Source organism: Gossypium hirsutum, chromosome A05, assembly GCF_007990345.1.
Source record: "Gossypium hirsutum isolate 1008001.06 chromosome A05, Gossypium_hirsutum_v2.1, whole genome shotgun sequence".
Lineage (NCBI taxonomy): Eukaryota > Viridiplantae > Streptophyta > Magnoliopsida > Malvales > Malvaceae > Gossypium > Gossypium hirsutum.
Window position 1 is genome coordinate 9,690,757 of NC_053428.1, and position 135,782 is coordinate 9,826,538.

Sequence of the window (135,782 nt, forward strand, 5' to 3'; positions counted from 1 at the left end):
AAAAACAATAAATTTTTTTGCATATTCGGGACAGGCCAAGCTAGGGCCAAAAAAAGCTTACTAAAGGCCTAGTCAATTTTCTAAATGGTCCTTATTTTTTGTTCATGCCTATATTTTTATTCAAACCCTCTATTTTTGGGTGAACTCATGAATAGATCTAATTTATAGCCAGCTTGAAAAGCAATGGATGGATGGAGAAATTTCTATATTTCTCTTTAATAATATATTATATTAATTAATTAATTAAATGTTAAAATATATTATAAAATAATAAAATATTCAATCAATCAAATTTCAACACATTTCATCCTTAATTATTATACCCTTAATGTTTTTTTTCAAAATCTCATCTTTAAGTCACTACTCACTTTTGGTAAAATTTAAATTTTAGTCCCTTTATTTTTATACTTATTCAATTTAGTCCTTGCATGACAATTCACGACACAACAACTTTAGTTATTTTTTCGTGGTCCTCTAACTTACTCATTTATACACTTTGGCCCCTCAAATTTTGAATATTACACTTAATCTAAACTTTTCACATATTTACAATTTAGTCTTTACTTTAAAATAATGTATCACAACATACTTCTTCTTTCAATTTTTTTTTTCTTGACATCACTCAACCTTTCTTTTATAACTTTATATCATTTTCTCACTTTACCAGAAAAATCAATTATACATCATTCAATTTAATACTATTTTATATTATATTGATTTTAGGGTATTAGAGGTTATTTTCTTATTATACATCATTTAATTTAATACTATTTTTATATTATATTGATTTTAGGGTATTACAGGTTATTTTTTTATTATAGTTTTTTTTTAAACTACTTATCTCGATATTAACAATAACATTTGCGCCAAAACTGTGTAACATCTTTATTTACAATGGCAAAAGAAGCAGCTAGTTCTTCGGAGCCTAAAAACAAGGATGAGTTTGAACAGATCATAGTAGCTCGGGCATTGCTAAATTACCAAGTAAAGGAAAAGATGGGTGGCTATGCCAAACTCCTCCAATTCCTCATATCGTTTACAAAGAAGTTCCCTATTCAGAATCCAATAAGACCAAGAAGTCCACAGCCTCCTGCTACCACCTCAAAAATCCTTTCCTTAATCCGCCCGTACTGCCATCACTGAAAGCACCTGCACTCCATCTGCAGTATCCCCTCAGCAACCAGCATCACAAGTACCTTATCAGCTATCACAATCCACGACCTCCATCCATATTGCCCCCACTTGTCACCATTAGGCAAGTAGTTCCATTATTTGCTGCCATCCGTTAGAATTAGAAATGAAGAAGTTCTGCCCGCCCTGCCCAACAAATTACAAATCAGATGAAGCTGCAAGCAAAACAACAAAGAAGTTGAGACGGTACAGAGTGTCAAAAATCTGATGGTAGCGAAAGAGCATATTGAGGCAATAGGACAACAGCCATAGTTTTGTCTTTATCAACCTTGTTACCTTTCTGTCATTTCATCAAATGAGTGTTTTTATCATATTCTTTCTGGGTTTTTTTTTCCTTTTATGTTTCTCAGAAATTAAAGTTTTTACAGTTCAAGTTAGTATATATCAGCAGTTACGTACCAATGCAAGTCATACCAGGAAAAAAAATAATTGACCAAAAAGTGGCCTCTTGTGAAGACGATGTAAATAAATGATTTTTTTTGGACATAGTAAATAAATGAATTGAAAAGTATATCTTGGTTTGTTACAGCAAATTAAAAATGGTTGTTTTTATTCATCTGAAAGGAACATTCTTTAGTAGTCTTATTAAGCTGAAAAAAGAGCAGGCTTTTCACTGGTTTAAACACGACCCAACATCTCCAATCACCGAAATCCATCGTCTTAGTCGCTGGTCTTCACTATGGGACCTCACCTAACTATCAGATAAAAAACAGTTGCAATGTTTATCTTTAAACTTCCTTGTTGCTTACTTTTGACCAAGAATAAAACAAGTCATAAAAGCTAAATTAGGGCTGAGTAGCAGTTCTAACATATGTCCCAAATTTGTGGTTGTAATATATTAAGTTCCATAATCACTACTATCCCGCAAATGACTAAAACGTAATGGGGGAAAATAAAAAAGTTGGGTAGACAGACCCAAACTGATCTCTTACAAATCCAACCGTTTCTGTCTGAAAAGAAAGAACTTTCAAAATTTAAAACAAACTAAAGACAAAAAGGGGTAAGAGTTTTGCTGAAAACTTCCAGACACACACATAATGTCCATAGTTATGGTTATAACTTCACTTGGTGAAAGCTCAAGAATGGTACTTTTACTTTTACATCAATTGGTTAAAGCAAGAGAAAATTAAAAGAAATCACCACTATAGAAAAAGAGATTTGTCATATTATATGGAGCACCATGCTTTCCAAGTTTGTTTTCTTTTTCTTTCGTCTTTTACCTATAGGCCTATATATAGATGATATAGGGGAGGGGAGGGGGGCGGGGCCATTGAGTATGTTATTGCTTGAGCAACACTACCCCCTAACCGCCCCTAGAATCCAAGCATGCCATTGTCATTCCCATCTTCAAGACTTTATCCATTTGTGTGTTAAAACTTTATGGTGAAAACATAACCAGAAAAGTATTTAAACTTAAAAAAATAAGTTTGCCAAACAAGCAAAGCAAGGGAGAGGAAGAGAGAGATAAATTGACAGAATGAAAAGGTTCTGTCAAAAGGAAGGGGAGAAATATTTATTTTTATTTATTTAAATTGGGTTGTTAGTATGGGGCCAGACAGGATGGGCCCACATGATTGTACTGAAATGGGGCCCCAAAGGGGTTAAGGAAGCAGTGGCATTATTCCTTTGCTATGATAAAAGTAAAGCAATAGCTCATGCCTAAAGAAGATAGGAACCCTCCACCCTTTGTCGTAGAGGCCCATTGCAAGAAAAGAAATAACAATGACATATAATTTAAAATAATTATATTGTATATATGAAAAGAAAACACATTTGTTGGAGGAGGGGGACAAAGTGGAAGAATGTTAATCCCATCACCTAAAGTTCACAAAAGATAAAGAAAAAAAGAATATGTATATATAAATACCCATTTTGACTTTTGTTATATATTGCTCACTCATCATATATATGCCATTGATTGTACTTCAACTTTGTGTGAGATGGGACTTTGTAATTCATTTTCATGCATGCCCCTTATATTCTCTCCTTTAATTGCAACTATCAAAATGCATCACTATTTGATGTATGATATATGACTATTACCTTTGATAAAGAAAATATTTATTTTACCATAAATTTGAGTATATAAATAAGATTAGATATTCGAGAGGGTATATAAAACTTTGGGAAGCGGTGGGATATAGAGGAGTATACAGTTGATCCAACCTTTTTGACTTGTGAAGATAAACATTTGACATTCACCAACATGAAAAGATGTTATAATAGATAGGTTAATAGCCGACAGGGCAAAAGCAAAGAAAAGGCTGAGCAGTGAAATCTTTGACAAAGGAGGAGGATGTGATGATTCCCATGAATCGTGAAGCTTGTGTTTTTCAGTTCTCTATTACTGTAAAAAACGTATGTCTTAATTATAATGATTAAGAAATGTCTAAATATTAGATTAAAAAGAAGTGATCATATCTCAAAACATTATTTCGAGACCAAACATCATGCATCATGCATCAAGAATATACAATACCCATCCATTAGATTCATCTTTACAATAAAATTACGTAATGAAATTGTAATGTTATTTTGAAAGACAGAAAAAAAGGGTTGCTTTTGTGTCTGAGGTGAAAACTTATATAGCGACAGCACCAAAGATGATGGAATAGAAAGCGGTTGGCTTTTTTGTTTGTTGCAGTGTTTGAAAGTCAAATGCAATTGCTTTTGTTTTACTGCAATTGAAATATGTACAGATGGATTTAAGGCATTGGCAGAAGCGCTATGCTTTGTTTTTGGAACTACAGCTTCGGTGAGAGAATGAGAGGATCACAGCAAAGCAATAGCCATAGAGGGAAGACTGGGGAAAAAAATCTTTTATTTTAGTAAAAATAAGAAGGTGGGGGGTGGGGTTGAATCTTAGGCTTTTCCATTAACAGATCTAAACAAAGATTTGGCTTCAATTATGTCTGGTCTGCCCTTAACTTACCCTTCTTATCTTACGCAAAGTGGCATTAGTTGAGGTTAAACTGCTCTTTAGAAAAAAGGTAAATTACATTTAAAGTCTCTAAACTATTAGTAAGTTTACGTATTGATTACTCAACTTTAAAAAGTTACAAAATGGTTACTAAACTATTTAAAAATTTTCATTTAAGTCACTTAGCTATTAAAACCATTGTTGTATTGCCTTCTCTTTCGCATCGTCTACACCAATAGAAAGTTCTCAATCCCCTTCTCTTTTACAATTTATTTTTTTATAAAACAACTTTAAACATCAAAGATTTGTGAACGAAAATCCAAACAACTTTTTCTGATTTTTTGCATTGACTGTCAGATCATTTTGAATTTAAGATATGTTATTTTACTTGTCGATGGATACTAATCCACCGTATGAATTGTTGAATTGTCAATTAAAACTTATTAGCTAAACCTTTTTTCTAAAAAAAAAATTAACATTTTAGTGACTTAAAAAAAAAATTAACATTTTAGTGACTTAAAGAAAAACTTTCAAATTATTCAAGGACTTAAATGATAGCTTTTAAATAATTTAATGACTATTTGATAATTTTTTAAAGTTAAATAATCAAAACGTGAACTTAATAATAAATTGTAAACTTAAATATAATTTACTTAAAAAAAAAAAAAATAGAGAAGGTACAAACATAATTTCTATAAAATGAGACTCCAACTCCATCACTTAATAAAGATTTAACATCTAAATTTCAGTCAAACAGTTAAAATGGAATGGATATCTTGACTAACTGTATATGAAAAAAAATAATTTCAAGTTTCAACTTTATTTAGAAACCGTCTTTTTTTACACAGGGATTAGTTAAGTAAAATTGATTATGATTTCCTATTAAGAAACAATAATAACAATTATTACTATAATAATTTCATATAAAACCAATCTTACCCGTAACATTTTCTTATTCACTAAAATAAAAGGAACCGAAATGTCTCCTTAGATACCGTTACCTTGTAATACGGAAAGCAAGACCGACCAAAGGGATAGATCGGACATCTTGTCCTAAAATAAATTTTTTGGGTAAATTATTAACCAAGTCGTTTTAAAATAGTATCATTTTTATTTTGGTCGTTTTTTTTAATTTAGTCACTCTAATCAAGATAATTACTTAAATTGGTCACTGCTGTTAAAAATTCCATTAATTTACTAATGGATTGTTGATGCGGCATTTTTTTACTTTCAACTAAAGTTAGAGACCTCTTTATAATTAATCTAAAATACTTTTTTTTTGATTTATTTGTAACATAAGAACCAACAATCTTCACCACTATCCAACACCACTATAAGAATAAAAAATATTCATCATTGTCCATCCCTTGCTCCCTATATCTATTACTCCTTACTCTGTCGCCTCCACACCGTAAAAACTACTTTACATGATTGCTTCTCTAACATGAGTGCTAAAATTATAAAATCGAAGAGATATTACCACTGGATAAAAATAAAGGGTGATGTCTTTTTGAATTTTATTACTGTATCACCCATGCTAAAGAAGCAAATGTGTAAGGTGGTTTTTATAGTGCAACGTAGACAAAGTGAGGAGCGATAGAGATAAGGGAGCAAGGGATGGGTAGCGATAAGGATTGGTGATTCTTATGACGGGTGTTGGGCAGTGATAAAGATTGATGGTTCTTATGTTGTAAATAAATAAAAAATATTTTAGACTAATTATAAAGAAGTCTTTAACTTTAATTAAAAGTAAAAAAATATCACATCAACAATCCATTAGTGGATTAACAAAATTTTTAATGGCATTAACCAATTCAAGCAGTTATGAGTGAATGAAAAAATTAAAATTACCAAAATAATAACAATAATATTTTAGAGTAACTTGATGTAATTTACCTTAACAATTTTAAATAAATAATTAAAAACTTAAACATCTATTATTATAGGTTTTATTATAAATGTTTTGACCAACTTGATATCATGAATTAATTAAATATCAAATTTTAAAAAGGAAGACTAAAAATTAAAATTTTTAAATAACATATATTAAAAAAACAAATCACTTAATTTTCAATTAAAATTAAACAAATTACTTTTTGAAAAATCTGTTAAAAAAGCTATCCACTAATTAAACTACAAAGTAATTTCTCATTAATTTCTATACACGTACACAAATTTTAAATATGTAAAAAAATATAAATAAAAAATATCAGAATTCAAATCACAGCAATAATCTTATTTGTCCTATCAATATATATATATATAATAAACAACAAAAAAGAAAACATGTATAAAAACTATATTAATTTATATGGGAAATTAAATTTACTTTTCATAGAATTCATTCATGCGCATATTCACTTTATATAATTGTTTGTCTGGAATTAAGAAACACACACATCTATGACTATACACATTATTTAAAGCCAATGGTCCCTTTTATTTGTATTTATAGAAATTGCTTTGTTCTAGCTCCAGTATAAAAATCTCTATCCTTCCACTCAAATTCATGCATGAACAACAATAATTGAAGTTAATAATGGAAAGTTTAAAAAGGATAATTAGACAAAAAAAGAAGAAGAAAAGGAAACAAATATTTTCAACTAATTAATATTGTTTTTTAATTAGTTGATAATATTGTAATCAAACACCTAACCATACAAAGATGAAACTAAGTTAAAAGACAAAAGACAAATTCTGTTAAATTGAATTTGGTTATGTTACTTAATAATACAGACAAATAGATAGACAATTATTGGTTGAATGTTTATCATATTCATGATTTAAATGATCAATATGAACTGGTCCCTATTTGTTTTTAATGTTAATTGTGAATGTAATTTATGAGTTTTCTAAAATATGTTTTATACTGAAATGTATTTTAACCAGTCAATAAAAGTGAAAATGGGGAGACTGCTGAAATATATAATTAATATTAAAAAGTTATCTCTTGTAATTTTGTCGGTTTGTGAGCAAATGAAACTCTTTTTTTTTTTCTTTCTTACCCCTTTTGATTTTCCCCAACTATTGCAAAGCTCAGACTTAGATCACTCACTGTCACAACTTTTCTTTTTTCCTTCCATTTCTCTATCTTCTCTTTTGACATAATTTTTATATTTGTTGGGTTTTTCTTTTTCTTTTTAAAGAAATTATTTCTTCGTAATGCTCTTTGAGAAGAGTTGAAGATCTTTTTATTATTATTATTAAGGACTCTCTTCATCTTCAAACATGGTTAGCATTTTAGTTGTTATTCACGTTTGTGGTGCTTTCTTGCAAAAAACCAGCTTTTCTGTGATGCTACTGTTTCTGGGCTCTCTTTTTTGAGAGAGCCTCTCAAAGCTCTTTTTTCCCCCTTGAAAACCATTTCAGTTACATCCAGTTTGTTTCATAGAAGTGTTTTCACTTTGGTGTTGAGATCAAGTTTTCTTGGCGTTTTGCTTTTGAAGAACGTTTTGAAAGTTGGATCTTTGGGGAGGATTTTAGGCTCTCTTTTTTTTTTTAAATAATCATTTCATCGTCAGCTAAAAAGAAAACAAAAGACAAAAAACCCACAAAAAAAAAAAACACCACCCACTTGGCTTTTACTTGAGGCTGTCTCAAATTAGAACTACTCATTTTAGCTTCTCTCTTTTTTTTTTTCTCTCTTTCTCTCTCTCTCTCTCTTCAGTTTCAAACATACCGTAGAAAAGGGACGGACTTTACTAAGAAACAAAATAATCTTTAGTTCTATAGGCAAATCCTCCACAACAAGGCTGTTATCTTTTATCAGTCAGTTCACGGCTTTCTTTCACTCACCCTCACTGCGTGTTTTTTTTGTCTGACAAATCCTCATATATATAAACAAAGATTGGTTCTTGCAATCTTGGTTTTAGCTAGAAATGGCTATGGCGTTGGCCCAACATAGAGAAAGCAGCAGTGACAGTAGCATCAACAAACATCTTGATGGTGGCAAGTATGTTAGATACACGGCTGAGCAAGTTGAAGCTTTGGAACGGGTCTATGCTGAGTGCCCCAAGCCCAGCTCCTTGCGTAGGCAACAGTTGATAAGGGAATGCCCCATTCTTTCAAACATCGAACCTAAACAGATCAAAGTTTGGTTTCAAAATCGCAGGTAAGTTGTTATAAACTCAAAAAAAAGGGGTCTTTTTTTTGGAGCTAGAAAAACTTTAGTAATGGGGTTGTGAATGTGCAGGTGTAGAGAGAAGCAAAAAAAAGAGTCTTCAAGGCTGCAGACTGTGAATAGAAAATTAACAGCAATGAACAAGCTGTTGATGGAGGAGAATGATCGGTTGCAAAAACAGGTGTCTCAGCTGGTCTGCGAGAATGGGTATATGAAGCAACAACTGCATACTGTAAATGTATCTTCTTTTAGTCTCAACCTCTTTGTTTGTTTCTCTTCAATTCATATTAAAGAACTGTATCAAAATGCTTAATGTGAAAATATATGCCCTTTATTTACATTTTAAGTTAGATTTAGCAGTTAATATAGTAAACATAATTTTTTTTATACCTTCTTTTGGTGTTAGGCATCAGATACATCTTACCAATTATATGCAGCTTTTGTGTCTTATTCTCCCCATGTGGTGTTTCCCTTAATTTGTCTATATATTTTTGTTCTTGGTTCCCCTCTATTTATGCACAATTCTAACTTTTTTTTATCCTCGCGTCTATTGTAATTGCACCACTCGCTATTTACTTTGTGTTATGGGATTGTTTTGGCCTTTTTTCTATAAACATATATTATGCATTTTCTGTGGTCCCTTTGTAAGTATTTTGACATCATTGCTGTTTATTTTGGATGTTTTTTCAGACATCAGCAGCTGATGCAAACTGTGATTCCTTGAGCACCACTCCTCAGCATTCACTCAGAGATACCAATAGCCCTGCTGGGTAAATTTCTGTTTTAACTACAATGAACCAGCTCTCTATCTGTTTGTATGTATTCTAATAAATACTGTGAATTTTGTTATGGTGTTGGCAGACTCCTCTCCATTGCAGAGGAGACCTTGGCAGAGTTCCTTTCCAAGGCTACGGGAACTGCTGTCGATTGGGTCCAGATGCCTGGGATGAAGGTTTGTCAGTGACTTGTATACCGATTATATTTTCCGTTTCTGTTGTTGATTTTATCATATGAATCTAGTGATAATTGTTTTTCTTCTTTCTTTAAAGAATTAGAAGTTTCTCTGAGCCTGTTTGTTTAAAACTGTTGTCAGCCTGGTCCGGATTCGGTTGGGATATTTACCATTTCCCAAAGTTGTAGTGGAGTGGCAGCTCGAGCCTGTGGTCTTGTAAGCTTAGAACCTATAAAGGTATGAATCCTAGTGTTGTTATAAAGAATCGAGACATTTTATTATCGTACCAGATTTATTTGATCTGATCAACATGATTAAATTGTTGTTAATAGATTGCGGAGATTCTTAAAGATCGTCCATCTTGGTCTCGAGACTGCCGAAACCTTGAAGTTTTTACCATGTTTCCAGCTGGCAATGGCGGAACAATCGAACTTGTATATGCACAGGTTAAGAAGAATGATTCCACTGTATTTTTATTTACGAGTGAATGTTTACCCTCTTTTCTTGAGGAATTACTAAAATTGTATCTGTTTTAGAAATTTGCTCCAACTACGCTGGCTCCTGCAAGGGACTTTTGGACTCTACGATACACTACAACTTTAGAGAATGGAAGTCTTGTGGTATGCATGTCTTGCACTTGTTATTTATTTAAATAATGTATAGCAGTGCTATGTAATTTCATATGCATGCTTCTTGAGAATAACATGATTAGGCTTGCTGATAGTATTTACCTTTTTTGCTCTATTTTTCCAAGGTCTGTGAGAGGTCTCTTTCTGGTTCGGGTGCTGGCCCAAGCGCAGCTGCAGCGGCTCAATTTGTGAGAGCTGAAGTGCTTCCTAGTGGCTATTTGATTAGGCCTTGTGAGGGTGGAGGGTCGATCATCCATATCGTTGACCACCTGAATCTTGAGGTACAACTTCTGATGAGTAGGTACTTTCCTGATGTCTTTAGTTGTATCTTTTGTGGCAGTCTTCATTTCTACGATTACTGCAGGCATGGAGTGTGCCAGAGGTGCTGCGCCCGCTTTATGAATCGTCTAAAGTAATTGCACAGAAAATGACAATTGCGGTGAGTAGATAGATTGATTTATCAATATGGTTATCCTCTTAACTTTAAAACTACTGAAATATGGAGAGTTTCTTTTGTGTTGCCTCAAAAGGCATTGCTAAAAGCACTGACTGTTTGATCTCTGCAAAGGCACTACGTTACATCAGGCAGATTGCCCAGGAGACAAGTGGTGAGGTGGTTTACAGTCTCGGCAGGCAGCCGGCTGTACTCAGAACTTTTAGCCAAAGATTAAGCAGGTAGCTAAAAGGATTATATTATGCCCCGTAATTTAGATTTTGAGTACAAATGTGCAGCACCTGTATTTTGGTGTCATGCGCTGTATTTCGTTGTGATATTTGTGTCTCTATCATTTACTTGTAGAGGCTTCAATGATGCAATAAATGGATTCAATGATGATGGATGGTCAATAATGAATTGTGATGGAACTGAGGATGTGATAATTGCAATTAATTCAAGCAAGAGCTTTAGCAGCACATCAAATCCTGCCAATGCTCTCTCGTTCCTTGGGGGTGTTCTGTGTGCCAAGGCATCCATGTTGCTTCAAGTAAGTTCTAGACAGCCCTTAACAATCCAAAGCTGTTTTCTTATTCTATAATGCTGACTATATTACATATAGCATTTCTTTTCATTGCAATTTTAGTTGAAATGGTTTTTTTTTTCTTTGTCAGAATATTGCGCCTGCTGTGCTTGTACGTTTTCTTAGGGAGCATCGGTCAGAGTGGGCTGATTTCAATGTCGACGCTTATTGTGCTGCATCGTTGAAGGCTGGAACAAATGCTTATCCTGGAATGAGACCTACAAGGTTTACGGGGAGTCAGATCATCATGCCACTTGGCCACACCATTGAACATGAGGAGGTATATCTTCTATGTGGTCATTTGATTCCTCTGCAGTGTGTTTTATGGTCGCTGTGTAAGCTAATGGAGATCTATAATTTGATATTTACTTCAAATGCCTTTGTTGCCCTTATTTCAAATGATTAATCTTTTTGTTCTTTTTTTTTTCCTTAGAGAGTTCCAATAAGATGCATCTTCACCTTTCTATTCTCTTGTTTTCAATTGCAAGTGTCATCTTGTCTCAGTTGTCGATAAACTTTGCTAATGTTGTATTTATTGTGTATCAGCTACTCGAAGTGATAAGACTTGAAGGCCATTCTTTTGTGCAAGAAGATGCCTTTGTATCAAGGGATATTCATCTATTGCAGGTGCTTCTCTCATAATGCCTTGTTGAGTGTCAGTGTCTATTTACTCGTTGAACTGAAAATATAAAACCCACTTTCTGCCATTTTACTGGTTTTCTACATCTTTAGCATGAAACTTGAAACCAATGTTTTTATTGCTTAAAACCTCTGAACTGCATTTCTGGTAAAAAATTTTGAACCTTTGATCTTTCTTTAACAACTTTTGAGGCATTTACAATAAATTTCATCCTGATTAATTATATTGATAATCCGTGCAACATTTAAAATCCCTTTATGTCCTTCCAGCTAATGGTTAAATCATGCTTTCAATTTATTTGAATTGCCTTCATATTTACAGCTGTATGTAATGTTCAATATGTAATGAAGTTGATTGAATATGACCCCGACCTTATATATATACAGGCACGTTTTATCTGTATTATCATTTTTGCAGATATGTAGTGGAATCGATGAGAATGCTGTTGGAGCCTGTTCGGAGCTTGTCTTTGCCCCAATTGATGAAATGTTTCCGGATGATGGTCCCCTACTACCTTCTGGATTTCGTGTTATCCCTTTGGATTCAAAATCAGTTAGGTTTCACTGCCTTCCATCCGAACTTTTCCCACGCTTAGTCATTGTCAATATTATTATTGTTCTGATTTTCCATTGGTCTTTAGATAAAAAACAAGGTACTGATGTTGTTACCATTCAGTCTGATACACAGGACTCATTGACTACAAATCGGACTTTGGATCTGACTTCTAGTCTCGAGGTAGGACCTGCAACAAATCATGCTGCAGGAGACACTTCATCGTGTCGGAACACACGATCAGTGTTGACAATTGCCTTCCAGTTTCCCTTTGAAAGCAATCTTCGGGATAATGTTGCAACCATGGCACGCCAGTATGTCCGCAGTGTCATTTCTTCTGTCCAGAGGGTTGCCATGGCCATATCGCCGTCTGGATTGAACCCAGCTGTCGGATCAAAGCTATCTCCAGGCTCTCCAGAAACGCTTACACTGGCTCACTGGATTTGCCGGAGCTACAGGCGAGTTGCTTCATTTCTTGTATACATAGTAGTTTTTGCTAACATACCACACTAGAAATTATATCTGCCGTCATGGTTTACCAAATCACCTCATTCATCCTTCTTCCTTTTCTAGTTGCTGATGTGGAGTTTTCCGTTTGTTTTTACTCAGTTACCATTTAGGGGCGGAGTTGTTGAGATCTGAATCACTTGGCGGTGACTCAATATTGAAGAATCTCTGGCAACATCAGGATGCGATACTGTGTTGTTCGTTGAAGGTATGGCGACAACTCTGAAAAATCTAGAATGCTAGATGCATATCATTGGACTTTGTATATCAGGTCCTTCAGGTGCATTCTTCATAATTGTTCGAATCAAGTAATACTTTTGTTTTGGTTTTGCAGTCACAACCGGTTTTCATCTTTGCAAATCAAGCTGGGCTTGACATGCTTGAGACAACTCTAGTGGCTCTTCAAGACATCACACTCGATAAATTGTTTGACGAGTCCGGTCGCAAGGCATTGTGCTCTGATTTTGGCAAATTAATGCAGCAGGTGAGTCCGAAACCATTTAGAACACAGATTGGCTAGACCATTTAGGAAAGGGGTTATGTAAGTAAATGTGTGGTTGGCTAAAGATTTCAACTTAAATGGCAGGGATATGCTTGCTTGCCGGCGGGAATCTGCATATCAACAATGGGACGCCATGTTTCGTATGAACAAGCTTTTGCCTGGAAAGTCCTTGAAGCTGATGAGTCCACTGTCCATTGCCTGGCCTTCTCCTTTGTTAACTGGTCTTTTGTGTGAACACCATTTCACTGTAATTTATTTATCTGAAAACCAAGGTTTTCCCATAGCTGCTCCCGGAAAATGGAAATGAACAGATCAGGAAAAATGAAAGGGAAATTTTAGATGAAATGGAAAAGAACAGAAAAAATATGTTTTGTAATATCGAACAGTTCAGGTTTGCATTATATAAATTTAATCCATTTTTTTAGTGCACCAAAAAGATTGCTCACAGCCACAGGCCTGCAAATCATTTCGAAATATTGGTATTCTACCCAAAATCAACGCACTGAATATAATAAATATGGAGATATTCCACGCATTGACGTTTGTTTTATGTTTTAGAACTAACATTCCATCTATCAATTTGTATTAAATCTAAAATGAAGTACTGACAGTAAAATATAAGCGCAAAAGATTGATAATAATTTATAGATTTGGAGTATAATTCATATTCTGTGTGGTCCGTTAATGCTTGGTAAAACTAAGAAATGTTGACGAGATGATTCGATTTAAGCTCAGTTTGAACTTGATTCTCATTTCAGCTTGACACCAATTTAATTAAAAAAATTATTAAACATATTTTAAATAAATTATATTTTTATATATTTCAATTTTATTGCACTTTGTTTCACTTTTATTGTTTGTGTTAACTCGATACTAATTCTAAGAAAAATGATAATTGTGTCATAATAAATAATTAAAATACATTTAATATTCTTAATTTGATAAGTTTATCTGTTTAAATTTTCTTTTCACTCAAAATTTAAATTAATTTTTTATTTTAATTTTGTACATATTACACGTATATTGTATGTTTTTTCTTAAACACAAATTTCTACATGCATACGCAGGGAAGGAGAACACTCATACACGGGTTTTTGTAGTTTCTCATCTAGTGTCGGAGCTAAAATATGCAAATCTGGTTCAGCTTGTTACTAGAGTAACTCAAGATGACAGAGGCGAGACTCATAAAAGCTCAGCCCGATCTAGGGGAAAGGAAACTTGCACCAAAAGAACACAGGTCTGGAACTGGAATCCTGCAGTCGGTGATCAGGAGGAGAAGCTCAATGGTACATAAAGTCATAAAATTCGACCAGTAAAACACACCATCTAGTATTAAAAATTATACATGTTTTACAATAATGTGATCGAATCATTCAATCTCCAAAAGATGCAACTGGCGGTATTCATAATGTCCAATGCCCCAGATATTTTTCTCACAAGACCAATTTATAGAATACAAACTATACAACTTTAAAATCACAAAACCAAGTTCTTGTATCTTCAAGGCATCTGAGAAAGCTATGAAGGAATATACTTGGGATAATAATAAAAAAATGCTTTGGATGGCATTCTGAAATGATCTGAATACTCCCATCGACTTCTTTTTTTCCATGTTACCTGTTTACCGGGATGCCAGCGACCAAAAGTTCAAGAGAAATGATGGTAATGAAGTAAACCAGCTAATGAAGGCCATTGCAGTAGCAGTTTCAAACTGTGAACAATGGTTATGTGCACAGCTATTTAGATCATTGTCAATAAGAACAGTAATGCCCGCAGAAGCACAAGCTGCAGCAAACGTCAGAGTGGATGTGATCTGCAACGCAAAAAACATATGATCAAGACAAAAGAAACTACATAAGAAAGAGCAGACAACAAATTTCCAAAATCTCGGGAGCTTTGCATCTAACACAATGGGCAGATAAAAAGCAAGCAGTGTTGAAAAAAACTAGAATTGTTTGAGCTCTTAACTAATGCAAGTGCATGTAAAGGTTCTGCAGTTCAAATTTACTCCAGATACATGGCATATGCAGAAAGTATGCAAACAAACACTGGATTCTTCTACAGGAATTAGCAATAAGTTCTACATATTCATTGTGAACGGTGCAGGAAAACTATGGCAATCCTGAGGCTTCTTCAAACAAAGACTAGTAAAATGTAGGCTTTTCTTTTCAGTTTGAGTAAAACTCATAAAAAAGTGCCAACCAAAACTTGAATCCAGTTTTTGGCAAAGAAAAGAAAGGAACGGATCTCAAATCCATCCAGCATAACTTTGACTTGTTGATGACTACAAGTATTCTAGGGTTCTACTACTTGTTGGCCATGCTAACACCAATTTCTTATAGCAGCATACAAAGAACCCAGAGCAAGTCAATGAACTTTGATAGGGAAAATTGCATTGTTAATACAGTTTTATTGCTTTAAAAGCCAAATTGCTCAATGACGAAAGGAAGTTGAAGAATATTGGAATGAGTAATGATTAACTGAACTTTTCAAAGAGGAGAGAGAAGCTTTCCACCACAGGGAGTCACAAGGTAGATCAAGCAGCTTTGAATGCAAATCATTAAGGCCATAGCAGATGCACTAAATCTATAGTTAATGGAGGTAGAATGTGGTACAATTCTGAGGAAGCTAGACATGCAGACAAAGAGGATATTACGTGTATTCCAACCATTTAGCTTCATTTGTAACTGCAAAAAATAAACAGCTTACCCCATCACCAATAGCAAACAAACTAACAACACGATAATTCTGCAATGAGCGCCTCACTAAAAGGGCATAAATGTCAATTATAGCCTGCGACATGCTCCACACACTCTGCAAGCCAGTGGCAGCTACAAGGTAGCTGATGTAAAAAATAACAAAAAGCTCAATGTTACGAAAGAGTCATGATAACATCGAATACAGACCAAAACCATTGTAGGTGCTTCACACTTTGCTAATCATATCAGTGTCAATACAGAAAAGACTGCATGCGGACTCCAGAAGAAGTTCAAGAAGTGATGCATATAGGAAACAAGAACTGAATAATATACATTTAAATAATCTTATTAGGACAAAATCGAACTGTGAGAGTCAAGATCTTACAATCTCATTTCAAAGCAGAAAAGAGGTCTAAAACAAATTAGGTTCTCCCCTCCTTGCATCGTTACCAGCAAGGGAACCTATCTCTTACACAACCCTTACTAGTATCAAAATGCAGAAAATAGAGTACCTAAAGAGTGTGGCAGAAGACATCCTACTATCGCCACTTGCCATTTTCTCAGAACTGATGCTCTAATTGTTTGACATCTCACAGATTTATTTAATCTTAGACATCAGTTGGCATGTAAAACATGTAAAATTAGCAAATTACCCCAAGGTTTGAAACCAACCAAAAACAGAAAGCATGTGTAAAGCGAAAGACACGTATTTTCATATTTGAAACAGATGAAAATTTGGTTTCTTTCCCATGCTTATCCAAAAAGCTTACCTACATAGAAGGCACAAAATCATACTACTTCTATGCATTTTTCAGACTGGGCTTTTAACGTTTTATTCCATTAGAAAGAAAAGAAATCTTCCCTTCACTAGATATACAAACTAATTTACGTTTGAACTAGATGTAAATTGACAATTTAGCAACTTTCTATATTCATTTCTTAAGTAGTAAAATTTCAATACGGATGACAAGATAAGGTTTTTGACATTAAATTTATAGCATTATTTACATACGAGTTTTAGAGCTTGCAAATAAAAAAAATCATCACTAAAAAATCCAGGCAAACATTAAGCAAAAAAGAATTACCAAAAGGCGGTAACAGATGGAAAATCACTGGTGGTTGCCATAATACAAAGTCCCATAACTGCAGAAACAAACTGACAAATCCGCAACGCGAGCCCTCCTGCCGTTCCAGGCATCCCCTGAATATCCTTCATCCTCACTCTAGGCACCTCGTTGTTGTTGTTGCCGCCGCCTATACCTACGCCTCCGTCCGTGGTTGGTAGATCTTCCACTGGGTGGACTGAGGCATGGCTCAAATTCATCTCTTCAACTAAATCTCCTTCAATTCATACTCAAAGCTCCCAAAACTTATCAAATAACCAATCTTCTTTTTCCTTTACTTCTAGTTTTTGCTATAATCAAACGGAATTCAATCAAATTATTTAAAAAACAAAAAACAAAGAGCAAAAAAGATAAACTATCGCTTTTAAACAGTGAAATTAGTTATCACAAAATTGTCAAAAATTGAAACATCAGTCATCTAACTTATATATATAAGTGATAAATTAACAAACCAAAAGATTAACTAAACTATTATTTGCTAACAATGGATTGATGAAAAATAAAATCAGAGCTTCCGAATAAAAGCTGAGATTCGGCAAGTGAAAACAAAGCAATTTGCATAGTTACCTGAAATTTTAAATAATGAATCCCAAAGAATTAGGCGAGAAATCTGGCATTAAGAAAGTGATTATATTTTGGTGATCTCTTCCGGGTTTTTTTTTTAAGTGGCAATAAAGGAAATAATAATAATTTAAAGAAAGGGAGAAGAAAAAAGTTAATGGGAGAGAGCCTTTACTCTTTTAACTCTATTTTTCTTTGTTTTCGTTGCTTTGAGCCCTTGAGTTTCCAGAACGTCAACTTCTTAACAATTTAAAACCAATATAAACCCTTTCACAAAAAAAAAAAAAAAACAAACAAATATAAACGCAAAATATCTAAAGGTAAACTTACCAATTACTCACCTAATTTTTAGGGTATTTTTATTTTGGATTAATTGTCCATATCATATTATATTTATACTTTTATTTTAGTCAATTAATTTTAAGTCGCTTTCATTTTAATCACTTATAAAATATATTTTTTAAATATTAATAAAAATAAAAAATTAAAGATTAAAATAAAATAATAATATAAATGAAAATAATATTTTAAAAAATTTCAAATTGTACTTGTTTACTGCCTTATCAAGTACTAAATTTCTTTTTCTTTTCAATATCAAAATTTTATATTTCAAAATAAAGTTATTAAATATGAGTTATTTGAGTTGATTTCGTTAAGGATATTCTAGAAATAAATTATAAAATATAGAAGGAGATTAATTTATTTAATTTAAGTAATTTCAATATTATAGCAATAAATAGACTAACAATATCAAGAGATAATAAAATTAACCATTTATATAATTGATTTTGATATTTTAAAATTTAAAATATTAATATTGAAAAAAATTAGAATTTCGGCAAGAGAGTAAACAAGTACAATTCGATAATTTTTAATTATTTTAGTTTCTACTATTTTTCACTTTAATCTTTAATTTTTTATCCAGATCAATACTTAATTTTTTTTGTGATAAAAATGAAAGCGGCCTAGAAATTGGTCGACTAAAATGAAAGCGCGAATATAATGTGACGTATATAGTCAACTGTTGTAAGTGATTTAATATTTGGATAACTAAAATGAAAACGCCTTAAAAGATGGATGATAAAACTATAAAAAAGTTTATTTTAGGTGACCAAAATAAAAGCACTACAAAATTTGAGTAATTAACTAAATAATTTAGCCAGTATTTAATTAATCATATTAATGTAACAGATTTTTTTACCCATATCATATTTATACTTTAATATATAATTTATGTTTTGTTTTGATATAATTTGTATTTAAGTTACTTTTATCTATTTTGTTGGCTGGGAAAGAAATTTAGTTCAATTTTTCAAAATCAAAATCAAAATTTGAATTTTGGGGTTTGAGTCTAAAAAGCAAGCTATCACTATAATGCTGACAAATATTTTGTTGAATTGGATATATTTAATTTTATAAAACTATCACAAGTAACATGTACAGCAGTCAGGTCTAGAAAGCACAAAAAGTAAAACAATTTAAAATAAGCGAAAATTTTTGGGTGTGGTTAAAAAGCACACACAAATATTTAAATTTTACTAAAATTTGGATTTGGTACTGCTAACCATGACTGCCCATGATCTATAAAGGAAATGAGGGAGCTTTAAATGAAACTTTTTAATTTAGTAATTATTTTATAATATTTTGAAGTTAAGTGATTAAAATATAAATTTATTAATATTTTAGTGACTTCAATTTAAATTTATCTTAAAAATATTTATAAATTTGAAAAAATTATATTTCTAATCACTCAACTATTATAAGTTTTTTTATTACTCAATTATGAAAAAATTATAAAATGATTATCTAATTACTTAATTTTTTTTCTTTTTGATCACTATTCTTTAAATAGACGATGAAAAGATAAAGTCACAACTTTTAAAATTAACATAATAACAACTTTAACCATAAATATTTATCCATTGTGTAATTTGATCCTTTTTTTGGTGCTATTTTCACCTAAAAAACTAAAAAAATAAATCTATCAACTAAGTTTAATTGAAAATATACCAAAACTAGAAACACCCAAAAATTCAATATAATAATTTTAATATTTTCTTATTATTTTAAATTAACTCTTAATGTTACAAATAAAAATAAAGCTGCAAAAAAAAGTAAACAATGTGTAAATGTTAAGGGTTATTTTTTTAGAAACAAGACTAAATTTATATAATGTATAAATGTTAAAGTTAAAGTTGTTATTATACCAATTTAAAAGTTACTAAGTTATCTTCCCGTTGATAATTTAACAGTTAGTGACAAAAAACTAAAATTTAAATATTTAGGTGACTATTTTATAATTAGGTGATAAAAAATTACTAATAATTAAGCGACTACCCATATTCTTTACCTTATAAATTTTTTCAAATCTGATATTCACATTAAATATTTTTATATTATTTATTTTTAACATAATTATTTTTATAATTATTTTTTTATTAGCTTAAAACAATTATTTAAATCAAACAAAGCAATTACCAAATTGCAATGGCTACCATTTTAATCAACGAGTTCGGCTAACATGTTAAAATTGTTCAAAATTTTCGCCATTTGAATTCAACAATTATTTATTTTACCAAATTCAGAATTCTTTTAATAAAAAAAAAGATATGGTCAATTATATTTCAAAGGGAATATTTTACAATAAATTATAATGGAAAAAAAAATTACATTTTATACTTAAATGATTGAAGAATTTATTACATTTGAGTTTTTCTTCAACCGAAGTCAAAGTTGTGACCTTAAAGGCTTGAAATGTCAGTTTAGATTTTCATTTCTTTAAAACTTGCGGATCAGTTTCTCACAAGCAGCCCACAAAGTCCATGCATCCATCAATCCATTCAACATACTTACATGAAGATCTGACATACCCATCCCATGATTTTGTGAATTTCGGAATGCCTCTTTTCTTCATCGCCTCAGCCACTGCTACAAAATTTTTTTAGGGGCTTATCGATCTTCAGGCTTAGTGGACCTTTTTCTTTAGTTAACCACAGCAAAAGTTAGTTTTTTTTTTTTAGAAAAAAATTGTTCTCATATTTACTCTTGAATCTCGCGGCTCCTTCGGCAATTCCTAGATTCACTGATTATTTTAGGGTTTACAGATCTATTCAGCTACTCTGCTTAATCTTTCCTCTCATTCACCATGTTCTGGCAGCTCACAGCTCTATCCGCCTCTTCTCCCGTGAGTAATTTCATTTTTGTGCTACTTAATTAATTGTATTTTAATTATTGATTTCTGTAATCCTTACTCGAAACTTTGATTTTTTTTTATTTTATTTTATCCTTTCCTTCGGTATTAATTTATTCCAGGTAATGAACTTGTTAATTTTTCATTAGGCTCAAATTAATTATTTTCTCTCAGCTTTCTTAATTTGGAATCTACTATGTTTTCGTTAATGACGTATCAAAGTAATTTCAGTGACATAGATTTGTCAGCATTGTTTTCGTTGGAAAATTAATTGTTCAATTCCATGAATTCGTTTTGATTTTTTTGCTAGTTTTGGAAGTAGGAAGTGGCCGGTTCTTTTTATTCGAAGCTGAAGTATCTTATTTGTGATAACTGCTATTGATCCTATTTCGCAGAAATCTTTTAAGCTATGTTGATATGGTGTAGTTGGTTTCTAGGTTGATGTTTGGCCACTGTTTCCGGTATTGTTGACTGATTTATTAAATTTGTGTTTACAAGGATTATGGTACTTTCATTGACTGTGATATAATTTTGTAGGTGGATTCAATATTAGACAAGGAAAACTTTACTTTGGAAGAGCTTCTTGATGAGGAAGAAATAATCCAAGAGTGCAAAGCTTTGAATAGTCGACTCATCAATTTGTAATTTTGTCATTACATTATATTAAGCTTTTCCTTTTTTTCCCTTTTTTTTTTCTAGTCTGGTGCAATTGGTTGTACTTCAAAGTTTAAAGTTGATTTTCTGTAACTAAAATGGCTCAGTGTTTGTATAATCTGATTGAGAGTTACTCTTGTTTGATGCTCATCATGTATTGATATTTTTAAGTGCAGTCTACGAGATAGAGCCCAAGTTGAGCAGTTGTTGCAATATATTGTCGAAGAACCACCAGAGGATGCTGACAACAAACGTTCCTTCAAGTATGTCATTTTCATAAAATCAGGAACTAGTCATTTTCATAAAATCAGGAACTAGACTTCTTTCTGGTTCCTTGTAACCTTTCTGATATTAATTATTCACTTTCCTGATGATTTATTAATTATATATCTAGGTTTCCATTCATTGCCTGTGAGATATTTACATGTGAGATTGATGTCATTTTGAGGACTTTAGCTGAGGAGGAAGAGGTATTAGTTTCATTTTCAATCATATGATCATGCATATTTAATTATTGAAATAGTTGTCATATTTGTTTCATATGGTTTTCCGTATGATGTAGTTGATGAACTTACTTTTCTCCTTCTTGGAACCGAACCGTCCTCATAGTGCATTGCTAGCTGGTTATTTCAGTAAGGTGTGCTGGTTCACGTTCTGATAAGTTTTTCTGTGCTGTTTTTTGTTATGTTTTCTTTGGATCCCCCTTTTTATTATCAACAGTTGACTGGTTTCATTTGCATGGCTATTTTAGGTTGTTGTATGCCTTATGCTACGGAAGACTGTTCCACTTATGAACTACGTTCAAGTAAGTAAGCTGTATTACATTCTTAGACTTCCTGCATATCTGTTCATATATGTCTTTGTGTTGTTGGATGATGTGTTAAATAACCTGCAAATCTGGATAACGAGTGTAGTTCAGACTGGGTATGTGAGTCTGCCCTTCATTCTTCCTTGGTTGAATTATTTGACATGGGCATGCATACTGCACTTAGAAAAGTTCTCACCTGCAAGTTTGTTAATCCTACTGAATTAGTTGTGTAATTTATTCCGTGGATTATAAGCCTTTTTCATCTGGTCAGTTTGTTATCTGTGCAGTACATGTAAAACCCCACAAGACTAGTGGCTTGCATGACAAAATTGGGTTTGTCAGTGGTTTATGATCTATGAACTACAAAGTATGGATTTGTTTATTTATTCATATGAATTTACTGAGATGGACTATTAGCAGGTGCATCAAGATGTGTTCTGCCAACTGGTTGATTTGATAGGAATCACATCCATCATGGAGGTACTATAGATTTTCTTTTCATTGTTTTATTGCAATAATGGATTTAAATGGTTTGGAATTTAATATGTTTGGGTTGAACATTGATATGAGATGTACCTTTTCACAGGTTTTGGTTCGGTTAGTAGCTGCTGATGATCATGTATATCCAAATTTTTCGGATGTAATGCAATGGTTAGCTGATAGCAGTTTGCTGGAAATGATTGTGGATAAATTGAGTCCATCAGTAAGTGAGAAAGTTTAGTTTTATTCTTTTTATGACATAATCCTGTACTAATATTTGCATGGCATAGCATGCTTTGTAATGAGTGTCAGACCTGTTTTTTATGATAACCAGTGTGCTCCTGAAGTTCATGCTAATGCGGCAGAAACATTATGTGCAATAACTCGGAATGTGCCATCAGCATTAGCCACAAAACTCTCTAGTCCAAGGTTTGTGAGATCTACTTCCTTCCTGTCTCCTTGCTACCTGCATCACCATTTCGATTCTCTATTGTTTATGTGATTTGACATGTAATTTTGAATATGCTCATGAACAGCTTTGTTGCAAGGATATTTGGTCATGCATTGGAAGATTCACATTCCAAATCTGGCCTTGTAAACTCACTCTCAGTTTGCATCTCATTGTTGGATCCAAAAAGATCAGCAATTAATTCTTCCTTGATGTATTCTTTCCGAAATCAACTTATGTATGAGCCTCCAATCCCTGTAAATTCAGAGACTATCAATGCAATGCTGCCTCAGCTTGGTGAGTGGATTTCCTTCGCTGCAAGTTGTATGTGATAGTTTTCAAATATCTTAGGTGCATTTAATGTGCAATTTAGCCATGGTGATCAAGACTGCTTGTTTTGTGCAGGTGACTTGCTCATGCTTTTGAGTGTGTCATCTGACGAGAAAATTTTGCCTACCACGTATGGAGAATTGAGGCCACCTCTCGGGAAGCATCGTCTAAAGGTTCGTTTATATTCTTGTTATAAATTTTATGAGCCAACCAACATGGAATACTCGAAGCCTGTTTGACTTATTTGGTGTTTTTGCACAATATCAGATTTTGTGTGGCCTTGCCTGAATGTTTATCGGGTTATTTTTGCATTATTTTTCTATTTATTTCAGATTGTGGAGTTCATTGCGGTGCTGTTGAGAACTGGAAATGAAGCTGCACAGAATGAATTGGTCAACTCAGGAGCTATTCGACGAGTTCTTGATCTTTTCTTTGAGTAAGCTCATGCTTAGAACTGTCATCTTGATTAAAGTGAAAGCATTTAATTGCAAGTTTGAATTTAGAAGAATGTACTTTGTTGGATCATTTTGTTAGCTGGCTAACATTCATTCTCCTTATTTGAAATTATGCAGGTACCCATACAACAATGCATTACACCATCATGTGGAGAGTATAATATTATCTTGTTTGGAAAGCAAGAATGATGCTATAGTTGATCATCTTCTTCAAGAATGTGATTTGATTGGGAAATTTCTCCAAACTGACAAACATCAAATTCTTTCCAGTAACAGTAATCAGGTAGATGTTAATCATGTTGCTATTATTCTATTCAGCTAACAGGCATTATAACTAGTTTAATCAGAAGCCGTTTCGAATGCTACCTGATTAAGCAGTTGGCCTAATCCTTTTTTTGGTCAAACAGCCAACTTTAGTTGCTGCTGGAAAACGTGCAACACGGGTTGGGAACATTGGGCACATTACACGTATTTCAAATAAACTTGTACAGTTGGGATGCAGCAACAGCTGCATTCAGGCATGTCTACAGGTATGGAATTTGCTATGTGTTAATGTTGTATGAGTGCTCAAGATCTTATGGCCAGTGGGTGCATTTTTTTATTTAATTAACTTTTGTTATAAATAAAATTGGGGTATGAACCTGTTTATGCTGTCTGATAGATCTTAGTTAAGTTCATGACAATTAGTTGTGTTATTTGGCACATTGGTGGTATCTTTCATTGGCTGGACTTGCATGGTTGGATATGTATGTTGGATTAGGCAATTTTATTGGGTTCTTTATCACTTATTTTTTGTGGATTTGCTGACACAAGTTCATACATTCTGTACAGGAAAATAGTGAATGGAATGAATGGCAAGCTAAGGTTCTGCAAGAGCGTAATGCAGTTGAAAATGTTTATAGATGGGCTTGTGGGTATGCTCTTGCTTCACTTCTGATATGCATTGCAGCCAGATGAGTAGGATACATGATTGAAGGTCAATTATCTCTAGATTCTATATGTGCTTGATATGGCATTTGTGAGCGCGATCGCACTCATGGACTCTGGTTAATGGCAGATTTGTAGCTTATAATGACATAAATTTGACTTATAGTTCTCTCTTTTAAATTATCTATGGCTTTTTAAAGCATTATTGCTGTTTGCAGAAACTGTATCGGTGGAGAGCTAACAGAATAGTCTTTTAAAGAGTCTCATATATTTTCCCTTCTCATGTGCAGCCGCCCAACATCATTGCAAGACAGAACGAGGGATAGTGATGAAGATGATCTTCATGATAGAGATTATGATGTCGCAGCTTTAGCAAATAACCTAAGCCAGGCTTTCAGATACAGAATGCATGGGAATGATGATATTGAAGTATGTAGTTTGGCTTCTATAACAGTCTATTAATTCCACATGTTTTCTCTACTTATTGTTTTTATTTAACTGCTTTCAGGAGCAAGGTGCTCTTGATCGAGATGATGAGGTCAGAGACTGAATTCTTTTAATTAATTGGAAATTGATTCTCTATGTTTGCTTATAAGGCCAATAAGTCGTTTTTCCAATGGCTTCTCTATTTGCCTGTTAAGACACTGATGACAATATAAGCTAGGGTAGATGTTAAGATCAGCATGAGTGATGGAGAACCAAACAAATAGGAAAAAATTTTCTTCAGTTTTTGGCATCAAATCAATAGTTAATTTATGTTATCAATTTGCAGGATGTATACTTTGATGATGAATCTGCTGAGGTGGTCATATCATCCTTGAGGCTTGGTGATGAACAAGGAAGGTGAGTTTTCTTGTCATTACTCAATAGTAATGGAGTAATTGGTTGATGAGGTTCATTTTGGACCAGCCGATGGGTAATGTTGTGGAAGACCATCCTATTGCCTTAGCTTTCATATCAGCACAGTTTATATTGTTTTGTTAAAGCAGCCATATTAATGGAGATTACAACCCATGTTTAATGAGCAGCCTGTTCACAAATTCCAACTGGTTTGCATTCCAAGATGACAGAACCGGTAATGCACCTGCAACCACGTCGCCCACAGATGTGATGACTCAGATGAACTTGAATGGCACTGCAAATGGTGGTAACAGCAGTAGTGATGATGAAGTGGTAGTTGGAGAGGAAGATGAGTTGAATGAAAACAGCCAGTCAGTGAATAGCACATCTACTTCAGATGTGATGAATGAATTTAACAATTTTATGAGCGATGGAGACTTGAGTCCACAAGGGGAGAAAGCCAATGCTACTCAAGATATGGGATTCTTCAGGTTTGAGACAACAGAAAACGAGTTGTTTGGAGACAGGTCTTTACCTGAGTGGGTGAGATGGGGAGAATATCCAGACTTGCAAGTAGGTGGTTCAAGCAAGAATCCGTTTCTTGATGATGACAGCTCAGATGTCAACCTACCCAGCCAAACTGAGACAATGGTAACTGATGTTGGCGCCCCCTTAAATGGGGAATCTGTACTTCCAAGTGGTTCCTCAGATTCCATGGATTTAAGTGAAGGATCAGAGGGCAGTGATACAAATCAGAAATCTCCACCATCGGTGCCCTCTTTGTTTGAAGAGGATGTTGAATTTGTAGGTGTGGAATTAGAAGGTACAGAGAAGGCAATGGAACAAGCATTAAAAGAAGGGATAGTTGGGGAAGCAGGGCCGTTGAAGAGGAGCAGTGTTCCAAAGGTACCGGAAAAGGAGAATCCTGATGATGATGGAGCTGGAATGAAGGAGTTTAATGATTCAAACTATTGGAGGGTTGATCAAGAGGTTTCTGTTTCAGAATAATGCTTGGATGAAAGATGTTTTCAGCTGAACCTGAAAGTTGGACTTGAATCTCGGACCCAGAATCGAAGATTTGGTTGGTGAGGAGGGCTGAAGCTGTAAAGCATACTTCATATGTACATTATAATTTTGTTTCCACGTGGTATGGTAATGATTAGTACTGTTCATTAGTTATTGCTGCTGCTGCCGTCATTGTTATTATTATTCAAGGTTTTGTTTCTTTCTTCCTGTTAGTCTGATTTTCAAGGGTTTAGGGTTCCCTGTCACGTCAAATTTTTAAACTTAATTAATTTCAATGGCTGGAATAACTCCGCAGTTGTCCAAATCGTTGGTTTTTTTTCTTCTTTAATGTTGGCATTCTTTGCTTTGCAGTTTGATTGTTTGTATCTGTAATAGACAGGGAGGGTCGGATCATGTACGTGTTGGATATAATATGAACATCGGTTGCAAAACCCAAGTATGAAGATGCCACCTAAGTGGCATGTTTTAACAGCCCATGGTATTTTGTTGCTCTCATCAGTCTATTCATGTTACCAAAGAATATACAATTCCAGAAGTTCCGTGTAAGGTAAACCTGGCTGTATGAGCATTACTCAAACCTTCATTGCTTGTTTGAATAATGAGATACCAACTATCTCTTTTCTTGCTCTTAATCATGATCGTAGTCGTGTATTTTGACTATCACCATGTCCATTAAGTGATTAATGTTCTTTTTCATTTATTTCAAAGGCTTTTCCCTATTTCATCGACCTCCAAAATTATGTATGTATGTTTATACCCCCAGTCAGTTGTCGTTGGTCCGTCCTTTTCTTGAATGGTAGATGTCACGCAAACCTTACCTTATTGTATTTTTAGGATGATGAGGTATTCTCTCACTATTTTAATTTGAATTTTGTTAACCAGTTCCTTAAACTTACCTTTTAATATATTAAAATTAGTTTCATGAATACCTTTATCATTAATTGGTCACACGTATCTTCCACTACAAATTAAAGATATTCTTTGTTTTTGAAAGGAAATTACAGATATTCTTAATGGTAGTGGCTTTTAACAATTATGTCTCTTTTTAATCCTTTTAATCTAAAAATCATAAGATTTTGGCAACGCCAAACTAATCCTTTCAAATTCTATCATCACCCATTCCTATCAATATAGTATTGTTTTCTAATCTGTTTAAGATATTCTAATTTTTCTAATTAAAATTAAAAGAAGTTATATATAGTAATAATTGGCTTAATTATGATATGATCATTGAACTGCATTTGCTTTAGTTAAAATAGATAAAAATTATCATAGGAATTAAGTGAGATGGTAAGAGTCTCTCTTACTTTAATAAGTAGTCGAGAGCTTGATCCTCGCCTTAGGTATGGGGCAATTTTAATATTCGTGGTCGGTGTTTACCCCTTAGTGAGTCTACAAACGTGGAGGATTAATCACTTGACTTGCTCTAGTGAATATATTAGCAAACAAAAAAAAAAGAAAAAAAAAGAAAAAAAAAGAAATGATAATTGAGGTACTAAAGTATGAAGAAGATTAAGTACTAAAGTGAAAAAATAATTTATAAATCAAATCGTGCAGTTTTATATATAGTTTTAGTAGAATAATAAATATATAATTATAATTATAATTTTTAATATTTATCTTTTTTTATTATTTTCACTTTAAATCTTCAAATTTTAATTAAATTATTTTTCTTTAACCTGAACAATTGACGAGAATATTAAAAATTTAATAGTAATATGATAATCTAACTGACAATTGACATGTAATTTGTAAAAATTCATAAAAATAACTTCAACAACGAATTATATGTGAAAAGTCTTGTAGGTTACAACTTTAATGCTATTAAGATTTTAGTAGTTGAGTTTAATCAATTTTTACATATTAAAATTTAAAAGCTTAATTGATTATGCATATTAATGTTTTATTTTAATGATTAAAGCTGAAATTGTTTTTTAAGGCGAATGTGTCAAAAAAAAGTTAAAACGTACGAGACTAAAAATTTACTACCATGTTTTCACCAAAAAAAAATATTTTTTTTACTATCATGCTAATATAAGTAAGAGCGTTGAAAATATCACGAGAAGTTAAAATCTCAGCATATTTGTAATCTGTTCTTTTTTTAGACTGTGATCTTGATGAGATGAGATAATGATATAGTCTCTTTCCTATTTGAAGTTAAAACAGAGGAAATCACCATCCTACATCATTGACTGTGAAATCAATCTCAGCCGCACCACATTTAGAAAATTACGTTTTTCACCTTCCATAATGACAAAAACACTAAAATGAACCGCACGGACGGGGATTTAACGCCACGTCATCATATCTCTGTCGTTTACATGCATGCTTATTTATGAGAACGACCCTTTTTCTCCTTTTTAATGAAATTGATGAATTGTTTATTTAAATACACTTCAAAATAATTACCATAGAAAAAACAAAAATAATTTTTTAATACTTTAAAAATGAAATTTCATAATATGAATACTTTTAACACACTTGTACTGATAAATACTAGTATTCACAGTTTTTTCACGTCTTTTATAGGTGAAGAATGAAAGAAAAAAGGAAGAAGCTGGTTTTATCTCAGAAGGGGTTATTTTGATTTGCATTAAGAAACAGAAATCCTTAACAGTTGAAGTTTGAATTGATGGATTCATAACCATCATCAACATAAACTCATAAAAAACATTCAGCAAATTCTAAGTCATAAATCTTCCTTTTGAACACAAATATTTGACTAAGAAACTTCTTACAGACATCCCCCCTTAGAGGAACTAAAAACACTCTTTCATGGTGTTGTGCAACTTCTAGAGCGATCATCATCCATGTTTTTCTCAAATACTGGTGTTCTGAATCATGCAAATATGCTCAAGGGACCTCTCTTGTTTGGCCCTTCTAGTCTGTTTTCGGCAGTTCGAATACCTGTGAGCCATGACCTGGGAAAATATGTTATCAGGATCGTCAAGAACAAGTTGAGTTACAAGCTTGTATTCAACTCGAAACTCATTGGAGGAAAAGGAAACGGAGCATTGAGAAAGTTTTAACTCACCTTCCATCGGCATCATTGCGTGAATCCATCCTTATGTTCAATCTTTTGACCGTCTTCATAAACGTACTACGGTACCAATAAGAAGGAAGTTTTGAAGATTTAAAATTCGTTAATTTCATACTAGCAAAGACCAAAAGACAGAAAAAGATAAACGAGGTTTTTCGAGTTGATACCTGAATGGTTCATCTCCAGTTTGTTTGACAGCACCTGTTGCATCTCGATACAAGACATGGCCCAACATCTCTGATCTTTCTCTTCCAAACATGTTAGCCAACCTCCTGTATAGCTCTTCATAAGAACCGAGAACTGTGAGGTCAAGAGTTCGTTCCACATCCTCAGATTCCAAGAATACCTTGCAATGACCAGTGGCTGAGCCAGGTTCTGGGGTTTGATAGTCCTGCCGCCACAATAATGTGGTAGTAAATGACTTCTCTGGAGACAATTGATTCTCAAGAGCAGATCCTGAACCATTGGAAGAATCTTTTCTTTTGTCTTCATTCTTGACCGAAGTTTTTACTCCAGTTGAACAGCTATGAGAAAGCTGCTGCTCGGTAAGTATCGGCTGACCAAAGAGTAAAAACTGGTGTCTCTTTCCGTTTTCAGATTTCTTTTTTGGACTAGAATTCCCTACTGTTAATAAGCACAATAGATTATCATTGTTACTGTCTGTGTGCTTTGTCATTGAGATGCCATTGGGAACTCGAGGTTGTGGATCAAACAGCTGGAAGCCAGACGGAAACAGTCCAGACTTCAGTTTATTAAGATGAGGATCTGATGAAGATAATCTGAATTGAGCATGCCTGGCTCCCTGTATGCCTGCAGGAGCATTATCAGATAAACAACGTAAGGGGTTGCTTGACCTGAGGGGATGACCAGAAAACGGTGGCATCGGAAATTGTTCGACAAGGGGGAAATCGAGGTGCTCAGGAAGCCTCAACTTCTTTCTGGGGGTCACTGTTGAGAAGGGTGACAGGTGGACGGGAAGCATGTTCGGTACCAATTCAACCAACCAGGGACTCACGCGTTCAACATTTTGCAGCAAATCTGGTTCATCCCATGTTACCTGCAATAGTGATTATAAATTAAGTGCAGGCTGCTAAAAGCCAAACGGAAACACGGCCCTTGTACAGAAAAATTAACTAAGCTGCATCAGATTCCTGTTTTAACGAGCATTTCATTTTATATAATGAAAGCACAAATCAAACTATTTTCATCCAAAACGAAAAAATATACTCACAATTTAACACATGTTGTCAGAAAACAGATTACAATTGTCCTGAAATTAATTCAGCAAATGCACCAGAATCCAGAAACAACCAAATTGCAAATAATATTCAGGAGAAATCAATTAAATGGAGAAAAATGAAAAAAGAAGAAGATAGAGTAGCATTTTTGTTGTAACGATACATGAATCACTGACAATCGTGTTAGCAAGTGAGTCCCGCAATGGTGAAGCAAGACATACACTTGACTTGCCTAATAAGTAAGGAAAGGATTAAATTGGCCTTCATGACATGACCATAATCCAGGAAATAACATACCAGAAACAGAGTATTTATGGTCACATAATGTCTGCAACTAATCGACTGAATCCGTCAGAAGTAATGCAAGAGAATAAAGATGAGAGAGCTGATATAGCAAAGCTTGAAAAGGACCAGCAAAAGTTGGAAATATAATACACCAACCGTCATTATAGTTCTGCAAGCAAGAGCTAATGCTAATCTGTACTTCAATAACGCCTATATTTAATTCACCTAGTCGATTCCAAAGACACGATTTACACTAAGGGATTCCTGAGTTAAAGGTACAAGATTCAACACCACCAAATAAACATGAACAGGGTTAAAGTACCTGAAGAAGGCGCCACGGGGAATTAGGCCAACGAAGGGGGTCTGCAATATGAACAGAAGATACAGTCCCCATGAACCAACTAATCCTAGAACAATCCTCGGTCTCGAAAGCCATCTTGAACCTCATCAAAGAACACCAAGGAACCCTCATTGCCGCCCTTACTGCAGATGCCTTAACACAAAACTCCGGTGTGCTTGCTCTCGGATAGTAAACTATCTCAAAAGGCTGGCCATTAGCGGCAAGCGCCACTGCCTCCACAACAGCCTCTGCTCTCACTTTTCCCTTCCCTCTCGGACTCCGTTTTCGGGTTATCTTACTCTCATCCTCCTTCAAGAAACCTGAAAACCCTCCATAAGGACTAACGTCGTTTCCATTTCCAAGACCAGATTCAGCTCCAGTATCATTCCCACGCTTGGCCCGCCTTATCCCAACACAAAGCTCACCGTTTTCGGCTCTCAAGAACACAATGGAGTCCCCAGCAACAAGTTTCTTATGGTTAACGAAACTACTCCAGCCAGTAGTCAATAAATGTCTCCTAGGGGTTCCCCTATAGATATGCCTAAACTTCCAAATCTCACCATGAACATCCCTGGCAATCACAGTTTGAACCGGAGGATCGGCAGTGTAATCCAGTCTCGGAAATATGGTTTCAGCACAATATCTGGGAACCGAAAAACCACCTCCGTTGTTTGCATCGGATTGAGTCAATGTCTTAGCAAAAGAAGCAGGCTTTTCCACATTATCAGACCCACCACCGAAAACGGCATCGTTCTCGAGATCAGGCTCAGTGTTGGGCAATGGTACAAGCATGATCTTGGCATACACTTCATCGGTTTCAGCATCAGCCAAGAATTTGACAGAAGCCACCCGGCAAAGAAGTAGAGCCGGGATTGGAGGAGAAGATGAAAAATCGACCGGATATAAAGAGTGTTCGGCATGGCCTTGAGGAAAGTAGAAGACTTTGGAGTTCACTGGTGGAATTTGAACCATGGATCCAGCACAGGCATGCCATAGCTGAGGATCCAAGCTCTTTTCTGCCTCTTTCCTCATTTCTTTCTTTCAAGTTGGGGTTTAGGTTTTAGGGACAAACAACTCAGGGATTGGTTATTAAATTCAAGATTGAGAAACATGAACTGGGAAGTGAAAACCAGTTCATTAAATTTTAGGACATCAATTAAAAACCTCTCTCACCCTTTTATTAAAACACCCCCCAAAAAAAGAAGACACCCTTTTAATGCAAAGCTTCCTTTCCTTTTTCTCTCTCATCTTTGCATGACGATCAAATAGTATTAAGAAAAAGACAAGCGAAGGAGACAGAACATTTTTGCAGGCTTTTCAAACTAACGGGGTTTGGTTTAATTGTAGAGAGAGAAAAAGATTGAAAAGAACATTGATCCCTTATCAGAAATCAGGTATGGAGACAACCACCATAATATATTTATATCCAAAACTCAAAGCTTCCTCTCTCTTTTTTTCTTTTTTTTTTCTCTCTCTCTATGAAGACCCGATTGTTTGTGGAATCTTTTGAACCTTTTAAAGATCTTTAAACCGAACTCTCTCTAGACAACAGGAACAGAACAAACAAAGAAGAGATCCCAGATCAAACAAAAAAGGTTAAAATTTTTAGAAAATAGATTATGGGGTTAAAATATCATGAGATGACATAAAAGGAAAAGTGAATAAAAATGAATATCGCCGCGACAGAATATGGCGTAAAAGAGAGAAGAAAATTCGTCTGTTGTCACCGCACAGTAATCTGAAACAAACCTAAGAGAGACCGCTAGAAGTCGGTTACCTATAGTTAATTTTCCTGATAAACTAAACTGTAGTTTAAACGATAGTTAACTTAGCTAATTGGATTGGATTGGAACTGGACTGACTGACTTGGTTCTGTTTTCTCAGCATGTTTCCACTTTTCAGGCGCGTGATTCGACAATTTCTTCACCGAATCTGGCTGATGAGCAGCAACTTTTTTTGTTTTTGTGGGGGATTTTGCGATTTTTTGGTCGGAGGTTACGAGGAAAAAGTGGATGGTTACACACTAGTTACATGAGTGTTAATATTTTACAGAGTTTTTATAATATTTTTCAAATTATATAAATAAATGTGATTTTTTATTACTTTTACAAAATATTATAGGAAATGTTTACTGTTGAGACGGCATGGTAGTCCTGCGTGAGTAAGAAATGAGTTACTGTTTGTTGACTGAGTACGTAATTTTTTTATATTAAGAAAATTAGTGGCCATAATTTTCTTAGGCAAACAATTCTAAAACCAAAACGAAATCGTCACATGAAAGCAGTCCAAATAGCAAAGCAATTGGCTAAAACATAATCTTTTTCCTCTTAAATTTTCTATTATTGTTCCTTTTTCTCTCACAAAATAAAATCTTCTCATTTTTTCTTTTTTGGTTTCTCATAACAATAATAGACCTTATCGTTCTAAAATCTGAATAGACAGACCGAGACCCAACATAGTTAAGGCTTGTAATGATCCACGTGGCAAGATTTGGGCCACTTTTGGGTTCTGGCCCAATTGACCTATATTACATTTAAGGTGGGTTTGGATAGGCGATTGGATGCGGTGCGGTGCGTTTAGTTTACTTTTTGTCTCACGCTACAGTATCACTACAGTATCTAATCTCACCGCCACCGCTATTTTTACATTAACCGCAAGTAAACGCACCGCCCATCCAAACTCACCCTTAGTTTCCTACTAGATTACAAAATATCTTAGACATGTATTCTGAAAAACAAGAAAAAAGTAAAAAGATTAGATTTAACAGTTACAAGAATAAATGAATGAGGTGAGAGACCTGATACTGTCAAACACAAACTTGTTAAACTTAACTTTTGAAAAATCAACCCTTCGATCATCCTCTACTTCACTAAGATATTTCCTGCCTGCCAAACATGTCAATCATCTAACATCCTACTTATTCCATCAATGTACACACTGAGAAACAAGGAACGACAGAAAAAGAAAATATATGTATATAAAAAAGACACAACAATGGAGAAGCTCACTCTACTAAGCTTTTTCTGAACTAATAGTGACCAATGCATCTGCAGCTGTTACCGGAATGACACTTTGGGTGGGATCGACGACAACGGCAACTTGGCTTTTTTTCTCATCTCTACCACCTTCTTATGAGAGTTGGAATGCATCGATGCAACGAACGTCGGACTAGCCGCAGGACGATACTCTGGAAAAAGGCGGCCAGACCGGTACCGAACACCACATGCATTACAAAGGGTCTTGGGTCCCGTTGGCCCTTCTCTCCATTGTGGTGTTTCTGTAACTTCGCAGTGCGTACATTTCATAATAACAACAGGCTGTAGGTAAGGGGGTTTCTTGGTCTCATTGCAACCCGAAAGCAATGTCAGGTTCTTTTTCTTCTTCTGTCTCTTTTTGGCAGGTTTCTCAGTAGGATTGTTTTCTGATTCTGATTCAGAACCAACCACATAATTAGTTCCTCTGGAGGCAGAGGATGTGGAGGATATTGAAGGAAATATGAACTGCCGGTTAAAGGTAGATGCTGGTCTGCGCTTGCTTCGACCTCGCTTCTTCACCAGGAAACTTAATTTGGGGTCAATAGGTGTGGGATTTGCAGCGGAGCAAGAGCTACTGCTTTCAAGCACGGATACTGGACTGGAAGTCTGGAACCAGGTCGAACCTTTCACATCAGTACAGTCGCTGCGTGGGGTAATGCTGGTAGTGCTTGAGAGCTGGTTTAGTTGTGAAGATCCATCACACTACAAAGGGGAAGAAAAATTTGGTAAAGAGTCAGATATGAGGTTAAGGAAGATTTAGCCTAACTTTCTCTGCAATAAAATAATGATAAGGCCAAAAAAGCCACTCAAAAGATTAGTTATTCATCTTTATGGCAGTTGTACGAGGGTTCAATTGAAAATAGTAACAGAAAGACAACCAACAATTGCATAAATTTCTTATAAAATTTAGCAGAAAAGGTACCACTCTGGTATTGAACATCAATCATATCACAATCAACAGCATTTTCAGGTGGTCCCATACACTTATTGGCATCGCAAACCAGGCACTGGTTGGGCCTACTTGCTTGCTTGGACCATACAGCTGTACCACTGTGCAACAGCATGTGGTGCACCAGTCCACATGATATGCCCATGTTTCTTATTACAAAGCAGCACAAAATTTTTGCAGAGTACAACATTTGATTATAGTCTCAATCTCTTGAACCATACTCAATTGCCACATTAAATAACCTGCTTTAGCCAAGGCTCTGGCAGAGCATCCTTCACAGAATGTGCAACTGCACTCAGGGGCTGTGAAACACTGCATATCTTGGAAGCAAATTTACTTCCACCATAACATTGCTTTTTAATGAAGCATGAATGAAAGATCTTACAGTTGTTGACTCTGAAAAAAAAAAAAACTACGAAAGCTGCTCACATGCAGTCAACTAAGCAGTTGGTATGACAGCATGCACAAAGTAGATCATAAACTCTAGCCCAAACGTAATAGAGACCTCCACAAAATTAATCCATTAGAGGGTAAAATTTCAAGATAAAATCATGATATGCAAGGCACAGTTAAGTCCATGTCATGATTGATATTTTGAATGTTTCTTAGTAAAAAAGCTCCTTAAGTAGAAAATGGTCATTACGAGCTCGTACACTAGATTTTTTCAACAAATATTTTATACTTAAGTTACAAAAGAATCGATGCACTAATACTCGCGTTCACTTCAAAGACTTTCAACTCTAAAACACTTCTGAAAAACAAATTCAGGCCAATAGTAAATTAACAGCTGCACGCACATCAAATGGTATAGAAAGCGAAAACAAGTTTAACTCACAGAATCGGTAAGGTTTTGGGCCAAACTATCACTGAAGAAATCACCATAGAACCCGGAAGATAAGCTGGCCAAAACATTGGTAGGTGGCGGCTCTAAGTTTTCAAAATCACAATCCCAGTCTTCACCACCATCATTGTTCTCTTCCACGGGCAGAAGAAAATTATTTACGTCCTCTGTACTACCATTGCCATCAGGTCCTTCAACGTCTTCCAATGGCAAATCCAAATACTTTATAACGTCATCAAAGAAATCATCGTTGGTCCCAACCCCATTGTAGCCTTTGTCAAACCAAGATTTACTCATAATTTATCTTAGAATTTTTTATTCTCTATTTTTCTGCTCACAATATAGAAGAAAAAAAAAGTTAATTACTATTATACGATAATGTAAACGCGTTTAATTTAAGTAAAGAGTCATTATCTCATAAGGAAACGAGCTTATCTATCTAAAATTACGGGTTTATATCAATATATATGTTTTTTTTACAAAGCAGTAATATCTTCAGCAATAACTTCTGTATCGTATAAAATCTAAACAATTTTGAAGCAATTAAGTAAAGTAATATTTAGGCAATAATATTAATAATTGTTAATAAAGTTCCCTACCCTATTTAGGTGAAGCCCCTTTCTAAGTTGTCATTTTAGTATGAAAATTAACCAAAATAATAATAATAATAACACCAGTACTAACAGCTCAAAGAACTTTTTTTATATTACAAGAGCTTGTTTGGATACATGGAAAATGAAATGCAGCAAAAGAGAAAGTTGAACGTTAGTAAATGATAACAGATAGAAAAAGGTGGTATCATTTTCTGAGTAAACGAACAGAAAACGTAACTGAAATGCAGAAGAGAAAGTGAAAAATGCAAATAAACGCAAACAAATTTTTTCTAAGAAAAAACAAAAAAAGAAGCGGGCAAAAAATCAAAGAGAGAGCGAGAGAGAGAGGGGGACCTGGTTTGAAGAAGAAGGTTGAAGGCGAGTTCGTTGTTTCTTGTTTGGATCAGAGGAAAATGAGAAAGGAGGGAGGGATAGGGATTCCTTTGAATCTGTAGAACTTTTAGGGATTTTAGTGAAAAGAAGAGAGTAAAAGTTCATGTGAGAAGGCGCACATGGGAGGTGGCTGTGCGCCTACGGTTTTCCCTAGCCTTTTAAATTTAATCACAGCTCACTCCTCTCTCAATCTTCATCAAATGTTGGGAAAATGTTTGTATTATATTGTTAGTGTTAGCAAATAAAACCAAACGGTAGGGACTAAGGAGGGAGTAAATGATATTTTAAATTGTAAATTTGAAATGCCTGGGTGGGAGGGGGTTACACTTAATAATAGAGTTAAAATTTAATTAAAATGAAAATGATTTGGAGGGTGGGCAACTGGCAAGGTTTTAGATCTAAAATGGGTTTTAAATTATGTTAAAAGAAAAGATCGAAGAGATCACCGACGAGTTGGAGGCTTGATTTGATTTGGTATTGCAATTTGGGTCCCATTCCCAATTATTTACTTCCACCTTCTCCCCACATGCTGCTGTGGGTCCCCTTAGATGGGGGTTGGAACTTTGAACCTTATTTCTATTTGCTTTTTTTATATTATTAGATTCAGTTATCTATTTTCGTGTTAACGAAATGAAAAAAATAAATTATTAAATATATCATATTAATTATATTTATATTAAATTACGATTCTAGTTCCGCATCATGTGTTATACTCATGTGCAAAGTACTTCGCTCCTAGTAAAGACGTCATACATGTAGAAAAGTTATGTACGTTAGTACTACTCTATTGATTTATACTTCATTCATGGATTGGATTGATGATCCGTCAAATCCGTAAATCTGACGCAAATCCAGCCGACTTTTGTTTTGGACAACATCTCCTAAATTTAGAATTCTAGTCTAGTGAAAAATAGATGCGACTCATAGGGTGAACTCTATCTGAATAAGAAAATAAGGCAACATATTAATAAAAATAAAATTTAAAAAACTGGGATTCTTTTTAAATACACACTAATTAAGGGTGTCATATTTCTACACAAAAACTGGTTTTCCATTTTAAATACTACGATGATACGTACAGAGCACCAAAGGTTAGGTAGATAATGACCATTTGATAAAAATAATTAAAAAAAAAAAAGAAAAAGAAAGAATGCAATTCTATCTGTGGAAGCAGCAGCGGCAGCAGCAATGCCATAATGCAATAATATGATTTTTGGTATTCTTCAATTTCATCAATCATCACCCAAGCTTCTTAACCAGCCTAGTGTAGCCTAGTAAACATCAGGTTGAGAATAAATAATTATTCATACTTTTACTGTAATAGATTTTGATGCGTCAAGATGGTTCAGCCGGCATGTTCCAAGAAGATACTCTGGTAGCTCCTCTTCTGTATTTGCCTGCATATATATATATATACACAAAAGAAAATCCACATTTCTATATTGGTTAAAAAGTGTATGATCATTCCATAGTGATCCAATTCCTGTTCTTCTTAGGGTTGATTTTACCTGTATCAAAAATGCCATTTCAATAACCAGATTGTTGAGGTAACCAAGCACAAGACTGACCACGCCTCTTGCCACCGTCGATGACCCAATGTCAATCCCAAGCTGAAATGACAGATAAATCAAATTTCAGTATTGCCACAAAAGATTTTCATGCTTTTTCTACTCTCCTACTTGCAAATGTGGAGAGGCTAGCTAGAAGAGAAATGAATCTAACTCGGAGAAAATTTAAGTGATTTTCAAATGCATTCTCCAGGTTAATAGTGCTTGGACCCTGACAGATATATAAATGTAGTTCATGAAAGTTTACCTCCAAGTAGTTCTTCCCACGGAAATAATTAATTTCCAATGCTTGGCCAATGAGACAAGCTTTCTTTCCGACACTCTGCTTGACTATCCACGACCCCTAACAAAACAAACTCAATTATCAGAACCTTGCTTTATAACCCACTGGTGAGTTCACTTCCATCAAAGATTCTCAATGTCAACTACACAATACTGCATGCACCGACCTTTGATATATATGGAATGAGCTTAAACCTTGAATTTCTATATGCGTCATCACCATTGATGAAGTTATACAGTAAGGGTGAATCTTCGACTGGAGTATTCATAATATAGTATAGTGCTAGGCTATATGTTGCTGAACCTGGCACCTGTTTCATGGTAAATAATTCAGTTATGTTAAATGCTTAAGAACCAAAAAGAATACAGCTTGACAGAATTAAATGTAAAACAAAATGGCAAAGTACCTGTATGTTTACAATGAAGAAAAACTCTGGTCCACCCTGAGCAGCATATTTCTGCAGATAAACATTTTTTGTAACTTTTTTCCTCAATTTGCAGGCAACATATAGCAAATACAACAAGTACAGTTGAGCTTATAGGTGACCCATGAGCATGACCTCTAAATCTCAATCGACAGAAAAAGAAAGGCCTATATAAAAGAAAACCTGAACAATGCCCCCAGGACGCCCTCCTAGATCATCTTCGCGTTTGTCAGATCTTAGCCAATCTGCAGCGACCATTTGCATTAATGTGCCCTTTGCCTTAAACTGAAAGAAAAAAAGAACAAAGATGTAATTCTAAATTGGATTTGAAATTTAAGGAAAACTAAAAGTTGGGCTATGCAAAAGTAAAGCCAAAGTGAATTTGATTTGGATATCCAGGACTAGAAACTTCCTAGCAATTGATCACCATAAGATATCTACAAAACCCGACAATTAACTGTGTCCTAAACATGCTAGGCAAACATGGAAGGACATGTATATCATTTAGAGATCGTCAGAGACAAAGCACCTGTTAATGCAAGATCATGCAACAAGGCATACAATAAACCATCATAGAACACACCATCTTAAGTTTTGTAGTACAATTCAGCTTTGTGTCACTGAAATACTTTTCTTCATACCTTCTTACAATCTTCTAGGTAATTCTCCCCACGAATTAAAAATGTGGAGGGTTCTGCCGCTGTCCAACTGCAGGGTAATGTACAAGTTGGATCTTTGGGAAGAGTGTTTCCATAGGAGCAACATATGCCATCTTCCTTCGTCATGTCTTGTAAGTCCATGTAGCCCCTTTTCTGGACTGCAACATACAAGGAATTGGAAGCCATCAGCAATTATCTTTCTAAAAATTCTATTGAAAAGAAAATTCTTTGTTTCTATATTATAGAAAGGAATACTGATCATCCAAATAGGAACCACCTGCAAGATCATGTAACTTTTTCACAAAAACAGCAGCAGTTGATAACTTTGTTTGGCGTGTATCCTGTAAATTTCAGTCACATAGATGTCATGTGAGAAACTTCGAGCAAAACATACACACACAAAACCTTTAGGGGAGAAAAACTCTAGAGTAATACAGCCATACTAAGAAACATAATAGGAAAAATAGAGACTCTATAGTTGGTCACATCCTCTGAGATATGAAGCACCACTAACTGCAACTTAGTTTGCATGTAAGAATCAATGATAAATTACTTTGACTTATACCTGAGAGTATACTTCAGGAGCATAGTCAGAATCCCACCCATCTGTTGATTGATCATAGTCTGTTGGTTCTGGAACATCAAAGAATTCATCGGCAGCATCATTAAGACCTACCAGACTCGAGTGCTCTGAAGGTGCCTTTTCCATTCCTTCACTCAAAATTTCCTTTGATTTTCCAGCCTCTATCTGTGTGCACATATCAACTACACAGTCCTCTTCACTCCGTTGCAACCTAACAGCCTGTATCAACTCTCCAGATGAAATATCAGCAGAAGGATATTTTCCTTGTTTTGCTTTGAATAACTCTCTTAACGCTGCAGGTACATGAAATTAATTCCTAGCAAATTAATGCCTCAAATGATCACACAATCATTAAACATTACACACACACACACGATATTGAACAGATAAATAAGATTATAACAGCAGTTGGGATTAAGGGTAATATATCACATGAAATTATAACACAATATATGATTACCAGCAACTCTCTCAAGCATACGGATGGTAATAGATCGGGCTGCAGAAGTTTTAAGATAAGATTTCCAGAACTTCCAATCAATTGCAAGCATGTGTTTTACAACTGAGTGTTTTTCTTCATTCAGAGGAGATATGACATATCCACCACCTGCAAATAAGTGCCGGACATTGACCTCATAGATTAACTTTCAGTTTTTCTGCTTTTTAATATAAACATCTTCCTGTTCTTTTATAGAGAATTTCAAGAGTGCATCATATACCGCAACCTATAAATTTCTCTGTGGCATACAAGGACAAATTTATCACATCAAAATAAAGCAATGGGATAGACATTTATCTGCAGTATTCAAACTGAAGTCAAACAACGCTTCAACTTTCAAACATATAAAAAAACCAGAATAAATACATTTTTTTTTAATGCACACATGAGATGCTTAGTAAACAAGGTTAAGAGTATGCTCAATTAAATCTAGAAGATTAGGACAGTTCATGCATCCTATAATGTATATATTTATGCATGAAAGTAGGATATAGAGAACTCAGAAAGATGTAAGAAGTTCTGTTTTACTTATGTTTCAGGCATACATTACTTTTAAGGCAGGCACGGATATAGCTTTTCTGTGGGGGGCACTTCTTGTGAAACACTGAGTGGTACAGAATAACTGTTATAAAATCAACCAAAAAGAAGTTAGTTTGTAATTTAACTAGATTTGTTGTGACTTCCGAATAGAACTTTTAAGAATCTCCTCAAAGCAATTACTACCATATGTTCCATCATCTTCTCTTCTCCAATAGCGGCGCAACAAGAGATCCCTCCTTTTCATTCCCCTGCAAGTATAATGAGTTAGTGAAACTATATAACCAGAAACCTCTATCTTGCAAATCATAATGACAAAATCAGAAGTTTGGATCTGACATAGGTAACCAATCACCGTATAGCCGCTTGTGAATGATATCAGTATGACCATCAAGATGTTCAATCACACTACCCTTGTAGAAACAGAAATCCCATCTGCAAGGATATTTGCAAATTTCCTTTGGTCTTAGAAAAAGAAAACATTTCAGGAAAAGACAAATACATTGCTAGATGAATAGAATTCTAATTTTGTAAAACTTTAAAACATGCTAGAAAGAAGAGTTATAATAAATGAAATATAGATTTCTAATTTTGCAAAACTTTAAAAGTTAAAGCACACTAGAGAGCATCAGAGGACTGATAGTAAATAAAATAGAGGCGTTAAAAGGGCACCAAATATAGATGTCAACTACATGCATGGTATCATCTTCAAAATGCAGATTTCTTATGGTTTTTGTGGAGCTATTAAACTAATGTATAAATAATTTCTAGGCAAATTGAAGTCTGTATCAACAAGGGCAAAGATTACATTGCTGCTGTTTCTATCATGCATCAAATTTGAGTTGAGATTTCTTCTCCATTACAACCTCAGTGAGAAAAAAGCACTAACTACACACAAAAGATTGTCCAATGGGAAATAATAATCACAATGCGGTCTGTTCCATTGAACTGCAATGCTAGATCCACTACAATTAATAATATACTTAGAATTAAAGTACCATTGAGATTGAAATCAATCCATGGTTCTTGCAAAAGAATTTAAGAGCTCATTTCAAGGAAAATACAGAGTACTTGGCAGCTTACTCTGATCTTGAGGGTCCAAGAGACATAAGTGTCTGGAAAATGGCTTCTGAAGTTCCATCTATGACACCCACAGCCATGATCGCAGGATGATCATCCCACTGTCAATGGAGGGAGGAGAAAAGTGTCAAAATGCAATTGCATGAAATCCATTGACAGGCAAATCAAAAGCTACCAACCTTTCCATGAGAATCCCTATCTTTAGCTTCTTTAAACAGTCTAAGACCTGCGTTTCATCATGGTTTTAGACAAACAATTATGGTTATCTAAAAAATCACAAATATTTGTTCCGTAATTACCATTCTGACAGCCAAAGATTGTCCAAGGTGAAGGTGCTACAACATCAGATGTCACTCTGTCCATCTTTGTGGATGAACAAAGAGTCCAGTCAATAGAATTGTTATGATTTGTGTTACTGGAACCAGTCGATCTGCATGCAAGGAGCCCTTCTAAGAAACTGATATATAATAATAGAGCATAAACATGAGAGAATACTTGATAGTAAAACAAGCATTAAGTCCAGTCGCAGTCATCAGTAGTAAATATTCTAAATAAATGCAACTTAAGTTACTCAAGCAATCAGCACAGAATCAAATCATGCCCAAGCATAGGTGAAGAGACAGAAAAAAAGCAACAGTTGGATATATGTTACATAGCAATAATGGATGGTTACTTCTTACCTAAAGGACTGCCATCTGCTCTTTGAACAAGCAACATCATTTCCAGGGTATGTACCACCCTGTATAAATACAATAAAATCTAATTCTCATCTCATATTGTGTTGGAAACTTATGATGTGCATTAACAAGGGGAAGCAGTTCATTTCAGACCTTTAAAGCTGCTTCCTGGAAGGATTGAATCCATCTTGCTGCTTCCTCAGGACTACTAGCTCCTAGCTGAAAAATTGATTCCATATGTCATACATGAAGGTGAAATTATCATACATGCTGACTAACAATTGTTTTTGTAAAATATTTGCCGCACCTTAAGTTGATCATTGTGATTAGAACTATTATAAAGAGTGAATATGAAGAATACCTACAAGCCAAACAAAGAACTGTCCTTAAAAAATCTCCAATGGGGTGAACCAATCAGAAAACACAAACCAATAAAATTACAACTGTCCAAGAAAAAAGGAAACATAATTCACATACGTTGCTGTGAATGCTCTCTCTCCCATTGTCTGTAACTCGAATGCAGGAATCAATAATAACACTTCGATCAGGTTCCTGAAAGGTAAATCAAGGTTCAGTTTTTAGGCTTATTAAAATTGTTAAGCGTCAAAAGCACAGTCTACAACTACGAAATATAAACAATAGAAAAATTAACTTAAAAATGAATATGAGCCCAGATACAGTCTTAGCATCGTCATTTATTAATTCATCGATATATACAAAACACTTTCGCACAGCTAAAGATGAACTGCAACAGCAACAAACAAATGCACTAGATAGCTCGACCATTGGGTATTCTTCCAAGACACTTCAGATTAAAGCGAAGATGTGCCACATTGTATAATTATGCTTAAAGTGTATCTAACGATTTGCTTGGCTTATGATTATCATCGAATCAACTTAGCTTTCTCTAAAAGCTAAAGATTTAACAGCACAAAGACTGTGCGACGTATGAATGATAAAGTAAAATATTCCTGACCAAAAGCTGACGTTACAATTCTCCAGATTTACCTATAAAGAGTTATCTCTATCAGGCGATTAAAAAAAAACAGCAAAAACCTGAAAGGCTTCTCGATCGAAAGAACCAATTCAATAGGGGAAAAAATAAAAAAAGGAGAAAAAGAAATCAGCTGCATAAAAAAGCATATATGTTCTCAATCAAGCTCTCTCTCCTTACTATTAAAGTACTCTCTGAAAACGCTTTTGTCATGAAATATTAAATCATATTCAACTAATCCATTACTAAGCAACTACAATGATTAGTAAATATATAAATAAAATAGTATAAGAAAATCAATAATAAATGAACAAATTAAAAAAAGAAGACGTCATACTACTAAAAACTAGTTATTCACTTATTAGAGCGGTTGCCTTGGACCGACTAATAAAAAACAAAATTCGAAAAAACAAAAACAAAAAAAAAGAGATAATGATATTAAATTTTAATGCCATTATTTCTTTAGAACATTCGTATAATGAGAAACGAAACTTGCAAGATAAGCTTCTCAACAATCAAAAAAAATAAAAAAGAGAGAGGAAGAAAACCTGGAGATTGGAAACGGGCATGGATTTGAAGCTCTTAAGCAGATGATCTTCAAGAACAAAGTAACGTTTCCTTGAGTACTGTAATCCAATCCGATTCGAACGAATTATATGTAACCATCCTTCCATTTTTAATTCTCCGATCTGTGAACCGGCCATTTTTTTTTCTTTCTTCTTTAAGCAAAAAAAGAAAAAAAGAAAAAAAGAGTTATTCGTAAACTGAAAATAAACAAGGGAGTCAATATTTTTCTTTTTGGGCGGTGAAATTAGTGAAACTCCTCTTTGGAGTTTAAGATGCCAAAAAAATTCCTCTCTGCCTTTCGGTTTCTCTCTCTTTGCCTCAGTGGATTTTTATTTTTTAAACGTTTTTCTCTTTGTTTAAGAAAACAGAAACGGACTCGAACGCATATGAGACAGGTATTTGCCAGGCGAATATTGGATGCTTTAAATTTACCTTATTACCCTTTTATCCTTTCATTTGAAGTTTAAAAAGTACGCTAAAAAATTATGCACCCAATCATTTACTTCCGCTTTTCGCCTTTTGATTTCATTTTCCAAATTATTAATTATATTATAACACAAGTGAAAAAATTGATTTAAAAATATATATAAAAATTAAATCGAACTTTGATTATTATGATAAAATTGGAATCTTAAAAATTCTAGCGTTTTATCTTCTAATCACTATATATATATTATTTTATTAATTTTATATAAAAAAACAATAACATTTGTATACTAATATAATTTACATCGCAAAAAAAAACAAAAAAAATGTTTTGTTTTGATAATTTTCTAATTGGTTTGATACTCCGTTGATTCATTGCAATTTACAACAATTCGATGACAAGTTTTAACTTAATATAATTATACAAATTAACGTAGTGCAATTGCCAAAAACATTAAAAACTTTATACAAGGTAGTGAACTAATGTTTCATATTTAATTTTTTTAATTTTTTTAAAAGGTAAATGTGTTAATTTATTTAATGACTAGAATCATATAATTAAGGGGAAAAAATAACAAACATTCGTTGTAGATGATGAAGGACAAGCTTCATCAATATAATAAGGGTTTTAGCCTTAGCATCAATAGAACATCATAACACGTTAACAATTGATTTTTCACAACTCAAGTACAACATATCTGGAGTGATTGCAAACACTTAATACGATAAGTAAATCAACCTCGGATGGTCTAAAACGGCAAGAAAAAATCGACCAAAGAATCAAGCATTCACTAAACTAGAGAAGACGACAACAAAATCATCCCTAAAATCACTTGTAAAACTAAGATTACATGTATAAGTAACACTAAAAAACTTGCTATAAAAGTAAATAAAAACTTCTAAAACTAAAAAGTTATCAAGCAATAGAAAAATAAACAAAAAAAACATATAAAACTTGAGATAATATAGGTCAAAATCGACTAGTGAAATCAGAGGCAAATCTACAAAGGCTGACGTGGGCCAGTCTCTCTAAAATGAAAAATTACTATTTAGGTCCTCTAATTTTTTTAAAAATTTTAAATTAGTAAAGGTAAAATTGCACTTTGGCCTCCCCTAAAATTATAAAAGTTCAATTTAATCATTTGAAAATTATAAAAATATAGACTATAAAAAAATTAAAATTTTATTCGACCCCTTCTAAAAAATTGTTCTAGCTTCGTCCCTGCGCGAAATCATTTATTATTATCAAAATACTCCCAAAACAGAAACATATTAAGAAGCTGGCAAATAGCCACTCACTTTCCAAGAAAAATTACTAGTGACCAGTAGAGTTTTAGCGAAGGACAATCACTGCCATTTGTCCATCACAACTTGTGAAGACAATAAAGATATCCATAAAATAGATATATAAACTGAAAAGGGAGAAAACATGTAGAGTAAATGAGAAGAAGAAGAAAAGATTGATGGGAATGAGAAAAAAGCGAGCAATAGCTAATCGGAACTGACATTGTTACTGGGCAAAACAAATTTATTTTTAAATATATATGTCATTTTATTTTATTTTATATCAAATAAGTAATTGAATAATTCTATTTTACTAAAACTCCATATGTGTAAAGGTAAAATGCAAAATTTATATTTAAGCCCTTAAATTTTTTTTTAAAATTTTAAATTAGTAAAGGTAAAATTATATTTTATCCCCTAAAATTAAAAAAAAATCGATTTAATCCTTTAAAAATTATAAAGATATATATAGACTATAAAAAATTAAAATTTCATTCGACCTCCTGAAAATTTGTTCTGGCTTCGCCCCGTGTATCATCAAACATAAACTAAAAAATTAAATTAAACAAATAAATGACGTAATAATATTAACATCTTAAAAAAAAAGTTGAACAAAAAAAATTTATTTCTTTGGAGGTAAGGTTGTAGGAAAATATCACTTTCACAGATGGAACTAACAATTTTGTCGTATTTTGGTCCCTTCAGAATCTGGTACTTGAGCTATATAATCCCATAAAGTATACTAAAATAAGAATAAAATATTTGGCAAATCTTGACTAAATAAATCTTAGCTTTGGAATTTTACTCGATAATTAATTACTTCACTGAAATATAAATAGTTTTTGCTATTTGCACCCTTTTATATAATAATTTCAAAAGTCTTATCTACCTTACAAACCTAAATACCTAATATTTATATCTTTTATCATTATTAATTTAGAGAAAAGGATGAAATTACCAGAACATGAAATTGTATCTTTAATGTCAATCTACAAGTATCTAGCCACAGATAATTTTTAGAGTTAAAAAAGTGATTTTTGAACTCAAACATAAAATAACTTTCGCAGATTTTGAAATCTAATGATATTTTTAATCATTATTTATAATTTAATGTATTGTATGTAATATTTATATTGGATATAAAATTAATTTTTTATTAAATTTTATTTTAAATATAGATTATATATTTAAATTTGTAATGTTTATATTTTAATATTAAAAATATAGTTTATAGATTCAAATATATTTTTTACCACCAAGTGGTTGAGTGTAATATTAAGACACATTGCACTTGCAAGAGAAGAATTTAGATTCCAACATTAGAGGCAATATTATTGAGAAGAGTGACCACGAACTCCAAATATAAGGGCATGAATAATATAAAAAAATATAAATTCTAAAGTTCATATATCAAAATATTAATTATGAGTCACTATAATTTTTATATTTTTATTGAAATATCTTAATATTTATGAATTTAAACATTATTTGAATATTTTTTTAACTTTATTCCATCATGTTTAAAATTTCTCAAAATTATTTTTTAATAGCAATATTAAATATTTAAATATTATAGTTTAGCAATGGTAAACTATTAAAACATTAAAAGGTATTAATATTTAAGATTGTGAAATTGATTTGGTTATGCACAAACTATTATTGACACGTTACAAGTTGAACCCTTCAAAAGCTGGATTCAGACATGGTAGATCCTGCCACGCCTTTCTCACCACTATGATTTGGAAGGAAGTGAATTTAAAAAGAAGGGTACCAAGTACAGTCATCAAGCAAACACATACATTGAAAACATCAAGAAAAGGTTATGATGCCAACAGTACAAGATTACCGGATATAGGAACCACACAAGTGGAGAACCATAGTGAATTACAATAGAACCAACCTTGGTGCTGCCAATTAAAAGGAATAGACTGGAGGAATTGCAGTAGTTAAACGCCAGTTGGGATAACTTTTAATTACGTGCAAGTCAACTCCATAATTCACGCAACATCAACACTACTGCTACATATTCTTATCATCTATATGCATTATTATATATGACCGGAAATGGATTCTACATGAAAAAAACAAAGCTCGCTGGAAGCTGAAACCATTATAGCTAGCAAGGGATGACAAAACCTAATCATTTCAATATCTATAGAGGTGATTCAGATGAAACAAAAGGTAGAACAAAGAACGTCTATCTCCACCATTGCTACGTCAAACAACATTTGGTAAAAGTAACAGTCTAAAACCAGAAACATTCATTATAAGACTTTGATTTTTTTATATTTTATTTCTACCAAACTACCTAACGTGAAGGGTAAGTATGAATAGAGTTGATACTATTGAATAATGATGTAATTAAATATAATAATTACGAAACATGTATTAATATCGTATTTATTGACATTGTATCTATAGTTTCTTTAATGAAAAACACAAAAGTGAGGTAAATACATAAATTGTGACTTGTGTTTGAAAACATGTGGTCACCGCCAAGTTGGTTGGTAAAGCTAGCCAGCTAGTTTGGGTTCCTAACTTCTTCTTTGATTTTAGTTTCAAAGCGTTGAAATTCATATGGTCGGGAACATTATCTGTTTCGTGAAAGTTTAAAATCTTTTGTTGCTTCTTCATGCTTCTTTCCTTCGATAATTTTTTAATATAATTATTGGTTAGTTTTTATATTTTTAAGAAATTTAATTTTTTTATTTTTCAATTTAAAAACTCAAATTTAATTGTTAATACCTTTAAATTCTTTTTAACTTGATATTTTAATAAAAAAATTACTTAATAATCATATAACAAGAAAATAGTAGACTTGAAATTAATAAAAAAAACTTAACAGTATTAACCATTCCTAAAATTTTACATCAATGTTTTAATCAAAATAAAGTATTAACTGACATTATAAAAAATAAAATACTTAAATATGTTAAAAATTAAAGTATAAATAAATTCTCCAATCCCAATCTCTAATTATAAAAAAAAAGAAATAGAAAATATAGACCTTATTTGTTTATTTTTCTCATACGATCCTATCTATAATCCCATAAGAAATCTCATCAAAAGAATGAACATTAATTTTCATTAGCATAACACATGAGTAGTTGCCATTTAGCTTGGAAAATGCGAAGAGGACGAAATGTGCAAGAGTCTTATTATAATTCATCCATTAAATCTTCCCATATAGACACTTGTCTATGAGATCAATTCTTTTAATTACAGGATATGTAAACCCATTCTGGTTAGGATATTTGACTATTAGATAGGAGGACACTATATCAAACTTCTGCCATAATCCCCGACCTATACTTCAGTTGCCCTCCGCAGAATCATAGTTTGAATCATCATCTAAACCCTCCATTGATTGGTATATAATTAGAAGTTGTTGGATACAAATTATAAATTATGAATTTCTATAAATTCAATACAAAACAAAAATGACAGATTTAATGATTGCAAAAAAAAGTACTGATAACAATTGAATATAAAATCACAAACCTCCAAAATCTATGTGAGATAAGTATACTAAACTGGTACTGATTCTTATTTTTTTGCCAAAGAAGAAAGAAAGTGGGGCTTTAATTTCATTTAAGTACATAAATTTTTACAGGCAAAGAAATAATAGTAACAAATATGAAGCTGATCAATTACAATTTGCTAATGATTCCATAACTGTTACTATGTGCTGAGAAAGAGAACATAGAGATGAACTGTGGGAATGTGTGGTTTATTTAAAGAATCAAAAACTGGTTTACGCTTGAGATACAAAATGTTGGAAACAACACCTTAATACACAAAAACCCTGTTTTGTTTTAGACAACGGAATCTTTGTTCAAGTTTTGAACTTCATGGCCTTCTTTCTGTGGACCCAGAAATGGTGCTGCATCCTTTTCTTTCATCTGAAAACACAAGACAAACATTTGTTAACAAACCATTTTTGGGAGATAAAGACAAGGAGAGAAGGTAATTATAGTGTAGTTGTAAGTATCGAGTGGAATTATCTATTTCTTTTTATAAATTTGTTCATTTTTTGGATGGTGCAAGGAGCGGTATATCTCAGTACTCATGCCTGGGGATATGTTAGATAAGGATGTCCGACATAGATATTTAAAGAAATATATATATATACCTGTGACCCCAAAGGATCAGCTTGTTTCTTTTTGTTCTCTTGGGTGCAAAAATAGGAATACAAGCCCATCCCAAAAATGGCAATGAGGATTCCAACGATATTCCTGTCTGTAAAAGGGTCGTGCAGCAATGTATAGCCAAAGGTAAGAACCAGGCAAGTCTTGAGGTGACCAAGAACTTGATATGTCACTGGGGATGTCTTGCCAATAACCAAAAATGTACTGAAATTGACAGATACTGAAATAATGCATGAGAGGATGATAAATGCCTGCAAAATGTTGAAAACCCATTTAGTTATCAGGAAAAAGATATTTCTCTTTTTATATCCTGTCAGTGAAAAGCTGAGGAAAAAAAAAGAAGAGGTTTAGGTTGAATACCAAGACTATAGGAGAATAATTATAAGCAAACACATTTTGTTTGGTGAGTAATTGATCTACCAAAGGGCCTGAGACAAAAAGAATTGCTGCTTGAAATGGGGCTGACTGGTAGAGCAGCTGCGTTGAAGACACATTTAACCTCTTCTGTATTGTGTTTGTCAGCTATATTCATCAAGTTAAAAAAGTTTCATTCCTTTGGAATATGGCCTCGAAATGTAAATGTTTGATAAGTTGAGAGACTAATTATATGTAAAAGGAAGCAATGATAATCAAAGGATACAATTTGGCCAACGCAGGTGGTTATAATGGCGAGGAGAGAAAGGATTGTCCCGACAAAATTGAGTTGCAGATCAGTTATGGAAGCAATGCCAACTCCAACAAGTAAAAGTAAGAGGGACAACTTTATGTTTTGGCTGCACCGATGTAGAAACACTAAGTACTCACAAGCTTTGAATTTCAAAATGCTCAACTATCACAAGAGTAAAAAAGAGAAAAAAATAAAAATAAAAACCTGAATTGCTTTTTAAGGAAGATGGTTTCCAATAATACCGTGAATGGTATGATTGCAAGTTTGGTCATCTGCCAAGAGAAAGCACCACAAAGTTTGAGAACACAATTATGGGTTAAAAGGATGATACATGATGTATGTTTCTAAAAATGAAGTTAACCTGATAGAATCCAATGGAGTTAAACCCAAGGCTCAAGTTGAGAAGTCCAATGGAAACGCCATTGAGGACGCCAAAGAGCATCACGGTCTTCATGTCAATGGGTTTACTTTCAAAAAGATTGAAGCGTTGTGCGGCATGAAGGGTGCAAAATGTTACCATTAGATGCCAGCTAGTGAGTGTTGTGGCTGAAGGAGAAATAGGGATTAAAGAAAAACCATAAATTAATCCCATCTTTCTGATATAATAATGAACAATGATGTTTGAAACAAGGAATATAAAAAAAAGGATTCATTCTATGGAGAAAGAATAGAGAAATTACCAAAAGGGAATCCAAGATTGCTCATCAAAGCTTTGTTGCATATGACAATGGAGACAGATGATGCAACTGAAAGAAACAGGGCACCGATAACACCCAATTGGAAGCTTGACATCTCTCCCATCTTTGGTGAAACAAACAAAATAACAACAACAAAAAAATATCAGCTAAATCGATACTAATATGTTAAGCCAATTTGAAAATTGAAAAGTTAATGTTTGTTGAAGCTTTATTATTTTCTTTGGTAGATATAGTTGGATGAATTAACTTAGCTAAGCCCGAGTTTGAATAAAACTTATCTCTGCTGCTATAGATAAAAAATTATGGGCGTGTATGTTACTTAACAAACTTCACAGAAAAACAAGTTTGGAATTAACTACTTACAAACAAATGCTTTATAAGCTGGCAAACTATGGAAATAGACTCTCTAAACATTTCTAGACTGTACATTGATGAAAGCTTTCATGGTTTGCATGTTTAAGAGAGGCAAAATGCAGTAACAAAACAAATGATTGCTTTGGAAACAAATAGAGCAAAGAGATAGCTAATGTTACCTTGCAAAGAAGTGGAAACTATGGAGTTTTATTTTATGAGCCCCTGAAAAAGATTCAAAGAAAGAAAACCAACTTGGTTTCATCAAACACATTCCCACATTTAAAAGAAAAAAAAAGATATGAAAATGAACAAAGAAAGAGACCTTTTAATGAGTACAAGTAAGTTTACAGGATAGTTGACAGAGATTTCCTATTACAACTCCATAAAAATCACCAGAAATGTAGACCAGGTTACAAACAATCAACAACTAGCGAAAATAAAAGGTGAGAGGGATAAAGAAGAGTGTTTGAGAGATGCAAAATTAGCTTAGAGAAGAGAGATAGAAAGAGAGTTGGTTTTGGCTTGTATGAGAATGTAGGTTTTTAAGAAGGCTATATATGTATATTTTTATGTTAGATAGCTTAAATGGGTTGGTGCCTAACGCTGTTCTAATTTTTTTTTAAGTACTTTACTTGTATTGTTAATGTATTTGTTCTTCCAGAAGGAAAGCTAACGATCAATTTAAGCAAGGAGACAGTGAAAGGGGTGCATTTGTGGATGTTGGTCAAAGTGAATAATGTTTTAAGCTTTTCAAATTTAGTTTGACAGTCCACTGGGTCTTCCAAATCATCTTATAATGTCAAAGCCTTTAGGGAGAAATTATTAAATGAGGCTTAGCGCACAAGGCAGGAAGGTAATATGTAAGTGTGGTACCTGCCTGCTAATGCAAGCAAAACGGCTTGCCTTCCTCAAACTCAATTGGAGTTTGGCGAGACAGACACACACACACAAGAAAGCCTTCACTTTCACTCCTCAACTGAGGCCTTTACTTGGCTTTCTTTAGTAATCAACATCACCATTACCAACCAGCCAAATCAGGAAAAACCCTTTCTCATATTGTTGATTTCTCCTCGGTTAATCTCAAGAATGACAAGGATAAGTTATTTAAATAGCTATTGGAGTGAGATAAAATGATGGTTGTTTTACTATTTCAACGCTTTTGACAGTTACGCCCGTTATGGGTATTTAGTGATTATGCTGAATAAAGCTTATTATTATACCGGATGATTCATTGTTAGCAGATTCTATACTATGAAAAGTTGGGTGAAGTTGATCTCACGTTTTTTGAGCTGTATATGTAAGAGAGAAAAGTGAAGTTGATTAATCAATGCATTGCTATGGTCCTTCGTATCACGAGGAATATGCTGAGTAAAAAGCATCAGATCCCGGGGAAACCGGTTTTACAACTTGCTTACGGGCATCACATGAAATGAAACGGAGTTTCTAAATGAAGTTTAAATGTCCATGCAGCAGTGGACAGGCAGTTACATTATAAAGCATTGTTGCCCTTCTATATATCGTACCATAAATTTAAAAGAAAAGGAAGTAGAAAAATGAGCAACTGACGAGGAAGATGGATATAAAAAAATTACTCCCCCTTTTCTATAGCTGTGGAAATCTTAACGTACAAAAAAATGTGGCTCAGGGAAATGAGTCCACCCTCGTTCAACAAAAATAAAATAAAATGTCACCCAAACTGAACCCTAACAAACGTCAGTGAGATATTATACATGTACAAACGGGGTTGAAAATCAGGGAGGGGTTGGGGTAAAAGAAATCAATAAAATAAAAATAGAGTAAATAATTATTCCTTTCCAAGCTGAGCAAGGTAAGCCTTGTCTGCATTTGCGAGTCGGTTCTGAAACATCGACCATTCTTTTTTGCACCTCATTCTAACCTGTGAATTGAAAACGGAAGAAAGATATGAGTTGGTTTAGAGATTTTAATCTTTCTTTTACAAAAAAACAAGCTTCAAATCCATGAATAACTGTCAAAACAAGGTATATAAAATGACATGATAGCCCATGAACATGCATACCCCTTCCCATGGAGGTTTCCCATCCTCTGATTTGCCCTGAAATTCGACAAAACACATAATTATGAGATTATAATCAGGACAGCCATGTTGAGCACAAATGAGGGAAAGAAATGCCAAAACTGATAGAATAGGTGCAACGCAATGCAAGCAAGAACATTGACACAACAAGAGATAACATCAAAGTTGAGTTAGTGAAAAACGTTCAATAATAAACTAAAAGCTATATTCATATAATTAATAATTCACATAAAACACTTACGAAAACAGTATGAAGAAATAAGCTAAAACATAGTTCGACATTGAAATGTAGCCATAATTATCTAGCTAGCTGATGGCAACTCACCTGGCTACCAAGAGAAGGGATTACTTGATGAATAATCCACTGTGAATCTACCACACCGATTTTTTCATGTGCAGGCTGTGAAGAAGAAAATGGCAATTTAGTACCAAAAAACCAAAAGAGGCCAGGCTGAGATAGTTGTAGTACAAATGCCTTCATAAATAGAAAGAATTGCCATAAAGAGCCAGTAATTCTAAAACATTTTATGTATGCTTGGATTCTCCAGCAATTAAACTCATTGTGTTCACTAGAGAACAGTCAATAGCAAGAAGGAAATGGAAAAAGAGACAGAATCCACTAACCTCTACACATCTTCTGAGAGCAAAATCCAATCCCCATCCATGCACCAAATCATTCTACAACAACACAAATTTGTAAGCATTTTGGTAAGTATCAAATGGAAGGAGTTCAAGAGATTGTACCAAGTTGTTAAGTAAAAGTTTGGCAAACAGTATTCTACACTCCTAATCTGAGTCTTCATTCTTAATTCCGTCATTGGAGTAGTGTAGGGAACTCATCCCAAAAGGTGCTTGTGTTAGCCAATTCTAATGAACTAACAAGGAGTTCATTAATTAACAGTTATCTATATTTATAAGTTTATTTACTTGGGGAATGGAACCTCAGACAGGCAACATTTCACCCAATGGCCTGAACAAATATTAACAAGTATCTGCTTTGTGAGGCAAAGAAGAAGATAGCATGTGCTACCTATTTAGTCAGCAAATCCATGGAATGTAAACAATCTGGCTAGAGTCCAAGGAATTCTTAACCGTACTTTACCTGAATCATATACCATACACATCTCCAAGCTTCCCGGGAAAATACGGGTGCCATAATTTCCACAAAGCTGAAACAAAGCAAACAATGTTAAATGCACCAAGAGAAAAGGAGGATATCTGATCGAAGGAAACTCAACAGTGAAGTGCATTGGAGTGTTTCATTGAAAGACACATATGTGTGAATATGAGAGATAAAGAGACAGAAAGCATACGCAGCACATGGTGGCAAATGCGGATCACTACACCAGCCTGGTTTCTCTTCAGTAACCCTGTGAACCAAGTTCAAATGCAGAGAATTTCAGATGACAAAAAAAAAAAAGTTCTTATGATCGCTAAGCAATTGCAGTGTTTCATATGGCTGAGAGAGAGAGACAGAGCCTACTTGTGAACTTCTCTGTCACCTCTCCTCTTTGTCATCTGCCATGTCAATCCATTATTGGGCTCCAAACCTGGTTGTGAGATCTCCAGACCATGCTTCTTGACAAGTTCTATGTATCTGGTAATTTGTGCAGAGAAGATAAGAAAGAAAAATATTCATGGTGAAATTAAGTAATGTGAAATTAAGTAATCAAGTGAATAATGTCGCTGCTTTATAGGACAAACCTCTCAGCATTGAAGTGTTCCACTCCCAGGTCTTCATCCCAAATGAAGATATATTCATAAGCAGAGACAACATCTGGATGCAAAAACCTTTTCGCATACCACCTAGTAATATATACACACACACATATTAGCAGCAAACTATCATCCACCTGACCAGGTAGCGTCTGGAATTCAAGGAAGCAAGGAACAGGGAAAGGCTTATTCTTTCTTAAAAATTCCCTCTAATTAGAAGGATCCCGACATACATAAATCTTTAACCATTGTGATCGCTATAAAGCTTACCATTTTGTCTGCTTCTTTACACTAACATGGATTGCGTTCTTTGACCACTCAAATTGGTCCCACTCAGTTGTCCGGCCATCATAATGAAAAAGCAAAATTTGGAAATCCTCAGAAAACTACCTCAACAAGCAAGAAAACAGAAGTGTCAACAACCCTGGAAATTCAAAATTGGAAAAGGAAAAGAAATAAAAAGAAAAATGAAATGACCCCATTGTCTAACCTTTTTAACACATTTATCTATATTATTCCTCTGATCAAAGCCAACCGTAAATGTCACTAAATACTTTGGCTTCTTCTTCAGATCCTGCAGAGTTAAGGAAAAACCATGATAAGAGATACCTATTAATCAAGGATATTAAGACGCATAAATGTATATTTTAGCACCCTGCAAGGTGTATGTTCCAAAACTGACAGTGATAGTGATAAATGGGCAAAATGGACCTCATGCATCAGAACTTTTCTATTGAATTTGGAAAGAACACGATAAGCTGCATGTAACATTTCTAGTCGGTGAAGATATTAAAAGAAAAAAAAAGTTCCTACTCAGTGAAGATATTGAAAGAAAAAGATAGCAGAAGGATGATGATGTTTATATGTAAATATAACCTATGGATCATACCTCACTAGGTTCACCCCATAACCTGCGCAGGTAAAGGTCAGATTCTGGAACAACAATTCCAGGAGGTAACAATTCTGCACCACGAGGATTTGTAGGAACATATATCTGGAGAACAAGGAAGCAGAAAACAATTAACAAAATGGATCAAAAACAAAGCACCGTGCAAAAACTGAGAACAAAGAGCTCTGCTCCACACAAGAACCCAGAAAAACGATATATAAGACTCAAGCTGATCTGAGACAAAATCTAATGGTTCAAAAACAGTGGTAAACAAAACTTTCACTTATAATTTGAAATATATATAATCCGGCAAGCGTCAATAAAATGTCTTCTCCTTACAAATAACAAAATGTTACAAGAGCAATGGGGGCAGAGAGTAAGCAAACAGGCACCTTAGGAAGATTGTCTGCAGTTCTCTCAGGTGACCTGACCATAAAGTCTTGGTCATTAGCTATGGATGCATCAAAAGCCGATCTAAGGTTTGAAGGTAAGTGAATCTGCAGCGATTGAAAACAAATCATATGGTTGACAGATTGACTGCAGCATAGCTTCGTTATTAATAAAGGCAAAACATACCTTGTAAAAGGAAACTGACGGAAATGAAACACCAATAAAGAATCCAATCACAATTCCAAGAATTGTTGCGATAACGAGCCTGGCTTTATCATTTGTTTTCTTAAAAACTCCACTGTAAAGCACAGTAATAGTTTAGTAAAAGGAGCCCCAAAAATCTGTCATCCTAAGCAATAAACCAGTAAAGTTGAGAAATTCAAAAATCAAAACATAATACTGTTGTAAGGTTCAAAACAGTTATCTACAAAAGAAAAAAAGAAGGAAAACAAATTAAAGAATGGATTTCCAAAGATTATGCTTTTCACCCTACCTCATCTATTTGTTTTATATTTCTAGTGTCTGATAGTGAAAGACAAAAACTTAATAAAATCTAACCTGCGGTGTATGGTGCCCATATCTGTATTCTCTCTTGTAATTGATTTAAAAGGTCAGATGCCCACAAAAACAATAATCTCCCATAAGCACCTTTGGGAGCAAATGGGGGAACCTTCAAGAACACCAATGCGAAGTTACTCTACTATTCAACTGAGCTTGATTGTTTATCAGTGCAACGTTCCAAGCTTCAGTATATATTACAAAAGGAATTAAACTAAAAACAAAAGAACTGCAACACTTGATGTTTTAAAAGGGCGCCACACATTAGACTAATATAATAAACGTACAACATTATAGGCGGCTATAAAAGAAACCTGAAACATCGATTAGAAGTTTCATATATTTTGTAAGAAAACGCAAAAGAAAAAACAAAAACAAATCTGAAACCTTAACAAACTAAACAAGCAAGTCACCACTAATTGTTGTTTTACCTTAACCAATGATTTAAATTTCAAACGTTATAGTTCAACATGTTTTAGCTTTATTTTACTCTTAGATTACAATTTACTGTAAAAAGAATTAATTAAAAATGCATGCAAAACTACCGACTCTTAAATAAAGACTGTCATAAATTCTTCTGTTTTTGCTGTTTTATTCTCCAGAGGAACACCATAACCCTTTAACCACTTTTGGGTTCAAACCATTTCACCATCCCGGATCCATTACATCTTTTCTAAATCCCAAACTGACCGCCATATTACAAAGTAAGTATGAACACCCAATCAATCAGAAATCAAAATTTGCAACTAAAATGATAACATTCGTACTATCATCTAATAAAAAAAGAAGTTCAGCCTTTTCATTCAAATTCCTGATCTGCATAATTAGAATAGAAACTTTCCTGATCACATTCAACAAAACTCAGATGTATGAACCAACAAAAAGTTTTCAATTCAAGGCTAAAAGCACCTTTTTCTTTCAAAAAGATGACAATATTAAAATCCAAGATCAAATCCAAGAACAAGGGAAATAAGTACATAAAATTTTACACTTCAAGTAATTTTTATTTGTAAAAATGACAAAGGACCCATCAAAGAAATTCAAATTTCGACAAGAAAATCGTAGGGTTAGAAACTTACCAGCTTTTTCCCTTTTGGTTGAAGAACAGTTGATCTTGATCTTATGCTACAACGAGAGAAACAGAGCAATAGAGTGCTTCTTCTAATAAAATTTTATGCTTAAAGACTAAGAGAGAGACGCAGAGGGAATGGGAGTAGAAAATTTTTACGACTCACTTGACCTGGTTTTTGTTATGCCTGGGTGGGCTTGGCCTTACAACTGAACTAATTAATTAGCATTAAAATTTAATTAAAAAGCTAAAAACTCTAATCTTGATATTTATTTTTCATTAAAAATGACTGCTATTCAGTTGTACTTTAAAAAAGGTGGCAATTACTTTTCTTCAATCAAATAATTCTGAGATAATCATTTTTATCTACTCCATTAAAATATTTGAGAATTTTTTTTTTAAAACCTGGTTTTTTTTTGTTCAATACTATTTGTTTTGTTGTGTAATTATATTTTAATTATTATATTCATCCGTTAACAGTTGTCAGACATCATCTTTTTTCAAAGGTTAAGCTATATTTTGGGAACATTTGACTACAGATCTGACCCTTTTTATTGTCACTGTGACTCGGGTTTTGGCACGGTCTTCTGTTTTTTTTTTCTTTTCCGATAAACGAATGCAGTAAATTATTTCGTAGATTTGGGTTAACAGTAACAATGCAAAATCATTGATTTTTGTATAAATTTAATAGAAAACCCATCTCTTATATAAAAAATTTAGGCATAATAATAAAATTAACCTTTAATATTTATATATTTTTTGTCAATTTTACTCTTATTCTTTAAGTTAAATTTGACTCTCAATCTTTTAAAAAGAATCGAATTTAACCATCAATTTTTTAGAAAAAGTTGAATTATTGTTTTCTTTTTATCAGAAATACTGACTAAAACGTTAAATTTTCATTTTCGTTTAATAAAACAAATTAACTCTAAAAGATTAAGAGTCAAGTTTATCTAAAAAAAGAATAAGGGTCAAAATAATAAAAGATATAAACATTGAGGACTAAATTAATCATTATGTCAAAAAATAAAAATACAAACTTTAGGGCTATCCGACAAAAATGTAAAATTTACTTCAAAGCCCATGAAATTTGCTTGGCTCACCACCAACCACTATAATACCAATGGGCATTTCCATGGGTTTTTGGTGATCAATCAAATCCCATAAAGAGATATAAACAAATAAGTGTATATGCAGTTGACAAAATCTACCCAAAAATCTTGATTTTTAAGTTATCCTCACTAAAATCTTTATCTTCAAGCTATTCTCAAATGATTTTTACAATATTGGCTGTTATAGTTATAGATCCAAGCATGTCTAAATGCATATTTATAGAAAGAAATGCTGGTTTAATTTCATTGTTGGATACAAATAATTACAATTTACACCACAGAAATAAAACATCGGTAAAACCTTTGTTTCCCATTGTTTTTTTCTCTCCCTTTTATGGTTCCATTGATTTTCATATCAACAAAAAATATAAAAAACAAACAAAAATATCAGACTTGGGTGGATGGAAGAAATAAAGAATAGAAAAAGAAGAAAGGGTTCAGTCATATGAATTTGGAGCATTGCCGTGGCAGACCTGTAATATGATCAACTGTGACAATCTCTGTAGCATTGTTGCATGGTAATACATCTTGACCCAACTTGGCTCCTGCTGCTTTGAGCCCTATCAGTGACACAGGTTGATTGAAAAGGTTAAGTGATGGCAGCTTTGAAGCTGGAGGTAATTTCCCATTAGGCAATAGGGTTCTAAAATCTTTCGTCAACAATGGGACTTCAAAATCTGCTTTGTCGTGCCTAACCACATTGTCCTTCGCACTGATATGAGCCCCTGGTTCCATATGGTTAGTTGAAAAGCTAGCTTGGTTTGGGAAGTTGGGGTAAAGGCTAACATATCCTCTAAGATACATCATGTCGATGAGGAATTTCTTCCATGAAGCTTGCCAACCGTTCGTTCTCGACTTTGGGATTTGAACTGGATTTGCTTTGGCGTCTTCGGTGAATCTCATGTTCATGTATACATAGAATTCTCTCCAATGCTTGGGGAAGAATACTGCACCCCAACTACAAGGTAGCTGGTGAAGGTAAGGAGTGTTCGGGTGAATGCGGTTGAAGAATTCAGTTGGGTTCCAACTCGGCCTTTCTTTCACAACTTCAACTAATCGAGGGGTGTAAAGAGAGATCGAGGAGAGCTCGGGAAGGGATACTTGAGGGTCATAGTGGTAGGCTAAGAGAGCATATTTAATCCATAGATAGTAGTGAGGAGAGACTTCGATATCGTCCTCAAGTAGTAACCCAAAGTCATCATCTGATGTTGGATACCAACTCTCACTAACTGCTCGAATCAGCCCTCCCTGAATGATTCTCCTTCTGAGGGTTTTAGGGCCATGAAGCCATTCAAATGAATCAACAACCTTAATAGTTGCTTCATCCACCTTACTGTCCATATTGAAGCCAATAGGGATCTCATCTCCAATATAGTATGCATCACTCAGAGACTTAAGAAGCCTTCTTAAGGAAGGTGCACGGCTTTGAGTAATTATATTTACGGAGATCCGCATCCGGTTCCAATCTGCAATACAAAGGTTTTGATTATGTAGTCTTCTACCGTTCATTTTTACTCGCGTTAATTGTTTATCTCTAGATATTCAGTTATTTATATACAGATATTAGGTGTAAAGAAGAGAGTGTTGGCATTCTTACTTTGTAATGCGGTTGATCTTAGATCAGCCATCCATAGAACCTTTGAGACTGAAGACCTCGGTAAAAGTACGAGTGCAGTACCATTTGCATTCGTCTCGGATGCCATCTTCAAAGCTTTTTTGACAATGGGATTAATGTCTGTCACCGTGATAATCACACTGGGGTTATGAATTTTGATTAATCCTTTCAAACTAGAGTATACTGCTTGCAGAACCGGGACTTCGGAGTTCGATGCTCCTGAAAGTGCCCCTATTTGCAAATCGAAAATCTTAAATCTTCGCTCTTTGCAAACCGACTTTGCCCAGTTTAGAGCTGCTGCAGCATCTTCACAAGGGCAGAAATTGCCTCCAGAAACTACAATGTAAGCCTTCTTACCAACAGAAGACCTGAACTTTTCGAGTAGCGGTGCAAGTGCCTTGACCTCATCAATACTGTGACCATAAAAGAGAGCATCAATCTTTTGAGGGTACATTGCAGCCCACTGAGTTACATAACCGGCACTTAGCGCCCTCCACCACTGGTCATCTCGGACTTGAACTATGTCCTTGAAGATCACAGTAGTTTCTGATACATAAGCAAGCCTATGTTCGCTATCACCCCATGTTTCTTTGTCGGTCGGGTCAACGGGAAGAACAAATGAGCCTGCATTTCTATATTTCTGAAGCTGATAGCTGCACATCATAACGACAGTAGAACTTAGAATAAAAAATCTGATATCCATTTAAGTATGCAACCACAGGCAATTGAAGATTTAACCACTGCGGGATAGCGCCACTTTAACATGCCCCGTCACGTGTAAGTGAATGCATAAGAGCTCATCACGTGATAAACTCGAAAAGGGTAAAGGTAGGAGTAACATGCAAGATTAATACTATAGAACCCGGACTCTAATATTTTCAGTAGTGGAAACAGGATACAGAGTATCCATCCTTAACCGGAACTAATAATAAAATATCCATCATTTCCCTCAAAGAGATTAGAATATTCAGAAAGAAGTTGATCAAATCAGTAAAGAATTAGTTTTTCAAATGCTTTCTGAGTCAACTTTAAATACCCTCAACAATTAGTTGCATGGTCAACTTTCTATTGCATCGATCCCTCTTATTCTAACTCAAAATGTAGAGACCGCTTTGATATAATCAGTTTCCTCAACATATAATTAAATCATACTCAGCAATGAAACATTAGTCTTTATCACCACTAGATGAATATATCGTTTATATATTATTCAACAGGTGACTAAACCATGAAAATATATTACCAATCAAAACAAGCCGATGGTAAACGTACCTAAGATGAAGATCTTCACCAGTCATGAATGTGAAAGGTGTCTCAATGAAGAGTGCCTTGACAAGCTCAGCAGATAAAAACCAAGAGCTGGAAAGAAAATCCACCCGCACAATTTTCTGGACAGTAATATCATAGGCAGGGTCAGGCAAGTAAAGCCCTGCCTCCTTCGATCGGAACTTCCTATAGCTCGGGAACGTAAAATCCTTCTGTCTGAAAGGCAAGATCCTTCCAATGCTACCCAAAACAGAGTTCTTATACTTTTCAGTTCCTGCTACATGAGATAGAATCTGTAGCATTTTCTTTCCTGGAATCATGTCATCGTCCACGATATACACAAGATCAGCTTCTGTTTGTAAAGCCATTTGAAACCTGCCATAGTACTTGAAATCATAGCTTGAACTAATGAAGCTGATCCTTGAATCATTGTAGCTCTCTACGATTCTCTTTAGAGAGTGTTCGTTTGGACTCCCGAAGGAAAGCACCCAAACCTGATGGAATGGAAGCGACTGCTGAAGCAAAGAATCGAGCTGAGAACAAAGTGTTTTTCTCTTGAAATGGTTCAAGAGCACTGTCACTTTGGGTCGGTTGGGACCGCGCATATCCCATTGGGATTTCATTGCCATTAACTCGGACAGAGTCTCTGTACCGATGATCTTGCTTTGAAAATCCAATATCTCATCATACAACTCTTTCTTCAACTTGATCATTTGAACATCGCTGGACTTCTTCTGCTCGAAATCGATCCTCTCATGCTCACAAACTTGTGATGGGGTAATTGGAGAGAAGATTTCAGCTGTGATTAAAGAAGCAGCCTCTTGGTAGCGACCATGAACATGTGGTGGGATGATGAACTGTTTCATGTTTCTTGCTATTCTTGTCGCCCACGTAAACTCTGGTTTGGTTCTTAACTCCACCGATGGACTCATGTAATACAAAAGGATCGTTGCATAAACTGCAAAGGCAAGTTGCAGGCAAGTGAGAGCTGTCACAAGCCAAGAACAGCCTGTCTTAGTAGCTTTAACCTTGGCCTTCCCTCCAACATAATCACTAAGCATCCCTTCCAAGTAATCCCCACTTCTATTATTTGGATTCCGGGAAAATCTCATTTCACAAATTCAGATTCCCAGAGAACTATACCTACAAAAATAAATAAATAAATAAATAAATATTTATCAGTAAAAAACAAAGTACAAAACACGATCAACATTAACACAGCATTAAGCTTGACACTGACCAAAACTTCAAAGTCTATATCTCTATATCTCGATAATTCGTCGCAAATGTTTTAAAGAATTCGAAGTCTGAAGATCTAAGAAATGGACGAGACAAGGTGAGGGTGCTGAAGAAGGTGGTGACATAGAGTAATGGAATCTGCGCTATTGTATATATATAAAGGGAGAAAAAAGTGAAGGTGAAGTAGCCCGTGAGAAATGCAGCAAAGGTCACATGGGGCAAAACGTTTAGATTAATAAAGTTAATTAACAATATATTGTTAATTTTGAAGCGTTGCCTTCACTACACTTCTCTTTGTCTCATACTTAAAACAAGCCAGTTTTAGTGGCGTAGAAAAGGGCTACCCCTGCGTTTTTGGCACTGCCCACATACTCTCATATGCCTTTTATTATTTATTTTTCCTCTCTCTAAAACCATTTAAACACTGAAACTTAAGTAGATGTCCAAAAGAGATTCAAGCAAATGTACAATAAAGACAAATACATTTAAGTTTGTACTTGTATTTGACAATTTTCTAGATAAATATTTACTTGTCCAACCAAGTCTAATATAAGAATCATATAAATAAGAGGAATTATCATAATTTTTTTAAATACGTATTCATATTAAATATCGATATAAAAATATTATCTTTTACATATATGAATAAATTAAATATAAAGCATGTATATCCATATTTTAATCCACTTCCATTTAAATCCGAATAACATATATAATACAGCAAATATACATTACCTTGGTAAGAAAGAAAGTAAACCCACCGAGGATGTGTTAATTACAAGGAGAGGGAGCCTTTTCTTCTTCAGCAAATGAAGCAAGAGAAAAGTTTTTTTTTTTTTAATGGATTCAACAAGAAAGTGTTGCCAATGGCTAGAAAGATGCGCGTAGAGATGTCGACGAGGGAGTTATATACTAGGGAGATGGAAGATTGAGTTTATAAGACGAATATATTCGAAGGGTATTTATATTATAAGTGAAATAAATTCTGAGTAGAGAGAGAAAGGAAGGGTTGACTTTGCATGTAAATACGTCGTAGATGAAGATAGCAGCAAGCTCTTTGCTATAGTAATGGGTTTTAGCCAAACTTTGGAGCAAATCTGAAATAATGCAAGAAAAGCCTTGACTGGATTTGCTTCAACAATGGACAATCTCAAAATATTCAAAAGGGTTGGGTCCATCGCTTAACAAATCCAAAAGGAATCAGATCAACGCTTGTTATTCTCTTATTATCATTTTTTTGTTACTGAAAAAGGAAAAGAAATTTACTATTATTCTCAATGATGTATGAATGTTTATCTCCAAATATTATTTTGATTACACAGTTACGTGGAATGATATGAAAGAGACCTCTTCTTTTATCCTTATTAATTACAATTTTTAAATCACTAACAACATGCAACTTAGATTTTAGAAAGAGCAAAACTCGATTCAATATAAAAAATTTGATAAAAAATTCAAATTTTAAATTAAATAGTTTAAGTTATTGAAATAAACTCGAATAAAAAATTAAATTTTTTGGTTTAACTAGAATATGAATTACACAATTCGAGTTATCTATAAATCCTAATAACAAAAGACAAAACTACTTGTTTGATAAATGCTTACCATTTTTAAAGTTAAAAATCAAAATCATTAAATTAAAACACAAAATTACGTCATTTTGATAAATATTTACCTATTAAGTTAAAAAGTAAAATCACTATATCGTTTATATAGTTAAATAATCTTGTACTTCTTCTACTAGTTAAATAATCGATCCATGTAAACGCAACATAATAAGACTCGTTAACTCCACTGGACTTAACTTGAAATTTTTTAACTTGATTCGATTTAATTCGAAAAAATTTCAAATTGAATTCGATTGTTAAAATAAAATTTCTCAACTCAACTAACTCTAAATTTTTTAACTCAGTTTGACTTGACTCAATGGAATACTTGCCCCAATTAGATCTCACACACACGTGTGCAAATGCCTATAACAATCATTATATATATTTGGTAATAAGGTCGATCATTATACTTACTTGGGAAAAAAAAACCCATTAAACAGCTAACAAAATGTTAAACATTTTTCCACTTAATAATCATCCCTTGGTCAAAATCCAAATAATAAAACCCGAAATATTAAGCCAAACCTTTTTCAATATCAAATCCACTAAGACGATTTTGACTGGTCGACTTTGACAGGCAGAAAAATAACGATACACAAATAAATGAAGTGGAAACCACATAAGCAAAGAAGCAAATTTATGGGTGCTATTGTTTTATATCACCTAACAAAAATAGAAAAATCTTTCAAATTTTAAATCAAAATTCTCCCATAAAATATTAATCTTCAATCTCCATGTGCAGCTGATCTTTATTATTTTATTTTTAAATAAATATATATATTGAATTTGTGGGTAGTCAAGTTTAATATTTTTGGTTTTAGTTTTAAAAAAATGAAGTGGAAATATGCCTAAATACAGGCAGGTCGATAAGGAAAAAAAAGTTTTAAGGTTTCAATATTGACCCATTCTCAATTTTCATCTTGGATTCATGTAGACTTGGTGGGTTTCATGTGAGTCATCTATAGAAATGAAATTATCAATGGGGGAAAATAGAGAAAAAGAGAAAGATTTTGTGTTCGATTTTGTTATAATTTTTTTAATAATGTTTGCATTAAATCACCTGCATTATAGCAATAATGAGTGAATTATGTGTTAGACTATCTATAACTTCTAGAAATTAGCTAAATTGTAAATTTATTCAAGAAATTATAGAAACAACAAATATCGTTTCAACTCTCTTAAACTCTCTTAAGTAATGAAAAAATAATAATTTTTTATTTTTTTTACAATTGAAATTAATAAAATAATAAAATAATAATCTTTATTTAATTAAATAATGGAAAGAATTAGACTTCATGGAAAAGAAATAGAATGGAAAGGATTTTTTTTTCTTTTACAATTACAATCATTTTATAAAATCATTTATATAAAATTTGAAATGATAACATTTTAAAAAAAAATCTTTGTAGTTGTTCCCAAAATTGGATAAATAAAATTTGAATAGATTTGAATAAATTAAATTGTGCTAATAAAGCAATCATGCTTTTTGTAGGATGATTCTATGTTATGCCGACTATATTATTTGAAATACGAGTCTATAATTATATAATTCATATTTAGTCTTTGAATTTTATTGATAAGAGTGTTGAAATTTAAGATTAAGTATACGGGATAAACTTTTCTAACACTTATTTAATTGTTTTCTGATTCTTATTTATTTATAAGAATTTGATATTTTCCCTTATCATTGAGATGGGCTTAAATATTGTTTGCTTCCCACATTGAATTTATTGTCACAATTGTCATTTAACTTGTAATAAATAAATTTGTAAGTAGGATGTTCCTTATTAAATTCGAACATATTTGACAAGAAAAAATCCATCCAAACAAAAAAATGTTTGTTTTTTCTTTGCTTATCTCACCCTAAATAAATTAATTTGTTTTTCAATGTAGGTTTTTATTTTTATTTTTGGTAATTTAATCCATGATTAAGAAGTTGTAGGACCAACAATATTCTAGAAAAAGAAAATGGAAAACCCATAAAATTAAACAAGAAGAAGCACTTTATACAACATAATTCCAAACCATGGGACAAATTTCTTTTTCATTTCACAGCAACTTTGTCACAAAAGGTTGAGCATTACATAATCAAAATTCAACTTCAAAATGATAGAAAAGGTTAATGGGGGGTAGTATATAGTTTTATCAGAAAATGAGTAAATTAATTAACAATACCTATCAGGAAGAATTTTCATCTCCTAAAATTAGTTCCCACGAAATCTGCATTTCTTTCTGTTTTCTTTTTGCCAATGCTTCGGATCTCTCAATTCACCTAGAGATTTCACATTTTGCTGGATAGCTTAACTGTTCCATCTCCCAATTTAGCTTTGAAGCAACTCTTTCGTGCTGTGGTTCATACTCCTAATTTTACGCCAAACAAAAGGACAATTAGGATTTTCGAGTTTCCCATCAAAATTGACTCTAAACAGGTCTCTCTTTTTTTCTAAATAAATAGAAAATTGATAGGAGGAAAGAAGTGTAGCACCTCCATGTTTTCGACCAATTCTTTTGCAGTGGGAGCCGACACTATGATATGGCGAGCATTGGGACTGATGAAACCTTCTTCCACTGCTTTGTCAATAAATGACAACAATGAATTGTAGTATCCATCCACATTCAACAATCCCACCTTCATTTTCAACAAATAAATTATTTTAATATTTTTTTTAAGCTAAAAACATGATTTTTTCGAAAATTAAATAAAAGGAAAAAATACCGGTTTATCGTGGATTCCAAGTTGGGCCCAGGTTATGACTTCAAGAAGTTCTTCAAGAGTTCCATAGCCACCTTCATTAAAAAAACATTGATTGTAAATTAATGGGTTTTCATGTTAGCCTAATACCACATAGAGCTAAATGATTTAAGTCCAATACTCTTAGGTTCCGATTATATATAGGCCCATTTATCCAATATATTTGCAAGTTTGGGTGAAATGAGAAAGGGAGTCCCTAAAAGTTGAAGATGTAATTTGTATGGCAAAAGGGCCTTTTTCCTTTTACGATTGAGAGCCAGGAGGAAGGCCTTGAAAAGCATGGGAGTGAGCCGGATGTGGTCCAGGGAAAAAGGACCATAGTCCCCAAGGTCCCCCCATTGAGGGATTGGATCAACATCAACAACAGAAGCTATCAAACAAAGATTGGTTAAGGCCTTAAGGGTATGGTACACAATTCTGCAAAACCTATCATTATTATGTTGTAATCTGTCAAAAGATAGAGGATGGACCATTTTGATAAAGATAAATCAAGAGTTTCACAATTATTCTCTTCTTTTTTTTCTTTTTAGTTCATAATATCTGGTTAAGGGATGGTACTGTTAAACCACGGGCTGGGGACTACTGCTGCAGATGGATCATTGCATTCTCACCACGTGAAGTTTTTAGGCTAAGTGACACTGATAATTTCCGGTTCCACATGACATAAATATACAATAATTAAAATATGGACAGCCTAATTTTCAGTGACGGAAGGTTGTGATGTCAGAGATTAGAGCTTGATGGGTAGCTCTTTGATAACATTTTCTTGGGGCTAGGGAGACCAAACTCTGGTAGTTGAAGCTGCAAAGAGTTTTCTATACCCTTAAAACAGACAGTCAGCTAAAACAAACGGTTTGCTTATCCCCCCCCCCCTTCATTTTAATTGTCAACTGTCCTGAAATGAACATGAAACCAGGCATGTACAAGTTTTACATGAAAGAAAATCATATATATATATGTATTTACACGTTGTATGATGATATTAAGGAGCAGGGCTCGGGGGTTAGTATACCAACCAGGTAAGGCAATGAAGGCATCAGATTGTCTAGCCATCTCTGCTTTTCTTTGGTGCATGTCTGCTACTGCCTTAACTTCCCCCACTGTTTCTCCAGTTATCTGCAAATGTTAGCCACCAACACCCAAATCAATACAAAGCAATCCCAGATGCCCTCTCATCATACCAACTTTTAGTGTGAGGAAAAAAAAAACCTTCTTCACTGGAAAAAGCAATTATGAGAGTAGCACAAGTGGTGGGCTCTATTCTAAAAATCACACTATTACTTAGGAAATTGCTTGGCAAGTCAGCACTCAATTCACAGCCCAAAAAGAAAAAAGAAAAAAGAAAATACATGCACCATATAAACCTGATATTATACTAAGAGAATGAGAATCTTGGTGTTGGGCAAATTAACACCATTGGAGAGGGGACAAAAAAATGGTGAAGACCCATATACACTCAGGTGGAATGGAATTCATTGATAATGTTTCATTAAAAATAAAGGAGACCAAGAAATGTGAAAAGAAAAAAAAAACCAGGGAAAAGATAATTTGAGGACCAACCAAAAAGTCTAAATTGGAACCTGCATATCTTGCATGAGTGTCAAAAGAGACAAAGTCTGAAAACCCATGTTTAAAAGATAACAAAAGTGAGGTAGAAATTCATGTCATGGGAGCTACCACTAGAAAAAGAAATAATACCTATTTCATATATAATAAAAAAAGAGCAGCAGATAATGTTCTTCTTCTTCATCCTCTAGAGGTTATTGTTTATTGAAGGTCACTTTAATAAAATGCTTCAAAAAACATACAATACAAATGGAAGACAATCATACCTCTCTTGGCATAAGTGTCTTGGGAATCACTCTGCAGACATTGAACATCATGAACAACAACCCAACACAATATTAGAACAAACTCAATCTATCCATTTTTAAGTTACATGTTTATTTTAATGAAAATGGAAAATACAAAAAACAGAGGAAATGCCTACCCAATGACATGGCGGCCACCATCGAAAACTGCTTGAGAAATCAAACCCATTAATCCAATACTACCTCCTCCATAGACCAGATCAATGTTTCTCGAAACCTTCATTTCGAAAAAAATAGAGTAAAGGGGTAATTCAACATTTCAGTATGTTGTTTGGGATCAACTGACAAAATTCTGCTTCATCGAGTATTTTCACCATAGTACATTTTAGTTTACTTCAAACTAAAATAAATTACCAAAACCCTTCATTCAGAATCTTTAGATTAACAACTTTGATTAAAAAACCAATAAACAGTATATCATTTGATTTCTTGGCCAAGTTCAAATATTTAGCAATGGAACAAACAGTTTTGATGAAGAAATGAAGCTTTAAATCCTCAAGAATATCTAGACAGGAAGAGAAGCAGAAAATCACACTAGAAGGTAATCATTGGAAACAAGTTTATTGGAAAAAAAAAACTAGAAAGTATTAAAAGGAAAGGACATGCAAAATAAGCTTCGAAACAATACATGAAAACAGAGCAAAACAGAGCCAAAACAGAATAAGGACAGATTTTAAAGAAAAAATAAAAAAGGTCAACCGCAGAGACAAAAAAAAAGGCAATTCAAGAACACGAGTTGAGAAACCAGTTTAACAAGAAGATAAATAAAAGCAAGAGCAAAACAGGGGTGAAACAGAACAGAAGAGGGCAGAGGCAGGACAAGTACCAGTTCCCTGCCAAGCTCAATAGTAGATTCTTTATAACTGCTCTTCTTTCCAGGGCTGCTCCCACAGAAGACACAAATTCTCTTGAACTTGGATGGTTTCATTTCCATATCTCCCTCCATTTTTCTCACTTTTGTGTTTTTAATTTTAGAAGAAACAAAGGAAATATCCTCTGCTTCAATGAACAAAGCAAAATAAAAAAAGATTGACAATTTGGGGGTGTGATTTGGTGAGCATATATAACGGTAGGAGAGGCCACAAAGGTTGTAGTTGTAGACTAGCATGCGTAATTCCATGCTCTTAATAGTCCCCATTTCCCTTTTACGAACAAAAGGGAGATGATTACCACACCCTTTGTTTTATCCGGTTGACTCACCCTCGGATCAAAATTCTACCCCTTTTTTTAAGATATATATTTAAAGAATCATATTCTATACATATAACTATGATTAAATACAACTTCACAAACACATATAAGATATTCACATGCATTTTGAATAGGAATTGCAAAATTCATACTGCCCATATATTTTAAATCGATCCACTTTAAATTGAGCTATTTTTTTTTGTTTGAAAAATAGATGTAGGATAGAATAGAGTAGATTTTCTTTTTAGATATAGGAATGAAAATGTTACGATAACTGCTTACTCTGCCTCGACTCACTCTATTTTATATATGTTTAAATATTTTTTAAAGAATTATATCAAAATATTTATTTAGCTTTTAAAAGATTGAAAATATTAAAGATAAGTAGAAAAAATCAAATTGAAGCGAAATGAGAGGGGAGGATTTTTTAAGATTATACAACCATAATAAAGCAAGGTAAGTGGCAGAGCAAAGCATGCCAATTGTGGAACGATAATGAACTTAGAAATATTTGCTCTCACCCCACTTCATTGTCATCTTTCATTTTAATCAAAGGAAAAAATTAGTAACACATGTCTCATTTTATTATTTTTGTTTATATATTATTAGATCATATAATAACATTTTAAACCCGTGTTGAGGATTTTTTTCATTAATTATAAATATGATAATTAAATTTCAAGAAAATAAAAGATTATAATAAGTGACAAATCATGGTAGTTAAAAGGTTTTTTTTTTCTTTTCAAATGATAGTTCTTGTCTCTTCAATAAGAAGATTAATTGAAGTTTGAAGATCTCTTTAATTAACCATTAAAAAAAATGGGATCCTTAATTTCTCTATCTTCTAATGGAAGGAATAAAGATTTGTTGAACATGAGTTCAAGAACTTCTTAAAAAGATGTGTACATGAGCTTTCGGTTTTTCTTTTTAGAGAAAGAGGTTTTGTTTTTCAATATATTCTTGTTTGAAGAAATGAACATGTACAAATTTATGTGTGTTTGAAACAATAGAGAAAGAGGGGATTTTGGGTTGTGAATAGTGTAATAAATACTTGCCAAAAACAATTCCCTTCAAGATGCTTTCATATGCTTTGATGCTTATTCTGACATTTTCTAAAATTCAGGTTCTTTGGCAAATTAATACCATTAATTGGAACAAACTTCACATAATTTGTGCTTCGGTGAAAGGAATATCACTTTCTTCAAACTATGTTTTCACATTTTGCTACTTACATTATTCATTTCATCACTTTATATCTCTCCCCCCCCCCCCCAATTTGATGTAATCTATTAACATTTTATTTTTATTTTACCCTTATAAATACTAACTCTACACCTTTGATTTAATAATTAATTATACTCGAGAATTTATACATTTTAAGAGTTTTCGACAACATAGATATTTTTTTATTAAATTTGAAGTACTTCTTCCATTCCATTAAATTTGTCACATTTTGACTCTTATTTGTTAAGTTTTTAATGAAGTAAATTTTAAATATATTTTTAAAAATTCAATTTCATAACGGTCAACCGTAACATCTTTATTGAGACTGAAGGAATACTACCGAATATCCTCCATTAAAAAATTACTGAATAAACCAAGTTCATCTCCTAAGATTCTCTGTTTGGGTATCAAATTACCAATAAAATTTACACATTTTAGGGTCTCATCTCCCAGGTCATTTGCCTTTCTTCCCCCCCCCCAATATGGAATCCAGTTTACCAACCATTACACGACTCTTGTCCTTTGTTTCTTTTTTTCCTTCTATTTTCTGTGGTGAATGGAGAGATGCTTGAGAAAGAAGATCATGATACATACAAAGTTAAAATGAAAAGCATGAAAAAGAAAAAGAAACCCCCCCCCAAAAAAAAAAAAAGTGAAGTGTTTGATGCTAAGATTTAGAGTGTATAGTATAGGGTCTAGAAAATTAGTAGAGAGGGAGAAAGGTCGTGAGTGCATGATGAGATTAGCCAATTAGGCAATGACGCATTTCATTTGTACCCTCCACCACCTCCATTCAACATCGATGTTGTTTGCAAAGGAAACATTTATACAAGGCTAAAATATACTCTAAGTCCCTGTACTTTTTATACATTTAGAATTTAGTTCTTTTACTTTAATTTTCAAGAATTTAGTCTCTCTACTTTTCATATTCAAAAATGCAAGTTTAATTGTCAAAATTGTTAAAATTCATGTGTATTGCAATACCATTTTATTAGTTATATAGTGATTATGTGAGTTTCTTCTTCTTCTTCTTTTAATTTCAAATGTTACACTAGATAATTTAACAAAATAGGGGTGTCAACAATTTGACCTGAATTTATAAATTTCAAAAAGTATAGGAATTAAATTCAAAAATATATATATTAGTAAAAGGACTAAAATCCAAATGTGTAAATAATACAGGGATTCAGACATATTTTAACCTTTATATAATATATTCATATATAAGCATAATAAAACAAAAGTATCTCCAATTCCCGCATACTCACAGGACTGTTTGCTGGACCAATCATATATGCTGTCCTTCCAACCCCACTCCTCGACTTCTTTTCATCTTCTACCAATTTTTTGGAGCATCTTGTTTTACCATTATTGCTTTAATTTTATCAAATTTTGTATGGATGACTTTTGTATAATTTTTTAGCCATTTTGGATGTGAATTTGAAGTGCTTCCATTTTTTTTCTTTCTTTTTTTTTCTGATTTTAACAATATTTTATAAACGATTTATTTAATTCTCCTTTTTTTCTTCCTATAAATCAAAATAAGTGTTAAACTTATGTGATTCCAGTTCCATCTGATTTGATTTGCAAAATTCGAGGTGCAACTCATGTGTTATAAAAAATAAAATACAGAGTCAAAATGGGGAATCTGTGGGGGGCAAAAGAACGAGGGTCGAAGTCCCTAAGATATTGATCATGCCGCACAAGTTGAATCCGTATAAAACTATACTTATTTTATTAAACATTGATTATAACATGATTGTTTAACCTTTAAAATGTGTAGTCGAAAACTTTTTATATCTTGTATTTTGTATTTCAACATTAATAATTTTATTTTTACCCATGATTTTTCCAAATAAGAATTTTTTTACGTAAAATTTATTTGGTCTTATTTTATTTTTTATTACTTTATGATAATTTCTATTACTATTCTCGATGTATAGTATAAAAATAAGTAAATAAATGTCTTTTGACGCGCGATCACCCAATAACAAATTATCTTCGAATCTTAAATTTATAACTTCTTTTCTTTAGTTTTCATTCCTTTAAAACAGCTAATTTTTTTTAATTATTTATTTTGGAGATGGTGTGCTGCACTTTTGCCGTTTAATTGATAGCAACAAAACATAGCAGAAAGCAGATGGTGTGCAGTATAAGTTGGGTGATTTTTTCAGTGCCCTCTAAATTTTCGAGGGAAGCATATCGTAACATTTTTCACGTGCAATGTTAATTGCTAGATTGAGTTGACACTTTCAAAAATTATCAAGTATAAAATATTCGTATTACAATTTATTTTAGCTTATTTTAAAAAGAAAATTCTATTTGATTATTGTAAGAACTGAATTTTAATATCTCAAGTTTATTTTAACAAGAATTAAAACATTTCTTAAGTTTTTGTTAACTAAAAAAGAACATGTTAATTAAACTCGAATGACAAACTCTTTTACGATTTAAGTTACATACAATAATTTCTACGTAAAAAAAATTTAAATAGTATTATACTAGTGATACGTTAAAGATTGCTCCCTTGGTCGACACGTGCACCGGCCCCCCACCCCCATCTAAACCACGGGGATAGACATGTGGATATGCCACTCCTATCCCTTGTCAATTCTGTGGTAAGAAAATGATCATGCAATAAAACATGCAAGACATTTTATTATAATTCTTCTCCAAAAGAAAACAAGAAAAAGAAAAGGTTCAAAACTCGCCACTCCACGTTTGACACCTATTCAAGACTTGGTCCTAAATTTGGAGAAATTGGCTTTATCCAAATTTAGTAAAACATCAACACACTTTGTTGTTCTCTATCACATCCTCTCTTTCTCTTCACACATTCAAAGTAAATTTTGAGCTCGAAGTTGAAGATGATGTTGTGCCAACAAGATTGAAAAATTAAGGCCCCTTTTCATTCATATCAGAATATGAATGGACCTTTTTTTTTTTCCTTTGCCTGCCCCAAAAATAACCCAACAAAAAAATTTGCCTTTAGAGCTTATTAGGGCATTTGTAATAAGAAGAATATGGATGGTTGCCCAATTTTAATTAGCTGAGGTGAGACGTTGTGGTTTAGATTGTGGCAAGTGCAACGCTCCCATCACTTTTTCTTGTCTTTTTGGTACGTATTTACTTTAGATTTGATGCAAAAAAGATGATGAAAGTGAACTTAATTAAAGTTTGATACTCAATTTCATTTATTCGAATATCGAGTTTTGGATAATGTTGTAATTCAAGCTGTAATAAAGAAAAAAAATTGGAAGAGGATGATAGTAAGGAATGGGAAGGCTATCAAAGAAAGCATGCAAAAATCAGTGAAAAATGAGATTTGCTTAAAAAATACTCCTATATCATTTTATTTCTGAAATTTCATAATTATCATGTTTTGTTGGATAAGCTCCCATGAGCAATGCATTTGATTAATAATAATAATAATAATTGGTTTAAATTGATATAAAAAAATATTCATAAGTTCCACTTAAAAAAAATGGTGGAATTCCTAGTCGGAGATAAGTCATTGATCTCCACTGCTTTTCCATCTCTCCCCACTTTCCGTCATCGATTGATCATATCATGTTTTTTTATATGAAATATATAAAACAAAAACCTTTTATCATAGGACATGTCATTGGGTTATATGGCCATTGTCTTTTCCACTAACACAACATATGCTAACCCCATTCACATCTTGTCCCTACGTACTCTTTATCTTAGGAACATCAACATATACCCCCCAACTCATACAATTTCCTCCAATTTTCATACACCAATCAAATATTTAGAAACTTGTATTCTTTATCCTTTACTCCAAATATATGAATAAATGCCTGGTTTTAGCATCAACCTTTTTTTACGATGAGAGATAATATTTTGCATGAAGTCTCTTCTATTTACTTCCTCATAATTATAAATATATATATAAATATATTTACTTCATTCATTTACGTGCAATATCTTCTACTGATTTCGTCAAATTGATAAAAAAAAATAATTTCTGGAGACAGACAGTTCCAAAATCCAATTAATTGTAAATAGAAAGCAAGGAATATATGAGAAGGATCCAAAAGCCGCCCCAGAGCTAAAGTTTCAACGTTATTAATTCCCTTGAAGTTGGGGAATTTTGGGATGAGTTGATTAGGCACCCAAGTTGGAGGGGGAGGGAAGGCAAAGACAAAGCTTTGCTTTTTATTTATTTTTCATTTGCATCATCCTAAGGAACAAAAGATTTGGGTTGCCGTTGTACCTTTTGGGATAAGGCAAATATCTCTGTCACAATTAATATTATTATTAATATTATTATATTTTATAACATTAATAAATTAATAATCTTGCCTACTTATATACCCATAGCATCCACTTAGGTTCGGGCATATTGTAGAAGACGGTTCACCTAACTAGAAAGATGATAAATTTAATTAATTTATTTTTGTTTTCTTACAAGAATTTTCAAACTTTAAAAAGTTAAGACTTGATTCAAATTCCCTTTTGAAAAGAATACTCTAATCTTGTTTCCTTTTGATCTTTGTTTTGTTTTTTCGGTAAAATTAAACTATTTTTTTATCATTGGGATATTCCTAATAGATTGATTACATTGCATTTACATTTTGTTCATTATCTATTGATCCTCATGTTTGGTCTATGGTTTTTCTTTTTCATTCAAAAAAAAAAAACCAATTCCTTTTGTCACACCACCATTCAGAAAAAAAATACTATTGGAATCTTTGTTGCTTTCTTGACTTTACCACATTTTATTAATTCATCAAATGATGTTCCCAATAAGTCTTAATGATGGGATTTATTGCTTGTTACAAGCCACCAACACACCCATGAGGCCATGACCCATCCCTCTATCTCTACGATATTTGTTTATTAATTGATATATGTGTTTTTGTTTTTAATTACGTCAGAAAGTCGCTTAGGGACAGATTCAAACATCACATGAATCATTGATTATTTCTCAATTAATCAACCCTCAACATTTTGTTTACTTAATTAATCTCATCTATTAATGATGCATTATTTGTTTTATTAATGAAAATGGATAAAAAAGTTGGTTGCCTGTAGCCATCAAGGCCTCAAGGGATTATTCCCAAGGTTTTTCTATTGGGTGCATGTAGCAGGACACTTGTTACAAAATCCATCATTGAATCAATTATAACAATAATCGAAATAATTATTTGTTGTTTAGTTATTATTAGCATTTTGACACCCCATAATTAAAATGTAAAGAAAACTTATGTTTCGAAAAAAAAAAGTGAATAATTTATTTTGTTATATTATTTGAAAATTCAAATTTTTAATAGCATATGTATATATATATAAAGTATGGATCATCTGTTAATATATATCTATCTAATGTGAAGTGTACAAATCAAACGATCGGTTCGATTAATATTCGAATCAAATTATTTGAAATATAAAAATATTTAACCATTAATCAAATCAAATTTTTTTAAATACATTAACCAAACCGAAATATTTCGATTAATTCAATCGGTTAATCGAAATTTATATATTTTTTTCTTTTGGTTAAAATGAGTATAAAACATATAAAAAATACATTGTTAATGTTTATTTTTTTAATAATTCAAAACATTTTAAATAGAGATGAAAATATATTAACCGACTAACCGAATTAGATTAGTTCAATCTATTAATTTGATTTTAACCGAATGATGAAAAAAAGTTATTTTAAGCCGTATTCGAGGACGAATATGATTCAGACGATTAATGATTCCATAACCTGCCTCCCAAAAAAGAGTACTAGTGTGTTGATTAGAATAATTGGTACTTGTACAAGAGTCAAACAATTAAATTAGTGGAAAGAAAAAAGAAAGTGTTACATCAGATGAAGAGAGGTCTAGTGGTTTTCAACTTAAAACAAACTTACTTCTTTTAATGTGAAAAGCCAGACCAGTACCACCGACTTCTGTTTTGTCGAGTGAGACAATTCAATGTCACGTTGTTTTCCTTATGTTTTCTAATTTTTTTCCCATTTCAATATCATACAAAAATAAATAAATAAAAAGCTACCATCTTCGACTATATATATGATGTCATTAATCAAAATACAGAAATAAAAAAAAATTGAATTGATGGAGGAGAGTTTGAGATGCAAATTTATATACGGAAATTGTATGTGTATAGCTTAAAATAGAAACGGTTGATTTAATTCGCTAATTGCATGTGACTCTTGCTTCAAATTAACATGACTTTGTTGGTCGCATTTTTGGCTACGACTTGGTACATTAAAAGACTAAATTCCCTACCATAAAAGGGAACAACAAATATATTAAAACAAAAAATTTAAATTTGATTAATTCATATTTAAATTAACAAGCTAAGTATGAATCTTATGAAAAAAGATTATATGAAATTGTGATATAATATTATCTTTATCCATTTCCAATAAGAGAATGATAAATTAGATTTTTCGTTCTAATTTTTAGTATTTTCCTCCTAAAAAATTCAATTCCAACTAAAAATGCTAAAAATCAGAAGAAAAAAGTTGATTTGTCATTCTCCTGTTGAAAATGAATAGGGATGATGTGGAATCACAGTTTCATACAATCTTTTCTCTGAATGTTATAGTCATTATTATTGGAAAGATTTTATTTAAATATTATTCCAAACTCAAACAATATTAATTTTAAACCTCAAAACGAATTAAAACACTCATAATTATTTAAAAAAAATCATTAGATTTGGTAATTCGTATGTGAAAAATATTACTGCAAACAATAATAATATAATAGTTGGCATTGCTTGCTTGCATATTGTCACATGCTGCTTAACATATCTCACCTAATGTTATGCAGCTGTGAATCCCATGAATACACAGCTATTGTTAATATAAATATTATATTAGCTATGCATCCTATAACTATGAATGTATGTTAATGAATCGTGGAAATTAAAGTGGCTTCGACGACTACTAATGACACAGGAAATTCAATCTATTATATATAAATATATATTCATGAATTAATATTGTTATAATTATAGTGAACAAATATTAGGGCTTTTGACTTGATTCCAATTCCCAGTCACATGCTTCAAGTACAAGTTATTGAGATACTTGATTGAAGCATGCATGCATGGAACTGAAGGTCAAAACTTCCCACTGATGCATTGCTTTTAGAAGATCTAGAATGGGGATAGGGTGCATTTCGGTGGACTAATTAATTAAAGGCTTAGCTCTTTTGACTTAAACTAAAGTATAACCTATATATATCTGCATGCATGGACTGCTTTTCGGTCGTATCATTCAAATTTCAAAATCCGCAGCACACAAGTTTGGGATATTTGACATCAATGGATCAGTCGGTTCATTTATATTTAATACTAGAGTACGGATACGAGGCAATGTTTGATCCCAATATATTTCTAGTATGGTTCATTTTAAATTGCTATTCTCTTTGTGTTATTAATTTCAGTATTAGGACTTTGTTGAATTTCTCACATGCATCCTTTGAAACAGCGTGCGGAAAGCTTTTCACAGAATATTTTGAAAATCTTTTAGATTGATAGTTTTTCAAGGAAAAAATTTTAAATAATTAATATTCAAACATGACTATAATCAAATTGTAAAATTGATGAGAATATTTGTGATCTTTTAACACTTTATTTATGACAAATAAAACGTCTAAGAGAACATAATTATAAGCAAGCAAAGAGAAGGTTGTCTGATTTCAATATCTTGTCTTCCAAATAATTGCAGTGGCATTGACATGATGCTAGCTAAGACAACTCGAGAGCGTGTTTGAAAATGTTGCTCAGTCAATAGTAAAAAGGAAACGATGGTGGTTGAATCGAAAAATAGCCAATCCCGATGCAGTCATATGGGGAACTGCCTGCAGCCATTTTTTTGGGTGGATTCCGAAAAAACACCTGTGAAAGTTTAAATGGGCTGCATTCGAGTTGAGTCAGAATCCCATGAACATGACGCCGAAATTTTGTTTTTTATTTTTTCTTTCAGCTGCCAAAGAAAGAAATGTTTATGTTATGGGATTACCACTCGAGTTTGTTTGTCTGTCATTGGAACAAGAAATCCAACATTATCATTCTTTGTTTGGTGGATACCTTGCTACCTTGCTCCATTGTTGTTCATTTTTGTGCTTAGCCCTACAAATCCCCCCCCCTCCCCCCCCCTCCCCCCCCCAAAAAAAAAAGGTAAAATCCCCATGTTCCATAATAATTCAAACCTAGTCAGAGTCAATAAACTTTAAAAATATTTTAAATATATCTAAACATTTTTCGTTGTAGTAATCAAGCTTTAGTCTTTGATATAATTAAAGAGAATATATATAAAAAATGAATTAATATTTTTGTTAAAACCGAGGGAAAATGGAAGGTTGAGGTTATTACATGGTTGGAAAAAGGTTAAATAGAAAAAGAAGTTTCCCCACTTTCAAGGGAAATAACAGTAAGAAATTTGGTTTTGTTCTACCAAAATTTCTAATTAGCTCATTAATGTAATGATTACTACAAGCTCAGCAAATGACAGTTTTCTTAAAAAGAACAAATGATAAAGTTGAAATCCAGCATCCCTGGTCAGAAAATTCAAAAACATGTTCACTTTTTAGTTAGATATAGGATGAATCTAGATATTTTTTTGGGTTAGAATTAAATTATATATTACTACGATAGTAAAGATATAATTTTATTATTTTAATAGTTTATATTTTATAGTTTTTATAATATTAAATTAAAATTTTATTATTTTTAAAAATTAAATTATAATTTTATTATTATTAATTTAAAATTTTATAAATTATAAAAAAATTTAAATAAAAAAATTATTTTAAAGGGAGTTAAAACCATTGGCAGTAGTATCCCTAGTTCCGTCACCGTACATAGGAGTGACAATAAAGTGGAGCAAGTAAATATTATCAAATTATTATTATTTTATTGGTGGCATGATTTTATTCAATACTATCCTATTTAACTGTAGATGTTAAAATTTAAATATCAATACTACTTTCATGCATTGCGTTTCATCTATAATTACCTCAATTTATTTCAAATTTATTAGTTATTTTAAAGATTTCAATGTACATTTAACAAATAAGTTAAATATCTCATCTAAATATTTAATAATTTATTTAGTGATGTATTACTATATTTTTATCCTTTTAAAAATCAAATATATAAAAATAAAAATAAAATAGTAATTTTAAAATATTGAAGCAGGTGAGTTGAAGCGAGCAACCTGTCTTCCAAACCAAAAAACATGTTTTACGTTGTACTATCCCGCCCCACCTCCATTGTTAAAGGAAAAAAAAAACAACTTTTAGATTCAAAATGAATACTTATCATCTTTAAATCACAGTGGTTTTTTAATTATATAATTTATAAGCATATAAATATTGATCTCTTATTCAATTAAAGGAAGATTGGATTAGGTCATCAACTCTTTTTTACATCCAAAATTCAGAACTTCCCTCTTTGTCGTCAAGCTAATTTGTCAATGGTCAAAGGACATAATTAAGGGTGCCTCGAGAGATTTGTTCCAATGAATTTGGCTTTAATAACTCATAGACCCCAAGTTGTCTTTTTGGAGGAACATCAAAGTGACTCAATAAAGTAAAATCACATGTATTTTTTAAAAAAATTGTCATCAGATTAAGAGATCTTATTTTAAAATTTTATTGAATTCATTTTTTTTTAAAAAAAAAGAGAGAGCATAGGGAATGCTTTGGCTTCTAAATCATTTTTGAAAAATTCAATTAGCTTGATAGTTTATGGGAAAACATTATTCATTTACTTGTACGTTTGTTTATTTGTGAAAATTTTGGGTAGTACACAGCTGAAGGCAGACTAGGCAAGGCCAATAGTCAAAGTGGGTCCATACCTAATGACTAAGCCCATAACTAAAAGGAATGGCTTTGGGTATGATAAGGGGATTGGGCCCATAAATTTCTACCTGGCAGAGGGAATGTGGGACTCTGACCAACTTGTTGGGGGCCATTTCTGTTTATTTGTGTGTTTACTGAATGTTACCACTTATAACTGTCCCTCTTTTTACAGCTAAACTTAAAATGTTTTCAACTCCATCAATGTCATGTGTCTGCTTTTAGTGTTTTATCATGTAAAAAGTTTGAGTCTTTCTTCATCCTTTCTCTCTAATTCATTGTAAAAACAGAGTAAATGGCACTTTTTTTTTCTTCCTTCATACCGTAAAAATGTGTGCTTTATATTATATAAACATTGTCCAGCAGCAATGATAACCTAAAATCTTTTAACCATGTGAAATGGAGGCACAAAAACCCAAAAAAAGAAAATAATTTGTAGAATCAAGAAATAGTTATAGAATGATTATAACAAAATTCTTAGTCTTGAACTCCAAAGAGTTAGCTATTTTTCATTTCTTTTAAAAAGATTAATTATTACTTGTATGTTGAAAAAGGAAGGGACTGGCCTAATGAAAACTTAAAAGAAATGTTTTTGGTAGAATCCCATTTGGTGGGGAAAGAAATTGGTGCATTGAAGGGCTAAGAAAGTTATTTAGTCCAGTCAAAGAAAATGGGCACCTAAAGTTATATCATAATCATTCTCCTCACACTTTCACATTTATTTCTGTTTCACATTATACATTATTTTCCCCTCCAATTTTATAAAAAATCACTTTAAAATGAATGAAAAAATTAACATGTGTTAACTTTTGTTGATATGGTTTACACATAGATTACCACGTAAATAATATATTAACGTTTAATTAATTTTTAAAAATATTTTCATATTTTTAAATAATTTTAATAATTTTTAATTTTTTTGAATTATTAAAGTTTTAAAAAAATAATTAAATGTTGATGTATCATCCACGTGATAATCTATTTGTATGTCATATCAGTAAAGTTAAAAAAAATATTAATTTTCTTTCAGTTTAGAATGACTTGACAAAAAGAAACTTAAATTTAAAAGCTAAAAAATATGAAAAGTTAAATGGGAGCTAAATCTGTTTTTGGGCTTTTTAATTAACTTTTAAGAAGTCATATGCCAACTAAAGCTAAAGATGTGTAGCTGGGGTGCTACTTCAACATTGAAGGAGAAGAAGTCAAATAAAAAAAAAAGTTAAAAATCCAAAAATATAATTATAGAATAATATGTGCTCTTTAAATTAACTTAAAAATCAATATAATATATATAAGCTTTTTAAACTCTAATTTTGACATTAACAATTACAAAATATTCATAAGAGATATTATGGGTTTATCTTTGGGCCTCCCGTTTCTTTCTAAGATACAAGGAAGGTTACATGTGGGTTTACCTTTTCCCTTAATGGGACGAAATCCAATGGCAGTGCCATGCTTTATTTATCCGAGAATTTGATGGTTATGCATGGATGATGATAATGATGGACCTATGGCCCAAATTAATTTAAACAAATTTTTTAATGTTTTTCCGTCCATGGGAACTCATTCAAGGCCCAAATATATCATTTCCAGTTAAGTCCTCGTAAGTTACGAGTCGTAACCTATAATGTTACCCTTAAAATACTTTTAAAGCCCATTTGTGATGGCTCTTCACCGAAGGGCATTGTGGTGGGGGAACCCTTGAGAGTTCAACCAAGAATGCATACATATCATGGAAGGATGTTGATTACTTGAATTGCAGAACACTGAATGAAGTTGACAAAACTAAAAATTTGTCAACTTTTTTCCCAGAATACATCACTAAATTATCCTGTTTATAAATTTGTAAACTATGTTTTCCACCTTGTAATGTATATATTTTTTGATAAAATATTGAGCCAATAATAATTCAATCCATTTTTTGTTTACAGGTTGGCTAGTAAAGAAATCAAAGAAAATTTACAGGCATTGCTCGGTGATACCTACACACTACATCCCCAGTTGGGACTGTTACCAAATTCATTCCTCGTCTACAGAAAAATCAGGCTCTGCTGGCTTGGGCAAGGAGCTGACAAGCCCAGAGCCAGATCCTGAATGCATCTTAACACCTATCCTAGTGCTTGCTGCTAGCCTGGCTGCATACATAGCCAAGCCTGAACCAGGTGCCGGTGGTTCAGGTTCTGCAGCCATCACCAAGTTCTCCTTAGCTCTAAGTTCAGCCGCTTCCTTTCGTTTCTTAAACCGACGCCATGCTGCTTGTATGAAACAGGCGGCCCATGTTCTCCACTGGTGTGAGTAAAACCGGAATTTGTGTCTTAGTTGTTTGCTATGTAATCTTCTGAACTGTGATGCCACAAATTTGAGGTCTTCGGCTCTAAGAGCAAAGGCCTCTACTTCTGATATTGCTTTAACTGTGCGAGTTGAGCATGGGAGAATGACACTCGGACGAGGATCCAATGCCCATGTAAGCAGTTCCTCACCGCAGAAGTCTCCTGGGCCAATCTTGCATGAATTGAAGAATCCGGTACGGCCACCATTCGTGGTATAGGAATCTAGGTGGCCTCGAATTATGAAGAGCATCTCATTGACAGGATCACCTTCGCGGACTAAGATAGTGCCTTCAGTGCACAAGGCTGGTTTAAGTCTCTCACAGATTGCATCTAACATCCTTTCATCCATTTGATCAAACAGTGGGACCTGTTGAATCCGTAAATATAGTTGCATTACGTACCAAGCTTAGTTATTGCATGAAGTCTAATCTCTAGTGTAGTCAGATATTAAAAACTTACTCGCCGAACAAGGTCGAGACAGAGGTGGCGTTTGATGTCTCTACGTAGATCCAAGGGAAGGCCTTTGAGTAAAGCTTCTTCATCAACTCCTCTTGTAGCTAGCCATTTATACTGATCATATTTTCTTACAGATTGCTTTAGCTCAGGAGGAAGTTGCCTGTGACGCATCCATTGCTCTGTATCAGTTCTCCTAATTCTCCATTCTTCCAACCTGACAGTTGTCGATTGGAGGTATGTCTGCCAGTGAAACATTATCAGAGTTAGAAATTGCTAACAACCATGATGTCAAACTTTTTTGGTAACTCCAAGATCATGTCAAACATTTCACTCAAGGATTGTTTTGAGATGTGTCTATATGTTATTAATCAATCATTACGAATTAAAGCTAGATGCTTGCGTTTCCATGAAAAGTATTGGGGGAAAGGACTTACTTGCATATTCCCAATGAGCAGCGCAAAGAGAACCAGACCAAGGGTTGCAATAATGATGGCAAAAATTATTTCACCCACATAAGTGCTTGTGTCAAGATTTTGTCCCAGTGAACTGCAATGCATGTTGGAGACAGAGCGTCAGAGTTTAATGTTTTATGTTTGCAATAAGTTTAGCTCTAAAATCCCAGAGCCATACTGCAGCTGGAAATACACTTGAAAAATAAGGTTCTTTTTTATTGATTTGTTAAACAATTCGTCTTCTTCTTCTTCTTTTTTGTTTTGATTAATGAAAACTTTATGGTGACACAACTGACCTCAAGTTCCTTAAACCCCACCAGAGGCAATAAAAGTACTTGTTGAAGAATGGTGAAGTTGTAACATCAAATGTCAAGGCATCACCATATATACCGAACACATAGAAGCTGGAACTTGGACTGCATAGGTTAGTAATATTGCTGGACTTGAACCAGGTATCCCTGCCAGGGTCTTTAACCCTGTGGCAATCAAAAAATTTATACTGACACCATGGATCCTCGACATCACAGGCAGTCCTCCAGCATGCTTCTTGTCGCTCTATTGCGAGAAGATACCAGCAAGCTCCTAAAACCTTTTCAAAAAAGATTGAATTAAGCTTTTTTTTTTTTTTCTGAATTGGCAGTCTTTTTCGTTTTCCATACTGAATATGGTTCTTTTGAGTAGAATAACATACTGCAAGCTAAAACCAGCCATTTTTACTTGTAGACTCGTAGTTTATAGGTTTCAGAATCACTTACATGGCTAGCCAGCATGTAGAGAATGAGGTTATAAGCAGCGCCGGCCCATGCTGTTTCTGTAACAACACCAGTGGCCTTGACAATTTGTGATGAAAGTGGAAAAATTAGAAAAAGTCTGGGGAGGTACTGGAAAATGATTATGAAGCGGAGTACGTTTTTCGTGTTTGTCATCGTTGAACCTCTAAGATTTGGAATGACAATCCAGATCAAAACCTGGGGATGATAAGATAGAGCAAATTCGATGCCTTAGTTTTACACATTAAATCATTAAAATACTCTTATTAAAAGATGAAATATTTAAATGAGTTTATACCTGAGGAAGTGGCAGGGCAGCAATTAAATCAATCCAGAAACTTTTCTGGAGGTACCTGGAAGCAATCTTCCTGGAATCTATTACAAGCTCTCCTCTCCCAAATACACGAGAAGGAGGCGCAACATAAGCTGTCCGAAACCGAATGAAAATCTGAATCAAATAAAAGGCATCAGCCAATGATCTAACTATGGTGAGGATAACTTCATGTGGTATTCCAATATCAATGCAGACTTCTTTCCAAACTACTGGCAAATAAAAGAACAAAGGATCCACAAACAAAGACACTAAGCATGATACTAGGAAAATCTTGTTCCACCGGTGAATAACCGGTCCCCGAGGATCCAAAATCTTCTTCTTCACTCTCTCAAAGTCCTCTGAGAATACCCTGGACAGTACTTTAGCTTTTAAGGATTTGCCTGTCCTACAACTACTGCTACTAGTAGGCAACTCCTTGTCACCCTTCTTGGTCCCGGGCTCTGATATTTGGGTTCCATCAATGTTGAATTTCAGCTTTATCATATTCATACCATCTCCATTAATGGTGTTGTGGAGCTTTGCCAATTCAAGATCATCTTGAAATCTGAAAAAAAAAAAAAGACATATGTTAAGCCAGGAATATCAATTTGATTGTTCCATTGCTGGTTTGATATGCTAAGTAAAATGAGAGGTTACTGAAACCATTAAAGAACAAAAGACGGAACAAACCTTACAGATCTTGAATTACCATACCCCATGGCTTGTCTTATAATGCTGTTGCCGTCGTTTCAGTTATTAGATTGGATCCGTAGAAGGGCGAGAGACTGCTGGTCAAAAAACAAACAGTTTATGGATATCAGGTCATGAATAAACTGAAGTTAACGTAGGCAAGTGGCAAGGACTCAAAGCCATACAAAAGCAGCAAATGCCCTTTAATGGCTACTTGAACCAGGAATCATGTGACCTCTGGCATAAAAGATTTAACTCAGCTTGAAAATGAAGTAGCTCTAAAGGCCATCCTCCCCCTTTTTTAGGGCGAAAGAACTGGTCAAAACACGTGACCCATTTCTTTATTCAAAACTTCATAAAGGGTTTCCTCTAGACCACCATAGAAAATATGTCTGATTTTCTATATTTGTCAGTACGAGTTGAAGCAGGAAAAATATATGAAATATCCATGAAACTTTCTCTATATTTTATTGTATATATTGGATCAAGATCAAACACCCAAATATTTTAAATTTTTGATACCCTTCCTTAAACCAAAATAAAAAATAATAATAACAAAAGCAAATAAATGGCTTAAAGGTCATGGATTCATTGCTGACACCATTTCTTTTTAGAAATTTAGTCAGCTTGATTCCAACAGAAATATGGAAGAGAACATTGACCATGACATTGTTTTCTTGATTTATGGATTTTAAAAGAAAGAATTAGCAGTTTGGAAGAGAATAAGTCAATAAAACAAAGTTGAATGGAATATGATTCTGAATACACAATTAAAGGTTAGATCCTTAAGACTCATTCTATCAAACAGGGACATGAGAAAAAAGAGAATACTCACAAGCATTAGGCCAAACCATGTAAAATCCTCAAGACTCAGTTTTCTTCTTCACTTCAATTCAGTTTCAAACTGATCCGACGATGATCTTCTAAGAACGAAAATGTTCGCCCAATTTTTTTTTACATGAAAAACATTCAAAATAACTGTAAACTATCAGGAAATGGAAAGCTTAAACCAACATTTTCCACAGTTAGAACAATGAAGAATAAACCCTTCTCGATGTACACGCCTTAAATTGATTGGTTTTTTTTTTTATTATCCGTTAACAATTATTACAAGTTTGAGTAACTTAGAAACCAAAGAATTCCAAGAAAGTGACAAAAAGAGTTCATACCAAGTAATTAAAATGGGTATATTTAATATTAATTGTCATAACATTAAGAAAAAGAGAAAAAATATATATTATATAGTAATTATTTTGCTCAACTTTTTTAGTAATAAAATTAATAATTGAAAGTGGGAAGAAAAAGACAGAGAGACAGCATCATATGAGTGTGTCTTTATAAACCAAAAAGAAGAACCAGAAAATCGTTAGGAGAAGAGGGGCTCCATAATCTGTACTTCTGTTTATGTACTTCTATTTTTTGTATTCATAAATCCGTATATGATTTGTCATTAATTTTATAGTTTTATTTATTATTTTTATGTAAGATCCAAGGCGTTGACTACGTTAGATACGAATGCCTATGGAATCTTGAAACGTGTTTGTCCAGTAATGTACGGTTAGTTTACAACCGCAAGATGTCGGTAATAGAAATTAAAAATTTCCTTTTTTTTTTCCTTTTATATTTTGATCCAAATTATGTGTTGAGTATTTAAAATTTATTTCTTTTTATAACTAATTTTTTTAATCAATTTAATTATAAGTTACTACCATATTAATTCTTTTAATTTTTCTTTTTATTTTAATACTTTAGCACACTCTGAAACCACTTAGATTGACAATAATACTCATTCCAATAAATATAAAACTCTATCAAACTTTTTCTTAAACAATTCTGAATTAGTAACAAACAAGCCAAATCAGCCATTAACTAATACTGGTTAAAGCTATTTATTAATATTTCAAGATTTAGTGTTTGAATCTTGATATTAACAGCCGGTTAACTAAAAGTGTAATGATAAACAAATTTTTATTTAGTGAAATTATATAAATAAAACTTTGATTGTAGTTTATATGTACATATATAAAATTTTAATTTTGATTCAATTAAATAAATATAATTATTTATATGTAAATGTAAAGCAATTCTATATAGATAATTATATTAGTGACTTGTAAAAATAAAATAAAATAATTAAGAGTTGCAGAAAAGGAATTTGATGATGACTTGAAATCATGCAACTTCGTCAAGGACTTGAATGAAGGTAATGCCATCGGTTTTTATATTAAAAGAAAAAGAAATATTAGAAAAAAAAAAAGAAAAAAAAAGAGCCTAACAAAACTGACTATGCTGACATAGATATTACATTAGAACCTTGAAGCTTTAAGAACTGGCATCAACTGAAGTAGCTTTGGTTTCCTCATAGGGTTCTGATCCCACAATAACGTATCAATCATTACAGTCTTAGATTGGTAATGGAGTGAGTGCATGAACCTTTCTTTTTCACTTTTTCCATTCACATGTGTTGAATTTATAGCTTCAACATCTGCATTTTCTACTTTAACTTTTTTCATATTACAAAAGGTGTTTAAAATTTTTGACGCAATTCAATTTTTTTGGAACAATGTTAAGTGTGTATCTTAAAACTATATGCTTTTATTCATTTCATAATTCTTCCCCTGAACACTTACTACAATAACTCGACTCCTTCCCATAAATTCAGTTATACCAATAGTGATAAGGTTGAAAAACTGAAAGAAGTAAAGAAGTAGTCACAGGTTGAAACAGTTGAAGTAAAAAGTGTGTTGTGATGTTGGTGGCCAGCCTGACCATGTCTTTCTTCTGGCGTGACGGTGCAGACATTTTCCAATATCCATTCAATTTCAAACTACTCCTTTATTTGTTCACATTGCCAGCTTAACCTCACCAACCTTTTATTTATTTACTTATTTCAAATCATGAGGATTATTTAGAGAAATAAAAGATTTGGATTCCGACAAGCCACCGAGATCTCGCTTCTTGCCAGCTTCATTTTATGACCTTTTATTTTTTGCACTCTAACCTTCTTAAAAATGCTCCAACTCGTTTCTAAAAGGGGATAAATATTAATGATCTTTTTTCTTGTTCAAAAATTTATTAGGGATGAAATGATGCCTAATTCATTCATGGAATAAAAACAAGGAGGTATCTAATACTAAAAAAATCAGAAATAAGTATACCAATTAAGAAGAAAAAAGTTAGTTACACGTGTGACGATAATTCAACTTTTCGATCTATATGTATAGATGTAACTGATACTTAACTGCCAGAATGAAGCCAGCTCAATGTTAGATGATGGTACGACAGCAGGGGAGAGAGCCAAGAAATTAAATCATGCCCTTTCATATCTTGGAAGCTAGCAATATAGTGGTCCCACCAACATCTTAAAGTGCTCTGCATGGATCATGCATGCCCCACATTTCCATATATAACATAACCGATTCTACCATAACTACATTAAAAGTATTAGACAACCACCTGTATTTAATATAGGAGGATAATACCCTTAACCCTTATCCGTAGTTAGTATAGAGTTACAAAATATTACTAGATTTTTTAGATCAAATACGAACATTTCATATCATTTAACATACATATTAGAAATAAATTAAACTCAATCTTATTGTCCATTATATGAGTCATTGAAGCTCATAATACACATTAGACATAAATCGAGACTAAATTAAGTACTCAAAAAAAATTTTAAAAATATCAAAAATTTTCAAAAGAGCAAGGGACGCACGCCCGTGTGGCTAGGCCGTGTGGGCTGTCGAAATAAGGGCACATAGACGTGTCTTAGCCCGTGTCCAATTTAGGGTGCTTACTGACTTGGGTCACAGGGCCAAGTACGAACGTGTGCTAAGCCGTGTGAGCATACTGACTTGTAATATTAAGGTGCAAGGGTCACACAACTATGCCACACACCCGTATGCTACGCCATGAACCTAATAATTTATTATAAAACTTAAATTACCGGTTCAAAAATCTTTCTAAAACCACATTTGACTCATGAATACTAAATAATAAAATTTACGAACTTACTTGTCAAATTTAGTGGTCTTGAACCACTTTTTTCAACATCACTGAAAATCTGATTGTTACATAGAGTTACTCAAAAATGAAAAAATTAATTTTTATATATTTTGAAATGTGTAAATTAATGTACATGTTAAATGATGATTGAAAATTCTTTTTATGGGTAAAATATAAAAATGGTCACACAGTTATGACTTTTGTTTTATTTCAACCACTGCTCAACTATTAATTTTTTCGATTTAATTACTAAACTTTTCAAAATTAAATATTTTAGTCACTTTGAGCTGGTTTGAGTTTTTTTTATTGGCCTAGTAATAAAATTAACTGTCTAATGTTTACACATTCTATCAATTTAACCATAAATATAAAAAACTTAACAAATTTAGCCCTCAAGGTTTACAAATTTTTCATTTTAACTGTAATTCTAAAAAATTCAATAAATTTGACCCTCAACTAGGGGTGAGTAAAATTCGATTCAACTAAAAAAATTAAAAAAAAACTCGAATTTCGAGTTAAACGAATCGAGTTATTCGAGTCAACTCAAATTTTTTTGAATTTTGAGTTTAAATTGAGTTGAGTTTTCGAATTCGAGTAACTTAAATTATTCGAATAATTCGAATATCAAACTATAATATTTTACATTTTTACCCTAAACTCTCAAACTTTTTACTCATTCCTACTTTCCCCCAAAAACTTTTACTCCCCTCCCATCCCAACCCCCCAATCTACCCAAAATCCATTTCCCACCAAAATTTTACTCCCTCATTTACTTTTTCTCAAAATTTTACTCCCAAAAACCCTCAAAACTTTTTATTTTTCCCCAAAATTTTTATTCCCTCCCACTTTCCCCCTAAAACTTTTATTCCCTTCCCATCCTACCTCCCATCTACCCCAAACTCATCCCCCTCCCCCAATTTTTTTTTAATATTTTCCCTCCAAAATTTTACTCCCCCATTTACTTTCCCTCAAACTTTTATTCCCAAAACTTTTTATTTTCCCCCTAAACTTTTACTTCTCACCATTTACTCTCAAATAAAAAATCAAAATTATCCAAAAAAAATCACTAAACATAAATAGTAATATTTTTATTTATATATACTATTTATATTATTAAATTAAATTTCACATTTTATATTATTTATATTATTGAATTGTTTATTCATATTGAATATTTATATTAAAATTGAATTATTAATTATGCCATAAAATATTCGTGTTAAAATTTTATGTTGGTATCAATTTCACATTTTATCTTTAAAATAACTTTTATTAAAAAATCTCATTTTTACATTTAATATATTTTTTAATTCCAAAATACATAGTGACAAGAATCTGAAGATAATTGAAACAACTAAGCAAGCAAAGAAGCTAAGCCGTATATAAAAGATTAATAAATAAATTGTGAGGTGATGAAAGTTAATAAAAAATTTGATTAAGGTGGATAAATTTTATTATGGTAGGTGACATGGTTATAAGGACCCAAAATTATTTTTAAAAATTTAACTCGAACAAATATAATCGATTCAATTTGAATTCCATCTCACTCGACTCGGTTCGAGAAAATTTCAAATCAAATTAGGATGATAAAATATGATTCGTTAACTCGATTAACTCGAAATTTTTTCATTCGATTCGATTGAACGCTCACCCCTACCCTCAACATTTACAAAATTTGTCAATTTCCTCAACATTTACAAAATCTATCAATTTACTCCTAGCTCAAAAAATTAAAAAAATATTTTAAAAAATCATTTTTACCTCTTTATAACCCAACGACTAACCCGTGTGAGATATTAAAAAAAAAAGAGTACCCTCTTTCAAGTCACTTGCAACAATTCCTTTTACTATAATTTAGACTTCACACTGGATCAAACCAATTGATTTGGAACCTATATGGAATAATTGGTTGCATTACTACCTGAATAGATAACGTTCTTAATGCATTTATTTTCTTTTGGATCTTAATTTTTTTTTGTTTTATCCCAAATTTTTAGAGTTTTTTTTCTTTTTGCAAGTGGCTTGAAATAGGATACTCTTTTTCTTATTTTAATATCTCACATGGGTTAGCCGATGGGTTATAAAGGCTAAAAATGATTTTTTAATATATTTTTAATTTTTAGAGCTAAGACTAAATTGACAGATTCCGAAAATATTGAGGGCCAAATTGATTGAACTTTTTAGAATTATAACTAAAATGACCAATTTTGTAAACATTGAGGGTTAAATTTGTTAAATTTTTTATACTTAGAATCAAATTGATAGAATGTATAAACATTAGGGGGCTAATTTTGTTACTAAACCAATAAAAAAAACCCACATCATATCAGAATGACTAAAATATTTAATTTTGAAAAGGTTTGTGACTAAATCAAAAAAATTATAAGTGTGTGACCAAAATAGAATGAAAGACATAATTAAGTGACATTTTTATAATCTTCTCATAAAAAAAATTCAATTACCATTTAAAAAATAAAATTTAACGGAAGGTCAAATTACTTGTTTTGAAATGTATAAATATTAATTTACTATTTTTTCAATAAAAGAAGTAAAAGCAATCACCATAATTTCTTAATACTAATTTTACCCATTTAAGATGGTTGATATTAAATTTTTGGTAATGGTATTTTATTAGTAATATTTCATCCATTCCATCCTAATTCCTATCCAACCATTCAAAGATTCTTGGGCATTAATAGTTATGACGAGACGATCAATGTATGCGTTTGTAATGTTTTTTTTTTATGTTAATCTTTCGGTTATTTAATGTATTAATATAAGGAAAAGATTATTATTACATAAATATTAAAATAAATTTACATTTTTAAGTTAAAATTAGAAAGATAAGTCAACTTCTAGTTAAAAAAAGTTTAGTAAAACATTTTTTTTTGTTACACTGAAAATAAGTTATGTGAATAACTGAAAAGTATCAAACAAAATTTTATTATTAATTTATGTAATATTATTGTTGCAATAATTAAGAGGATGTGGGTTGAACACATGTTACATCTAGATTTAAGGGAATTATGGGTGGTAATAAAAATTATATAAAAGAAGAAACTGACCAAATAGTAAACTAAGTATAAATATTTTCAAATGCAAAGCAGAAATGGAATTCATATATAAAACATATTGTACAGTATCTATTTTACTATTTTAATGTTTATTTAACATATCACATTCTTGTGTTCTTGTATGGGTGTCAAAAAATATATGTATTATCCATAAATAATTTAAATTACACCCCAACCACCAGCAAAGAACATGACTGCACTCACTGCAATATATGTTGTGTTAGGGCCAGCCTGAAACTGGGACCAAGGATTCCATCAGCAGATGGTGAAGTATGAGCAGCTGCCAGGGCCCGTTCTGTAGAGAAGTTTGGCCGAAACAGAACGTCGACGCTAAATTATGGAGGTGATATCAATATGTATAATTAAGCTTTCACTAGTAGTTTCTTTTTTGAGAGCACATGAGTAGTTTCTTTAATAGTAAAGCCAGAGGTTGATTTTTAAGGGTAGGTAAGAAATCCGCCGGTGAAGCCAGCAGCTGCGAGGCCTTCGGAGGTTATGATTGACATTGCACATGTTAATCGGGAAGCAGGGGTGGATGAAATTGGTGGGATCCATTGAGATAGCGGAAGCTATAGCATTCAAAGGGGCATTTTATCATCAGCCTCTTCCTTGAATGTTCCCGGGAGATTTGCTGCGTCCTTTACAAATGTTTGTTTCTTGTTTGCGGTTAGAGAATGACTTTCCTAGTCAGTTTTTGACCAACAAAATAAGATTAACCGGCCTGAAGATTGATGGTTTGTCAGCATCTCCCTTACGATAATAGAAACAAAACCAACTGCAAAGTTTTTATTTATTTATCTATACAATTTATGGTGAAATTCAGTAAAAGATTTAGCTTCCACTTCAAACTTTCAGCTCATGCGATAGATTTTTTTTTCTCAACTTGGAATAAAAGATGAATAATATCTGAAATGGGGGAAAATAAACTCAGTTACAAAATTCTCGTGAAAAAGGAACGGTCAAAACGAAAAAAGAAAGAAAGACTTTATAATGAAAACAAAATTAGAAATATACATCTTCTTTGGTTTCTACTCTTGTGAGGCAGACGCGGCTTCCTTCAAGCATGTCCTCATCACTTTACCAAGCTTACTGCAAGCATCAAGGCAAAGCTGCATTGCCTGAACCAAACATTACAACCGTTAGCCCCATAACTATAGCAGCTTATGTTATCTAGAAAATGAGCATTTACGGGAAACAAATATTGAATAGTCCATGGTACTTTTTAAATGACTAGCATTTTGATTTGCAGGAATCAGTTGCCTGAATTTTCAGCAAATCTTGATGAGAAGTAGATCAAAACACATACCTCATTAATATCTGGGGTTGACCATTCTCCTGTAAATGTTAGTTGAGTGACCTCATTACGAGAAGGCATACATGTAAGCATTAAGCTTCCATCTTGGTAGCTTTCCTCTTCGAGAACAGGATCAATCACAAGGTTTTTCCCTAGACAGGACTTGAAACCAAAATTTACGCATTAAACACATGTGAAAAGATGAAGTTCTTCAAAGTGGAACTAAATCAGTATTCACTGTTCAAGTTTAGAAAGGACAAAACCATTCTATCATGGATTTGAAGAATCGTATGATGCCATGCAGCAAAGGACAAGCTTCTGAATATCAATGTGCCTTTTCGTTTTCCAGTTTGTAGCAATTTGTTATCAATCATACTTTAATTGTCACACAATCTCAAACACCAAATACATTTACGTATAAGACAAAGTCTGTAGGCATGTAACTGCTATACTTGCAATAGCATCATAATTATAATAGCATAGTCATAAGATAGTAATGGTCTATGTTACTAGGACCCAGGGAATGAGTACCAGAAATGGGTACATGTCTGACATTGACACTGGCATGCTCTTTTTTCTTATTTTTCTAAAATTTCCATATATTTAGAGGACTATCCCTGATGTTTCAATGCATGTCAGGCACATGTATTTCAATGAAAATGAAGAATTGGAGTAACGTAGCAGCCAACCTGAACTGAAGCAAAGTAAAATGAGTACAAATGAGCAGGAAGGAGGGCTCAAACCTATGCCTGCATAATGATAACAATGCTTAATGCAAACCAAAGACATTTACCACAGAAACTGCAGCAACAAGGTCATACATCATGATCCCCGCATCTGCAAGGGCAAGACTAGCACATGATATCACCACAGGAAGATCACCTGTAACCAATGTTATGAAGCCTATCAAGAAATGGCAATATAAGAGTTTAGGGCATATCCATAACGCATAAGAATTTTGATTGATTAGATAAAACTTTTGACGCTCTACAACATTGTTAAATATTTATTTGCTAAAAAGAACATTACGTGAAACACTAGTAAGAATATGAGAACCAATTTACAAGAGGCCATTAGAAGGTGCAAAAGAATAGATAGGTTAAGAAATGAAAGGAAAAAAAAAATACTGATAAAGGCATCTGAATCAGAAAAAATAATAGGCCAATTTCAAGCCTAATTACAAAGGATCAATGAGATGACTTACTGCCCCCAGATTCCAACACCAATGCAAAAACATCCACGGTGGTCTTGGGGAATGTTTCCAACATTATTGCACCTTCCAAAGCTTTATGAAGCATTGACGAAAACTCTTTGTGATCCGATCCCTATGGAAAGGGAGACCAAGAAATAGAATCAACTAATTTGAAGAAAATAATTAAAAGGGAGATAAAGACACTAAATCAACTACGTTATGCATATAATCTAATAGCACCACTAAAGCTTCACACTTCCAATCATCTCATATACCTGTCCTCGAACTGGAGTGGCAAATGTTGTATAGCTGAAATTACAATTTAATCTCCCAGTATCACTGTACATCATTGCTTTCTTACTTTCTCTTGGCCCAAATCTAAATAGTTAAACACAAATAACAGATGAACATGTAAAGCAGTCTCAGTATTTGAAAGAAAATTCTACTAAAGAAAGATAAGGGTTATAAAATCCCAAAAATAGTATAAAGAAGAACATGACAATTTAACATAGATATGCACTCACACAGATACAATGACCTTGGTACTCCCAAGCTCTGCATAAGCAGATCCGGAAGCAGAATTTACTGCACCTGTCCTGAAAACTACAAATCACCAACATTTTACGATTAATTTCAACTCAGCACAGCAGAATCTAAGAAAGCTTCATTTACAAGAGGATATGATGAATGATCCATAAATTTTCCATGAAAACACATTTTCCCTAGCTCCTAGGTGCCTAAAAACTATAAGAAAACCCATTATAGTGGTAGTAATGGGAAAGATGATCACACAGCATGACAACTATACCACTGTGGAAACCTAATGCTCTCTTTTATCATAAGCATGAACATTCAATTATATATAACGTAGTCAGAAGAACCAAATATAGAACATGCTGGCACAAGTAATAACAAATCATGAAGAAGCACAATCACTTAGCTACTCATTGAAATGGCCTTAATCTAGAGAGCAATGGAGAACGCTAGCCTATTCCTATACCCAGGTAATGAATCAAACTAACATACACAGAGGCACAAAAGAAAAATGAAACTTTTTTCCCCATATGGATGATTACCAAAGAATGGATAGAAAGCTTACTAATATCTAAAAGATATCAAACTTTTCAACTTTATTGGCAAAATAAAATGTAAAATTAAAACCCAAATAAAAATAACCATGATAATGTTAAAAAAAAGAGAAAAATAAAAAGGAGATAGGTTTAAAAATGAAATGAAAAAAGAAGGAAGCTTTACATGCTGGTCGGCACTGGTGGAAGCCACGGCCATCAGGTCGGACCCAATCGAGATCGTTGTCTTTGAAAATAGGGGGGCGAGTTTTTTGGCCAAGATTCGGCGAATACGTTACCGGAGCTGAACCGGGCTTTGCGGCCATGCTTTTTCCTCTTCTTGTTTCTTTTTCCTCTATTTACTATTTTGGTTTCAGTCGCAGCTCCAGGTTTTATTGCTTCTGATGCCAGGTCAAGACGCGATGCGTTTTCACTAGGAAAGGCAAAACGGTGTCGTTCAGCTGATATTCTCCTGCTTACCTCCCCTTAAGAGGTGTCAATGAGCCACGTGCAGCATAACCAAAATTTTAAGTTAATTTAATAGGCCTAAACTCAGCTTAAAAATGAGTTTAAAATTTTGCACAAAATTAATTAAGATAAAAATGTTAAAATCTGAACTCATCAGACTTGTTTATATTAAAATTTTTTATATAATTTTTTAAAATATATATAAAACATTAAAAATATTAAAATAAAATTTTCTCAATAAATTAAAAAATAATATGACAATAAAATAGTAGCAACATAATAATAAAATAGTAGTAAAATAGTGAAAAAAAAAAGAAAATAACAGCAAAATAGTAAAAAAAACATCTTTTTTTTTGCATATTTGAGCTGGGCTCGGGCCAAAAAAGTCTTACTCGAGGCTTGACTTATTTTTTAAGTAGACTTTATTTTTTTGTCCAAGTCTATTTTTTGGGTCTATATTTTTACTCAAATCCTCTCAATTTTCAAGTGGGCCTTAAAGCTGAGCTGAGTGGCCCGACCTATGGACAAGTTTACAACCATTGTTGGGGATTAAAATCTAGCTTAATCCACATTCAGGGTAATTTTAAAATAGAATTATGTTATTTTAATCATTCTATTTTCTATTAATTTAGTCAATCTGATTAATGTAATTATTCAAATTAGTTATTGCTATTAAAAATTTTGTTAATTTATTAATAGATTAGTAATATGACACATTAGCTCATTGAGTGACTAATATCTAACTCTTAATTTTACCAATACTTAGGGACTTCTTTATAATTAGTCCAAAATGTTTTTTTTCTCCTTTTTACTTTCTCATTACTTCATTACCACGTATTAGTCACTCTACGGGCTAATATGCCACATCAACAATCCGTTGGTGGATTAACGGAATTTTTAATGACAGTGACTAATTCAAGTAAATATCATAATTGGAGTAATTAAATTGAAAAATAATTAAAATGATAAAAAGAAAACAAATTCTATTTTAAAGTGACCATGAATTTAATTTACCATAAAATCTATTTATCTTTCTATTGTGACATGTGAATTCAATTTTTGACGATGGATTTAATAATTTTTAAAAATTAAAATTTGAGTCTTATTTTAGACTATATTCATTAAATTCATTAATTAAAACTATATGATAGTAAACTCGGATGTAGATGTAGAACAAAATTTAAGAAAAATTAATATAACAAAATTTAAGAAAAATTAATATGATAATCAAATATGATTTTGGTTAAATTGATAAAGCTAAATTATTAAAACTTAAGATGTTTTGGTTTCGAATCTTTCTTGTACAAGTACTTTCTAAAATTTTAAATGAAAAAACAAAATTGCTGTAACAGCCTAATTTTCAGTGGTGTCGGAACAGTGATTCGAGATCACTAAATCCGACAAATGAGTAAGAAATATTATTAATTTAGTGAGTATAAGTTAAAGGTGAAGTTAGGAAAAATTTTAAAATACTGAAATATACTAAAATATATATATTAAAATAATTAAAATTGAAAACGAGGTATCGAGACCTCGGGAATTTTAAATCGAGCCATAAATATTTTTATAAATATTTATGGAGTGTTAATAAGTTAGTATTAAAGTTTCGTCAAGAAATTTTAAAGTACTGATAGCTAATTGAACAAAAAGGACTAATTTGTATCAAATGCAAAATTGTGGGAAATGATTAAATAGCTTAAATGATAAAAGAAAAGGGTTTAAAAGGTAAATAGACCCAAGGTCTATTTGGGCTGGACGGCAAGAGCATGAAATCACCAAGAAAATAAGGGGAATTAAGGGAAAAATTAGAAAATTGTAAAATTTACTTAATAAAGCTAGGACTAAAGTGGAATTATCTAGATTTCTCTTTATTTTTCTGCATTCTCATCAGCAAAAACACCATGGAAGAGTTCCCTTAAGCTGGTTTTTCATATTTTTACTGCAAGTAAGTTCAATTCTTGATTATTTCTTGAATTTTTTGTGTTTTTGTGACTTTTACAACTAGGTCCATTTGTTGAATTCATTAGTTCTTGATTCTATGAAAGAAATTGAAAGTTTCTATGAATATGTGCTGGAAGTATATGATTATTTGATATAGAATTAGAGTTTTAAATTGTTTATATGCTGATTTTATTGAAAGAATTGAATAGAAAGTGAATGTTTGGGACCTAAATTGTAAAAGAGTTTGAAGTTAGAGTTTTATGTGGAAATTCTGAATTTCAATAGTTATGAAATAACTTATAATGTCTAGGAAAAGTATTAATTGAGAAAATTAGTTTAATTGAGGGGTTAATTAAGTAAGGACTGAATTGCATGAACTGTGAAATTTGGGGCAAAATGAAAATGAACATTTTGCACTAAAACAGTTTTGGACAGCAGCAATAGTCTAACTTTGAAAAATCTCAAAAAATTGTATAAATTTAATTAGAGGATGAATAAAATATGAAATTAAAGCTTATTGAGTCTAATTTCTTATAGAAGAAACGGTGTAAGCAATGGAATTGTAAATCATGAGATATAATAAGTTTTGTGAGACAATGTCAGAATGATTTCGGGTTCCCCTGTTCTGACTTTGGAAAATCATCAAAAATTGGATGAAAATAATTAAGGGATTAAATTTATATGTTTAAAATTCTTGAAGAGTCTATTTTCAATAGAAATAAGCAGGAACATCATCCGAATCTCGTATGATGAGATAATTAATTCTTAGTGAAGAAGGGTCGGAACTGTCAGACAGCAGAACAGGGACAACTTTAAAGAATAAACTGTACTTATTGGCTAAATAAAAAATTCTGAAAATTTGATGGTAATAAGATAAGTAAGTCTAGTTTCAGGGAAAATTTGCGGATCTTAATTTCGAGTTCTGTAGCTTAAGATATAAATAATTTAGTGACTATGACGCAAATGGACAATTTTGAATATACATAAGTAAATAGTGAAATTATTGATAATGTTACTTGTTGCATGTTATATAAATTAAGGATGTGGAATGGAGAGGAGGAGGAGAAAAATATGTATGAATATTCAGCTAGCATGGCTAATTTGTATGTTTTAGACTCATGGACTAAATTGAATAAAAGTAAAATTTTATGGGCAATTTTGTAAAAAAAGTTAAAAATGACCAATTTGCATGAAATGGATTATTTTATTATTTAAATTACAAAATTTAATGAAATTATTAATTTAGCTCAAGATCAGGGAAAAACATGTTTTAAGGATTAAATTGAAAAGTGTTGAAATTATGGAAAATTCTGACATTTTATAGAATTCATAGGTTGTTATCAATTTGTGTGAGAATAACGGCTGGAAATAAGGATTAAATTGCAATAATTTTGTTTTATTTTAACCTAAGGATGAAATCATCATTAATTAAAAGTTTAAGTGTAAAATGATAATAATTTTGTTTAGAGCATTAGTTGAATGTATTATAACATGAAATAAATGAAAACGACGATCAAATTTCTTTATAAAGATCCGGATGACTTGAATACGAGACTTGAACGTGGAAAAGAAAAGATATCGGATTAATGAAATATCTGATAAATGAATCGGTAACTCCGGTAATGCTCCGTAACTCTATTCCGGTGACGGATTCGGGTTAGGGGCGTTACATTTATTGGTATCAAAGCTAAGGTTTAGTCGGTTCTCGGACCAAACGTAGCATATGTGAAGTCTAGAAATACATGCCATTATGTAACTTGTGATAAGATAATTTAATATCTTCCAGCTCTGATGAGATTTATTTTACTTAAAGATAGAGATACTTTCCCAACCGAGCTAATTACGATAATGTTGAAAGCGATACTCAAATATATGAGCAAAAGTAGATTATGATGAGTCGGAACTCATAAAGGTATGAATAAATGTTATATTTAAATTTATGTGTATAGTAAGTAAAATTTTAAGGTAAGTATCAATATTGAATTAAATTTGTATGGATATATGTGATTGATGTGGAAATAGAATTTTGGATATATGTTATATTTGAAAATTTTATTGATTGGGAATGTGATGAAATTGATATGAATATGTGATTAATTGAAATGTGTATTGATTGGAAACTGGAAAGTGAATTGAATACCCTTTTAACTGTATCAGACTGAGTCAGATATAATTGGCATGCCATAGGATTTTGAGAAGGGATTTGGAGATGAGATTTGGATATGCTGATGTTTATATCTTTCAGATTTATCCGAAGAGGCACTTTGTGCTATTTTGGTGTGTTTTGGATGGATTATATTATTCTGGTGTGTTTGGGAGGATTATATGATACTGGTGTGTTTTGGAGGATTATACTGGTGTGTTTTGGTTGGACATTTTGGTGTGTTTGGATGGAATCCGTGTATCCGCCAAAGTCCGAGTCTTGTTAATAGGGGTAAATATGAATATTAAGTGAAATTGAAATGAGAATTGAATTCCCTATTAAATTGTCGGACTAGTCGGATATAATTGGCATGCCATAGGAACTGGAAGTGTACGGGATTTGTCGGCTTTACTGATCAGGCACTTTATGTGTCGTATTTCAGGCACCTTGTGTGTCGCAGCAGGCACCTCATGTGTCGTTTCAGGCACTTATGTGTCGTATTCTGATCAGGTACTATGTACCGTTTTAGGCACAATGTGCCTTACTGGTGTGTTTGGTTGGATCCGTGTATCCATCTGAGTCCGAGTTATGTTAATAGGGTTGAGTAAATGAAATGAGAAAATCGAATGAATTTGATCGATTAAACTATTGAAAGTGTGAAAAAGTGGAATTATGAAAAGAAATGTGAATTGTGAATTGAAATAGAGATATGAGATTGAAAGCTTGAACCAAAGGTTCATGAATTGATTAAAGAGAATATAGATGATATATGATGCCATTTGATGAAAGACTATTGCCGATATGTAACAGCCCGTTTTTAGGGTTAATCGGAACAGTGGTTTCGGGGCCACCAAATCCGACGAGTAGGTTTGTAAATATTATATTTAATATTTACGAGCTAATTGTGATTTTTTTTAAAAAAATATTTTTGATATTGTGATTTTTGTTTTATAAGTGATTTATTAAGTTCAAGTGGTATGACCATAAGGTCAAGTGGGTTTAGAAAATGAGGTATCGGGACCTTGTTTCTATAAACCGAGTAGTAAATATTTTTATAAATATTTACGTAGTGGCAATAAGATGGTATTAAAGTTTCGTTGAAAAATTTTATTGTTTCGATAGTTAATTAAGCAAAAAGGACTAAATTGCGTAAAGTGCAAAAGTTCTGTTCTATAAGCTAAAGGTATTAAATAGATATAGAACTTAAAAGTTAAAGTCCTTGTTTGGTAATTAGCCCATTAAAGAGATAGTGGGATATGATGGCTTGGCATTTGGTGTAATAAATAAAGTGGATAAAGGTTAATATTGTAAATTGGTTAAAAATAATAATAAAATGAATAAAATAAAAGAATCAAGGTGCCATCTTTTTCATTCTCTTTTTACCAGCCGAATATGAAGTTTGAGAACCCATGGAAGAAGCTTCCAACTTTCGGCTAATGCATGGTAGGCATTTCTAGTCCCGTTTTTAATTATTTTTATATTTTCGGGATCGTTGTTGCTTAATCTATCTAATGAGGGGGCTATTTTGCAAAACCATTGAATAGTTTGATATTTTCCATTGATGAGTATAATAGGGTTTTGAAGTTTAATGGAAGAACATGAGTCCTTGTTGATAGTTAAACACTTTTTGTTAAGTGAATTTTTGTGAAATTGACAATTAAGGGCTAAATTGATAAATGTGAAAAATTTGTGGTTAAAATGTCAAATAAATGAAATGTGTGGGCTGCTAGAGACACTAGTGATATTCTTATATAGTAGAATTTTACTCAATTTCATGAATTTGCATTTTTATGATATAGGGACTAAATTGTAAAGAAGTTGAAATATTAGGGGCAAAACTATAATTTTTCCATAAAGTGAATTATGGACTGTTTTGATACCGTGAACATTTGGCTAAGCTTAATTATGGTTAAAATAGTTAATTTGCATGTTTTGAGCTCAGGGACTAAAATGAATAAAAGTAAAACTTTAGGGGTAATTTTGTAAAAATGACAAAAATGACCAAATTGTATGAAATGAGGTGTTTTACTGTCTAAATTAATATATTGAATGAAATTGTTAATTTAGATCAAGATCGGGTGGAAAATCGAGGAAAATGAGAAAATTACCAAAATACCCCTGAACTTTGGTATCTCTACAATTTAGCCAGGTAAGTTCGTATGCAATAAGCATTGTTAAATTTATGTTTCTAATGCTTTGATATCGTATAAATTGTATATACGTGAATATTTTAATGTCTGACGACATATCGACAAAATGTGGCACTTAGTGTGCGGGGCAATCAAATATGGCACGAAATATTGAGAATGGCACTTAATGTGCGAGATATTGAGAATGACACTTAGTGTGCAAAGTATTGAATGATTAAATAGAGCAAAGTGAACAGGTATACATGCTATATTATAGGAATTGTTTATGAGACGACTTTATAATGGTGTTATATCCGGGCTAAGTCCTGAAGGCATTCGTGTTGGTGTTATATCCGAGCTAAGTCCTGAAGGCATTCATGCTGGTTTATATTCGGGCTAAGTCTCGAAGGCATTCGTGCTGGTGTTATATCCGGGCTAAGTCCCGAAAGCATTCGTGCTGGTGTTATATCCGGGCTAAGCCCCGAAGGCATTCGTGCTGGTGTTATATCCGGGCTTAAAGTCCCGCATGCTTTGTGGTGGTGATTGGATTTGGGTTTTAAACCTAGCAGACTTAATGCCGATGATTGGAGTAAGATTATGATTTCGAATGTTCGTAGTAAACTACCATTGAATATGTTCAATGCATTAAGTTGGTCAGGTATGTATTATATACTTTTATATGTTAGATTGATCGGAGTTGAATCATGAATGCGAAATGAGAAGTATATGTGAAAATCTCATATGTGTATGTGTGTATTCGGTTATGGTGAAAGGTTACATGAGATTGATTTGGTGATATACATGTTAAATAATATGAATGCAAAGAATGTGTAATAAATCTGCTTGGGACAGCAGCAGTAACGTGATTTCAGAAAATCACCATAAATTGTGGGAGTTGAGTTAGAGGCTGAATAAATTATGTCATGAAATCTTAATGAGTCTGGTTTCTTATAAAAGAAACCGTGTAAGCAAAAGAATTGCCAATAATGAGATATTTGAAGTGGTATGGAACAGAGTCAAAATGACTTCGAGGTCCCCTGTTCCGTTTTCAGAAAATCATTATAAATGGTACAAAAATGGTTATAAGATAAAATTTATATTCTTAGACTCCTTAATGAGTCTAGCTTCAAATGAAATAAACGATAACATATTTTGAATTCTGTATAATGAGAAATTTGATTCGTAGTGAAGAGTGGTCAGAATAGTCAAACAGTGAAACAGGGGAAAACTTCAAGAAAGATCTGGTATTGATTGGTCAAACAAAAAATTATGAAATTTTTATGGATGGAAGATATATGAGTCTATTTTCAGGGAAAATTAACGGCACTTGATTTGGAGTTTCTTAGCTCCATTTATAAATAATTTAGCGACTGTTGCTCAGGAAGACAGCTTGTAGTGAATTTGTGATTTTGTTGCAAACATGGTTAAAACTTTTTAATGAGATGCTTTTCGAGTTCTTATGATCTTATTTTTGATTTCAATATTTGGTTTTAATTCAGTTCAGATTCAAGTGAGGTGAATTTGCTACATATGCATTATGTTCATGGATACTTGACCAAAATGGAAATTATCTAGGAATGATTTCTTGAAAATTTGAATAATCGATCTATAAGTAAATTAATTGTTTGCATTGCTTAAAACTTACTAAGCATTGAAGCTTACTCTGTGTTCTCTTTTCCATTTCTTATAGGTTTATACTTTAGCTCGAGTTGGAAGGGCCGGAGATATCATCACACTATTGAGTCATTATGTGAGTTGAGAAGATTGTATATCATCATGGTTTAAGGCATGTATAGGATAGACTATAGGTAGAATGATATTTCGACTTGTATACATTATAGCCATGCGAAGATGGCTTGCTCATTTTATTTAGAGAAGCCTTATAATTGAACTAATGTGGTGAAATATTTTAGTTATAACTTGATAGTATTTAAATTGTTATTAGATATTCGGTTATGTTTTGATAGTGAGTCATTTTGGAAATTTATAAGAGCTCCTATGGAAAATCAGTGAGACATGTTTACATTGTTGATAATTTATGTTTGGTAAGTATCTTTGACCTTATAGAAGTTTTGTTCAGTCAAGTAATACCTCATAACCTTATTCCGGTGACGGATACGGGTTAAGAGTGTTACACGAGATATGAAATTAAAGCATAATTAGCACATATGACTTATATTGTTACATGTTTGATGTCTATTATTTATTATAGTATTTATAATTTAAATTATGGTAATACCACTGAGTACAAACATACTCAGCGTACGATTGTATTACTATAATTCAAATTATTTATTATTAAATGTTAAATTTAAATTGTGTATATGGTAAGAGAAGTATGAGTTAGTGATATTGAGATATTTGAAATGTGTTTATGATGAGAAGGAACTTAGAAATGTAAGAATAGAAGTTCATGATATGTATGTGACAATGTACGAAATGAGATAATCAAAAGTTGAGAAATGATGAAACGTGAATGAAATGAAAGTTTATATTGTGATAAACTTATCTATGTTTGTGTGGCATTCATATGATATTATGTGTCTGACTTGTTTGGTTAAGTAAATGCTATGAGTAAATTTACTCAAAATTTATGGAATGTATGTTTAAGTACACTAGTTTGAAATGGATAATTGAAAAGTTCGTGTAACATAATCATGTATGTTAATTTGCTTGAAGTGAATTATGTAATTGTGATGATATGATGTTAATGATAAACGCTAAGTTATATGTGTGTATTTATGAGAACTCAGTTAGAGGCTTTACGACCTCACCCTCTTACCAATGTAGTATTTTATAATGAAAATTTATAAAAAAATGTTGAATAAGTTCACAAATATGAAACTAATGAGTACAGTAATGGAATAATTAATAATGCAGACGGAGTTGAAAATAGTTTGACAAGTGAATACAGTTTTGAAAAAAAAAAGATATCAGATTATTCTAAAGATCATCCAGATTACGTAATGTCACGGTTAAAGAAAAAGTTAACCTCGGCTAGTCGACTTATTCAGATACGATGTCTGAAGTATGTGTTTGCTGAAATTTTTCCCGAATTGGTTTTCGTTAGTGAATGGAATGATACGGGGTTCTTGATGACAGAATTAGTAAAAAAAAATGATAATTGAGTAGTAAAGATGTCTGTGTGTGATAGTTACAGTCGAAACGAATATGATCATCTTTTCTGGGTATTCTATATATTCTTTTATCCTCAGAGATATGTGTGTGGTTGTTCAGTCTCTGGTGGAGTTCTGATGTTTTCAGAATGCTAGTTAATTATGATGTTAGACGAAAGCCCTATTGGTCTGGTCGGTTTATGATCGTCATTTCTTCATCTTCTTGGAATTCTATTTTAATATGTTGGAAATGAAGTTAATGATAAAAATTTATGTGAGACTATTCTTATGTTTCTACTGATTATGATTTTGTTTTATACATGCGGGAAATATATTATCTCTGTTATGATGGAAGTCCAGAGTCGGTAAGCAGTGTTTTTCTTCTGGCTTTCTTCGAGAAATTATCAAGATCTTTATTATCTTCTTGTGAGTTAGATGTACTAGGATTGCACGAGCGTTACATAATATCTTTGAGTTCATGTTCAGATGTCTATTTGTTAGCAAGTAAGCAGAACATTAAGAACATTTAGGATTATTGCAGTCAATGATAATACTAGTGTGTTATGAGATAGAATGATTATAGATTTCGAATTGGGATTGTCATTAACATCGGAAAGGAAAATGTTATTTAGTTTATGGTTGTTCATTTGACAAAGAAAGATCTGTATAATCATTTCAGTAGGTACAGAGTTTTCATTTGATAGATCAGCTGAGTATATGTATTCCTGAGAGGGTAATTTAGAATTTTGACAGTATGTTCCAACATTGTGTTCTAGAGTTCAAAGGTGAATGGAAAAAGATATTCGAGGTTAAATCAAATTGTGATTCTGAGAAGTTAGTAAAGGTGTTTTATGAGTGTTGAAAGCAACTTCTTCTGGTAAGATTTTTGGGGACGAAAATCCCTAAAGGGGGGGAGAGTTGTAACAGCCTAATTTTCAGTAGTGTCGGAACAGTGATTCGAGATCACTAAATCCGACAAATGAGTAGGAAATATTATTAATTTAGTGAGTATAAGTTAAATGTGAAGTTAGGAAAAATTTTGAAATAGTGAAATATACTAAAAATATATATATATTAAAATAATTAAAATTGAAAACGAGGTATCGAGACCTCAGGAATTTTAAATCGAGCCATAAATATTTTTATAAATATTTATGGAGTGTTAATAAGTTAGTATTAAAGTTTCGTCATGAAATTTTAAAGTACTGATAGCTAATTGAACAAAAAGGACTAAATTGTATCAAATGCAAAATTGTGGGAAATGATTAAATAGCTTAAATGATAAAAGAAAAAGGGTTTAAAAGGAAAATAGACCCAAGGTCTATTTGGGCTGGACGGCAAGAGCATGAAATCACCAAGAAAATAAGGGGAATTAAGGGAAAAATTGGAAAATTGCAAAATTTACTTAATAAAGCTAGGACTAAAGTGGAATTATCTAGATTTCTCTTTATTTTTCTGCATTCTCATCAGCAAAAACACCATGTAAGAGTTCTCTTAAGCCTTTTTTTCATATTTTTACTGCAAGTAAGTTCAATTCTTGATTATTTCTTGAATTTTTTGTGTTTTTGTGACTTTTACAACTAGGTCCATTTGTTGAATTCATTAGTTCTTGATTCTATGAAAGAAATTGAAAGTTTCTATGAATATGTGCTGGAAGTATATGATGATTTGATATAGAATTAGAGCTTTAAATTGTTTATATGCTGATTTTATTGAAATAATTGAATAGAAAGTGAATGTTTGGGACCTAAATTGTAAAAGAGTTTGAAGTTAGAGTTTTATGTGGAAATTCTGAATTTCAATAGTTATGAAATAACTTATAATGTCTAGGAAAAGTATTAATTGAGAAAATTAGTTTAATTGAGGGGTTAATTAAGTAAAGACTGAATTGCATGAACTGTGAAATTTGGGGCAAAATGAAAATCAACATTTTGCACTAAAACAGTTTTGGACAACAGCAATAGTCTAACTTTGAAAAATCTTTAAAAATTGTAGAAATTTAATTAGAGGATGAATAAAATATGAAATTAAAGCTTATTGAGTCTAATTTCTTATAGAAGAAACGGTGTAAGCAATGGAATTGTAAATCATGAGATATAATAAGTTTTGTGAGACAATGTCAGAATGATTTCGGGTTCCCCTGTTCTGACTTTGGAAAATCATAAAAAATTGGATAAAAATAATTAAGGGATTAAATTTATATGTTTAAAATTCTTAAAGAGTCTATTTTCAATAGAAATAAGCGAGAACATCGTCCGAATCTCGTACGATGAGATAATTAATTCTTAGTGAAGAAGGGTCGGAACTGTCGACAGCAGAACAGGGGAAACTTTAAAGAATAAGCTGTACTTATTGGATAAACCAAAAATTCTGAAAATTTTATGATAATAAGATAAGTAAGTCTAGTTTCAGGGAAAATTTGCGGATCTTAATTTCGAGTTCTGTAGCTTAAGATATAAATAATTTAGTGATTATGACGCAAATGGACAGTTTTGAATATACATAAGTAAATAGTGAAATTATTGATAATGTTACTTGTTGCATGTTATATAAATTAAGGATGTGGAATGGAGAGGAGGAGGAGAAAAATATGTATGAATATTCAGCTAGCATGGCTAATTTGTATGTTTTAGACTCATGAACTAAATTGAATAAAAGTAAAATTTGATGGGCAATTTTGTAAAAAAAAGTTAGAAATGACCAATTTGCATGAAATGGATTATTTTATTATTTAAATTATAAAATTGAATGAAATTATTAATTTAGCTCAAGATCAGGGAAAAACATGTTTTAAGGATTAAATTGAAAAGTGTTGAAATTATGGAAAATTCTGACATTTTATAGAATTCATAGGTTGTTATCAATTTGTATGAGAATAACGGCTGGAAATAAGGATTAAATTGCAATAATTTTATTTTATTTTAACCTAAGGATGAAATCGTCATTAATTAAAAGTTTAGGGGTAAAATGATAATTTTGTTTAGAGCATTAGTTGAATGTATTATAACATGAAATAAATGAAAACGACGATCAAATTTCTTTATAAAGATCCGGATGACTTGAATATGAGACTTGAACGTGGAAAAGAAAAGATATCGGATTAATGAAATATCTGATAAATGAATCGGTAACTCCGGTAATACTCAGTAACTCTATTCCGGTGACGGATTCGGGTTAAGGGCGTTACAATTGCTCTCAAAACAATTTTTATTGTTTTGTAAAAATAAGTAACTTTTAATAAATTCTTTACTATGTTAGGACCCAATTGAAGAGTGATTTTTTAATTTAATAAAAATATTAATAATATAGATCATACGACTATTTTGCAAGTATTATATAGAAATAAGAGTCGGGTATGGCAGTATACATATGGGAATATTTTTGCTACATAATATTTTGGAAATATCAGCATTTAACATGATGAATTTAATCATTTAGGTTAAGATTAAATTTTTAAAATTCGAAAAAGTATTAAGAGTTAAAATAGATGAAATTAAATTACATGGATTAAATCTGTAATTTATACATACTACATTAATTAATAACAAAATTTAGCATAAATAGAATAAGAAGCTTAATTTGCTGACAGGTTTAATCAATTGATTCCATGATTATTAACATTTAAACGACATTGTTTTTTATCTTTAATATATTATTGAAGACATAAAATTAGAAGAAAGCTATAAATTCATAAATTTTGCATCACTAATCTCAGTTGCTACATAGATTAGCAGATAATAAGAAGAAGAATGACAAACCACAAGAACCAATCATCATGTTCCAAATAATTAAATCCTTGTAAAATACTCATACATTCCAAAAAGAGAAAAAAGAATGCAGATCTACGGAGGAGGTGGCCCTGGTTCAAACAGTGGAGGGCAGCAGCTTCTGAATATTCCACAGCAACACAGAAACCACAAACTGCAAACAGATAGGGAACCAGGCAGCAGCCCTTGAAATGTCAGAAATGTTTCCCTGTTTGTTTCTTCATGCACAAGTAAAATGCAATAACAATGGAGAGAACATCTTACCATGATTCCCATAACCCTCCTTCTGGAGGTGACGGAGCTAGCAGCGGTGTCGTCGGTGGTGGAGTTGGAGGTGGAGGAGGTGGATCCATTGTTGGTTGAGGAGATAAGACTTTGGAAAGATATCTTATATCCGGTGAGATTGTTATATAAGTTGATGAATTACACCATCCTTTCTCAAAGTCATATGACAACTACCATTCAAAGGGAGATTTCAACTCTCTGCAATAATAATAGTAAATGACACCCAACTAACACAGGAACTTTGTACTGGTTAAAATTATTTTTATAGAGCAATAGGTGGAGTGAGACACAATTTAAAACTTGGGAGTTGAATATTTGATGACAACTCATCTGGTTTAAAGCTAAAATGAGGAGAAATATGACAAAATTACCAGCATATATTTGCTTAGGAACAAGCTAGTGAGGTCCATCAAGAAAGCTGAAAGAGGACCAATGCACTCTCATCTACAAACTTCATTTGATTTTTCATTTTCTGTACAAACGCATGAAATCCAATCAAGGAATAAACTGTGACCTAGTACTAACACAACCTACCTATGTTTGGCCTATTCCGCCAAAAATACTCTCCAGAACAAATAAAATAACAAAGAAATATTTTCTCAAAAATCCAATGGCTAACTTGTGTATATAGCATGTTAAGCCAATCCGTAGGATTGTTCTTCTCTGAGGGACTTGATATTTGCCACATCGAACGATTCGAGTCGAGGTTCAGTTAAGTCCACTGCTTCATCATCAGGGACACCCCAACTCCTAGTATTGGAACTCAAAAGAACCAGTCTCTCTAAGCACTCAGCAGAAAGGGTATCCCTTTGTTTTCCAACAGTTCCAATACCGTCTGTGCGTAATGGCAGTGAGATTTCGGTTGAGTTTGTAGATTCAGTTGGCATGTACTCATCTGTGTCGTATAAAGCCTCAATTACACTTTGATGTCTTTCTACAAGAGTTTCATTCTTCATGTTATGGGCAGATGACATCTGCAGAGTTAACAAAAATAGTGGTATTATCGGATCCATTTAGAAGGTCAGCAGATTATGTATCAGCTTCTAAAACCGATTTAAAATCATTACCTGGAGAAAGTTGACATGAACAATTCTTCTTTTAGATTTATCCGGAGCAATAGTTGAGAGGATTTGAACAACTTCACTGATTGTCGGTCGAGCATCAGGGTCCAACAGCAAGCACTCCTTTGCTAGGTAAGCCATTATCTGCATCTCTTCTTCTGGAAAATTGCCTTTCAAACGTGGGTCAGGTAACTCTGGGGTCACCTGCTTACAATCCTGTAACCTAGGGGTAGCCTGAATGGGAGACAAAGTGTAAAGAAATGTTTTAAGCATCACATCAACCGGCATACTGGTATTGTAGCACATGAAAACAAGCTACTATACCCATATAACAAGACTTTCTTCTTTATTGTTTGATTTATGGATGGGTTGTCGACCAGTGATGAGTTCCAGAAGAACAACGCCGAAACTGAAAACATCCGACATAAGTGAGGCTTTTCCAACAATTACATATTCGGGTGCAAAATAACCAAAGGTTCCCTGCATTCTTGCTGGAGAACTGGAACAGCTGGGAACTCCATCAGCTCTTAAACGTTTGGCCATACCGAGATCAGTTATCTGAACATGTTCAGTTTTTTTATGTCAGGAAAAAAAAAGTTTACAGTTTATGTTAGCCTCACATTATCAAGTGTACTCAATACGTGTTTATTTGTTTATCCTTACTTTTGCTCTCCAGTTCTTGTCAAGAAGAATGTTTGTGGATTTTATATCTCTATGCAAAATTCTGGGAGCAGCCGCTTCGTGGAGATATTCCAAGCCCTTTGCGGCATCGATAGCAATCGAAACACGAGTTTCCCAAGTCAGATTCTCCCCCCAAATCCCATTCAAACATTCCCTCAAATTACCATTATGCATGTACTCAAATACCAGCAGTCTCTCAGCATGTTTCCCGCTGAATTCCAAACAGTAGCCAAGCAAAGGTACAACATGACAATGATGTACCCTTGACAACAGCTCAACCTAAGCACAAAAACACTGTAAAATACCTTGTTGTGCATGAAGTATTTTTTTTTAAATTGAGAGTTTCCATTAACCAAAAAGTTCTAGTAAAACAAAAAAAAGAAAGTTGAAATTGTACCTCTGTCGAAATGATAGAATCTGCATCAGGACCTCCTTGAACTTTAAGTCGTTTTACTGCAACAATTCTTCCATCCTTGAGCTGACCTCGGTACACATAACTACTTCCTCCAACTCCTATGAGGTTGGAATCGGAGAACTTATTGGTTGCATTTTCCAGTTCAGAGTAGGCAAACTGGAAAACTGTCCCGAGTACAGTCCCCGGTTTGCTTGGACAAAGGAATGAAACCTTCTGAAAGCAACCTGGAAATAACCAAGTTCAGAACAAGGTTTAGAAGACAACATAAATCCAGTCTGAGTGCCAATATTGCGAAAAACGATAAAATCGAATCATAGCTGAAAGTAAATCATGTTCATCAAAGAAAGGGAAGTTATAACATGTGACAGCTTACATACCTGCAAGAGGCCTTGTGGGGAAGCCGATGTTAATCTTAGTTTCCGACAGCAAAGAACTCTTCTGACTTAGTAAGTTGGTAGCACCATTGCAACTAGTTTCTTTATCTGACAAGAATATTGAGGGTTGGATGGGGCATTCCGGACAGTTGTCTTTCCGATAGAAATAGCATGTTACCGAAGCAATAAATGACAGAGTTGTGAGGATTACAGAGACCAATAGAACAATTACTACAACTCTGTTAGTGTAGTGCTTTCTTGAAGCCGGCACCTCTGGAAGAGACCCTATCAAAAAATACAATAAAGATCCACTAAATAAGCTAACCCTTGATATCAACACCGGCCAACTTCTTTGAATCACAAGCCATAGTATTTGTTCTAAAAGCTGCTTTTATCTAAATCAGATCAACTGTGAGGTTCACGGTACAAAACAGCAGCTGAACTATATTGGATTCTTCAAAAATAAACATTTATATTTGGAGTTCGGAGTCGGAAGAAAATACCAGCAGTGCAGTTGCAGGCTGTAAAACAGGTAGTATCATAATTGTCGACTGCTACTTCGGGAAATCCATTAGTGGCACATACGCATGTCCACCTGTCTCCACTTGATTCAACTGTCAGGGTGCCACAAAATTTGGTGTTTTAGATGCAACAAGATGGTGGTAGGACATTACATAAAGCATGGAACATTCTCAACATAAGTATTTATGCTTCAAATCTTATGCAATAATTTTCTTTTCTTTTTTCCTTTTTTCTCAGGCTTATTTAACCCAATGACCTACTTTCATCTGTCAAAATGCTACTACTTCGGCATTTTCATGAGACTGTAACTTGGCAAAGCAAAGGAATAAGCACATGGCTAAGGGTGAAGTAAAAAATGTTTATAAAAGGGGCCTATATATTTATATAAAATAAGCTATTCAAAGTAGGCTCGGCTTAGTATTTTTAAGTTCGGGTTAATCTTGGCATCCAAATTAATATGTAGAGAACCAAATAAGGCGATTATTTAACCTTATTTTAAATTGAAGTTAATCTTGCCACCCAAATTAGTATCTAGACAATAAAAAAAAGGTTATATATGTTTGTATTAGTTTATCAAATTAAACTAAAAATGTTATCTAATTTCTCATATAAAGTAGTTTTATATTCTATTGTCAAAAAAAAGTTTTATATTCTATAAAAGAAATCAAGCTAATAAAATCTTTTGAAAACTTTGACAGCTAGACATAAATTATCATATTTTTAGACATTAATTAGAAGGTTAAAATAAATTTTCAAAAAAAAAAGAAAAAACTGAGTTCAAATGAAAAATATCGTTACAAAATTTATAGGGGCTGGCCTGCTATCCCCCTAAATTCGCCCTTCCTAGCACCGGCAGAAATATATGAAAGCGGTTAGAAGGTTTCAGAATTAATCTACCAAAATAATAAAAATATATTACCTGGATTGCAATAACAGGACCTAGAACAGTTAGATTTAAGGATATAGCTCTGGTTTCCGGAAGAGCATGTGCATGTCCAGTTGCTTAAACCCGATGTATTAGAAAATTCGTCTGCCATTAAGTGATCCAAAAGGAAATTCAGCTAAGTAGCATTTAAATAACTAGCAAACAAACCATGAGAAGCGTTTACAATTCTTCAGGTCTGCAAATGGTTAAAAGGAGAGCTAGACTTAGGTTGTCAACACATAACCCAGCAAAGGTGCAGCCAGAACCCAGTGTCTCCAATGGTAATATGGTATTAAATTTTTTAAAAAAAAAATGGGAGACGAGAGAGAAAGAGATTTAAAGAGAGTTTTATTCATACTAACCACAAAGGCTTTGCTGAATCCAAATCAAACTAATGATACAAACAAGAACAACTTCCACTTCGAGCTTCATTTATCCAGATCCGAACACTAAACTGGAGAAAAAAATATCTAGTTATCTCTAGGTTATAAGTCCAGAATGAATGTGGGGTGATGCTTCAACAAAATGCAAATTGACCGCAAATGTGAAAGCAATGTGACTAAGGAAGGAGGATGGAATGGGTATATCCGCATTTGAATTCTTGGCGGAAGAAATTAAAACCATAAATCTTGCTTTGCAACGAAGAGACGGGCAGATTTCCCTTAAAAATTCGTAAAACACCGTGCTAAATGCAGCACATTGATCGAGGTATTCGTTTCTATGTGTGAACCACATGGTAGACTCCAGTTTCACTTAGACTGTTGGAATGGCCATCATGACTCTACCTAAATTCATGCAAAACCTCAGTTTTTGCATGAAAATAGTAATCTCAACTACGAAATAGGATTTATCTGAAGTATTTCAGATGCGTAACTAACATGAAATAATAAAATCAATAACCACATAAATTTATATATAAACCTTCATTAGAAAGCAGAGGAAGGACACTGTTACACTTCCCTGATTTTTTAATGCCTCCAATCTGCGGAAACCAAATGAGAGAAAAAAGCTTGAAAACTGATGTGACAAATGAATCAAATATACCGTAAATTTGCAGATATGGAAACAGACACAAGTAGCAAAGATGGAGAACAGACTAAAAGATCGTATATGATATAGCATTGAAATCTCAAACTAAGTAAAAAAGATGCCCCCACATTCATACCGAGACTCTTAAATCTGATGATCAGAATACCAAAAAGAAGGCAAATAAATATAGCATGATAGGTACTGCCAAGTTCATGTTTGGCCAACCAACAGCTTACGTTGATAATTCTGTTGTTTCAACCCTTGAGTAAATCAGTCAAGCAAGCAAATAACACTGAATACCGGTATTCTCTACCAAAAATTCTATAACAAACTTCACAAAATTCATTCATATCTATCTACGGTCCCGGGGAAAGCAACACCGAAGCAAAAGAAAGTAACGAAAAGGCCTCCGTTGCATAGGTGTCCTAAGGGTAAACATAAAAGCTCTACAGCTGTTATTTTAGTATGGATTTTGCTTACGATTGCGGCACTCTTTAAGACTACCTGATATACTATTCATAATAATAATATTGTCTATATACCATTTGCAATACATTTAAGTAAAAATATTATTATATATGAAGTCCTAAGGCAGTCATTAAGAAAACCCATGTAGTTACTTCAAACATGTGGTATTATTGATTATCAAAGTAATGGCATTGAAGGCATTACTTCCCCACTCCACCAGTCCAGCTGCAACTGCATTAATGGAGTAAAAAAGACACATACCTATCTACAAAACTCAATTATGGCTTGTTTCCAGACCATACCAAACATGAACTGAACATGATACTTCAAACAATAGAATCACCAAACTAAAAGAGAAAAAAAAAGTATAAAAACTAGAATAAATTGCTTGGATGTTTAAGTTCAAACCTGGGAATATATATAGAAAGGCAAAAGCTGAAGCAAAAAGAAAAGAAAAAAGCCAGTGTAACCTCCAGAGAGAAGCTCAAAAGAATGGAAATGCTAGCATTTACCAATCAGAATTAATATATAGTAAAGTAATTAAGTTGAAAAAAAGAACTTTGCAAATGAAGAAGAGACAGAAAACAGCACACATAAAAAATGGACAAAGACTAATGATTTTTGAAACCATCCAGAAAATAGAATAAGAAGAGAACAAATCCATCAACCACCTCTCCGAAAACTATCCATTTGCCAACATGAAAGTGACTTCTCACCCATTTTCAGCCTTCAGGTTCAGGATAAGAAAAACTGGGTTCTTTGTAAAAATTAAAAATATTAAATAAATTTTACAATTTTGCGGAATCTTTTCAACGGTTAGAAAACGGCTTAGTTTAGCTCAAAGAGATAGAATACCGACATAGTCTGCTAATGCATACGTTGGGGAGTGCAAGTAAAAGCACGTTTGTAGAGTTAAAACTTGAACGTGGTTAGAGGTCCCACTTTTTGTCGAGTGTCGTCGTCCTGATTTTGCGTCATTTGTGGGGGCATAAAAGTTGATATAGACCATTGGATCAACGAATGTCAATCATTATGATCACGTGGTTTCGATTTCTAAAAAGATAGGATTTATGGGTAATCTAAACAAATGTCATTAAATTACTGCTGTAATTACTAAAAAGAATCAAAAGCTAAAAAGTCAAAAAGAAATCATGAAAATTCGGCTTACCTCTACTTTGAGAAAATAATGGCTTTATTTATGTCCTTCACTTCACCTAAAGCAAAATAAAACACTTCTGGGAAAAAACCCCTTTTATTTTAATTTCTTAAATTAAACATATAATAAATCCTGATTGAAATCTTAAATTGAACTAATTTTAATGAAAACTTAATTTTGTTTTCGAACGTTGCGTGTAGCTAGAGACAACGGAAAAGAGGTCAACTTAATTGATCATGTCACGTAGATAAATCACTTGCAAAGGTGGGGCCTTGCGACTCCTGACCGTAGGATGCAAATCTGAGTGCTTGTGAAAGATTGGTCAACTAATCCAAGGGCTTGGATTAGCCAATTGACCATGTAGTTCGCTTATATTTTACATCATTTCTTGAAGAATTCATTCCTAGAGGAAGAACTTGAAAATGTCTCAAGACCAAAATTTGGAATCAAAGTGAATTAAACATGGCTTGCTTTTTGTTTTCAAGCAAATTCTCAAAGAGTAATACAAAAAAGTTGTGGAAAAGAATAAAAAACAGATATACCACCACCATATCATATATATTTAGTGAAGAATTCACCCCAAAGTATCCCACAATTACATGGCTATACCTTGTTTTGAGGACAAAGGAAACCATTGCTCCCTATGTACAATGCTCCATTATCAAAATAGGTAAACAACTAAACTCCCAGATTCTCCCTTTTTCTCACCTCCATTAATCTCCCAATCCCGAACCAGTCATTTCAATGGTCTACAAGTTTTTATTACTTCACATATCAGAACAAGAAAATATACCCACCAGTTGAAAAAGACACCGAGCCTCGTTTCTTTCTATTACTCCAGTTTACACCCTGCTTTCCCCAAGCCACAAAAATTAAAATGCAAATTTTCCACAACACAAAAAGGTTATTGGATATAGGAAATGATAGGTTGAGGATAATTTTCCAAGACTTCGCCAATGATTTACCTTGGCTGTGGACATGATGGGAATGGACTGAGCTGAGCTTGTCAAAGAAGCTTACGTTTACCTTGGGTGTGGACGGGCTGGGAATGACTGAGCTTGTCGAAGCTTTCGCTGCGGTGGGTTCCCAAAGAACATGGTCTGGGAACGAGTCACCATGTCTGTCATGGTAGGGGTCTGGTAAGCTTGAACCAGGCTTGTACTATCGGTGGAATCGCCTCGTGCAGTCGCTCTTTGCCAGGAATGTGAGCTCAAACCTGACAAAACATAAGCCCTTCCAGATGACTCATACACACGACGGTTTGCCATTCTTTCTTGCATCTCCTTTAGCTCAGCACACAATGCAACACATAGCCTGTCACCAGACCGTGCAGAAATTGTTTCTGATAAAGCCCTGCGACAACTCTCGAGCAGAGAGACTGCACCAGTTAGATCACCATGCTCAGCAGCGGCTCTTGCCTCAGCCATTGCCTCTGCAGCGCGGAGCCTGTTTCGCTGCCTGTCTACCTCCATTGACACTATTGGCTGTCCTATTACTGTTGCCCTCTGGATCTTTACTTCATTGTCTTCTTCCAATGACACCATTCCCTTTGATATGGGGTCTCTGTAAATACATCTAACCTTCAGCAATGACATCTCATCACAGGATTCATCTACTGGAACATTGACTGTCACCAAAAAGTCTCTTTCTTCTTCAGCATACAAGTCTCCTACATCAACAGAACCAGCTTTAGCATCAGCCGTCACACTGGTTCGATAACTCCCAGCCTTTATCAAATTGATTAGCAAGTTTGGGTGAGCACACTCCAGTTTAACGCATGCCTCCTGCACTACCACACTTAAAAGCCCTCCAATGCATAGAGCAAAAGCATCTTGGATGACACCCTCGGCTTCTATGAAAGAAAAGGTGCCCCCAGATATTTCAGAAATCGAATGCATTGAAGCAGCATCATGATCTGCACCAAACCCGAAGGTGTGCACAGGGACACGGAGACCTGTCCCACCATTGCGCTGAATCGAGGGAGGAATAAGTGATTTATAATCGGTCTGGGAATGAGATCCACTAGGACTTGAGACAGTATAAGTATCCTGCCCATCCGATAACAGTATGATGCTTCCAACCGGGTTCTTCCACTTCCGATCTACTATCAACTTCGCACCTTTCCTAAGCCCTTCAGCAATATTTGTCCCACCATTTGAAGTAAGAGAGTTAACAGCCTGCAACGCTTCTTGCCGTCCGGTCTCAGTCATCCGACGAAGAGGAAAGAGGCGACGGGCTGTGGAAGAGAATGCTATTACAGACAGACGGTCGGAGGGTCCAAGGTGCTGTATCACAAAACCCATAGCTCGTTTTAGCAATGCAAGCTTGGTACCGGCCATGCTACCACTAACATCAAGGACAGTGACAAGGTCAACTGGGGCACGAGAATTTTGAGTTGAGGGGGAAAATATAGTTTGGTTTCTGCTATTTAGCCCTCCACTTGTGTGGGAAGCCTTGAGATGGATTAGTATGGCAAAGTTATTGTGACTGTTAGCTCTTGGAACGGCTGAAACTTCGGGATATGTCTTAACTTCTATTCCTCCAATGGAATTATTCTTCGAAGCATCCTTTTCAAAAACATTTTGTTGAGGATTCTCTTGCTGCTGATCGAGGACTTCATCATCATCAAAGATTCCTGGCTCAGAGGCTTGGAATAGTGAAGAAACGTGCCTAGTTGAATCTAACCTAGGGGAAGGTAGGCGTCTAACAGCCCAGGCGTCATCCCGGGGCCAATCTGCTGGATTGATTCTTGATTTTCCATTGGGAAGATGAGAAGCAGGCCTCTGAAAGGGTATTTCCTTCCATTTTGCTCTGCAAACTGGACAAATCTGATTTCCATGTTTTACATTAGAAGCTATACAGTGAAAGTGGAAAGAATGGGAGCATTCTGCTGTGAAAATGGCATGGCCTTGCCCTAGTTCCATCGATGTCAGGCATATCGAACAGGTTTTCTGCAGTTTGAAAGTATCAGCAGGTAAGAAGATGATACAAGCAAGGCCTAAAAAAAAAGATTTAAAGCACTTACCATATCAAATTCTTTCTTTACAACATTTGCATTATTCCAAATCATTCTTTGTAACATTTAATTACTCCAAGATTACAAAAATGGCTTCACCTTAAATACAATCACAGCATTAAATACAATCACAGCAGAGTAATTCGTGCTTCCTCTTTTTATAAACCATAGCAGCACCAAGCAATATACCAGACAATCATTTATCTCATGTATTGCCAGCACTATCCAAATTGTTATCAGTAAGATGTTAAATTAAGTAAAAATTAAGATGTTAAATTAAGTAAAAATGGTGTACCAAATTACAACAACATTTCGCAAAACAGGATCTTAACTGATGCATAGCCCTCATTAACCATCCCCACAAGAGCCCATAGATTTTTAAAAAAGTACAAAAGGGAGCAAGTGGGAATTCAAGGGCGTCAAAATCCACATCTAACATCTAAATACTACTTTTATATAAAATAATAATAATAATAATATAGTTTGTAGGAACGTGAATATTTCAAAGGTCAGTGTACAGTGCCCATCACTGGCTCTTTCTTTCTGTCATCATACTGCCCTATTATTGAGACTGACTGGCACATCAAAAGAAGAAATATAATGCAACCTTACCTATCTACATGATAAAGCCTTAGATAGGGGTTAACTTTTAACTACAGTGAAATCTCAAACAAACTAAAGCTAATAAAGTAATAAACCATAAATGTAGGTCAATGGTAAATAGTCAAAGCATTGTGAAGGATATATCAGGAACTCAACGAACTAAAAACTAAAGGGGTGACTTCAAAAGGCAAAGAGTAATCAGACAAACCCTCTCAGGTTAATGATGAACCTTTCAAACAAAAAAATAAACCCAAAAAGAGAAATAAAAAAATAATGTAAAGTTCAGCAAAAGAAGTGGAAATGATGGGGTTTGCCCCAAAATTTTTAATTTCTATTTCCCGTGACTCTTTCTTTTTTCTGAAGCTTATTAGAGCAAAAGCTCACCAATCAACGGTTCACAGGCTTTTACGAAAACGATCATCAAAAGGAGAGAGATGGAAATATTTGTGTGTGTGTGGAAAAGTGGAGTTATGCTGAGCAGACACAGCACTTTTCCTTCAAGGTGGAGAGAGAGAGTGCATTGTACAGAGTAGAGACGCAGTAGGGCAATTTGTATTTCCTTTTTCTACCAAGGCAAAGAATAATGGTCCTTAAAGGGACTAGTCCACTTTATCCCCAATTGGCTCCATCTATGGCCTTATTGTTATTGGAGAGTTGAAAACAACACAACAACAAATACACATCCTACTGAAATTTCAGAATCACCACCATCCATCACTACCCCACATGATAATAACGCCTTCATTGTTCAAAATTACTATAGTGATAAGACAAATGCTTCCTAATAATTACTACAATATTTTATCCCACCAAGAACCCTCCGAAATTGACACCAACAGTAATTTGTATTTAAATAATGTAAAAGGTATAACCATTCAAATAAATGATAGTGCTGTGTTAGATTAAGTTAATTAATAAAACAAATAAGCTAATCACTGACAACCAGAATCTGCTCTAAGATCTAGTTAGAGATCACAAAAACAATAAAACCACAAAACATAATTGCATCTGCATATGAAATTAAAAAGAATCAACAAAAATTAGCCAAAAAAACACTTTAGAGAATAACAAAAAGATAAACAAATCCTTATTCCTAACTCTTTTTTTTTAATGAAGATATGAGAATGGTAATGAGAAAAAAAATGCAAACCTTGGAAGATTTAGGGACGGATTTGGAGAGGCGGAGGCCGGAAGAGGAAGGGGTAGGAGTAGTGGGGCGACAGTCGTTGGGTGAAGGAGACAGAGGAACAGCATCTGAAGAAAACCTTGAAGGAACATTAGCAGTATCAGGGTGATGCTTAATGGACGATGATGGTGATGAATCTTCAAGTTTTTGGTGAGGTACATACAAACACATGTTCAAGCCAAGAGCCAACTTTGCTTTCCTCCATTTACTCCCCATCATAGCCCCAAAAACACACAAGTTTTTCAAGTTTCAAGATTTCTCCTTTGATGTAGTACAAACCAGTTGTTGGTTTTTAGGATGTTTGAAAACCAGAGATGAAGATGGTAGGCAGGGGTAGCATTTTGGTTGAGAATAAATGAAGAGATGGTAGTTGTAAGAAGGCAAACATTTGTTTCAGAGGATTTGAGGTGTAAATAAAAATACTATTAAGGTTTGGAGTGAATTACAAGTGAGGTTAATTGTATTACTTAATAGAAGAGGAGAAGAGAAGAGAAGAGTTAGGGGAAGCTTTTGACCTTTTGGCTTTGGGAGATTGGTCAGAGATTTAGCAGCCTTCCTTTTATTCGTATTTTTCCTTTTTATTCATTTACGGAATTTTTTTAATCTGGTTTGGAGATGGAACCAATTTGTAGTTATAAATAGAAAAAGGCATACTTTCCAATAAGCATATTAACCTAAACTATTATTACTCCGTAAAATCTTGCACAAATATTATTCTATTTCAACTTCCATCAATATATTGATAATAATTTTTTTTGAAGTTAAAAATTTGTTGTCTGTTTTATTTATCTATTTTTTAAAAAAAATCGATTAAATATATATATGACAATTTTTTATATCCTTGCAACCATTTCTTATGTTCATAGCTTTGAAAATTGGCCTCAGCTTTTGCTTCGTTCGTTTTCATCATTGCCACTAATCAGTGCAGGCCAGTTCATGCATTATCACTTTATGCATCCACCATATGTATTACAGAATTTACATTTGCATGTCAAATACATGAAATTTAACATTTTATAAATAAATAAAACTCAAACTCAACTTTAAAAAAATACATGCAGTTACTGTTAAACCCAACTGTTGATGTAACTTAATAGAGTAGTGATAATAACATGATATGGTTAACTTAGAATCCCATTAGTCAAAGTTGTTAATTAAGATGGTCCAGAAAATTCCAACCAGTCATTTTCTAAGCTTTATTATATCAAGTTTATCGAGGAAGGAATTGCTGTTATCATTTTACTCTAAAAGAATGCTGCTTTGTCTTTTATGTATATTTTGATCATAATGCCAAAATAAAATTATTAAGATATAAAATTCATATAAATTAAAATTACTTTTAAATATGAATTTATTTCTCATTTATTTACTGAGATTATGATTACTGAAAAACTCAAAGCAAAATCCAATACTTCTTCTCCTTTGTCCAAATTGCCGTTTCAAAAAAAAAAAAATTGTTGATGACAATAAGATACCATAGTTTTTGACTTTCAAAATCAATTGTTTAATGTAAATCTAGGTTTAATGACAGTGTTCAATATGATATTAAGAAGAAGAAATATTATTAGTCCATTTTTTTTTTAACATTTAATATTTCTATTTCTCTACGACTTATATCCTTATTTTTTCATTTAAAAAAAAAAGGAAGAAAAAAGCGAAATTCGTAATGTAATACGTAAAGCCAACTAAGCAACTCAAAGTCTTACCTAATAAATCACCGTAATAAATAGATATAATTAAAGAGGGTAGATTGGCTCATCCAACTTGGAGGTATTCAAAACCAAAATGTTGGATTTGGGGAAAGGGAAATCCATCAACTCGTAGGCTATTAAAGCACTACGCATCTATTTCGGTTTTTACCCAAACTTTCGTTTGGCTTTTCGGTTATTTTGCTCCCTAACTTCACAATTCATATATTTCTATTTTAGGTCAAACTACTGCTTAATTTTTACATTTCTTTTATATATAAGATTGTACACATACAAACACCAAATTTTGGATTCATTTGAAGATCATAGAAATTTGGGTTGCAATGATAATATGATCATTTCTTTTCTTTCCTTTTTTTTTTTAAGTAGCATAAACCAATAATCTAAAGGCATATAAAGAGATAGATTTGTCTTATCTCACAACTTCGTAACCTCCTTTTTAATAAGATTGGAGCTTTAAATTTCATTAATAATTTAAAAAATAAAATAAAATAAACTGCTGGATTATGACTATATGACCCTTGAAAGTTGAAACAAAGACTTTATATTATAATAAAACTTTATGTTGGTGTCATTATGTCATATGCACTAAACTGTTGAACGCATAATGTAGTTGTTCTGGAACCAAAAAAAAAAAACCATAATGTAGTTGTTCACTGTGTTTTTTGTCCTTCCTCGTTAACTCATTTTCCCAGCTTCTTAAGCTTTTAGGTTAGATTTCAATCATCATAATTACTTGTCTATTCTGTTAAAAGCTTTTGCCTTGTAAACGTACATTCTTTAAACTTAATTAAGTACTATATATTTTAAATAACAGTTTTGTATTACTTGTATTAATTACTTCATACTTACTTGGTTTTAATATATATTAGTTTAATCATAATTAAAGTTTTTTAATTTTCCATATATTTAAATTTTAGTTTTTTTAATATTTTTTTTAAGAATTTAATTTTGCTACTTATTCATTCTAGAATTTAGGTCCTATTGTTAACATTGTTAAAATATTTTTGTTAAATTCATTAGTGTGATATTTTAAAATTAAAAAAGAAAAATTCACTTGATAACTATGTACAAAAAATAATATTGTATTAAACTTGAATTTAACCAAAACATTATAACAATATTAATAATAGAATTTTCATTTTTAAATTCAAAAAGTAAAAAAGTTAAATTTCATGAAATATGAGTAGAAAATAATAGTAAGGAACTAAACTCCAATTGTAAGAAAAAAAAACATATTTTAGTATATATTAAATTTTTTTTATATAAACCTAAAACTACACATAATCTCTCGCAACCCTTGAATAAGAAAATAAACAAGCTTTAGCGCGCTCAAACTCACGTCCTCAAATATAACAACAATCAAGTATATATTAATTAGATATAAACTTTGAAATATTTTAATTGAGTCTTTAAAATATCTATATTATATCAATTTTTTTTTAACCTAACCATTAGATTGAATGTTAAATACCATCTTAAATAACATGAAGTATATTTAAAATATGTGATCCAGCTGCAAGCATACATGCATTTACTTATTAAATAACTAGGATTTGACATGTTAAATAAATATATAACTTCCTAAATTTTATTTATAGTATGTTTTGAACATGTTAGGTTCAAATTATCTATACGGTAGATATACTATACACATGATTATAATTTGATTCATGTGGTTTAAATGGTCAAAATATATTATAACTCTTTGTACTGTTTGTAAATTTAGAATTTAGTCTCAATATTTTTTTTTTAAGAATTTCATCATTCTACTTTTCAAAATTTAAAATTTAGGTCTAACTGTTAAAATTGTTAAAATTATTTTGTTAAATTCAATTTCATTACAAAGTCACATTTTTAATTACATGATTAACAAGTACAATGACTAAATTCCAAATTTATGAAAAAGTACAAAAATTTATGATATATTTTAACCATTTTAAATATGTTTTAAATTCAAATTGAGCTAACATTTAAGGCTGAAACTAATGATTTTGAAATTTCAAAGACTCAATTATAGGGGCAATTTAGAATTTAAGAGATCGTTAGAGTATGTTTGGTAAAATTAACCACAAATTAAACGTATCCTTCCAGATATAGGTAACCTACTGCTATCTAATAAAACCATGAAGGGAAAAAATTGGGTGATTAGGTGTAGGAGTGTATTGGTTATAGTACTAACCCTTTGAGTATAACTTGCTTTTTCATTTAAATTTGGTGAATGCGTTAGTGCGTTTAATTGAAGTCACGTTCGACCTAAAACAACATCACCGCACTGGCAACAGTTTCAGTGTAGGTTTAATTTTGGAACGTGAGTGGGTGCAGTGAATAAATTTTCATCAATAAACCCATCGATAATAAATTTGTCAATCTTTCAATACATAAGAGATCTGATATTTAATTAATTTGATTGGAAGGGTGATTGCGATGATTGAGGACAAAAATGGGTGGTTTCCAAATAATGGCCACTCATGGTAATTGGGTTTTCACTCATTACTCCCTTTGCAAATCAAAGTGTATTCTTTTTTATATCCTTAACAATTCCTATCACCCACTTTGTCTGTGGGTGAGAAATAATTCTTTTGGGCGATAGTATTCATAATATCATAATTTTTTTAAATTTCAAATCCAAAGATAATATGCAGTTAAATATGCATTCTTCTAGTTATTTCATTAACAATTTAATTGAGTTAGGACTTAATTGATAATTAATTATTTATTTTAAGTGAATAATAAAATGTTTGCTATTTATTATTATAGATAAAAAGACTTAGTGGTTTGGTTTTTTAAAGAGTGTATAATTCTTTAAAAGCAAATTACATATTTTATCTTTATTTGATAAACGTATTATGTTTATTGATAATTTTACTATTGACTTGGTGTCAACAAATTAAGTGACACTAAACTCATTCACTCTTTGTAAATAGTATTAAATTATGACATATTTGTGTCAATTTTTTTATAAAAATTTTGATATTAAGACAAAATAAAATTTTAAAAATTAAATATTATAAATAAGAATATCAGCTCAATCAAACATTTATTACATAAATATTTATGCAACGTTTGGTTACTAATGTAATAACATAAAAAAAATTTATTACTTACATACACTCTGCATTCACTAAATGTCACTAAATGTAGGCTGTAAATAAGTTCAATTGGATGGAATCCAAATGCCAACAATTTTTAATATTTTTTTAAATTCAAAAATAAAGTTGGTAACTTTAAAAGTTGATTGTAGAGGTTAATATATGTCATATGTGTTAATTTCAATTGTGACATTTAATATTGAGAAATAATTAAAGTCGTGAGTCCCCGGTCTCCACTGACACCTCGTAAGCTTAATCAAAGAAAGATGTTCATCTCTTTACTATTACCCGATATACATTTACTCTAGAGTTCAATTATTAATTAAAAAATATTAGACATTAAATTTTTGAGATTAAAATTAGAATTAAATTTAAAATGTGTAAAAAAATACAAGAACCGAGAGCACCATTAGGTCTTATTAACAACTCATGCAAATCAGTTCATAGTATTATTTGGAAAGAAAAAAAGGTGATAACAAACCTGCTAACTCAAGTGATAAAGTATAAAGTTAAGCTTATGTTACGATCTAGTTTTATAATTAATCCATAGGTCTAAAATTAAATGCAAAATTAGGGACACAATTAGGAGGGGATATTTGATTGTCTTCCGTCGGAAAAGCCTGCATTTTTTTTTGTTGACTTTGCCTCAGAAAGTGTAGCAAATTTAGGGTTACTAAAGACCCACAAATAGGATTCTTTTTTTACTTATTAATGATTCGCTTTCTTTCTCACCCACTCACTGCATATATAGTGTACAAGGGACATGGGAAACAAGTTGGAAACATAAATGTGATCTCAAAAGGAGTAGCTTTATTTATACATCTACAATATACAGCCTATTATTTCCCTTTTTTAAGGGCCCCAGTTCTATATACATGAAAACAATTACATAAACAACTTGGGATTAGGATTATATAAAGTAATCTTCTGCTTGTTTCCTTCTAGACCCGTTGAGACAATCTCACATGCGGTATCGTTTTTCTATATAGTATTTTTCTTTTTCTTTTTTCCTACTTAATTATTCCTATAATTTCCTTGATTATCGTTTTGACTTAATTGATTACTTCAAAACGATAAGTATATGTAATCATTAAAATGTCAATTTTATATTCATTTAAGCTAATAAGAAAATAGTAATATGATGAATGGATGTGTGGTTATTAATAGAGCGTTAGATTTATGATTTCATTTATTGGATTTGATTTTGAATAACTTTTCATATAAAATAATATTTTAATATAATCAATGACACTGTGATATTTGTGAGGTGAATAACAATTTTTTTTTAATACTAAAAAATTATTCACATTTATTTTTAAATCCTTTAAACATTTTTAATACCTATTCAACCGTTGGACTAGATGCTAAGCTTCGATACAAGTACGGGGCTTGCATGGGAGAGTCGAATTAATCCCTCATAGACACGTCCATTTTTGCAAAAAGTGCTAAGAAATCTGACAAGTAAGAAAATGATTAAGGACTGTTTCAAGAGCCGAATAGCACAGGTAACATGTTGTAGACAAAGAAGAAATCACCCCTTTTTGGCTAATTTGACCTTCGTGGGGATCCCCCACCACATAAGTCTCCACATGGAAAACTCAACCTTCGGAGGAGAAATTCCAGCCCAAATAAGATCCCTGACGGGCCTAGATTCATGACCCCTATAGCTACAATATCACAATAATCTTTAGGGGAGTAAGCCCCTGCATGCAACTACCTTCACAAAAGAGGATTAGATCATCAGCGAACTGAAGGTGGGAAATCCTCAGTCCCCCATTGCCAATCGGAGCGCTCCTAAATACTCCAATTGACACCACCTTCAAAAGAATGATATTAAGGGCTTCAACAACAGTGTTAAAAAGAAAAAGTGATAAAGGGCACCATTGACGAAGACCCCTTTTTTATGAAAAACGAAGATTCGAAGTTGATGAAAGCACACCCCTTTAGCTCCAAACTTTGTTCTCTCAAAGATGAAATCGAGGAAATTCCAGTCGACCCTGTCATACACCTTCCAAAAATCTACCTTAAAGACTACCCCCCTTCAATCCTCTCCAAGTAATCAACTGTTTCATTAGCAGTGAGAGGAAATCTAGAATCTGCCTACCAGGAATAAAAGCAAATTGGGTCTCCCCTACGACTTCATTGATGCATTTAGACAACCACTTGGCAAGCACTTTTGAAAAGATCTTGTAGGTGCCCCCAATGAGACTTATTGGGTGATAATCCTCGACCGACTCCGGGGAGGCCACCTTTGGGATTAAAGTAATAAAAGAATGGCTAATGTTATTATCCAATATTCAGATGAGCAAAAATTATTCAACAAACGCATTTATCAACTTTCAGCTTACTAATTAGGTTAGTTCTTGAGTGAACCAAAGCGAAAAGATGAAAAAATATCGTATTTTTGTGTTGCTTAGGACCCTTAAAAGGGATAAGCAAAGCTGCAAAGTAAGACTTATTGGTGTTTTTGATAACTATTAAAAATTTTCATTTTATATTCAATTTTTTTTAAAAAAATATATACATAATTACTTATCATTTACTGTAAAAAAATTAGATCGATTCTATTTTTTAAAAACTATATTCAAAATAAATTATCTCTGTTAAAAAAAACATTCTAAAACTATAAAAAATAATATATTAATAAAATTAAAATTATGAAAATAAGTTATTTTTAACTATCAAGATTTATTATTATTAAGTAACATAATTATATTTAATACTTAATTTTTATTGAACTAAACAAATAATTTTATGTCTTGACTTGTACGGAGTCAGGGATAGATCCGAAGGGGGCAGTTACTCCTTTGAAATCTTTAATTTTTTTAATTTTATATATAAATTATCATGTATTTTAGATTTGATATTCATATTATATAACATTTAACTTCATTGACCAAATTGTATGTCATATAACTCACCCCCTTAAGTAAGAAAATTATACTTTATATTAATAAAATATTTTTCAGCTTTTAATTATATAACTTTAATAATAATCAAATATTAATACAGATGGGCCTTAAAAGACTAAACTTAGAGACCCAACATGAGCTTTAAAATTAAATTCTATAATTAATTGATTTGGCTCATACCCATATATGAAGGTTCAATTGGAGTATTATCAATTTGATACTCATCAAAACACGGAATTTTAGATTCTATCATTGATGAGTTCGATCTTATGATAAAACGGAATGTGCAATTTAAGATGCTTAGTATTAAGAAATAGAATTAAGGCCAATTTTTTTTTTAATTTAATTTTTAGTATAGTATTAGTTATTCTTTTTTGTATATTGAAAAAAAGCATTTAATTTTATATAGAATTCGTTCCTGACGATTATTAAAACTCTTGTCAATTGTAAATTTAACACTTTAATTGATTTTTAAGCTTATAAAAAATGTTAATGTTCAATGTATTTGAAGGCGTAGGCCTTGTGTATGTAGTTAATTCATAAAAGATAGTGATATTCAGAATAATATATGCATGAGATATATATGTTGTAATATTTTTAACTAATACATTTGTTTATAGGTCGGGTTTTAGAGATTTTGCTGAGAGTAGGTTTAATGAAATGGAAGCGGGGGAACATGCATATGCGATGCCTGGATATGTGGACGGAAACTTTGAATGCTCTAACACCTAACTTTTTAATTAAGTGAGGAAAAGTCATAGGAATGGGATGATGAGATGACAGGTTGTCACGCATGAATGTAGTGTTTGCTATTTCTCAACTCTTGGTCGACTATGGAGGCAGCCTGCCTGCCTCTGCCACTTTGTTGCTTCCCAACCAAACCAAAACCCTAAAAAAGGTGGAGAAGTCAATGGCAGCCACATTCACAAAATTCTTAATTCCTGTGACACTGGGATTGAAGTTGATAAGATCTTATTTATTATTTTAGATGATATTGAATCAACCTAAGTTAAAGAAACCAAAATGGTGTTCCTTCAACTCAAATATTACATCTTTGTCAGTCCAAAGTCAAATACAATCAGATTTAAACAATACCTGTATATTATGGAATTAGGATACAAGCAACACATCTACAACTGTTTAGATCTTTGCTTTTGACGACAGCAACACCAATTACCCACCCTGAACTATAATAGGTTAATGGTGTACTCAATTTTTTATAGCCCACAATTTTATATCCCTACAGAAACAAACTTAATACAAATGTTGTTACTTTAATTCAAACTTTTATTAAAAAATAAAATCAATTAAACCTTTTTGGTAATTATTGATTGATTTAACCACTGATAAATGTTGATATAGTTAAATCAATATATTTTAAAAAAACAAATCTTAAAATTTATTTAAAATTTACATACAAAAATAAGATCAAATGTAGATATTAGAATTCATTTGAATGTAGATATTTATTTGTTTAGAATATTATAAAAAATATAAGTATTTATAAAAGTGGTGAAATTTTATAAAATTATTAATTATTTAAAATAAATATATATTATTAAAAATATCAAAATAATTTATTGCACATTATCAAATAATCACACGTGTGTGTTGGTCTACAATTAAGCGTGACTTTTGATCCTGTTATGTGCAATTTGGATTCTTTTTACCATTTTTTATAATTTTATATTTTTTTATGATACTTATAATATTTTGAATCTCACCCAAAATAAATTTGTTAATGAATTTGGTTTTTTGAAGTGCAATTTCGGTAATTTTTAAAGTTTTTTAATTTTTAAATATATATTGATATAGAATGACACATGTTATTCATGTGACGTGTTATGTGTTTTATTGCTTTCGTCAACTACATCAAAATTTGTTAATGGTCAAATCGACCAAACCGGTCAACAACAATTTTCGTTAAGAAAAAAGCCTACTTAATTTTTTGTCATTAAAAATTCAATTAAGAATATTTTTTCTTTAAGGACTCAATTGATTTTTAATAATTTAATAAGAGCTTTTTAGACCCTTTTGTCATATAAATGATTGAAATGTTTTGAAAATATATAATCTATTTATCAATATTATATATAAAATGATTAATTAAGTTGGTATTACAATCGAGACTAATTTAATTAAAAAAAGTTTAAAGAAAAAGACCACAAGGCTTATATAAAACCTTTAAAAAGAAATACTTAAAAAACACAATAGAGTTCGAATCTTAAATCTTAAAAGTGACACTAATTTCAAGGAGTTTGAACAATTTTAATTTTAAAAATAGATATATCCAATTTTTTTTATATTTTTCTTGCATTCGAATTATAAGTATCACAAAACTTAGTTCAAACATACAAAAATTATTTGTAAGTGATGGGGTTTATTTATGGGTCGGGTCGGGCAATGAATAAATTTATTTTGTATGATATGTTTTGTTTAAATTATCGATAATTTTATGATGAATTGTAATGTAATATCATGATTTGAATAAAATTTTAATGTATAAGAATTAATTTGAAGTCATTTTTAATATGACTAAAAATGAATTTTATATTGTAGTATAAGAATTCTTGATAGACTTTAACCATTTTTATGAGTGACACCAAACTTAGTCAAAAGAATTATATATATAAGAAATTCTATCACAAGCATATGTGTTTGAAATTTATTTTTGATTTTTTTTAATAAAAAAAACTAAATTACACTTGAATAATATAGTTTATTTTAAATACATAATGAAATTTTTTATAATTTCTTTAATCAAGTTGGTGTCTGGTTGATTTGTGACACTAACTTAATTAGGGGCTTAAATAATAGTATAGTATAAATAATATACTTAATTAGGGACTTAAATAATAGTATAGTATAAATAATATATATGATATCAAAGTTGATGTGGATGGATGTGGATAACTTTCATGATATTATAAAGTCTAAGATCAAAATTATGAATTGTTTCAAAAATATGAAAAAGAAAATAAACATAAAAAAGTGATTCTATTTTGTAATTTTGTTTTCAAATTATATATACTTTCAAGATTTTTTTTTGAGAAATATTAAGTAATTTTAATAAGGTATAGTAAAATATTTAAAAGAAAATTTTATGCTAATTTTTTAATATTTTTTGTGGAATAAAAAAGTTTCCACAAATGTGCCAAATACTAAAAAAACATATATGATTATTTTTTTAAATTTAACCCACAGAAAAGATACATTTTAACTCCAGAATTGTTTCAAATGGAAATACTATTTCAAAGCAATTCTTTTGAATTTTTAAATAATTCCAATATCTTTTATAATATTGTATAATTTTTAATAATTTTTATATTCTTTTTTATAAGATTTTATGTTTTTCTTAATTTTAATTTTTTAAATCTTTACACAATTTTTTATATATTTATTAAAAAATTAATTAATTATTGATGTAGCATACGCATGTATTGCCATATGGATATCACGTCAGGAACAATTAAATTTTTCATCTAATTTAGGCTATTTTGACAATTGATGCAAGTTTAAAACCTAAAAAAATAAAAATAAAAATGTGAGCAGTGCAACATGAGGAGTCCCAAAGAGGTCACCCATTTTTGTAATAAAAAATAACTTTTCTCTTTTTTCTCCAAGCAGCTAGCCTCTGGGTTGGCTATCACCTATCTTTTTCTCCCTCCCACCAACCTTTTTTTTATTCTTCTTCTTCTTATCATTCACTCCACTTGTCTTCACCCTTTTCAATTTGTAGATCTATTTTGTGAGTATCTTCGTTGTCTTTACAAGTTGAGATGGACAGATGACAGTGCCTGTCGTTCGTTAAAACTTCACCAACTACCAGTAGTTTTTCTTAGAAAGTGGGAGCTCTTGGTTAGTTTCTTAATCTATTTCTGTTTGAGAGTATTTCAGAATAATAAATGATTTCACTAGTCAATTTGAACTTGTAACAGCCTGGTTTAGAACTCGTGTTATCTTAAGTTTTATATTTTTTTTTGTTTATTTTTT

General features: G+C 32.6%; 14 protein-coding genes across 35 annotated transcripts; 2 read left to right on the forward strand and 12 right to left on the reverse strand.

The window, feature by feature from the left end:
• Positions 1-7,145: 7,145 nt before the first annotated feature.
• Positions 7,146-13,465, forward strand: LOC107959025 (homeobox-leucine zipper protein REVOLUTA). Its single transcript, XM_016894979.2, has 18 exons — positions 7,146-8,222; positions 8,304-8,469; positions 8,922-9,001; positions 9,093-9,183; positions 9,325-9,420; positions 9,516-9,629; positions 9,720-9,803; positions 9,938-10,093; positions 10,177-10,251; positions 10,381-10,487; positions 10,612-10,795; positions 10,920-11,108; positions 11,375-11,455; positions 11,886-12,020; positions 12,144-12,478; positions 12,630-12,735; positions 12,862-13,011; positions 13,114-13,465. Exons 1-18 carry the CDS (start codon positions 7,990-7,992, stop codon positions 13,261-13,263), a joined length of 2,532 nt encoding a protein of 843 aa, XP_016750468.2. The 5' UTR covers positions 7,146-7,989; the 3' UTR covers positions 13,264-13,465.
• An 868-nt stretch (positions 13,466-14,333) lies between these two features.
• Positions 14,334-17,692, reverse strand: LOC107959024 (CASP-like protein 5A2). Of its 2 annotated transcripts, XM_016894977.2 has the most exons (5): positions 17,589-17,687; positions 17,420-17,462; positions 16,814-17,142; positions 15,739-15,871; positions 14,334-14,842 (listed from the first exon to the last, which is right to left on the reverse strand). In XM_016894977.2, the coding sequence occupies exons 3-5, from the start codon at positions 17,050-17,052 to the stop codon at positions 14,651-14,653; spliced, it is 564 nt and encodes a 187-aa protein (XP_016750466.2). In that variant the 5' UTR covers positions 17,053-17,142; positions 17,420-17,462; positions 17,589-17,687; the 3' UTR covers positions 14,334-14,650. The 2 variants fall into 2 exon arrangements, with proteins under 2 accessions (XP_016750466.2, XP_016750467.2); XM_016894978.2 differs by lacking the exon at positions 17,420-17,462 and having other exon boundaries at positions 17,589-17,692.
• A 2,427-nt stretch (positions 17,693-20,119) lies between these two features.
• LOC107959023 (serine/threonine-protein phosphatase 6 regulatory subunit 3) lies at positions 20,120-26,875 on the forward strand. Of its 6 annotated transcripts, none has more exons than XM_041113261.1 (20): positions 20,120-20,414; positions 20,518-20,597; positions 21,141-21,244; positions 21,434-21,520; positions 21,652-21,727; positions 21,820-21,894; positions 22,009-22,062; positions 22,486-22,545; positions 22,652-22,768; positions 22,880-22,974; positions 23,082-23,290; positions 23,399-23,496; positions 23,656-23,759; positions 23,896-24,061; positions 24,186-24,308; positions 24,610-24,692; positions 24,996-25,134; positions 25,214-25,243; positions 25,478-25,548; positions 25,734-26,875. In XM_041113261.1, exons 2-20 carry the CDS (start codon positions 20,559-20,561, stop codon positions 26,551-26,553), a joined length of 2,550 nt encoding a protein of 849 aa, XP_040969195.1. In that variant the 5' UTR covers positions 20,120-20,414; positions 20,518-20,558; the 3' UTR covers positions 26,554-26,875. The 6 variants fall into 6 exon arrangements, with proteins under 6 accessions (XP_040969195.1, XP_016750464.2, XP_016750462.2 ...); XM_016894973.2 differs by having other exon boundaries at positions 20,141-20,414; positions 22,483-22,545; XM_041113262.1 differs by adding an exon at positions 20,999-21,064 and having other exon boundaries at positions 20,143-20,597; positions 22,483-22,545.
• A 2,257-nt stretch (positions 26,876-29,132) lies between these two features.
• LOC107959020 (auxin response factor 10) lies at positions 29,133-33,502 on the reverse strand. Its single transcript, XM_016894969.2, has 4 exons — positions 31,457-33,502; positions 29,779-30,668; positions 29,606-29,671; positions 29,133-29,492 (listed from the first exon to the last, which is right to left on the reverse strand). The coding sequence occupies exons 1-4, from the start codon at positions 32,504-32,506 to the stop codon at positions 29,411-29,413; spliced, it is 2,088 nt and encodes a 695-aa protein (XP_016750458.1). The 5' UTR covers positions 32,507-33,502; the 3' UTR covers positions 29,133-29,410.
• A 713-nt stretch (positions 33,503-34,215) lies between these two features.
• Positions 34,216-37,480, reverse strand: LOC107959021 (GATA transcription factor 11). The gene is made up of 3 exons (XM_016894970.2): positions 37,247-37,480; positions 36,294-36,629; positions 34,216-35,211 (listed from the first exon to the last, which is right to left on the reverse strand). The coding sequence occupies exons 2-3, from the start codon at positions 36,594-36,596 to the stop codon at positions 34,531-34,533; spliced, it is 984 nt and encodes a 327-aa protein (XP_016750459.1). The 5' UTR covers positions 36,597-36,629; positions 37,247-37,480; the 3' UTR covers positions 34,216-34,530.
• LOC107959022 (protein ENHANCED DISEASE RESISTANCE 2-like) lies at positions 37,247-45,523 on the reverse strand. 3 transcript variants are annotated; one of them, XM_041113264.1, is made up of 21 exons: positions 45,138-45,523; positions 44,073-44,147; positions 43,903-43,956; positions 43,749-43,814; positions 43,599-43,657; positions 43,218-43,348; positions 43,098-43,144; positions 42,922-43,019; positions 42,178-42,273; positions 42,025-42,089; positions 41,852-41,923; positions 41,263-41,409; positions 40,785-41,095; positions 40,497-40,560; positions 40,202-40,377; positions 39,744-39,845; positions 39,543-39,593; positions 39,303-39,446; positions 39,101-39,196; positions 38,794-38,895; positions 37,247-38,682 (listed from the first exon to the last, which is right to left on the reverse strand). In XM_041113264.1, exons 1-21 carry the CDS (start codon positions 45,291-45,293, stop codon positions 38,590-38,592), a joined length of 2,205 nt encoding a protein of 734 aa, XP_040969198.1. In that variant the 5' UTR covers positions 45,294-45,523; the 3' UTR covers positions 37,247-38,589. The 3 variants fall into 3 exon arrangements, with proteins under 3 accessions (XP_040969198.1, XP_040969197.1, XP_040969199.1); XM_041113263.1 differs by having other exon boundaries at positions 40,494-40,560; XM_041113265.1 differs by lacking the exon at positions 41,263-41,409 and having other exon boundaries at positions 40,494-40,560; positions 40,785-41,021; positions 41,847-41,923.
• A 4,858-nt stretch (positions 45,524-50,381) lies between these two features.
• On the reverse strand, positions 50,382-53,497 carry LOC107959019 (UDP-xylose transporter 1). The gene is made up of 9 exons (XM_016894968.2): positions 53,056-53,497; positions 52,913-52,955; positions 52,362-52,482; positions 52,043-52,227; positions 51,886-51,953; positions 51,655-51,787; positions 51,375-51,536; positions 50,999-51,265; positions 50,382-50,768 (listed from the first exon to the last, which is right to left on the reverse strand). The coding sequence occupies exons 3-9, from the start codon at positions 52,480-52,482 to the stop codon at positions 50,682-50,684; spliced, it is 1,023 nt and encodes a 340-aa protein (XP_016750457.1). The 5' UTR covers positions 52,913-52,955; positions 53,056-53,497; the 3' UTR covers positions 50,382-50,681.
• Positions 53,498-54,313: 816 nt separating this feature from the next.
• Positions 54,314-59,611, reverse strand: LOC107959018 (uncharacterized). 3 transcript variants are annotated; one of them, XM_016894967.2, is made up of 15 exons: positions 59,422-59,611; positions 58,343-58,454; positions 57,971-58,082; positions 57,787-57,891; positions 57,395-57,499; positions 56,996-57,079; positions 56,776-56,891; positions 56,494-56,595; positions 56,273-56,386; positions 56,103-56,159; positions 55,892-55,958; positions 55,414-55,467; positions 55,115-55,189; positions 54,772-54,807; positions 54,314-54,630 (listed from the first exon to the last, which is right to left on the reverse strand). In XM_016894967.2, the coding sequence occupies exons 2-15, from the start codon at positions 58,360-58,362 to the stop codon at positions 54,538-54,540; spliced, it is 1,140 nt and encodes a 379-aa protein (XP_016750456.2). In that variant the 5' UTR covers positions 58,363-58,454; positions 59,422-59,611; the 3' UTR covers positions 54,314-54,537. The 3 variants fall into 3 exon arrangements, with proteins under 3 accessions (XP_016750456.2, XP_040969200.1, XP_016750455.2); XM_041113266.1 differs by having other exon boundaries at positions 58,343-58,497; positions 59,422-59,603; XM_016894966.2 differs by having other exon boundaries at positions 58,343-58,527; positions 59,422-59,603.
• A 1,114-nt stretch (positions 59,612-60,725) lies between these two features.
• LOC107959017 (uncharacterized) lies at positions 60,726-64,785 on the reverse strand. Its single transcript, XM_016894965.2, has 4 exons — positions 64,645-64,785; positions 63,411-64,547; positions 62,121-62,791; positions 60,726-61,989 (listed from the first exon to the last, which is right to left on the reverse strand). The coding sequence occupies exons 2-4, from the start codon at positions 64,514-64,516 to the stop codon at positions 60,965-60,967; spliced, it is 2,802 nt and encodes a 933-aa protein (XP_016750454.2). The 5' UTR covers positions 64,517-64,547; positions 64,645-64,785; the 3' UTR covers positions 60,726-60,964.
• A 3,497-nt stretch (positions 64,786-68,282) lies between these two features.
• On the reverse strand, positions 68,283-72,347 carry LOC107959016 (cytokinin riboside 5'-monophosphate phosphoribohydrolase LOG1). Its single transcript, XM_016894964.2, has 7 exons — positions 71,703-72,347; positions 70,996-71,093; positions 70,838-70,868; positions 70,022-70,121; positions 68,970-69,040; positions 68,739-68,882; positions 68,283-68,614 (listed from the first exon to the last, which is right to left on the reverse strand). Exons 1-7 carry the CDS (start codon positions 72,012-72,014, stop codon positions 68,522-68,524), a joined length of 849 nt encoding a protein of 282 aa, XP_016750453.1. The 5' UTR covers positions 72,015-72,347; the 3' UTR covers positions 68,283-68,521.
• A 12,627-nt stretch (positions 72,348-84,974) lies between these two features.
• Positions 84,975-89,319, reverse strand: LOC107959015 (putative cyclic nucleotide-gated ion channel 15). 2 transcript variants are annotated; one of them, XM_016894962.2, is made up of 8 exons: positions 88,989-89,319; positions 88,154-88,251; positions 87,449-88,028; positions 87,136-87,348; positions 86,677-86,969; positions 86,363-86,474; positions 85,932-86,168; positions 84,975-85,839 (listed from the first exon to the last, which is right to left on the reverse strand). In XM_016894962.2, the coding sequence occupies exons 2-8, from the start codon at positions 88,180-88,182 to the stop codon at positions 85,162-85,164; spliced, it is 2,142 nt and encodes a 713-aa protein (XP_016750451.1). In that variant the 5' UTR covers positions 88,183-88,251; positions 88,989-89,319; the 3' UTR covers positions 84,975-85,161. The 2 variants fall into 2 exon arrangements, with proteins under 2 accessions (XP_016750451.1, XP_016750450.1); XM_016894961.2 differs by having other exon boundaries at positions 88,154-88,248; positions 88,989-89,313.
• Positions 89,320-96,074: 6,755 nt separating this feature from the next.
• LOC107959013 (exosome complex component RRP41-like) lies at positions 96,075-99,245 on the reverse strand. The gene is made up of 7 exons (XM_016894959.2): positions 98,979-99,245; positions 98,249-98,327; positions 98,000-98,102; positions 97,737-97,857; positions 97,326-97,414; positions 96,545-96,694; positions 96,075-96,356 (listed from the first exon to the last, which is right to left on the reverse strand). The coding sequence occupies exons 1-7, from the start codon at positions 99,115-99,117 to the stop codon at positions 96,267-96,269; spliced, it is 771 nt and encodes a 256-aa protein (XP_016750448.1). The 5' UTR covers positions 99,118-99,245; the 3' UTR covers positions 96,075-96,266.
• A 13,012-nt stretch (positions 99,246-112,257) lies between these two features.
• On the reverse strand, positions 112,258-118,824 carry LOC107958569 (receptor-like serine/threonine-protein kinase NCRK). Of its 9 annotated transcripts, XM_041113273.1 has the most exons (12): positions 118,787-118,824; positions 117,540-117,600; positions 116,981-117,072; positions 116,613-116,723; positions 115,675-115,785; positions 115,175-115,456; positions 114,780-115,021; positions 114,365-114,661; positions 114,026-114,259; positions 113,708-113,935; positions 112,620-113,614; positions 112,258-112,509 (listed from the first exon to the last, which is right to left on the reverse strand). In XM_041113273.1, exons 3-11 carry the CDS (start codon positions 117,048-117,050, stop codon positions 113,276-113,278), a joined length of 1,914 nt encoding a protein of 637 aa, XP_040969207.1. In that variant the 5' UTR covers positions 117,051-117,072; positions 117,540-117,600; positions 118,787-118,824; the 3' UTR covers positions 112,258-112,509; positions 112,620-113,275. The 9 variants fall into 9 exon arrangements, with proteins under 9 accessions (XP_040969207.1, XP_040969208.1, XP_040969205.1 ...); XM_041113274.1 differs by lacking the exons at positions 117,540-117,600; positions 118,787-118,824 and adding an exon at positions 118,524-118,746; XM_041113271.1 differs by lacking the exon at positions 118,787-118,824 and adding an exon at positions 118,524-118,745 and having other exon boundaries at positions 116,981-117,600.
• Positions 118,825-119,797: 973 nt separating this feature from the next.
• LOC107958568 (E3 ubiquitin-protein ligase WAV3) lies at positions 119,798-124,676 on the reverse strand. 3 transcript variants are annotated; one of them, XM_016894378.2, is made up of 2 exons: positions 124,041-124,676; positions 119,798-122,222 (listed from the first exon to the last, which is right to left on the reverse strand). In XM_016894378.2, exons 1-2 carry the CDS (start codon positions 124,293-124,295, stop codon positions 120,294-120,296), a joined length of 2,184 nt encoding a protein of 727 aa, XP_016749867.1. In that variant the 5' UTR covers positions 124,296-124,676; the 3' UTR covers positions 119,798-120,293. The 3 variants fall into 3 exon arrangements, with proteins under 3 accessions (XP_016749867.1, XP_016749868.1, XP_040969201.1); XM_016894379.2 differs by lacking the exon at positions 124,041-124,676 and adding an exon at positions 122,297-123,961; XM_041113267.1 differs by lacking the exon at positions 124,041-124,676 and adding an exon at positions 123,275-123,959.
• Between the last annotated feature and the right edge of the window lie 11,106 nt (positions 124,677-135,782).

Bases quoted from the DNA above. Each gene is read 5' to 3' on its own strand.
- LOC107959025 (XM_016894979.2), top strand. From the start codon at position 7,990: ATGGCTATGGCGTTGGCCCAACATAGAGAAAGCAGCAGTGACAGTAGC. The intron at 9,804-9,937 runs GTATGCATGTCT...TATTTTTCCAAG, and splicing joins TAGAGAATGGAAGTCTTGTG to GTCTGTGAGAGGTCTCTTTC. The intron at 10,252-10,380 runs GTGAGTAGATAG...ATCTCTGCAAAG, and splicing joins CACAGAAAATGACAATTGCG to GCACTACGTTACATCAGGCA.
- LOC107959019 (XM_016894968.2), bottom strand. From the start codon at position 52,482: ATGGGAGAGATGTCAAGCTTCCAATTGGGTGTTATCGGTGCCCTGTTT. The intron at 51,537-51,654 runs GTATCCTTTGAT...TGATGAATATAG, and splicing joins CCACCTGCGTTGGCCAAATT to CTGACAAACACAATACAGAA. The intron at 51,266-51,374 runs GTATTCAACCTA...AACATTTTGCAG, and splicing joins ATTATTCTCCTATAGTCTTG to GCATTTATCATCCTCTCATG.
- LOC107958568 (XM_016894378.2), bottom strand. From the start codon at position 124,295: ATGATGGGGAGTAAATGGAGGAAAGCAAAGTTGGCTCTTGGCTTGAAC. The intron at 122,223-124,040 runs GTTTGCATTTTT...TTCAAACTGCAG, and splicing joins CCGTCCCTAAATCTTCCAAG to AAAACCTGTTCGATATGCCT.
- LOC107958569 (XM_041113273.1), bottom strand. From the start codon at position 117,050: ATGAAGCTCGAAGTGGAAGTTGTTCTTGTTTGTATCATTAGTTTGATT. The intron at 116,724-116,980 runs GTTAGTATGAAT...ACTTAATGGCAG, and splicing joins GATTCAGCAAAGCCTTTGTG to ACGAATTTTCTAATACATCG. The intron at 114,260-114,364 runs GTAAGGATAAAC...GAACATGTTCAG, and splicing joins ACAAGAACTGGAGAGCAAAA to ATAACTGATCTCGGTATGGC.
- LOC107959024 (XM_016894978.2), bottom strand. From the start codon at position 17,052: ATGAATTTGAGCCATGCCTCAGTCCACCCAGTGGAAGATCTACCAACC. The intron at 15,872-16,813 runs GTAATTCTTTTT...TTTTTACATCAG, and splicing joins CCATCTGTTACCGCCTTTTG to CTACCTTGTAGCTGCCACTG. The intron at 14,843-15,738 runs GTAAGCTGTTTA...TTTGCGTTGCAG, and splicing joins TGTTTGCTATTGGTGATGGG to ATCACATCCACTCTGACGTT.
- LOC107959015 (XM_016894962.2), bottom strand. From the start codon at position 88,182: ATGGGGTATGGTAATTCAAGATCTGTAAG. The intron at 88,029-88,153 runs GTTTGTTCCGTC...TTTTTTTTTCAG, and splicing joins GGTAATTCAAGATCTGTAAG to ATTTCAAGATGATCTTGAAT. The intron at 86,970-87,135 runs GTAAGTGATTCT...TTTTTTGAAAAG, and splicing joins TCTACATGCTGGCTAGCCAT to GTTTTAGGAGCTTGCTGGTA.
- LOC107959017 (XM_016894965.2), bottom strand. From the start codon at position 64,516: ATGAGATTTTCCCGGAATCCAAATAATAGAAGTGGGGATTACTTGGAA. The intron at 62,792-63,410 runs GTACGTTTACCA...TATGATGTGCAG, and splicing joins GGTGAAGATCTTCATCTTAG to CTATCAGCTTCAGAAATATA. The intron at 61,990-62,120 runs GTAAGAATGCCA...TTTGTATTGCAG, and splicing joins AAGATCAACCGCATTACAAA to ATTGGAACCGGATGCGGATC.
- LOC107959016 (XM_016894964.2), bottom strand. From the start codon at position 72,014: ATGGGGACTATTAAGAGCATGGAATTACGCATGCTAGTCTACAACTAC. The intron at 71,094-71,702 runs GTACTTGTCCTG...TTCGAAATGAAG, and splicing joins TTGAGCTTGGCAGGGAACTG to GTTTCGAGAAACATTGATCT. The intron at 68,615-68,738 runs GTGCTACACTTC...GCGTAAAATTAG, and splicing joins AATTGGTCGAAAACATGGAG to GAGTATGAACCACAGCACGA.
- LOC107959013 (XM_016894959.2), bottom strand. From the start codon at position 99,117: ATGGCCGCAAAGCCCGGTTCAGCTCCGGTAACGTATTCGCCGAATCTT. The intron at 97,858-97,999 runs GTATATGAGATG...CCCTTTCCATAG, and splicing joins CCACTCCAGTTCGAGGACAG to GGATCGGATCACAAAGAGTT. The intron at 96,357-96,544 runs GTATGTGTTTTG...TGTTTGGTTCAG, and splicing joins CAACCCCAGATATTAATGAG to GCAATGCAGCTTTGCCTTGA.
- LOC107959018 (XM_016894967.2), bottom strand. From the start codon at position 58,362: ATGGGCACCATACACCGCAG. The intron at 56,596-56,775 runs GTAAGCTTTATA...ATATATTACTAG, and splicing joins GTAAAGAAGCAGACAAAATG to GTGGTATGCGAAAAGGTTTT. The intron at 56,387-56,493 runs GTTTGTCCTATA...ACAAATTACCAG, and splicing joins GAACACTTCAATGCTGAGAG to ATACATAGAACTTGTCAAGA.
- LOC107959023 (XM_016894973.2), top strand. From the start codon at position 20,559: ATGTTCTGGCAGCTCACAGCTCTATCCGCCTCTTCTCCC. The intron at 21,728-21,819 runs GTATTAGTTTCA...CGTATGATGTAG, and splicing joins CTTTAGCTGAGGAGGAAGAG to TTGATGAACTTACTTTTCTC. The intron at 22,063-22,482 runs GTAAGTAAGCTG...ATGGACTATTAG, and splicing joins CACTTATGAACTACGTTCAA to CAGGTGCATCAAGATGTGTT.
- LOC107959021 (XM_016894970.2), bottom strand. From the start codon at position 36,596: ATGAGTAAATCTTGGTTTGACAAAGGCTACAATGGGGTTGGGACCAAC. The intron at 35,212-36,293 runs GTGAGTTAAACT...TCCCCTTTGTAG, and splicing joins CCCAAAACCTTACCGATTCT to TGTGATGGATCTTCACAACT.
- LOC107959022 (XM_041113263.1), bottom strand. From the start codon at position 45,293: ATGGCCGGTTCACAGATCGGAGAATTAAAAATGGAAGGATGGTTACAT. The intron at 43,020-43,097 runs GTTGGTAGCTTT...CTCCATTGACAG, and splicing joins ATAGGGATTCTCATGGAAAG to TGGGATGATCATCCTGCGAT. The intron at 39,447-39,542 runs GTACTTTGCCAT...ACCATGAAACAG, and splicing joins TCTTCATTGTAAACATACAG to GTGCCAGGTTCAGCAACATA.
- LOC107959020 (XM_016894969.2), bottom strand. From the start codon at position 32,506: ATGAGGAAAGAGGCAGAAAAGAGCTTGGATCCTCAGCTATGGCATGCC. The intron at 30,669-31,456 runs GTACTTTAACCC...TCACTATTGCAG, and splicing joins CCCCGTGGCGCCTTCTTCAG to GTAACATGGGATGAACCAGA. The intron at 29,493-29,605 runs GTGAGTTAAAAC...ATATTTTCCCAG, and splicing joins CGCAATGATGCCGATGGAAG to GTCATGGCTCACAGGTATTC.